This window comes from Jaculus jaculus, chromosome 13 (genome assembly GCF_020740685.1).
Source record: "Jaculus jaculus isolate mJacJac1 chromosome 13, mJacJac1.mat.Y.cur, whole genome shotgun sequence".
NCBI lineage: Eukaryota > Metazoa > Chordata > Mammalia > Rodentia > Dipodidae > Jaculus > Jaculus jaculus.
The window spans coordinates 75,667,556-75,811,734 of NC_059114.1; positions in this window are offsets into that span (position 1 = coordinate 75,667,556).

The window sequence follows — 144,179 nt, forward strand, 5'->3', positions numbered from 1 at the left end:
TAGTAGTTCTTTCTGATCAACAGTTCATTGTGGATGTAGGCCACATCCTGGAAGAGGGAATTACATGCCAGTTCCAAGGGAAAAGAAAAAAGAAAAAACCAGAGAAGAAAGAGAAACAAGAAATTTGAGGCTAGTTTTGCCTTTCCAGGGTCCTTTGATTCAAGTATTTCCTCTAAGGTCTTCTTGAAGGTTCCATCTTTTAGTCTGACTTCAATTTGTGTTCATTTTTGTTTTCTCCCACCCTTTCCCTTCCCCTAAGCCCTACTTTCCTTATTGTTCAAACCTCAAGATACTACTCAGTTATGTAAGCAACTTGGTATGATCCAGGTTAGGAACTGCAGTTGAGTGAGATCATGCGATGGTTGTCTTTCTGTGATTGTGTGATTTCACTTAGGATGATCTGTGCCAAATTCTAGCATTTTACTACAAATTTCAATGTGTCATTTTTTCTTAATGATGAGTAGAATTCTATCGTGAAGATATACCACATCTTGGCTATCCATTCATCCAATGATGGGTACCTGGGTTGATTCCAGTTTTTAGCTATTATGAATTGAGCAGCTATACACATGGTTGAGCAAATAGTTCTGATCTGAGATGTGGAACTTTTAAAGTAAATGCCCAGTAATGGAATAATAGGGTTTGTTGGTAACTGTATATTCATCCTTATCAGGAGTCTCTATATTAATTTCCACAGTGCTTTTACCATCTTACGTTCCCACCAACAGTGAATGAGAGTTCCTATTTCTCCACAGCCTTGCCAACATTTGTTTTCATTTGATTTTTAAAAAAAAATATTTTTATTTTATTTATTTATTTTAGAGAGAGAGAAAGAGGCAGAGAGAGGGAGAGGAAGAGAGAGGGAATGTGTGCACCAGAACATCCAGGCACTGCAAATGAACTTCAGACGAATGTGCCTGGCTTATGTGGGTGCTGGGGAATCGAACCTGCGTCCTTTGGTTTTGCAGGCAAGAACCTTAACTGCTAAGCAATCTCTTTAATGTTTGCTATCCTTACTGGGGTAAAGTAGAATCTCATAGTTGTTTTAATTTGCATTTCCACAATGGCTAGGGATGTTGAACATTTTCTTAAGTGTGTGGCAGCCATTTGTAATTCTTCCTGTGAGAACTCCCTATTCAGTTCTCTGCCCCACTTTTGGAGTGGGTTGTTTGATTTTTTATTGTTTAGTTTTTTGGGTTCTTTATTGATTCTGGATATTAGGCTTCTCTCAACATTGTAGCTGGCAAAGATTTTCTCCCGTTCAGTGGATAATCTATTAGCTCTGCTTATGGATTGTTTATCCATGCAGAAGCTCTTTAGCTTCATGAGATCCCATTGGTTGGGTGCCTGTTTAATTACCTTGGCTATTGGGGTTTTGTTCAGGGAATCTTTTCTGAGTCATACATTGCAGCTGTATAGTTTCTTGCCCTAAGGTCTGGGTCTTCAATTCTGTTCTATTGGTCTATGTTCCTGTTTTTATTCCAGTACTATGGCTTTGTAATATAGCTTTAGATCAGGTATGGTGATACTACCAGAATTATTTCTTTTTTTGAGGATATGTTTGAGTATCTGAGGCCTTCTGCCATTTCATATGAATTTTGAGATCATTTTTTTCAGTCTCAGTGATGAATTATGCTGGTATTTTTATTGGTATTGCATTAAATCTGTATGTTGCTTTTGGTAGAATTGCCATTTTCACATTATTTATTCTACTTATCCAGGAGCATGTATGTCTTTCCTTTTCCTCAATTCCTCCTGTATCTATTTCTTGAGTGTTTTCATTATATAGATCCTTCACATTATTTCTTAGTGTTATTCCAAGGTATTCAATTTTTTTTATTGTTATTGCTACTGAAAATGAGACAGCCTCACTGATTTCTTTCTCGGTGTTTTTTGTCCTTTGCATGTAGAAAAGCTACTGATTTTTGTGCATTGATTTTGTATCCTGCCACTTTGATGAAGGAATTAATCATCTTTAGAAGTTTTGAGATGGAGACTTTTCTGTAACTTCTGTAGAAGATCATGTCATCTGCAAATAGAGCTGAATTTATTGCTTCCTTTCCAATTTGAATCCCTTTTATTTCTTTCTCCTGTCTTATTGCTTGAGCTAGTACTTCTAGTATGATGTTGAAGAACAGTGGTGAGAGTTGGCACCCCTGTCTTGTTCCCAATATCAGCGGGAACTCATTGAGATTTTCCCCCATTAAGTATTATTTGGGCTTTAGGAGCTTTATATATAGCCTTTATTGTGTTGAGATATAAACACTCCATCCCAGTTCTTTCCTGTGTTTTGATCATGAAGTGGTGGTGTATTTTGTCAAAGGCCTTCTCTGCATAAATTGAGATGATCAATTGGTTCTTATGGTTAAGTTTATTAATGTGGTATATTACGTTGATTGATTTCCATGTGTTATATCATCCCTGTATCCCTGGGATGAAGCCTACTTGATCAATTTGGATAATGCTTTAGATATGTTGTTGGATTCAGTTTGCAAGGATTTTGTTTAGGATTTTTGCATCTAAGTTCATTAGGGATATAGGCCTATAATTTTTTCCCTTGTTCCTTCTGTGTCTGGTTTTGGTATTAGGGTGATTCATAAAATGAGTTGGGGAGGATTCCCTGGCCTCTGATTATATGGAATAGTTTGAGAAATATGCTTTCAATTCTTCTATGAAGGTTTGATAGAATTCAGCTGAGAAGCCATCCGATCCCAGACCTTTCTTTTTGGGAAGGTTTTTGATTACCTTTTCAATCTATATGGACATGATAGGTTTGTTTAGGAAATTAATCTACTCTGAGTTTAATTTAGATAGGTGGCATATGTTTAAGAACTCATCCATTTCTTCCAGATTATTTCCTTTTGTATAGTAAAGGTTTTGGAAATGTGCCTGATGATTCTTCCAATTTCATTGATGTTTGTTATGATCTTTCCTTTTTCGTTTCTGATTTTGCTAATTTGAGACTTCATTTTGCTTGATCAGTTTGAACAGGGGTTTGTCAATCTTGTTTAATTTTTCAAAGAACTAGCTCTTTGTTTCATTGATGATTAAAAATTAAAAAAAAAACTAAGAAATTTCCAATTCATTAAGTTGTGACCTAGTCTTGATTATTTCATTCTGTCTGGAGCTCTTTGTGTTGGATTCTTGTTCTTCCAGCATCTTTAGGTGGACAGTGAGGTTACTGATTTTTGATCTCTCTGTCATTGTCATGAAGATATTTAGGGCTATGAATTTTCCCCCTTAAGGCTGCCTTCATTGAGTCCCATAAATTTTGGTTGGTTTTGTTTTTATTATCATTCAATTCTAGGAATTTTGTTATTTCTTTTTGATTTCTTCCACTATCCAATCATTGTTTAAAGTGTGTTGGTCAGTCTCTAGAAGCTGGTGAAATTCTTGATGTGTCTCTTGTTGCTAATTTCAAGCTTTAAAACATTGTGATCTAACATGGTGCAGGAAGTTACCTCAATTTTCCTGACTTTATGATGGCATGCTTTATGACCTAATTATGGTTGATTTTGGAGAAGGTTCCATTGGCTGCTGAGAAGAATGTGTATTCTGTAGAGTTGGTGTGGAAAGTTCTGTAGCTATCTGTTAGGTCTAGTTTGATTTATGTTGTTGAGCTCTATAATTTCCCTATTGATTTTTCTGCTTGGATTATTTGTCTATTGATGAGAGTGGAGTATTGCAGTCTCCAACTATGATGGTGTTGGTGTTTATTTCTGTTTTATTATTCAGTAGATTTTGTTTTATAAACTGTGGAGCCCCTGTGTTTGGAACATATATATTTATGATTGTGATGAGCTCATATTGGATCATTCCCTTGATTAGTAAGAATTGGCTTGCTTTGTCATTTTTGATTACTTTTTTTGTATGAAGTCAATTTTATCAGATAGCAATATAGCAACACCCACTTGTTTTTTTATTTCCATTTGCTTGCAATAAAATTTTCCAACCTTTCACCCTGTAGAGGTGTCTACCTTTAGTGGTGAGGTGGGTTTCTTGAAGATAGCAGATGGAGGGGTCCAGTTTTTTTTTTTAATCCATCCTGATAACCTGTGTCTTTTGATGGGTGAGTTAAGACCATTTGTATTTAGGATTAATACTGCGAGGTTTGAATTAATCCCTGCCATTTTTATGGGGTTTGGTGCTTTCTTGTGTTATGTCCTGTTTTGAGCTTGGTTTGTTTTTGTTGTAATCTTCTTCATGTTGGCTCTTGAGATTGGTTGTTTGACTGATATATGTGGAGTATTCCCTCAAGTATTCTCTGTAGGTTTGACTTTGTGTTCATATAATCACAGAGTTGACATTTTCTATGGAAAGTTTTTCTTTCACCATTATTATGAGGGATACTTTTGCTGGGTAAGGTAGCTTGGGTTGGAAGGCATAGTTTTTCAGACCTTGAAGTGCTCAATTCCAGGCCCTTCTGGCCTTAAGAGTTTCCATTGAGAAATCAGACATAATTGTGATGGGATTGCCTATGTGTGTTATGAATTGCTTCTCTATTGCTGCTTTTAACACACTTTGTTTTTGTTGTTGAGAGTTTTAACTATAATGTGTTCTGGAGAGTTTCTTCTTTGGTCATATCTGTTTGGTGTTCTGAGGGCTTCTTGTATCTGGATGGACCTCTCTTTTGCAAGGTTCAGGATATTGTCTTTAATAATATTGTTGTGTATGTTCTCTATGCCTCTGGTCTGGATTTCCTTGTCTTCTGGTATACCCATGATCCAAATGTTTGGTTCTTTTAGGGTGTCACACAGTCCCTCATATTCTACTCTCTTGATTTTTTGAACTTAGCAAAGTTTATGGCCTCTTGATCAATTTCTTCTGTCTTATCTTCCTCGTCAGAGGTTCTGTCTTCCACTTGAGTAACTAACTCTGTTGGTGAGAAGTTCTAAAGAGTTTTGTATAATTTCTATTTGATTTTTGTTTTATGTTGTGTTATTTTGCATCATGTCCATCTCTTCATTGAGGTACAATTTCAGTTTGAATTCTGATTTTTTTTTTTGAAATTTCATGTAGTTCATTCTTACATTTAATCAAGTTTTTGTTAAGCTTAATCAACTTATTGTTGAGGTCTTCCATTTCTTGATTTACCTTCAATTTATTCATATCTCTTTAGAGGATTCTAACAATCTCTTCAATTAAGTTAAGTCTACTGTCAAAAGCTAAACACTCTAGGAGATGATTCTGTTCAATTTCATTGATATGATTTTTGGTTCTTTGATAGTTTCTTCAGGTGCAGTGATTTTTAAAAATGTTTTTGTTCATTTATTTATTTGAGAGTAAGAGAGAGAGAGGGAGGAAGGAAGGGAGGGAGGGAGGGAGGGAGGGAGGGAGAGAGAGAGAGAGAGAGAGAGAGAGAGAGAGAATGGGTACAACAGGTCCTCCAGCCACTGCAAACAAACTCCAGATGCATATGTCACCTTGTGCATCTATCTTACGTGGGTCCTGGGGAATTGAGCCTTGAACCAGAATTTTTAGGCTTCATAGGCAAGTGCTTAATGACTAAGCCATCTCTCAAGCCCCTCACTGATTCTTTTTTTTTTAAATCAGGATGTCATTGGTTGCTATGTTTACATTTTGGGAATGAATTTCTGTTGATTTCTCTATGATTTCATTGGAGGCTTCCATAGTAGGACTAGGCATCCTTGGTGGAGATCTCTCAGTTTTCTGATTTTCATTGGCCTTTTTGCATTGTTGTCTATCCATTTTAGGAAGACTATGTTACTGAGGAGGAAGCATGTCTTTGTCCTTTGGCCTGTTCACAGACTAACTCAGGTGAGCAGCTATTTTGATATTTTGTTGCCAGTCAGGGTACCAGAGCAAAAGACCTGATTCCACAGCTCAAACAGGGACCAGGCCTCCCCAGGCAAGGCACAATGGGACCTACTAGGACCTGGGGACTGGTAGGGGAAAGCAAGCAGGATATCTGGCCTACTTTGTGATGTGCCCTCCAGGACACAGACCAGTGCAGGCATCCCAGACTGGGGAGGTGGGAGGAACCCCCAGATATGGGACATCTAGCTTACTCAGTCTAGGCCACTGCACCTGCCCACACAGTCTCTGCACAAGGAACCCAGCCCAGGGGAGCTGGGTGGAACCTTTAGATTCATCCTACCTACTCACTCCAGGCTGTTGCACCTGCCCATGTGTCTGTGCCAGGCTAACTGGACATGTTATACTTTACTGTGTATTCTTAAATCCAGCCAGTGTCATGTGATTATTCTCTTTAAGCTTCTCTTTAAGTTTTAAAGTAATATTTGTCTAAAGATTGTAAGAGGGCTGGAGAGATGGTTTAGCGGTTAAGCGCTTGCCTGTGAAGCCTAAGGACCCCGGTTCAAGGCTCGGTTCCCCAGGTCCCACGTTAGCCAGATGTACAAGGGGGCGCACGCGTCTGGAGTTCATTTGCAGAGGCTGGAAGCCCTGGCGCACCCATTCTCTCTCTCTCCCTCTATCTGTCTTTCTCTCTATGTCTGTCGCTCTCAAATAAATAAATAAAAAAATTAAAAAAAAAATAAAGATTGTAAGAAAATGTATGTTCTTGGGAATCTAAAATGTCACCACAATGTGTCTTGTGAGCATTTACTTAGTCCTCTTTATTAAGTTAATTTGTCCTTTTAAACTTAATTCATTCATTTGTCTTCATTACTGGGATTCAAAAACTCCTTGGTCTTTTGGTCTGTCATTTTGCCACCTGAATGGCCCCTGCCTGCCTCAGTTCTTTCTAGGTCACCTGTTAGACATGTGCAACCTTCTAATGTAGCTTATGACCTGTGATTGTTCTTTCCTATATGCAATATCCATATCTGTTTGGGGAGATTTCAGGAATAATTTACTGGTTTAACACTGTCAATCATCAACTTAGTAGTTGGTTAAGCACATTCTGCTATTTGCTTGCTTTCTAGGAATGGGGCGTCCCCGTTCCTCTTGCAAGGTGTCACCTGGAAGCATCATGACCTCTTTGTCCTTGCATTTGAACTCCTGCTTTGGCTTGTTTGCTGCAGCTTAACTGCTCAGTGCATAAACTAATCAACATGGGGTAAGAACAGTCTGCCTCTGGACACATTCTAACTCATTTGTTGTACCCATTGTCTCTGGCTTTTGAAGCTCTTGTACATTTTTTTTTTAGATTTATTATTACTATTTGCAAGATATTTCATATGGCTACATCATGTGTTGGTACCCTCTTTTCCCTCATCCCTGCCCCCACTCCGCTGGGGGTACTCCTCAGTGGGGTTGCTGGTATTCCACATGGGATGTAGATAATGTTGTAGGAGCAGCAGCCAGTTATTTTGGGGTGGAGAGGGAATGCCTCTTGGCATGATGTCTCAACCTGTGGCTCTTACCATCTTTCTGCTCCCTCTTCCCCATATATCCTGAGCCCCTGTACTTTTGATAGCTATGGAATCAAGTGTGTCCCCTCAGATTTGTGTTCCCATTAGCATTCATATGTTGAATCTCTACCCCTAGTATGAAAGTATCAGGATATGGAAACATTGTGAGTAATTAGGTTTAAATACATTCATAGGTGTGAGCATTCTTCTGATTAGAGTTAGTGCACATGCAAAAGTCATGAACATGGGCTGGAGAAATGGCTGAGCGGTTAAGAGCTTGCCTGTGAAGCCTAAGGACCCCAGTTTGAGGCTCGGTTCCCCAGGGCCCACGTTAGCCAGATGCACAAGGGGGCGCACGCGTCTGGAGTTCATTTGCAGAGGCTGGAAGCCCTGACGCGCCCATTCTCTTTCTCTCCCTCTATCTGTCTTTCTCTCTGTGTCTGTTGCTCTCAAATAAATAAATAAAAAAAAATTAAAAAAAAAGTCATGAACATGCTTACTATCTTTCTGTGGTCCATGTTATATGAGGACACAATGAAATAGTTACTGTCTCCAACCAGGAAGGTATGATCATCATTAGAACTCAGTTATGCTTTCACTTGAATCTATTATTACTAACATCTGGAGCTGTGAGAAATAAATTTTGTTGTTTGTTTATAAGAAACTGAGTATGTAGTACTTTGTTCTAGCTGCTGGGAGTCTTTTATGAGCCTTTTATTAATAGAGAAACCAGTCCTTCTAAAAGTTTGCTCTTGGACTTCGAGGTCCCAGGACCGTGAGAAAATAACACCAGGAAATAGACACCAACCTTCCAAGCATAGTCTTGTTTATCTCCCTTTGGTTTTACACATCTGGTCCAATACTGCTACGCATTTCCTTCTTATTTGCTTCTATTTTGTTAACACAGCTTATCTATTATTTCAGGCAAGGGACACACAGCCAAAAGGGATCAGTGATAAAACTCTTTTAATCATCTTTTTAAAATATATTTTTATTTATTTACTTGAGAGAAAGAAAGAGGAAGAGGGAAAGGAAGAGGGAGGGAGGGAGGGAAGGGGGGGGATGGGCACACCAGGGCCTCCAGCCCCTGCAAACAAACTCCAGATGCTTGTGCCCCCTTTGTGCATCTGGCTTATGTGGGTCCTGGAGAGTCAAACCAGGATCCTTTGGCTTTGCAGGCAAATGCCTTAACCACTAAGCCAGTCCCCATGAATCATCTTTTAATAATGACATTTATGTCCAACAGGCCCTCATAAAATTCTTCAATGGCATTAGTTTGAGGAAAGAGGACAACTGGTCTTTTCTAATTTCATTCTCCAACACCTCACCTGTCCTCCCATTGTTTCTTTACCCCCAAAATATCACTTACAGCCTATATTCAAAACTTATCAGTTTATTTCATTTTCTATTTTCTGTGCTATTATGCCTCATTTTAAATCAATTGTCCCTTATGTCTTTGCCTACTTGTTGCCGTCTTCTTCACTCAAGATGCCAACTGTGTCCTGTTTGGTAAACACTTCTCTCTTGTCCTCGATGAGATGTTGGGCCTCATCCTCTTCTCACTGTACATGTCCTTTATGCCATTGACCAAGATTTAATCACTTCTCTGTACATTATTCACTGAATTCCCCAGGAACGGAGCTTGCTAATCTTTGCATTCCCATGAGGTGAGTTTGTCCATACTAGGAATATCTATTTAATGAATGAATAAAGAAGAGTATGAAAACATGACCATGAATCCCTTGAGCCATTTTTCAATATTTTAAGGATCAAGAGCTCATTTTCTTTATCATTTATCTTAAATGCAGCAATTTAATTCCTATGATATTGATTCTATTTCATTCCATTGATTAATGTTATATCTTTAAAGTGAAATTTGGCAGGAAAAAAAAAACTTCACTTAACACCTTTTGTATTCATTAAAATGTAAGTAGAAATTTACTTAAAACTTAATTAAAATGTAGGTCAGTGTTTCTTGGGCCTAATTTATTATCGTGCACAGGTAATTGCCTTTGGACATCCACCAGGAAGTCATGGGAAGTATATTTACCACCTGTTCAGTTCTATAGCCTAGAATACTTATCCTGAAAAGAGCACATATTGGAAGAAGAGAAACAATTATCTACAATGGAAACAGGTAATGAAGTTTTCTATGTGCTATAATTTTCATTTAAAGAGCATGTTCGAAAGGCTGAGAGACCCAGACTGCCTGATATTTCCTTCTTCATAGTTATAAAATCTGTCACATCTTAGAAATACTCCTCCATTGAGTGGCAATCACAATTTTTATTCTAAAGGTGCCACATGTGTGGCATATTATGTAATGGACAGCACTTCAGAATAATCTAATGAAAGGAGAACTCTTTTCCATGCTAATAAACTTCAAATTCTGCCTGTTTCAAGAAAATGAATTCAGGCTTTGAACTGCTGAGGTCCACATAAATTCAGGTTATCCATACAGCCGTGCGGAAAATCTCCAAGATGAGTTCTTTATTAATAGCAGGAATGAGTGAGTCAGTCAGCTCGCTTAATGATCTGGCCCATAATTTGAATCCATTGAAAGTTGCCTGTTAGCACCTCTGAGAGCCAAGATCAAGGGTGACCTTGACTCGTGATGGCCCAAGTTAAGTCCTTGTGTGATAGTCCCCTTGCGGTTTTGTTTTCATCATTAGGATTACAAGCAGACTCCTGCACTGTCCTCACTGTTATAGCAAACATGAAGATTATAAAGATGTGGGGGAAGGCTTGCGTGAACATGTAAAATTCACTTTGTAAGAAAAGAATGGGCAATTTTCCTCTCTTATGCAATGACTGGTAGCAATCTGTTAAATGAGATAAAGGTTGTGTAGGCAGTTTTGTTAGCCTCAAGAGGACATTTTGTAGACATGACTATTCATTACACTTTTCCATCTTTCTTAAAATACAATTGTGATCTGTTTCTAAAAACGAACAAAAAGATGGTTTTTCAACCTTTGGGTGATCTAAGTTTTAATTTCCCTTGGCAAGGTTTGAAATATTTACTATCTCTTGGCAATACTCTAATTTAGATCCCTCTCAACTTTCATATAAGATAGCTTCCTTTTAAGACTCCTGTTCTTAGGCATTCTAGTATTATGCTTAAGTTTAAATTAATTTCTTTTGGTCTAAGGCTATGCTATGTGATATTCAGGTATTGTAAAATTTCTGCTGCTTTTTCCCTGGGCCCACCTCACCATTTTATCACAGAAAAATAGTATACTACAATTTCATAAAACAACAATAACAAAAAAAATACTTGGAAAATAGTGACAAGCATGCTTAGTGATTTACTTTCATTTCATTCTTTGCATCTGATTGAAATTTTCTACCTTTTTCAAAATTTATTTATGAGAGCGAGAGAGCAAAAGAGAGAGAGAGAGGATTGGTGCTACAGGGTCTCTAGCCACTGCAAACTAATTCTAGTCACATGCTAGATGCATGCACCATATGGCACATGCGTCACTTTGTGCATCTGGCTTACACAGGACCTGGGGAGTCAAACCTGCATCCTTAGGCTTGACAGGCAAGTGCCTTAACCATTAAGTGATCTCTTTAGCCCCTAAATTTTGTACCTTTGGATCAGTGTCTCTTATTCTCCTTTTACTTCTCTGTGTCTCTTTCTTCTCACATTCCCTCTTTCTCTCTTCCCCCTCTGTCTTCCTGTTAGTCATCATTCTACTCCTTGGTTCCGTAAGTTAAACTTAAACTTTGTTTTTGCTTTCGTTTTATGAGGTAGGGTCTCACTCTAACCCAGGGTGGCCCTGAATGCACAGCATTCCTCCTACCTCTGCCTTCCAAGTGCTGGGATTAAAGGTGTGCACCATCCTGCCTGGCAAGTTAAATTTTTTAAGTGAAATGATGTAGTTCGAGTCTTTGTACACCTGACCCACTTCCCTAAGGTCTGATGGAGTCCTTCGTGTTTTCTTTGCAGATAGAATTTCCTATTCCATTATGTTTATATGGACCATGTTGTCTTCATACATTCATCCATTGATGGGAACTTAGGTCAACTCTATATCTTGACTATAGTCTTTTTGGTATCATTTTTTTTTCTAATTTTTAAAGTTTATTTTAAAAATAGTATTTCTCCAGGAGTTTTTCTTTTTCTGACTGAGTTTTTTCTTTTTTTTTAAATATTGATATTAATAACACATTTCACATGGATACCTCATGTGTTGGTGCCCTCTTTTTCCTTGTCCCTGCCCCATTTTCTGTATATATATTTATTAATGGGATTTCCAAATCATGTGGTAGCTCTATATTAAGTTTTTGATGAATCTTCATTTCACTTTCCATAACAGCTATACTAATATTTACATTCTAACTATCATTGTGCAAAAGTTCTCTTCTCCATATCCTTTCTAACATTCATTATCTTTTGTTTGATAATAGGTACTCTGAGTCAAATATCTCCTGTGGTCTTGGGCATTTTCCTAATACTTAGTACTGTTGAACTTTTTTTTTCCCAAAGGACTTTTGGACATTGGTATGTTATTTGTTGACAAATATCTATTTAGATCCTTTGCCCACTTTCCAGTGGATTGTTTCTTTGACATTCAGTCATTTGAGTTTTATATATTTTGGATAGTAAGCTTTCATATTAAACCAGATTTTTGAGAAGTGCAGAAACAATGGAGTGTGTATACATTATGAAAGTGGAATTTTTTTTTCTAGATTGGCTGACATAATAGGAGATTGGTAGTTCAGCAATGGCCATCTGCTTTCTGGAGAAGCTGAGAGCTCAGGAGCTGCTCAGTCCATGAAGCTGGTTTCCTCAGCAGTTCCAACCCAGTGTTGACCAAGGGCTGGAGCTTCTTGGAGAGTTTCTGACATTGAGTCCATGTTGGAAGGGAGAAGAAGTGGGAGCATGAGGACAGTGGAGGACAGCAACCAGAAGAATAGACACACTCACTCAGAAGGAAGTAAAGGCAGGCAGGTGCACACTCCTGTTTTTCCTTGAACCTCTCTGTTTCTGGGCTGGCCATTATAAGTTGTTACTCACGTTGAGTATAGGGTTTCCTCAATGAATTAATCCTTTATGGAAACAGCTTTTAGACACACATACCATTGTCTCTATTTATCTCCATTGGGTGATTCTAAATCCCAGCAAATTAGCAGTTGATCTTTCACATCTTTCAACAGATAATATGGTTTACAAAACTTTTCTCCCATTCTGGAGATTATCTCTACTCTTTTAACTACTCTGTTGTCTACAAACTTTGTAGTTTGATGTAATCCCACTTGTTTACTTTTTGCTGTTGTTGTTTGTACTTTTTTTGCTTTGTTTTGCTTTGAGATAGGTTCTCACTTTAGCCAAGGCTGACCTGGCATTCACTTTGTAGTCTCAGGATGGCCTTGAACTCATGGCAATCCTCCTACCTCTGCCTCCCAAACTCTGGAATTAAAGGTGTGTGCCACCACACTGGGCCTGTTGTTTGTATGTTTGTTTTTGAAGTAGGGTCTCACTCTAGCCCAGGATGATCTGGAATTCACTCTGTAGTCTCAGGGTGGCCTTGAACTCACAGTGATCCTACTACCTCTGCCTCTCGAGTGCTGGGATTAAAGGTATACACCACCATGCCCAGCTCATCTGTATGTTTTTGCAACATATCCAAAAACTCATTGTTCAGATCAGTGTCACAGAATCTCCTGTTTTCCTCTAGTATTTTTATAGATTCAGTCTTTCAAATTATTAATCCATTTTGAGTTGATTTTTTTCAATGTGGCATAAGATGAGGATTTAATTTATTTCTTTTACATGTCAAGTTTTACAGGCATCATTTATAGAACAGACTGTCTTCCCTTCATTGTATATTTTGGAAACTTTGTCAATAAAAAGCTGCTGTAAATAGAAGGATTTATTTCTGACTCTGGCATTAGTTTTATTTTGGAAAGACTATAAATTTGCTAGGGCCTCTTAAACAAGGTACCACAAACTGGGTAGGTCAAAGGAATAGAAATTTATTGTGCAATTTTGTAGGGTAGTCTAAAATCAAGGTTTTGGAGGCTAGGGAGATAGTTCAGAGGTTAAAGGCACTTTTTTGCAAAACCCGATGGCCCAGGTTCAGTACCTCAGCTCCTATGTAAAGCTAGATGCACAAAGAGGTGGATGCATCTGTAGTTCATTTGCAGCACCAAGAGGCCCTGGAATACCCATTCTTTCTGTTCTTTCTTTCCTTTCTTTCACTTTTTCTCTCCCTCTATCTGTCACTTAAATACATAAATAAATATAAAAAATGAAATCACGGCTGGAGAAATGGTTTAGTGATTAAGGCACTCGCCTGCGAAGCCTAAGGACCCAGGTTTGAATCTTCCTTATCCACATAAGCCAGAGGCACAAGCTGGTACATGAGTCTGGAGTTCATTTGCAGTGGCTGGAGGACCTGGTGTGCCCATTCTCTCTCTCTCTCTCTTAAATAAATAACTTAATTAGTTAAATTTAATCTTAAAAAATTGAATCAAGGACTAGAGAGACGGCTTAGTGGTTAAAGTGCTTGCCTGTGAAGCCTAATGATCTGGGTTAGACTCCCCGGATGTACAAAGTGGCATATGCACCTGAAATTTGTTTGCAGTGGCAGGAGGCTCTGGCATGCCCATTCTCTCTCTCTTTGTGTCTCTCTTTTCATTTCTCCTTCTGTCTTTTTGTTTCTCTGTCTCCCCCCCTCCTGTCTCTGTCCATGCTTCCAATGAAATGAATAAAAAAATATTTAAAAACATAGAATCGCAGTCTCAGCATGGCTGGGTTCACTCTGAGCTTGGAGAATGCTTTCTTGTCCCTGTGTTGCTTGTTCTGCATCTCTGGCATCATGTGCACTCACTCCTGACCTTCAAATGACATCTTCCTTGTGTGTTAGTTGCTTTGTCCTTCACAAGAAGCAGCTTACGAAAGGAAAAGCAACTCACGACTCACAGTTTTAGGAAGAAGGGCATGACAACAGGAGCTGGAGCCAGCAAAGGGAGAGCATCAGGTGCTCTCCAGTACCTCCTGTGACGGCTCCTTCTGTAACAAGACTCCACCTACTGGAGGCTCCCCACAAGCTGGGGACTAAGTGTTCCAACACATGAGCTGATGGGGACATTTTATACTCAAACCACATCTGTGTCCTTTCACATCACTTTCTCTGTGTGCATTCATCAGTATCTGAGGCTCTCCTTTAAATAAGGTCATTGGCGGTACTAGTTTTCAGTCCACCCTAATGACCTCACTTTAACTTAGCCTCCCTCAGTAGTGATCCTATGTCCCAATGAAGTCAGTTCTTCATGTGAATTCATTTGAGGACTTCAACATGCTTATTGTTGTGTGGGATATAAATTCAACTTATAATGAAACATAAAATATGACATTGCTTATTAATTTTTGCAATTGACATTTATTTGTCATGTGAAGCTTTTTGATGGATTTTTTTTTCAATCCAGAAATAGAAATTCTTTGATAATGGCTTTGAGACAATGAGAGTAGATAGAACAAGTGACTTTTATGTAAAATTTTTCATAATAGGAATCTACCAAATATATCAAAAGAAGATTTATGTTAAGAATGACAACTTCACACAAACTTGAAGCCTGTAAGGGATTGGTAATATACATGAAATGTGACAATTAGTTTTGGCAGATGTTGAGGCTTTTATTTTTTGACTTAAAACAGTATTTTTTTGCTATTTTTCCAGTGCTTTTGGTGTCAAAAGAGATCTGATTTTATTGTTTTCAGTTCCTGTGTCCATGGCCCCATTACCATAGAAAATAAATTAACTTGGGAAGCAGCACTACAGATTGATCGGCTTCTTTGGATAGTGCCTAATTGTAAGATTTGTTCAAATTCAAGACTTGAAATTTCCAAGCAAGTTGGGGGATTGTCAAAAAGCCCTATAAGACGATTAGGACCTTCCATGGTATGGGTTCAGTTGTTACATGTCACAAGTTCAGTTATGAGATAGTAACAGCAATGGCAATTATTTGGAAATAACAGGAGTTGGATGGAAAACCTAGACATTCAACAACTTCCAGTTATTTTCCAACAGGTGCAGTTCAATATGGCTGCCTTTAAAAATACCATGACACGAAAGAGTAAGTAACTGAGGTCAAGAGAAAGAAAAAAAAAAGACTAATTCTCTTATTTACCACTATTGTTGCTAAGTGAATATTACAAAGAGAATTAACTCCCTGTGAGTCCAACATTCCTAGAGTCAGGTAAAAGGGCTGGTAGGGGCTGGAGAGATGGCTCAGAGGTTAAGGTGCTTTCCTGCAAAGCCTAATGATGCAGGTTTGATTCCACAGTACCCACGTAAAGCCAGATGCATAAAGTGGAGCTTGCATCTGGATTTCATTTACAGTAGTTGGAGACCCTGAGAACCCATTCTTTCTTTCTCTCTCTCTGACTGTTTCTCTCTGTTTTCAACTAATAAATAAATAAAATATATTTTAAGAAGAGCTGAAAGGGGTTGAGGCTCAATGTGATTAGATGAGTACTAGGTACTTTTTAGATGAGTACTAAGTACTTTTTAGATGAGTACTAGGTACTTTTTAGATGAGTTCTAGGTACTTTTTTAATGCATTAGCATGAAAAGTTTGGAAGCAGTCCCTTTTCCTGGTTAGCACTGAACTCTATGAAGTATGATCTGTTCAATTTTAGATTCTGTCACCTGTCTGCTAAAATGCTTGATCAAGTTCCTTGTTGCATTCTTCTTGTTACTGGGACAAAACACCCGACCAAAAGCAGCATATGGGAGGAAAGGGTTTATTCCAGGCTTATGGTTGTGAGAAGGTTGATCATGGTAGAAATAGGATGGCAGAGCAGGAAATTGACACTTCTTGTCACATCAGCTTGAAGGTAGCAGCAAGAGTGAGCTGAGCTAGTGGACAATAAACTTTAATGACCCCTCCCTCCCCCCACTCCACACAGTGACACTCCTCTTCCAACACAGCTGTATGTCCCATATACTCCCACGGCGGAGTGGAGGGAGGCTGAGGATTGAGCATGAGATGTAATCACAAATACTCAAGGCTATACGAGACATTTCACATCCAAACCACCCCAAGTCACTGAAGTTCATCTAGAAAGCTATTTGAAGACAATTGTTAGGTCCCACAATTACAAATTCTTTTCAGATAAAAAAAATAATTTCCATCACAGCTATGTATTCTGTGGTTGTATGGACAGAATAGGAATAAATTGAATTTCTATTTTCTCATTTCTTTAATATTCAGTGTTCTTTAAGAAACAAGTAGCCAACATGCTTATTTACTGAGTTTTCAAAACAGAATAAGAATCTAGGGCTGGAGAGATGGCTTAGCAGTTAAGCGCTTGCCTGTGAAGCCTGAGGACCCCGGTTTGAGGCTCAACTCCCCAGGACCCACGTTAGCCAGATGCACAAGGGGGCGCATGCATCTGGAGTTTGCTTGCAGTGGCTGGAGGCCCTGGTGCACCCATTCTCTCTCTCTCTGCCCCTTTCTCACTCTCAAATAAATAAATAAAAATGAAAAAAAAAAAAGAATATAAACATGGTTTCCAACATAATTCTTCCTTTGAATCCCTGTGGGATTGTGATGTATTTATGTACATTTCGGAAGATGTCTTTTCCAGATCATGTGTATTGACCCTCCCCTTTGTGTGTATTTGTATATGTATAAACACACACACACCAAATCTCCTATTAGAATTTTTCTGGAGCTATTCAGTGGGTGGTGGAATGGAAGTTAGGACAAGTTTCCCAGTTATCACATTGCCAGTCTGATAATTAGTTCATGGCTGTGTGCATGTGCTCAATGGCAACATTTCTAATCTCTCTTAGGACTGGTCAACTTTCAAACAATAATTCCAAATCGAAATACATTAATCTCTTTGGCCTGACTTCACTAAAAGGTATTTATGGAGCAGGTTAATTGGAGCCAGTGCATTCATGACTATCAGCCAGTCATTTTACATGATATAGATAGCATTAGCTCATGGTAGAGCATAACAAATTCATTGTCCAGATCCAATGACCTAGTTGTGTTTTGAGACCTGCATTGGGATTGAAGGATTACTTTTTTTTTTAAATTTTTATTTATTTATTTATTTATTTAAGAGCGACAGACACAGAGAGAAAGACAGATAGAGGGAGAGAGAGAGAGAATGGACGCGCCAGGGCTTCCAGCCTCTGCAAACGAACTCCAGACGCGTGCGCCCCCTTGTGCATCTGGCTAACGTGGGACCTGGGGAACAGAGCCTCGAACCGGGGTCCTTAGGCTTCACAGGCAAGCGCTTAACCGCTAAGCCATCTCTCCAGCCCGAAGGATTACTTTATGAACAGAATGGATCATGTGCCAAAAGTCTTTACAGGACAGAAGAAAGAATAAAACAGACATTTAAAATGAGTTCCAGTGAGACAAGTGGAAAGTATTCTACTCCTTTTAATAAAGAGGCCAGTCAGCACAGAGTGCTTAGAGACGGTATACATCTAATCTCTAGATCAGCATAGTTTATAACGTTTGCCTCACAGAGCAGATGCAGCTATAGCCCTCACTAGTTGTCCTCATGGAGAGAAATTCATGATGTACAGAGATTTTGGCTGACAAACGTATGACAAGAAGGTCTGTGTTTGGGGTGTGGCTGCTGAACCTGGCCCCAGCATGAACTAGGGGGTTCAACAGCATTTTGTCTTCTCCTTTTTTCCTCTCATCAAGAGTCTTCATAATTCTTCATGTTTCATGGTATAATATTGGTAGAACTCCACTTTAGATTGCTCAAAATTTCATAATTACTTTTTTTTCAGTTTCCATTATATCCCATAGTCTACCAGCCTGGTGCCTGCTGGCAGGCAATTACACAAAGTTAGCAAAGGACAGTGTTAAGATGCCTCTTCACGTGCTGTTTCTGGTTGATGTGCTTTCTCGTACTCTTCAGCTCTTAGCTCATAGACGTGACATGTATTGGGATTATCTTTGCTTTGGAGGGGGCATAAAATACTTTCTCCAGTGAATAGACAATCCTATTCCTCACTCATCTGATCATTTTCTTCCCAAACTTCATTGTTATGATGAACTTGCCCCTAGAATGTCGGGTCCTCATTTTTATAACTCCAACCCAAATCTCTTATCGTGGATCAGTTGCAAATAAAGAGGGCCTATTTAATTATTATAATTAGTTCCCTGATTCTGTCATTCATTCTCACATATGCTTAGCAGGCACTTTTGAGTGTCTTCTACTATTAGTGTTATATTTAATCATTAACTCTTTATGAATCCACAGTTGTATAACAGCAAACCTCAGTGTTACGATGAGAGATGCTAGGGCAAGGGCCCAGAGGGGTTTCAACAATCCTGTCAGTTTTCTCTGCATCTTTGAGTTTTGATAATGGACCCAGAGTCCTCCTTAAGCCCCACAAGTATGTTTATGAAAAGCAGCTAATAGAGCTGGAGAAATAACTTAGTGGTAAAGGTATTTGCTTATGAAGCCTAAGGACCCAGGTTTGATTCCCCAGTACCCACATAAGCCAGATACACAAGGTGGCTCATACTTTTGGAGCACTGGCTAGAGGTCCTGGCATACCCATTGTCTCTCTGTCTTGCAAGAAAGTAAATAAGATATTTTTTATAAAAAGAAAGAAAAGAAACACCCAACTAATAAAAAAGGTGGTAATCTATCAGGTTCCTGTGCCCTGAATATATTTGAGCTGCACTATCATGGCTGGTGCTTTCCTTGCATTCGCTGTGAGCCATGGGCTTTCCCAGGTGCTTTGGCTGAATCTTCACAGCAGCCACATGGGAGAGTAACTCGTGCTAGCACTTTGTTTGTTATTTATGGATCATAATTTACAGGTTTTTGGAAAATATATTTGTGAATATCGAATAACATCAAGGTCAAATTTTACAAATAGTATTTGAAGATTTCAGCTCTTTCCTTGTGAGTGTGTGTGTGTGTGCATGCCCATGCATGCATTTTTTTTTTTGGTTTGGGGATGAGTCCAGAGTCTTGGGCTTGCTAGTTAATTACTCTACTGCTGAGTGAAATTCCATCCCTGGATTTTATTTATATTGTCTAACTTGAAACTTTAACTGGAATTTCCTTTATCCAGTTTTATATGCACTTTTGAGCTCAAGGTCCATGTTTTCTCCCCCCAACCCCGGTTCTTTTGTTTTATTTCCCCTGTCCTGACTCTTTTTTCTCTCTTTCTTGTTTCTTTCTCATTTTTCTTTTCTTTACTTATTTTCTCGCTTTCTTCCTTCTCTCAGTTTCATTACTTTCCATTCTTATTCTTCCCCTTTTTTCTTATATTAGATATGGAACCAAGGGCCCTGCATATAAGCATTCCACAATTGTGCCACATCTTCATCTCTCTCTCTCTTTTTTTTAACCTTTTACCTTTGGGTAGGGTTTCACAGATTTGTCCAAGCTGTCCTTGAATTTGTAATTCTCCTGCTGCCTTATCCTCCCAAGTAGGTGGGATTATAAGCTTGTGCCACTAGGCCCAACAAGATCCAGGTTTTCTCATGTTCATGTCCCTATGACACCTTATACATCACTAAACTTAGGGAACAGAACATGTGTCCTTAGACTATGCAAGGCAAGCTCCTTAGCCATTAAGACATCTTTCCAGCCCCTTATGTCACTCAAATTTAGTATGTTCCAGATTAAATTCGTACTCTCCCTGCTTTTCTTCCTTGAATAGTCTCTCTCCTGCCCTGTATAGTAGAAGATGGCCCCATTATTATCCATCTTGATATCTAGGCCTGAAAGTTGGGGGTTCATTTTCATTTACTTTTCTCAATGGCATTAGAGCGAATAGTCTACCACGATGCACCTTTCTTTTCTTTCTAACATTCTTTGTATTCCTTTCACTTTTTTTTTTTTAAATCCCACAAGTTCTTTACTTCATATTCTTCTCTGTTGGCATTTTGTGGCAGGCTATTTCCCATGTAACTAGTCTGCTATGTTGCTTTCAGTTCTGGCCTGGTGCACAGCCAACCCTTACTTTACTCTCTGACTCCTTCGCTTCCTGATGTGAGGGGAGGGAGGGTCCTTCTCTTCACTGAGCATGGCGTTTCTATCAGGCACTACGCTCTTTCTACTTGCAACTCCTGCAGGTGCACTCTTCTCCTCTGTGGTTTCCCTCATGTACTCTAGCATATCTCCAGTGTTCTAGACATGCACACTAAGTGGGTCTTAGGATGAGTCTGCTTGTGAAACCTTGAAGAGACTAGTCTACATCACAGGGTGGTGCACTGGTGTCAGGGAAAGTAGCCTAAATATGACTGAAACCTTGATATTCCACAGTAGCCTGATGCTAAGCTTGAAGGACAGTTAATGTCAGGCTCAAGAGCAGAATTTAAATGAAAGCATTTTATTTTATTTTGATTTTCATAGATTAAAATAATTTCTAGTAGGCTGGAGAAATGGTTTGGTGGTTAAGGAGCTTGAGTGCAAAGCCTAAGGAACCAAATTTGGTTCTCCAGTACCCATGTAAAGCCACACGCACAAGGTGGCACATGTGTCTGGAGTTCATTTGCAGTGGTTAGAAACCTTGGCATGCCCATTCTCTCTCTCTCTCTCTCTCTCTCTCTCTCTCTTTCTTTCTCTGCCTCTTTCTCTCAAATAAATAACTAGATATTAAAAAATATTTCTTGCTATACTTTAAAAAATATATATTTTAAAACCTTATTTATTTGAGAGAGAGAGAGGAAGAGGTAGATAGAGAGTGAGAATGGGCACACTAGGGCAGCTAGCCACTTCAAATGAATGCAAGATATATGCACCCCCCCCTTGTGCATCTGGCTTACATGGGCCCTGGGGAATTGAACTAGGGTCCTTAGGCTTCACAGGCAAACACCTTAACCACTAAGCCATTTCCCCAGTCCTCTTGCTACACTTTTTAAAAGGCATTATTCCACATTTCTGGAGGTACTTCCATGACATCTTGGTAACAAGCTTTTAATGCATACTTTTCTTTGAAATAGTAGCTTTGCTACCTCTCCCCCCTACCCCCCGGCACAGGAGACTATTATTCCTTAAAAGTAAGATCACTGTGATTTATTTTTCTACAATGTAAACATTCATATGAAATATAATTCATGCTTTATATATATATTGTAAATCTTATCTATAGTTCCATATTTATATGAATGTGTGACTCAAAGAATGAAGAAAATCATATAAGATAAATGCCATAACAATGAGTTTACTCATTGTAGTTGACAGTACAGATGTTTGATAGAACATTGACACCTAACTAGAGTCTCACATATCACCAGAAAAATTGACAAGAATATTCTTATGCAGAGCTGAAGAGATTGCTTAGTGGTTAAGGCACATGCCTGCAAAGCCCAAGGACCCAGGTTGTATTCTCCAGGTCCCACGTAAGTCAGATGCACATGGTGATACATGCATCTGGAGTTCTTTGGCAGTGGCTAGAGGCCCTGGCATGCCCATTCTCTCTGTCTCTAATAAATAAGTAAAAATAAATCTTAAAGAAAAGCATTTTTTTTTTAAAAGAATATCCTCATGCAGGCTTGTCATGGTTCTCCCAAAGCCACCTTTGTTAGTCAGATTGCTATAACCTCTTCCTAATCAAAGGCTTATATGGGAATTGAAGCTCTGCTTGTCTTTGCCTTTCTGTCTACATCTTTGTCTGTGATTAATAACATAAGTCCAGAGACACATATTACAGTTTAAATCTTACAAGTGCTCCAGACCTAGATGTCAATGGCTTGGTCTCATACGGCATTATTCGGTGATGGTGGAACCTTTAAGAGGTGGAGCTTAGCGGGAGATATTTAAGCCATTGGGGATGTGCCCTTGACGAGGCTGTGGGGAACAAGGCACTTCCTATCTTTCTTTTATATCCTGGCCATTAAATGAGTGGTTTTGTCCCACCAAAAGCTCTTATCATGATTGACTGCCTTGTCACATGCCCAAAAGCAATGGGGTCATCTCAGTGATAGAAAGCAGAGTACCACACAGAGTTTTCTGTACTTCAGTCTTGCAAAGCTAACGAACTCAACAGGATAATACATTTGTTTGACACATTAAAGATAATACACTTTAGAGAAAGGAGGAAGAGTCAAGATGAGAACAAAAATGCTAATTCAAGAGTTCTTTTGGAGTACTCTAGTAGTTAGCCATTGCTCTCAGCCTCTGTGGACAACAAGTAAACTGAACAACACTGATATGGAATGTAACTAAAGAAAGAAAGAAAAAAGAAAACAGGACAGGAGAGGCTCAGACAACCTTACAACCTGAAATTTGCTTTTCAAAAGCAGTAGTTCTATTAGTAATGCAGCTTGCTTTCTAGTTTTTAATTATTCCTTAAAAACTCAGGTGCAGAATAACAAGATAGCACAGGTTAAATTTGGAATTAATTTTTCCAAATTAGGATATCTTCCTTTTCCAGAAAGTCATGAAGATGTGGAGGTTACAGAAAGCTCGAACCTGTAATTATGCTCTTTGCCTTGAAGTTTTAATTGTGAACTTGCTTGAGAAAGCTTTTAAGCCATTTATTCTCCATCTGACAGTGCTATTTTATTTGTTTCAAACTAGTCAAAAGTCTATAGCATGGGATAAATTTGGATGGAAATGAGATAGCTAATTAAGTGGTCAGTGGCAAGTCTAGGGAGCATGATTTTCTCTATGTGGATATGCTACCTCCGTGACTAGCCCCTTGGCTCAGTGGCACTATTCTCTTTACCCTGACATGCAGGAGTGCTTCTCCCCCAGGCTTGGTTTCAGATTCAAAATATCATTGATGGGAGCAATCTCTGAGCTACAGAGCCTGGAGGTGTTGGTTGCTGAGATGATCAAGTCAAAGACATTTCTATGGAAGTTTTTTCAAACCATTCTTTCCTTTTCTCTATGAACAATTCAATTAAAAAAAAAAAAGTGGTTAGAGGAAGAGTAGACCAGCAATGCCTAGAAGAAGTAATGAGAAAGCAAGAGCAAAGGTTCTTAACACAATGTGGAAATTGCTGGTCACTCATCACCAGTCATATATAAGTGCTATTTTCTTGAAGGCTCATTCTGTCAGCACTGCAAGTGGTTCCCATTTCTTCCCTGATGACACTCACAGGTGATTATAGCATAATTTCTTGTGATTCAAAGATTTTAAATCTCCTCCCCCGCTCTAGTTTTTTTTTTTTTTCTTTAATGGAAGAACTTGTTAGCTGTGCGATGGGCTAGTGTAAAGAGACCAGGTATGTGGTCATTTTTAAGCCAGTTCCTTGTTTGACTTTCTCCTCCTACCATCCTTCAGAGACACACATCCTCTCTATGATCCCATGTACTATATAAACTTGAGGATGACTCTATGGCATAATTTCCCTTCCAGAAAAACAGTCTGATTGGCCCCTGGAACACTATTGAGATGATGGATAGGGTTTTAGCTCAGCATAAACCTCACTATTAGGAGCCAACCATGTGCTCTGGCTGCCAAAAAATACAAATAAAAGCTCATGCAATGCACAAAATTTCCCTTAGCATTCTCATTAAAGAGTTTGCCTACAAACAAAGCTAATGATAGTTATTAAACAGATTAAATTATGTTTATCAAATTATTCAAATAAACTAATAAAATTTACACCATGGTGAAAATTTCTAAGCAGTCAAAGGGAGAAAAAGCAAGCTTTACCAATTTCCAGTCCTGCTGGGTGCTTCTAGCAATTTAAGAGTTCTATACAGATTGATGTATCCTCCAGGTAAAGAAGACTGCATATTAACTCTCTCTCTCTCTCTCTCTCTCTCCCCGTGTGTGTGTGTGTGTGTGTGTGTGTGTGTGTGTGTGTGATGTTTCACCATTTTCAGGAAACGTTTAGCACATTTCTCCAATAATTGTGATGGGGAAAGTTGCTAGTTATTTCATTCTTCTTCCAGAATTTGGACTCCAGGTGATTAATCTTAAGGCTAGAAGTCCCAGGTAGAAGGCCAGCTTAATTTCCCTTTGCTACTAAATGAAAATGATCCTCTGAAATTAATGTGGAAGTCCTAATCCCCAATATGTCCATGCTTGGAGGTGGGAAGAGTTGTAGTTAGTTGAAGCCTTGATAACAGAGCCTTGATAATGGCACTAGTGTCCTTATAAGAAAAGACACCATCGAGTTTACTCTTTCTTTCCCTAAGACACTCAAGGTAAAGGTCATGTAGACACACACAGCAAGATAGCAGTGGCCCAGAAGCCAAGGGTGGGGCTCAGAATGAAATCTAGCTTGCTGTCTTGATCTTGATCTTCTCAGTGTATGTATTCTTGGGAGGGGCCTCAGTGAGCTAAGTAATTTTGTCATCCAGCCACATAGTTGCTAATTGTCTAGATGCTAATGTGATATGAGCTGCTAACTAAGACCTCTGCTTCTTTAACCTCATAGTTCTTTGTGTATCTTCCTCTCTTTTATTTTTTTTTTCACGGCAAAGAAGACACCCTTCATGCAGCGAGTGTTTTGTGCTAGGAAATGTGCTAAATGACAGAGATATAAGGATGAAGCAGCCAGACTCAAGTTAGTCCTATTTTGATGGAGAATGATTCACATCAGAAGATAATTAAATGCAATTTGATAAATGATGCAATAAAAGTATCAAACAGAGATTTGGAAGCACTAAAGAGCTCATTTAACTTGGAGGAACTCAGGAAGTGCTTTGCAAGGGAGGTAACATGGAAGATGCTTTTAAGTGATCACGTGAGACGTTTGGAGTTTGTCCACCAAAAGTGTCACAGGAGGATGCAGCTGGGGAAGGAGAGAGGCCCGTTCACCTGGCAAGAGCAGCATTCCTTGGGCTGTGTGTGTCTGGCCTTATGTTGGACATGAGCCTAGAACTTCCACCTTCACTGGAATCCCTCTGTGAGTTTCTGTTGAATAAATCCAAATTCTTAATTTCTACCCCTAGACCTAGTCCAGCACACGAGAATATCTGGGCACAGAACAATGGATTTTTCTTAAGGATACTTAGTAAGCACCCTTACTCCTTGAGTCTGACACTCTATGAAATTAGCATCGCAAGGCACTCAGGATGCAGAAGCCTGCTTGTCCCTGAATTTCAGCATGGGTGAACCTTGATGTCACATTCCCTGCACACTATTTGTCTGTGTTCCTTTATTCTTCAGTTCTCTTTTTGAGCTGCTTTCAAAGCATCCATGGAGTGAATACTCCTGTGAGGCTAATATTGCTGGGTCAGTAAAGGTGATTTCTCTCCTTTGACTCCTGATTAATAAGCATAGCATCATCTGCTTTTTCATGCTAGTAGCGTTCTTTATATATATTTTTTCCTTTTTTTTGGTTTTGGTTTGGTTTTTTGAAGTAGGGTCTCACTCTAGCTCAGGCTTACCTGGAATTCACTATGGAGTCTCAGGGTGGCCTCAAACTCACGACGATCCTTCTACTTCTGCCTCCCGAGTGCTGGGATTAAAGGCGTGTGCCACCACGCCCGACATATTTTTTATACTTTTATTTTTGCATGTGTGTGTGTATAGCATTGCAGTGGTGGTGGTATGTGTGTAGTGTATGCACATACGTGTACAGATAGTGTGAGCACATGTAAAGGGCCAGAAGAGACCAATGTCATGCTCCTCTAATGCCCTCACACATCTGTTTGTTTGAGGCAGAGTCTCTCTCTGAACCCAGAAATGCTAGCCCCCCTGACTCTGCTGTCTCCTCCTCACAGGACTGGGGTTACAGGCATGAGTGACCACGTCCAGTTGTTTCTGTGGTGCTGGGAATCAAATTCAGATGATTTCAGCACCCTCAGGATCTCATCTCGCAAGCCCCTCTCCTGCATGATCTTACAGCCAGGTCAGATGAGGAAAGCTCAAAACATGTGAGGCAGCTTAAATATGAATGCGTGTCCCCCACAGACTCAGGTGTTTTATTAACCTTGTGACTTGAGTCTCCAGAAACCTAGCTGGGCAAGGTGTCACGCCCCCCCTCCCACATCCTGGGGTCCAGACTGAAGGCATGTTTGGAAGCAGATCTGATTCCAGCCCAAAGGTATGGAGAGATGGGTATGAGCTCTGCCAGGTTCATGCTTGCTTGTTTGCATGTGTGGGAGTGCTGGTGTTTTGCTAACTGCAGTCGTTGCTCTCGGGTTGGATGTATGGAAGCAGCTTCTGCCATTGATGGAACTTTCCCTGGATCTGTACGCTTGAAATAAATCCCTCCCAGCCATAAACTGTGTTTGGTTTGGATGTCCATCCCAACAAGTGGAGCTGCCTACAGCAGCGTGGTAGACAATTACTGTGAAATATAAAGGTTTCTCTCCATAGACTCCTTCCATTTGAGTTTCTCAGAAATCTCTCCCTGCATTTTGACCTCTTTACAGGCATCAGCTAATGACAGTCAATTTCTTCCACAAAAGAATGAACATATAATTAAGATTAAGATACTCTGAGGGCCTCTTCTGGCTTTGAGGCCCAATTTTTTGTTCTGCTTGGAAGTATGCCACTTAACCTTTTACCTTTCTCCTTCTGTAATTGAGAAGAATAAACTTACCTGCCTTGAAGTTTCTGAAGATTCAGCAGAAATGTTAATGAAATGTTTAGCACATACGATGTACCAAATAACAGCTCTGTGATGTGCTGGGCCAAAGCTCTCTTTGGAACATCTGTGTTTCTTGACCCTTTCTGTGAGTGTCTTTTCTTGAAAAATTATGTCATACTGCTTCAATGCACTTGAAGGCACAACAAGATGTAATGTAAATAATTAAAGCCCTCCTTTTTTTTTTTTAACCAGCTACTTATGTAAAATAGGAATAAGGGTCAGTGGTGATGTGCCACTGTAGAATTTCATGAAATTTGATACACTAGGTTTTAATGAAAATGATTGAAAATGACCACATAGCAACAACATATGAAAGCAGTAAAATCTTTACCTCTTTAAAAAAGTTCTATAACAGAGCAAAAGAACTTGTTATCTGTGGTCACACCTGACTTCAGGATTAGGTAGAAACCTAGCAGGTATCTTTGATTCTTTTTGTTGGTTTGTAACAATATCTTTGAATCTTTCTTTATACCTTTCTCCAATCTTATGTTCATTCTCTTTTCTATTAACCTAATTTAGCTAGATTATCTATTTTAGTTGATCATTTACTGGTCCACATCCTTCCCTTTCTAACACTTCAAAGTCTTTTGCCCAAGGGGTTATCAAAGTAAATCCAATCTTGACTTTCACTCAGGCCCTCCAATGTCTTACCACTGAAACATGAAACCATATGAAGCCTCTTGACTGGATCCTGCGTAGGTAGACCTCTTTTTATTGCAAACATGAGATTTCTGAATTGTATTACAGCTCTGTATTTAACTTTTTGGGAAATCATTGTATTGTTTTCCATGGTGAGTGTTTGAATTTATATCCTTACCAAAAGTGTACAAAGATCTTTTTCCCTGCCTACAGGTAGGTAATTTTCTTCCATCATTTTGTAATAGAGCTCTAAGCAGATTTGAGGAAGTTTTCACTTTGATTTTTGACTTTGATTTCCTTAATAATTAGATATGCCAAAAATTAAAAAATATAAACTTAGTTATTTTTGTGCCTTTTGGAAAAAAAAGTCTACTCAGGCCCTTGCTCACTTTTTATTCTATTTTTGCTGTGCTATTGAACTGCATGAGTTTCTGATATATATTTCAATATTAACTTTTTATTTCATATATAGTTTATGATGTGTCCTCCAATTCATCAGGCTATCTTTGCATGTGCTGATGGTTTTCTTTGCTCTTTAGAAGTTTTTTTTTTTTAAAGTTTGATTCAGGACCACTGTTTTAGTTTTGTTTTCTAGACTTCTCATTTCTCATATATATCCTAAAAGTTACTGTCTCAAATGTCATTCATCTTTCCTCTTCTATGTTCTTCTTTTTCCAGCTTTTGTTCGTTTGGTTAAGATTTTAAACAACTTTGAGGGTTTTTTTTTGTGTGTGTGTGTATGTGTGTGTGTGTGTGATAAGGGTCAAATATCATTTTCTTGCATATGGATGTACAATTTTCTAAACACTATTTTTTTCATATAAATATTCTTTTAGGACTTTGATTTACTTCTGTCCCTTACCCCAGATACTATCGCCAAGCTAAAAACAACAGTTAACATTTTATGAATCACAGAGAATTAAAATTCTAACAGTAAACATGAACATTGGTAGCATAAGTAATAATAATATAAAAATACTGTTTGTCTATAATCCAATCACATATTTGCTTATTTTAAGTAACGCTTTTTAAATTATGAAAAGAGGCTGCATTTATCACATTTCCATACAAGCAAACAATATATGTTTATTATATACACTCTTCTACTAACCTTTCTTATATTGTCCTCACCTTCCCCTTTGGACTTTCACAACCCTGCTAGGACCTTCTTTATTTATTTATTTATTTTTTTAAGAGAGAGAGAGAGAGAGAGAGAGAGACAGAGGGTCAGAGACAGAGAGGCTTGGTGCACCAGGGCCTCAGCCACTGAAATCGAACTCCAGACTCTTGTACCACCTATTGGGTATGTGTGACCTTGCACTTACCTCACCTACATGCATCTGGCTTATGTCGGATCTGGAGAGTTGATTATGGGTTCTCAGGCTTTGCAGGCAAGTGCCTTAACTGGTAAGCCATCTCTCCTGCAAGCTTTTTAATTTTTTTGTCTTTCTCTATATATTATACATATGAGAGAAAACATGTGATACTTTTTTTTTTTTTCTTGAGGTAGGGTCTCACTCTGGTCCAGGCTGACCTGGAATTCACTGTGTAGTCTCAAGGTGGCCTCGAACTCTAGGTGATCCTTCTACCTCTGCCTCCCAAGTGCTGGGATTAAAGGTGTGTGCCACAATACCTGATTTGTTATACTTGTTTTTCTGAGATTTTTTTTTTTTTGAGTCAAGTGCAACAGACTAGCCATATATATATATTTTTTTTTAATGAGAGAGAGCAACAGCTTTAGCAAGAGTGATAGATAGATATTTGGAATGCCAAGGCCTCCAGGCACTGTAATCAATGTCCAAACATGTGTTCCACCTTGTGTGTTTGGCTTATGTGGAATCTGGGAAGTTGAACACAGGTCGTTAGGCTTCATAGGCAAGCGCCTTAACCACTAAGCAATCTCTCTAGCCTCATAATTCATTTCTTTATGGTTGAATAAAACTTTATTGTGGCTTTATTCTAAAATCACATGGTCTTACTGTTAAATCCTAGTGTCAGAACTGGTTTATCCCCACCCCCACAGTGAGCTGTTGGTCAGAAGACCCATGAGGCCACAAAAGTAATGTAGGCTATTGAAAAAGAACTTGCTTACCCACCATTTCTAAGTGGTTAGACCCTGTTGCTGAAGATACCACAGGCTGGCATCTCAGGACATTGAGAGATGGGTGCTGAAACTGAGATGGAATCCAGCTCTCTGCTAGATAGCTTTCATAGTGTGAAAAAATGCTGTGTGAACTGCTGGGGATATTGGGTACCAACATCACAGACAAGCAGGGGATTCTGAAAGGCACAGAATCAATCAGCTAGGTAAGATGTACACACTGGTGGCATGCAGGCTGTGGGGGTAATCAACTGCTCTAACTGGACATTGGTGGGCAGTTATGTTGACTCACATTGACAATGACTTGGCTATTGTATGTATCAAGATACATGATTATGCAAGCATCTTTATAGTAAGTGGACTTAGACATTTGGGGGGGTGTATATAAAGGAGTGGTATAGCTGAATCATATGGACTTTATTTTGATACTTTGAAGAACCAGCATTCTGATTTCAATAGTGGCTATAGTTATTTGTAGTTCTACAACAGTTTATAAGGCTTCATTCCTCCTGTAGTGTTATAAACATTGTTTTATTCTTACTTGAAGATAGTCACTATTCTGACTAGGATGAAATAATCTGTCAGGTTTGTGTGTGTGTGTGTGTAAAATAATCAAGGTTGCCCTGGGAATTTTCCCATTACATCAGGCTGGCCTCAAGCTGGTAATCTTCCTCCTTCAGAAGTGCTTCTGTTACAGGCAGGAACTATTGCGCTGGGCTCAATATAGTTTTAATTGCATTTCCCTCATGGATAACTATGTTGAATATTACTTCATATATTTATTAGTCATTTGCACTTCTTTATTAAATTACTTCAATTGTCCACTTTCTGGTTACATTATTTGTTTTATTCATTAAAGACATTTAACATTAATAATTTTGTTTTTATTTTAGTTTTTAGTTATTTCAATATTCTTCCTATAAATTCTCTATAAGATGAAGAATAGTAGGCAAAGATATTTTTTTCTTTCTGTAGGTTGTGTGTTTATTCTATTGATTAGTTCCTTCGCTGTGCAGTCAAGTTGCTATTTTATCCTCAGTTACTGAAATCTTTTTTTAGAAAGTGTCTATCTATGCCTATAACTTAGAACACTTCTCTTATGTATTTTTTCTGTAGTTTCAAATTTTCTGGTTTTACATTAAGGTCTTTGATACCTCTTGACTTTACTTTTTGTACAGTGTAAGAGGTAGAAGTTTAGTTTATTCTCATATATGTCTATATTCAGTTTTCTAAGTACCAGTGGCTAAAGAATCAATTTTTCAGTATAATTTTTGACACCTTTGACAAGAAAGAATCAGATGGTTATCTATAGCTATGTGAGATTGCCTCTGGAGCTGCTATCCTGTTATGTGGCCTACACATTTGTTATTAAAAACAAACAAAAAAACAAACTAACTAACAAACTAACTAACTAAAAACTATCACTGGATGTCAGAGATGGATTAGCAGTTAAGGTGCTTGCCTGCAAGCTTATGGGCCCAGGTTTGATTCCCTTGTACCCACATAACCAAATGCACTAGACAGCATATTCTTCTGGAGTTTGTTTGCAGGGGCTGTAGGCCCTGGCATGCCCATTCTCTCTGTCTGTCTCTCTTCTGTCTATTCCCCTCTCTATCAAATAAGCAAATAAATAAAATATTAACAATAAAAATAAAAAGACTATCCTGTACCCTCTGAATTCTAGGTATTTTTTAAAATTAGTTGAGAACACGTGTGTGGATTTATTTCTGTTTTTTTAATTCTGTTCCATTAGTGTCTGTTTTTCTCTCATGAATCCAACCATTTTGATTATATGAACAATGATTATAGGAACATTATAATATAGTCCTTTGATTTAGTGCATTTACATTGAACATAACTTTAAATAAGTAAATGCCATTGGTATTTTGTATTTTTTTTTTCTGATTTCTTTTTCAGATATTTCGTATGGATGTATCTACCAAACATTCCTTTGGGAACCTTGATACCTCCTTTTCATGCCATAAAGCCATACAAGGTGCTGAGAGACCTCATACTTCTTTTGCTGCAGTTGAAGTGCTGAAATACTCAGGTGTGTGTCCCTCCTTCCAACACAGAGTTCAGATGGCTATGTGCATGAGACTGTGTTCACTGTCCATGAGGGTATGCTAGAGGAGGGATAGGAAGAGGCATACTGAGAATGCCTGTGGGTCAATTGGGAGGAGCCAGAAGCAGGCCATGGGTGCAGTTCCTGATGAAGTCATACGGTAATCAGTACGGTTCACATCCTTTCTTCCTGTTCCCAGCAATAGAAAACACTCAGGTGTGCCAATCATCTCAAGTATTCTTGGTGATCAAACAAGAAGTGGACCTCTTCGTCAAAGCGGCTGGAGGAACCAGGAGCTCACTAACTACGTCCTTGCTTTCCCCTGTGGGAGAAATTTCACCCTGAGGGAATCTTTCACTGGTCCATGTTGCATCTTTTCAGGAGGGGTGGTATGAGCAAAATGAACTGTTCTTTCTTCCTTCAATGGTGTGCTGGAATGCCTCTGCTAGCCTCCTCCCACAAAAGTACTCCTGCCCTTGAGTAATTGTCAAAATTGATCCTTCTGGGGGAGGATGGTGGCAGAAATCCCATTCTGCCATCTTACTAATCTTAACTTTCCTGTTTTTTAAATACCATTTGTGATTAGTATTGATCTTGGTGGTTTTCTCTTTAACTTAATTTAGGCCAACTATATAAGCATATAATTATAACAATAAATGCCCTTATTTTGTCTTATGGATGAGTACATGTGTAGTAGTTCACATTTTGAAAACAGTGACAACTTCCAATGTGATGAGGTAGAAGATAAGTGGTTGCATCTAGGCACCTCACTTGTCTTGCCTTTAAACTACAAGTGAGCTGGAACAAATGCCTCTGTTTCCAGTCACTGAAGTTTTAACACACTGCCAGCCCTCCGGTATCTTTCAAATTATGGTTAGACTTACTTTTCTGAGTGTCATGTGCCTCACTCTGTGTTCATTTTTAATCATCTCTAGGAAGTAATAGATAATTCTTTAAAATCTATAGTTGCCTAGAAGCCAAGAAGGCGTGCTCAAAAAGTAGCTGGGGGCAGAGCTGATTGAAAGCTGCCAGCCCCCAAGAGAGAAGGTGAGAAGAGCTTTTATTTATGATATGCAAGGACTCTGCTTCCTCCTGGCTGAGACCTACTGTATGAGGTTACTCCTGCTTAAAGTCTCTCTCTGGTCTCTTTTCACAAGTGTCAGACTCACCTCACCACCTGAAAGTTCTTTATTTATGCCTATTTATGCTTGCTCCTCCTCTACTTTTCATGGGTGAATAAACCACTTGTTCTCTGTTTAATAACATCTTGATACCAATATCTCAGAGGATCTGAACTAAGCCCCACTGAGAAATATACCTTTCTAAATGAAAATAAATTCATATTATATAATAATGATCACTCCTACTCTCTAAACTTAGGTGTAGAGGTTCATGTTGGCACAGAGGGTACAAATCTCATTGGTAGATTTACATTCCTCAGTTTGATCTCAGAATAGTTATATTCTGGGCACCACATTTTATTTAAAGAATCAAGCATAAATCTTAGAATATTAGACTCTTAAGAGGATATTTTCTTTGGTTTAAAAAAATTTAAAGTTTAGGATATATTTCAGTTTCTAGGACAATTAAATCTGCAGAAGACCATGTTTGCATAATATGTCAGATGGAAGAGGTGTTTTACAGTAATATTTTTAAAATCAGTGGGTTAAAGGATACATATTTGGATTGAGCTCATCTGTTTTCTGTGTTTTTAGATGCAGGTAGATATGTGCCGTGGGAGGGTTGTTACTGACTGTGAGCAAAACCCAGAATATGAAAATTAGTTCATTCATTAGTTAACAAAACGGTCCAAAAATTCACTCTCTGATAAAATCATGATAGCCTGGAGTGACAACAGGATTTGTACTTCTTTAAAATGAGACAACATAGATAATTCAAGTCCATTTGGTAACTAGCCATGGTGGATATTTTACAAAATTTTTTGAAAAAGAAAGCAGAACAATATATTCAATTTGATTTTAATTCTGAATAGGCATAATTAAACTCTTATCATTTTACTATGTTGTATATAAAATTATAGAATTAATAATAATTCATTATAATTATGTGTGATCTGTCATGTGAACTTTTTACTCTTACTTTAGTGCAATTGATAAATAGGGAATGTTGGTGGCTGAATATGTCCCTTTAAAATTTGTTTGTTGAAATTTAATCAGCAAGTAATGTTATTAAAAGGTGGAGTCTTTTGGAAAGTGGTAGAGTTATAAAGGCATAGACTTCACAAGTGAATAAAAAGATTATGAAGACTTTTATGGGACTTTTTCTCTCTCTCGTGAAAAAATAGTATTGATTAATTTTTTCTTTTCTACCATGTGATGACACAGCAAAAGTCATAATCTTGGAAGCAGAGAGTATCTCTCCCCATATAATAAATTGATTTGGATCTTGATATTTGGACCTCTAAACCTCTGGAATTACAAGAAATAAATTTCTATAATTTATAAATTCTTCATATATGGGTATTTTTTATAGCAGCAAGAATGGAATTAGACAATGAATGATACTGATGTAATATAAAAGATATGTTGGTTTATACATGGTATTTCTCCAGTGTTATTTTTCTATGTGATCAGGGTGGTATTCTTTTTTGTCTGTGTGTGTATGTGCATGTCATATGCATGCATGTATGGGTGTTCACATATGCTTGTGTGTGTGTGTGTGTGTGTGTGTGTGTGTGTGTGTGCTTGCATGTGTCTGTGTGGAAGTCAGGGCATGATGTTGGGGTCCAGTGTCTTCTTTGATTGCTGTTTTATTTACTTATGTCTCTGAGTAAAACCCAGAGCTCACTGATTTGGCTCATCTAACTCGTCAGCTTGTCCTCGACCTTCTCTGTCTTTGCCTCCCAAGTGCCCACCACACCCACCTGGCATTTACTTACATGGGTACTGGAGATCCAAAAGCTCAGATCTTCACAATTGTGAGATGAGCTCTTTACCCACTGAGATAGCTCCCTAGCCCTGGGGTGGTTGATATAATTTAACACAGGAAAACATTGGTGACATGTTAGCAACTTTTTTGAAAGGGTATTGCTCTGCAGAAGTGTCTCTGTCGGGGCCAGACATGTTGGTGCTCCACCATGGGCTGAGCTGTAGAGAAATGCGAGCATGTGTGAAGAGGGTGCATGAAACCCGCCACTGAAGTAGAAATAGTGAGTTTTTCTTGTAGCACGGGGGATCAAACCTAGGGCTCTGTGCATGGGTGGTGGTTTGATTCAGGTGTCCTCATACACTTAGACGTTCTGAATGCTAGGTTCCCTAGCTGATGGAGATTTGGGAATTAATACCTCCCGAAGGCAGTGTAGTGTTGGGAGCAGGCTTATGGGTTTTATAGCCAGATATCCCTTGCCAGTGTTTGGCACACTCTCCTGTTCCTGTTGTACACCTGATGTTATCCAAGGGGTGGCCTTCACCCTATGCTCATGCCATCATTTTCCCCTGCCATCACGAAGCTTCCCCTCGAGCCTTTCCCACAAACTGCTCTTGGTTGGGCGATTTCTACCAGCAATGTGAACCTGACTGCAACAGCATAGTGGGCAAGTTCTCTGTCATCCTAGACCTTGGTCTTGGGAATCAGGCTGGCCTTTGCCTCTCAGGCTAAACTAAGCTGGTCTCAATCCTGGGACTCACATGCTTCTGTATATTGAGTGTTGGAATTATAGATGTGCTACTGTGCCTAGCTTGGACAGTATTTTATATATCAGGGGAATGTATAAGCCCCAGGGTTTAAACAATAACGAGTGAATGGATGCAGCTAACATCAAACGTATTTTAAATAAGTTTGTGTTTTCATATGATATATAACTAATTTTGGGGTCATTTGCTGTTACAATAGTTTTGGAAGCCCTTACTGCCAAATGCATTATTTTCTCTCTAGAACTCATATCATTTGAGTTTGCACAAGGCACGTTTGTATTCATATGAACACTACATGTATGCATTACATACCTATGTATTTCTTATGATCTACTTACCTTCTATACTCTATCATTTATCCATATAGGAAAGGGTAGCAGGAATATTTGCATTATGTAACAGAATATACATATGCACATACTACACACACATATATACACATATGCAAAAAAAGGAAAATAATATAAATCAGCTTGGAATTTGTCTATAGAATCAAATTGCTTTGATCTAAGTTTTCTCTTTGGCATTTCCAACTGTGTACACTGAGACATGCCTCTGTTCTGTGCTTTGCATCCACAATGGTTACATGAGAATAGTAATAATGCTTATCTGGTCTGTATAGTTTCTACCATATACATATATCACTTCTGTATAGTTACATAGGTTGTGAAAGAGCTGAGAACAGGTCCAGGCACAAAGTAGGTAGCACAAATCATTATGAAATAAAACAGCATATTTCCAACTAAGTCCCAAAGAGAGACCTCATCTTGCTATGTGGAGACACAGCATGATTTCAGAACAGGGGCCTTAATGTAGAAATTCCCTTAAAGCTTAAGTCATAGGTCTTTGTAGGAATTTCAAGATCCAGCCTGCTTTTGAATTTGTATTCACTGTTCCCACAACTTGTGTTTTAAATTTCCTCTGGCTAAAGTCACTAGACTGTGACTTAAATTAAATTATAACTTTGAGACTGGGTTTCCTCAAATTTCTTGTGCCTCCATTTAGTGGAGCCATCACACACTCACTGCTCTTATTTGACATCTTCTCTAGTCTTTTTCTAGATAAAATTGTGACCTGTTCTGCCACGTCCCTCATATGTGAAACCGATACAATGTAAATAGGAACAAGATGTGACCCTCAATAACATGATCGGCTATAAACACTGCTTTAATTGCAAGGCACATTTCCAAAATTAAGTAATGCGAGATTAAAATGTACTTCCCCCCTCCCATGAAGGCTGATGAAATCAAAGGTTAGCTCAAGGACAAAGACCTCTTAGAAATGTTTATCCTCCTGGAATTTGCTTTGAATGTAAGATCCTTAGGTTGTCGTGTCCTGTCCTAAGTGCATGGTTTTCCAAGGTTGCCATTCCTCCTTGGGTTAGACAGAGTGAACCAATGGCACCACAGCTCGGTTAAATGTAATCATCAAATTGAATGACAGGTTGGACAAAGTATATCAAAGGTCTTTAGATTTAACAAAATACTCATAGTAATGAGAGGTACCAATGATATGAATACAAATTAAAAATGTGCTGCTGACAAAATTATAGATTGAACACCCATATTAGAGTCTGTGGTTCATATTTACTATTTCATGCAACCCCCAAAAGGAACAGAGAAACTTCTGTGAGTTAAACATTTTTCTTCTTATTAAGTAGCAATGGTGGCATCAGCTCAGACTGCCACTCAGAGGTCTTTTACTTCCAGTAATTCAAGGAGTACCATGGATGCTTATTTCTCCTCCTGCCCCCCATCCCACTCCCAGTAGCCCTGACGTTACTCTAGTCTCAGGGTCCTTGTTTTCCACTTCTTCCTACCAGTCATCACAGTTTTATCCTGGGCTGCTCACAATTTTAAGGACTATCAGGGATCCGAATGTGATCAGAACTTATCTGCTGTGGAGAGGAGACCTCAGGGCACATCTTCCCAAATGAATTCACTCTTTACCGTAAGTCTCCATCTTGTAGGTGCAGAGATGGTGTTTTGGATTGACAGTGACTCATTCTGGACTCATGTTAACAGGGTTCATGGACATTAAACTAAAAATAAAAACCCAAATACCAATTCATTTCATTTACAGTAAGTTGTAAACTTAACTGAGATCCTAGAAATGTATCCTGTGTCAAATATGTTCTTCCTTGGTAGACATGTATCCGAGGAAGCCACATTTTAACTACAAAATTCCTGGTAATTATGAGATTGGAAGAACAAGGTCTCACAACTATGAGTAGCAAGGATACATGATGGATTAGCATAGACCATACGTCTCTAGAGGGGCGCATGACACACAGGAGGAGCGAGTCAAGTCCCTGCGCCTTGAAGTGTGGGTGTGGACGCTGTTTGTTTTTATTTCTTTCTTTATTTATTTTCAATTTGTTTCATAAGTGCATGAGTGCTTAGCAATTTGCTTTCCAATCATCTCATTTCTTAAATTTTTCTCATCTCAAGGAGGAATTTTATAATGGCATGGCTTTAAACAAAGCAATTTTGTGTTGACTTATCAGTTAAAATTTTAGATGATGATATCATTTTTCTTACTTGGAAATGAGTTGTGTGCTGGATGCAGGACAGAGCAGGCTATACATCTTCAAACCATAGATACCAGGTTATATTTTAAAAAAATGTGCTTTATGCCTTCGAACAGAGATGTGTGGAAGATTACATTATTGTAATTACATATGATCAAGGCTTAACAAACTATATATAATAGAAAATTGTATTGACTTTTGCATGAGGATTTTTCCCCATTATGTTATGAACTCTGCCATGTGGAGAGGCTTGTTCTCTGAATGTGTTTCATGAGAAACTCACTCACTGGCTATTCTGGGATGGCCATAGAGAAGTCCTGGGAAAGCCATATAGGGCCTCAATTACTTTCCTCACCAACTGCTATTTAATGTTTGGGACTCATGTTTTTGAATCTCAAAGACTTTTTCATTCTAAAATGTTTCCTTTTAGACTGAAACACTTCTGAGATTTTTATCGTATTGGTCATATATATCAAATTATATCATTAGACAAAATGCAGGTATAATTTCAGTGTCTGGGAATTGTCTAGATGTCCTCAATTTCAACTATATAATGATATATATGTATTTCTTTTTGTTATAGGAATGACTACCTTGCCAAATAGTCTTCTCACTTAAAGCTTGAATTTGTTTTAGTTCTTATTGATATCACCCATTATTACTTTTACCATTAGTAAAATGTAAGGGCCAAACACTGCTAATAATGTTTGCTAACAGAGTGCAAAAGACATAGAGGAGTTCACACCTCAGAAAGTGGTATTAGAAGTAGTCAGCACCTGGCTAATATTTATCTACCTGAGTACTGGTTTGTGGCAAATGGGTATTTGAATCTTGTTCATGGGGTGCTCTGATTGAAATCAAGCTTCTATGTTAATTAATCCCTGAATTTTGACTAAGGATCACTTTTGTCCATTAAATTTATGCTTACAGGAAAAAAAATGAATGACTGATTTCCAGTCATGAAAAATAGGATGTATTCCTCTGTTTCAAGAGATTAAAATTGTTTTGAGTGATTTTTCTTCACAGAGCCACATCCAGCTCACTTTATTCTTTTTAGGAGTTTGTGGATTGATTGCTTACATACAGGCTAGGTTTAGAAGATTGTTAGTTATTGATTTAAGAGTCTCAAGCTTTATAGATCCAAGAAATAGTTTTCCTTTCTCCTTAAATAGACATACACCACTGAGCTTAATCTATCCCCTGAGTTTAGGATATCATTTGAATTTCTGTTTAAAAAAAATGGCTGAAGGCTTTGAGGATTCTAGTTGTTGCCAATGTCAATATGGACTATCAGTTAATACACTCAAGCACTGCTACCAGTATCTGATTTTTGATGTAGAGTCCATGTGCCCACCAGATTTCTCATTGAAATAGCCTTGGTCCTTTCTGTGCTACAGATATACCTGTGTGTAAACTTCCCTTCATTAGCCTGGGGAGAAAACTTTCTTGGCACAACATTTATAGAACTTTTCCCTTAGTAAATGATTGGCATATTCACTACCTGCCACTCAGTGCCCTCCTATAATTTCCCTCTGCACCAAGACTTTTTCTTTTCCTTTGATTTCTTTTCTTCATTTCTGATTTTAAGACTTAGACTTAATGTGTGTTTTAATAAATTATCCCCCATTTCTTCTTTTTTCATGCCCTGAGAAAGGAAGAGGAGAAAAGAAAGAACTTGTATGGATGTTGACATTCTATGTATCATAGCCAATTTATCCATGCACTCTATAGGACAGGGTAATAGTGGCATTGAAAATGCAAATAAGTCTTAAGACAAAGAGCTGATAATGATAGAAGTGGTTTTGGACTTCCTGCATTAGAGAGAAGTAATCTATACCTCCAACATCATTCATCTTGCTACGCAGTCTCTTTGTGTATATAACACAGATATTTATTTATTTATCTAGTAATTTATAGGTCAGTGGTGACAGTACAATAGTCAAGTATCTCCTGTATTCTGAAGCCTCAAAAAAAAAAAAAAAAAAGAATGACTTTAGCCCCAAATTTAGGGCCCAAATATTTGCTGAATGGAAAATATATCACAAAAGCTAAATGTTAGAATTTTTCTATTGTATTTTGTTCTTAGGTGTAGAATGTGGGCAATATGATGCATGTATATTCAAGAGATGATCAAAACACTTAATGCTCCTCTTACTTTTCCTCTAAGTTTACTAAATGTAAAAGCCCAAAGACAGGGACAAGTTTGTATGCTGTTACAATGGTGTATCCTATTTGCCTGTATTCTTCAGGGACAGAATTAACAATGCCACTGAAGAAAAAAAAAATGGCAAGAACAGATATAACAATTAAGTTAACATAGACAAAAGATAGCAAACTGAGTATGTTTAACTTTGGAAGCAATCAATCATTGCCTGTGCAGGGTTCTATAGATGATTGGCCTTGAACCATCCTATAGGGACCTACCTTATCCTTTCCTCTGTAAATTGCTCAGTTCCACCAGAGCAAAGACACTACTCCCCAGTGAGGACTAAATAAATGACAAACTTGAAGTAGTGAAAAATAAATTCCTTCTCTGAGTTACTTGAGTAAAACTTGTTTGAACAAAAATCACATATTTCTCTCCACGTCATGGAAACTTACCAGTTTTTACTCTAAGTTTATTTGAGAAATAGCTTGGGAAATTCATCATAAAGGAAAGAGCACATGGGGTATTAGGACCTCCACATCCCCCACGTAATGGAACCAGACATTAGGAATATAAATTGCTTGGCCTCTCCCACCCCCAAATTCTTATCTAGGTTATTACAATCTATATACTTTCCATACATATTAAGCATTTTCTGGTAACCAGGGAACAATTTATTTATGCACTTTATTTTCACTGCATGTCTATGGGAACAGGATAATGTAAACATTGATCTGCATAATCATATACATAGATTAAGGGAAACTTCCTGAAACAGTGTGAATTAGATCATTAAAAAATTACAAAATTGAAGTTAATGGCTTATTTGCTGAAAGTAGGTGTTTTAATTATTCTAGAGAGTTTGAATTCATGAATAACTTATTAGCCACTCATATCCTGTTTTCTCCCTCCCCCCCCCCTTTCCTGTTCATAATGCCAGTGAGCCTCTGATCACAGTGTTTGGTGAAGCTTTATTTGAATCCTCACCAGGAAGGGCTGTGGAATGATATGACCAGCCAGAGAGATGGGATTGTCAACTCCCCATGAGGTCGCATAATCCATTTTTAAGGAGGTAAAATATGAAGGTATGTAGCATTGCATACTAGATTTCACTGCTTTTGTTGTGAGACTGCGAAGCAAAGAACAGTGACTATGAATCATAAGACCTGGTCTGCACAGCTCTTGCATGGCTGGGCCACCTCACCTGGGTGACTGATCAGCGACTTGACTGCTGCAGCTGCATTCCCCGCTGCTGTCTTTCCAGCTCACTCGCCTTCATACTTTCCTGGCTTCTTCTATCCGCAGTGTACTGAGATTATTAGCCTTACCTGCCATGGCGTATTATTTTCCCTCTTCAGATTTTACCGAATTGTCTCCTAATCATTCTTCAGGTCTTAATTAAGAACCACTTTCTCAAGTGGGCCTTCTAAAGTCCGCCATATAAGTCAGGCTCTTGTCTAATGCACTCACTGAATCACAAGTTGTACGTTACTACCGGGCATGTAATCACTAATTCTGAATGTGCATTTAATTTTACAGTTCTTTCCTTATTATCCGGATGGGGTAGACACTATGTGTCCTTACAGTGGGGAAGATTTCTAGCACATGGTATGTACTCAGTAAATATTTGAAAAGCTAATGGATGAATAAATTAGGTGTAAGACTCAAGGTAAGATAAATAAACCACAGGATCCCATCTATCTTGAACAGTGTGTGGGGCTAAGGTAAACTCATTGTTCCATTTCCATCTGAGGCAAATCCTGAAGGAGACTTTATCATAAAACCCTGCTTTGTGCACACAGTCAGGAACAGTAATATAAAGAGCTGTTTTGTTCGCGTGTTAAGTTCTGTGTAATTAGCCTGCCTAGTAAAAGGTTTCCTTAAGGCATTTTCATACATGCCTTGTTTGGCTTGGTCTTCCTCCCTGCTCCCAGGTGCCATCTTCCCACATTTTCTCCCCACTTGTTCCTGAGAGGGAGGAACAGTTAGGGTGACTGGATCTCTGAAGGTACAAAAAGGCAAGGAGGGGTTTGCACTTACTAGAAATCAAAGATCATCTCACTTACTATCTCTTGCCTAGTTCTCTATACCTGTTTTCCCACAAACAACCATGATCCCTCCTGGGAGGGAGGTCTTTCATAGGATTTCAACATTTTGATTGCTCAAGTTCAGCCCCTGGGACATGGTGTCAGGGCTAGCCTCTTCCTGAGATAGCCCCTAGCCCTAACCAACCAGCTGGCTTTCTGGTTCACCTGAGCCAGAAGACGACCCACCCCTGTTAGGTTGTAAGTACCTCTGCAAGGGGAGGGTAGGCTCTCTGACCACTTGGGAGCTTCCAGCTGTGAGTGTGTTTTTCCCTCGGCTGGGCCTGTGTTGGCTAGGGCCAGGCCTAGGCCCAGACCCAGTTGGGAGGGCCTCCTAGCCCTCTCTACATGGGTTCCTTTGCCCTTTCCAGCTCCCCACAAAGCAGGAGCTCCTTGAACTCTCTTTTCTCTCCTCTCTCTCTCTGCGGTTTTCCCAGGCCCTCCAAGTGGGCTCTATAGCCACATGGGTGCCTTTTCTTTGCTCTGTACTTCCCTCAATAAATATAGTAATTTAATAATTATCCTTCTCAGTCTTCTTTTATTATTTTTTATTTTATTTTTAAATTTATTATTATTTTTTTATTTATTTACCTGAGAGCGACAGACAGAGAGAGAGAGAGAGGAAGAGAAGGAGAGAGAGAGAGAGAGAGGGAGAGGGAGAGAATGGGCATGCCAGGGCCTCCAGCCACTGACGCGTGCGCCCCCTTGTGCATCTGGCTAACGTGGGTCCTGGGGAATCGAGCCTTGAACCTGGGTCCTTAGGCTTCACAAGCAAGTGCTTAACCGCCAAGCCATCTCTCCAGCCCTATTATTTTTTATTTTTGTACTCAGTGAATACAGTCAAGTTGGTACCATTGTTAGCCTCCTCCCTGTCCTCCCCTCTCCACAGGGCCCTCTTTGTTGGGGTATATGGGTCCTGCATTGTGTCTCTGCATGTTATGACCCAACGTGTGGCTCTGACTTTCTTTCCGTCCCCTCTTCCAGAAATTTCCCTGAGCCATGTTAGGTTCATTTTAGGTCTGTTTCAGCGTTGAGATCTTGGGAGCCTCCATGTCTCTGGATATATGGTTTGGTGGGGGTTGATTGTTCTCTGTGTCTGTCTCTTTCACCCTTGTGCTGGTTCCTGGTTTGCCAAGAAAACAGCATTCTTGCATGTTTCAGTTTTCTTTTTTATTCAGTTCTTTGATTAAAATTAGAAATAAGCCTAGGGTTCGGGGTTCAAGGACATTCCTGGACCCCCATCACACCGTTACATTCCCTTTCACTCCAGCATTCCCCTTCCCATTCTCATGTTTCACGCATTTTGTTGTTAACTTTTCCACTCCACTTCCTTAAAACCACTTATACTGCTCTTTTAGTCCCCTTTCTAGTTTTATAACGCATCTACACACTTGCTTCTGCAAAAATACACATGCACAAAACTTGGAAGCATATGAGTGATAACATGTGGTACTTGTCTTTCTGAGTCTGAGATAGATTCCTCACTTAATACAATAATTTCTGGATCCATCCATTTTCCTTCATATTTCACAACTTCATCTTTCTTTATGGCTGGATGAAATTCCACTGACTATGTGTACCATAATGTCATTATCCATTCATCAGTTGATGGACATCTGGGCTGATTCTATTTCATTACTATTGTGAGAAGACAAACAATAAATGTGGATATGCAATATTATCTGTGATAGGATATAGAGTCCTTTGAGTACATGCTGATGAGTGGTATAACTGAATCTTTTAAGAAACCCCCACATTGGGCTGGAGAGATGGCTTAGCGGTTAAGTGCTTGCATGTGAAGCCTAAGGACCCCGGTTCGAGGCTTGGTTCCCCAGGTCCCACATTAGCCAGATGCACAAGGGGGCGCACGCGTCTGGAGTTCGTTTGCAGAGGCTGGAAGCCCTGGCGCGCCCATTCTCTCTCTCTCCCTCTATCTGTCTTTCTCTCTGTGTCTGTCGCTCTCAAATAAATAAATAAATAAATAATTTAAAAAAATTAAAAAAGAAGAAACCCCCACACTGGTTTATACACTCTTAGGTAGTGAATAGAGTTGTCCTTTCCTCACATTTTTCATTTGTTCCTTGATGATATAGTCATTCTCACTGGTGTTGAGATAGAATCTTCAAGTTGTATTTTGTATTTCTGTCATGGCTAAGAATGTCAAACACCTTTAAAAATAATTTGTTGGAGAACTTTCTGCTCAGTTCATCTGCTCATTTATTGGTTGGCAGGCATTTTTTATCTCTAATTTTACAGTTCTTTATATATTCTAAATATGAACATCAGGCTGGAGTATAGCTGGCAAAGATTTTTTTCCCCATTCTGTAGACTATGTTCACCTTGCTGATGGCCTCTTTGATGTGCGGAAACTTTTTAATTTTATGCAATCCAATTCATCAATTTTTATAGTAGTTTTTTCTTATGTTATAGAGTACTATTTGGAAGGTTATGGCCAATTTCCTTATCTTGATGTGTTTTCACCTAGCTGCCTTAAGTTTACATTAAGATTAAATTGATAGATTTTTGTGTATGGTGAGAGATATGAATCAAAATTCATTTTTCTGCATGTACATATCGAGCTTATCAGCACCTTTGGTTGAATAGGCTGTCTTTTTTGCACTGTGTATTTTTGACAACTTTGTTAAAATTAGGTTAACATATCCGCATGTGCTTATTTTTGGATGCTCTATTATTCTGTAATGATCTGAAAACGTCTGTTTGTACCAGTACCATGCTGTCTTTATCACTATGGCTCTGTAATAACATTTGACATCATATGTTATGATACATCTGGCAGGATTTTTTTTGTTGTTGTTTAGGATTGATTTGGTTTTACGTGTTTCTGTGATCTTTTGTGTTTCCATATGTACTTTAGAATAGCCAATCCAACCCTGCAAAAATTTCCTACAGACATTTCATATAGCGAGTAAGAAAAATATAGTTTTATTCATGACAATGCAGGTAAGAAAACATCTCCTGAGAGGAACAGATGAGCAAAGGAGAGTCAGGAAGACTCCAGCATGTCCAGCACAGAAAACCAACAACCCTCTACTAGTAACAGAGAAGGAAGAAAGGAACTCTCAGTAATTCAACCAACCAGAACAAGAGCTAGCAGACCAAAGGAGATGGAAAAAATTCACCCTCTTGTGATAATAACCCCACATACAAATGACCTTAACTCACCAGTTCAAAGCCGCAGACTGCCTAAATTACACAGAAGACTGAACTATCTGTTATTCCCAAGAGTTTCTAAGATGTTGAATGTCTAGCCATATTTCCCCCTTTTTTTTTTAAAGAAAAACAAGAGTCTTTATTTTGTGCTTATCATTTATTTGCAGGATCATTTCTGCTTAACACTGTCAGAAGTGTGTAGCATTCTCTCTTCTCTCTTTTTTTTGGTCTCAGTCTAGCCAGGCTGATCAGGAACTCACTCTGTAGCCTCAGGGTGGCCTTGAACTCACAATAATCCTCCTACCTCAGCCTCCCAAATGCTGGTATTAAAGGTGTGTGTCACTCTCCTGGCTCTCATATGTTATAGGTATTTCAATTCCTTAGAATATTGCCTGGTGCGTGAGAAGTGATTTTGAATGTGGAATGAAGGAAAGAGAGATTTGAATTACTAAATTGCTAGCCTAGCCCATATTTTCCAGTGTTTGAGGTATGGTCTTTAGCCTTCCAATTTGATTATAATATTCTAGCATCTACTAATAAATCACTTAACAGATTTGTGTTTACATAGTTGATAGCAATGAATGAGCATTTTGGGTAAGTTTATTTAGAAATTTTTGTATTGCTTTTCCTTGAATATTTACTATTTTAATTTTTGCATTGTCTTCTCAAAATAAGTTTTTAAAATATTTTATTTATTTGAGAGTGAGGAAAAAGAGGCACAGAAGGAGAGAGAACACAAGAGCCAGAGGACGGGCACACTAGAGTCTCCAGCCACCACAAATGAACTATGATGCATGCCCCACCTTGTGCATCTGGTTTTACATGGGTACTGAGGAGATGAACCCAATTCTTTGGGCTTTGCAGGCAAGCACCTTAACTGCTAAGCCATCTCTTCAGCCCCACCTTTCATATTTCTTAATAGGTCTTCCTAATCTCCTGATTCTTTTTATATGATGCAACTTTATTGACAAATGTTACTCTTTTAGTGGAATATTTTCTTTTTAGGAAAAATAATATATATATTTTTTTATTTTCTAAGATTTGGACGTAAAATCAAATGGTTAAAAATTTTTGAGTTTTTTGGCTTTTCATATATTTTATTCAATACAACTTACATATGACAAAATGCACAAGTTTCAAGCGTACACACTGATTGATTTTGACAAATTTCTACAGCTCTGTAACCACATTCGTAAGACATGGAGTATTTCCTTCAGCCCAGAATGTTCTCCTTTGCTTCACAGACCTCCTCCTCCTTTAGGAATAACCGCTGATCTCATTTCTCTTACTGTAAGAGAGTTCCTTGTTCTAAGATTTGGTATAAATACAGTTATATAAATGTTCCTTTTTTTTGTCCTGCAATTTCTGCAAGACGTGTGTTTGATATTATTTTAATTTTAATTAATCTATCAAATTAAATGAAAGGAAATTCCGTGTCACATTGCGATCTGGCACTCATTAGTATTTCCTCTTTCTTTTCTGTTTTATAGCTAACCCTTAACTCAAATGCTAAACCACAGTAAAACTTTAGTGGGTCATGGAAGCCAGACCAAAGGGTTCATGTGTGGGGCTGCTACAAGTTGGGGGATTTTAGTCATGCCAGCTTTTATTCTGTTCTGTAATCAACCGGACACTTAACTGATAATGGACTGGGAAAAACAGTCAGTTTTTCTTCTACATAAAGATAATAAAGTATCCAAAGACGTCATAAACATGACACAAAGAACAAAACTCATTCAAGTTAGTGATTGTAAAAAAAAAAAAAAAAAAAAAAGAAAACTGTAAAAAGAGGGACAGAATAAAGGGCAGTTTTATAGACTGGTGCTTTCAAAACATTTTACATTAATCCAATATAAATTAGACAAGAATGAAAAAAAATTAAAAAAAAAAAAACCTCTCCATTTTTTTTTATAGTTACTTCAATTATTGCCATTTGCTGAAGAGCTAAGTGCTTACATGCCCTTGCTTCGGGATGGCCTTTACATTACTTCAGAATGAACAGAGGGTAGCATGTGTCCCTTCGGCTGCTGGCTGGACCTCTTCTGAACGGTGGCTCAGTTGCTCCCCCTAGGCTACTTACCCTTCCATCCTGCTGAGACTCAGACCCCCCTGGCGGAAGGACCCAGTAGCGCGGCTTTTATTGACAAGTCCATCGTACACCGGCAGAAGGTCTCTCATAACTGGGACGTTTCATTCACTACTTCCCTTCCAAATGGAACCAACTGTACTACTAAAAACTGGAGATTGTACAACTCACATAATTCAAGAATCAAAAAAAGAGAGATTTTTTTTTAAAATATTTTTTGTCCATTATTTATTTATTTATTTGAGAGCGACAGACACAGAAAGAAAGACAGATAGAGGGAGAGAGAGAGAGAATGGGCGCGCCAGGGCTTCCAGCCTCTGCAAACGAACTCCAGACGCATGCGCCCCCTTGTGCATCTGGCTAACATGGGACCTGGGGAACCGAGCCTCGAACCGGGGTCCTTAGGCTTCACAGGCAAGTGCTTAACCGCTAAGCCATCTCTCCAGCCCAAAAAAAGAGAGATGTTTACAGAGATGTTCATGCTATTATTTTATTTATGGTAAAAACATATGGAAGAGGAAGAATTCAGGAGATATTATGACGGAATTTTAAAATAGGTCACATTTTAACTTTGTTGTAATGCAAATCTGTTTCAAAAAATATTGTCCTAGGGCTAGGAAGGTGTCTTAGACGTTAAAGTCTCTTGCTTGCAAAGCCTGAAAGCCTGGGTTCAATTCCCAGCACCCAGGTAAAGCCAGATTCACACAGTGGCAGATGAATCTGAGGTTTCCAGTGGGTCTGGCACGTCCATACTTGCTCTCTTTCTCTCTTACAAATAAGCATATAAATAAATAATACCTTTTTAAGAAAGAAGAAAGTGTGGGGCTGGAGAGATGGCTTAGTGGTTAAGATGCTTGTCTGCAAAGCCAAAGGACCCAGGTTCAATTCTCTAGTACCCATGTAAGCCAGATGCACAAGGTGGTACATACATCTGGAGTTTGTTTGCAGTGGCTGAAGGCTCTGGTGTACCCATTCCCTCTCTCTCTATTTGCCTCTCTCTCAAAGTAAATAAATATTTTTTTTTAAAAGAATGTATGGCTCTAATCAAGAAACTAATTAAAAATGCTAAGTACCAATGCTTTTTTTGGTAAATATTATTGGACACAAGTTTTTCTTAATTTGGTTATAGTCTATACATAGTAGTATCCCAATTACTAATATTTTAGGAAGGTATTTAAATCTTTAGTTTAGACATTAATTGTCCTTTACTATTAGTAGAGCAAGGAAAGTAATTGGCCAACTGGAGGAAATCATATTTAGGGGACAGCAGAAGGTCCCCGACTAACCTATGAGAGGTCCCTGTCATCACCATCATCATTATCATCACCATCAGCATCATCCAGCAGCCGTTTTGAAATTGTCCATCTGAGCACAGCATGGCACAGCACTCTGCAAGGTTAATGAGACCGAGTCAAGGACTGTGACTTCAAGGTTCCCTGTCATGACAGACTCTACCCATCAGCAAGAACATTTACACACAGGCATAGATGGTCCTACCACGGTAAATGCGCTGACCATAAGATGGATTGTTAGAGATGGCACTGGTCATTCTGCACTGAGGAAGTAAAGACACCACACAGCCCGTGGCTTTGCAGTGTCCTTTAAGCAGAGGGGTTCTGGTGAGGTAGTTGAGAAAACATTTTATTGTTCTGTTGCTCTGACCTATGTAATCTTTATTCTACCAAACTCCTTTTAACATACTGACATTATAATAGAACATTAACTTGCAAGAGACAAAAGCATAAAGCATAATAAGTTCGTTGTCTTTCTTTTACTCATCCTTTCCTTCTTTGTTTTTAGTTTTCTGTCTTTCTTTTCTTTTTTTTTTTTTGTACTGGGGGCTGGATCTGGGACCTTGTACATACCTTACAAGTACCCTGCCACTGAGCATTAATTGCTAACTAAACAGTCTAATAAACACATGCTTTTGGTGTTACCAGAAGAGGAGAAATAACTTTTGCTTTGTTATATAGGGGGCTCAGTGTATGTTTTCCTTGGTCACAGAGGATGGACACTCTCTTTCCTGAATTCTACTCGACATGAGGTTCCGGCGTGTCAAAGAACAGAAATCACGATTTGTCTTGTGGATCCTTGCAGTTATCTTCATCTCTCCTAAAACGTCAGAAATTGACCTCATCTTGTCCTTATCATATAGAAGAAAGAAAAAAAATGTGAGTTTAAATTTGACTGTGGCAGACCATGGCATATAAAGAGCACCCTTTTGATATTGGTGTTCATGAGCACCAATAAAATGTCCTTGGAAAAGACTGAAGTTGTTCCTTGTGAAAATTGCTTTTGTCAATTCATTTTTATTAAGTGCTTTGCCTATTTTTTTAAGGGCCATGGAAGAATGACATAAGATGGCTTTATTCTGAGATTTTTAAGACATCAGAGTAACAGTTGATGTGTCTGTGTGGGCTTGTCTTCAATACATAAAATGAAGAGAATTGCTATCATTTTTTGAAAATGAAGGGAAACATTAAAATTACATTAGCTGTACAATTTATTTTTATTATTATTTATTTATTTGAGAGAGAAAGAGAGAGAAAGACAGAGAGAGAGGCAGAAAGAGTGAGAATGGGAGAACCAGGACCTTCATCTGCTGCAAATGAACTCCAGATGCATGTGCCACCTTGTGCATGTGGTTTATGTGGGTCCTGGAGAATTGAACCGAGGTCATTTGGCTTTGCAGGTAAGCACCTTAACTGCTCAGCCATCTCTCTAGCCCATACAATTTCTGCGTTAACCCTTTTTCTCCTGGAGATATTTCCTCTAGAACAATGACCAACATGAAATAAAGGACCAAAGACATTATTCTGTAAGTAGAATATAATTACCATAGGAACAGTGACTATTTACAAATGCTGAGCATCATCTAATGTTAAGAGTTATCAATACATGCATGCCAGTGATGATGAGATAGAATTGCTCAGCTTGTATAAACACACTTGCCCAGAGAGTTTATTGAAAGGCAGTGTTGGTTGTCATAGGTATCACTGAGTTTCTAAAAGGGAAATTCCTGAGTTTGTGGCAGGCCATATCAGACTTGATTATGTATTACTGATCCTTTTTTTTTTTTTTTTTTTTTTTTTTTTTTTTACTGAAACAAAGTGAAATAAGTTGTGGGGTAGTTTAGATTTATTATCCATGCAAGCCTTTGCTGAAATGAGAAGTGACACAGTGCATCTTGCTTGGCTGTGCTTCAAACTCTGGGACAAGCCTTTATGACTCAATACCCTATTGCTTTCATTGAAAAGATCCTGAGTCAGTCATGTAGAAATGCTCCCACACAGGCTCACAAGCGATTACAGATCATTTTTCAGAGTGGAGACAGTCAAATGGACTTAAGCCTGAAGAAAATGTAGTTATATAAAGAATCTAAAAGCAGTAAAAAATTTCCATTAACTATACAGACGAGAAAACCATTACCATCCTGCCATCTCAGCAGTATGATATAAAACAATGGCCTGATCAGAGATGAAAACAAATCTATAAATCTAGCATATGCTTGAGGAGGACACATCCACAGTGGCATTAAATGTGACTTCAAAGTACATACAGACAACTTAAAGACCTTCTCCATGATGGTCAACCTCAGGAAGACTGTGAGACTCAAAAATCTGGCCCCTGTAACAATAGTTGCCTTGATTTCCTTGAGCTGTTCTGTTAACTCCAGTGGTAAATCTTACATAATATCAAGACAGCAGCAATAACACTTAGGATTTTGGCTATTCTAGCAACACTGTAGAATGTCCACAGAATACATGTATTTAGTATCTTTTTGTGTGTGTCATAGATTGTGCTAGGCCTTTGGCCAGGAATGAGGAGGGTATATAAAAAAAAAAAGCTGCACAAAAAGAGAAGCAAGCCAAATAATTTACAGGTTACATTTGCATGCAGAACAAAAGCTGTAAATCATAAGATAGTTGTGAGGCAAACTGAAAATTTTCTGAACAGAATATGAAGAGTTAAAGTAATTCATAAGAGATGATTCCAGTGTGGAGCACAGTATGCAGAGTTTGTGAATACAGTAAATTTGGGGCCCTGCATGAAAGACACACTTTCTTGTAATGCTTTCTTTTTTTTGAAGATTTATATAGGTTGGCTTAACTATGTATGTGGTATTACGGAAGCCTGGCTTACATAAACATCAGTCAACAGAACCAGATGTGTTACAAGGGCATGCCTATGAAAGTAGTTGAGCAATCTTGACAGATGGAAATCAGCAGCTCATACACATGATAGATTGTCAGGGCGCATGCTTGCAGATTGTAGCCATAGCCAATGAGTGAGGTACTCACTACATATAAGACTTAGACCTTGATAGAGCCTTCACAAATGGGTCTGATGAGGAAGAATGGCTGTATTCAGACCTTTACATATGGATGTGTACTTGCAGATATTCACAGATGGTCTTATATATGCACAAATACCCTGGATGCAACATAAATGCTAGTATTTACATTAATGTTGAATGACACCAAGTAATTACAACATAAAGCAAAATATTATAGGCTTGAAATTTTATTTAATTTTAATTTTTTTCTTTTAGTGGGCAAATAGAGATTTAGATGGTTCTCATTTTGGCAAAAAGTGGAAATTCTAAATTATTCTGCATGAGCTACAAGGAAATGTCCCTTCTTGTCCAAGGTCAGTCCCAATGGTTGCTTCCACATTGTAAAGGAAACTTATACCATCCAATATCAGTGTTTGTCTCATGCCATCAATCTCATCGCTATACTCAATCTTCCACACAATTTTAGATCTATCCACAGTTACTTCATATTTAAAATAAACAAACAACAATATGATTTAAACTCACAAATACATGCACCTTGTCAAGGTGAAGTTTAAATATTTGTGAGGCCTCATTTTTAATACTTGCTTAGAAATGTTTTCTTTTCCTTTTCTCTTCTTTTCTTCTTTTCTTTTGTCTTTGGAGGTAAGGTCTTCCTCTAGCCCAGGCTGACCTGGAATTCACTATGTAGCCTCAGGCTGGCCTAGAACTCATGGCGATCCTCCTACCTTTGCCTCCCAAGTGCTGGGATTAAAGGTGTGTGCCACCGCATGTGGCTGGCAATGTTTTCTGACTACTCAAATGTAATGAGCCTGTGGTGATGAAAACCTTGTTATAAAACCTTTGCAGCACTTAGCACAAATACTATGAATTAGGTGTTTATGAATGATTCTTATTCAATGATTTCTATGCTGTGCTGTAATCTCTGGATTATTATTTATCTCCACAGCACTGAACTATCAGTGCCAAGCACAGTGCCTGTCATAAAGGGCACCCAGGTGATCTTTATTCCATAAAGAAATAAATACAGGACTTTGTTTGAAATTACTGCTTATTACTTAAGAGCATTAAAGATACAGAATGGAGGAAGGATTCACAACATCTACAGGCCTGCAAGCTTTAACTGCTTTATCTTTGTCTACTTTTGCTCCTTTTTTGTACCCTGGAATTTGTGTGCCCAAATTATAGTACAGACATGAATCAGGTTTTTATTCAACCATCTAAGCCTGCAGTACCCACAAATTTTTCATAGCTTTACCAACTTACATTAGTCTTGTGATGGAACACACACACACACACACACACACACACACACAATAGAGATCTAGCCCTGAATAGTCATTTTGCTGAGGATTCATTTAGATTTATCTATGATTGAAAGTGCACCTCCAGGCTTATAATAATGGCTGGATCTACATTATAGAACAACCTAATTGGGGCATAATTAATGTGGCCATTTTAGCTTTCTATCACAATGTCAGATCACGCCACAGTCAGTTGTGGGCAAAGTTATTTACCAAGTCTCTCCAGAATGTAAAATTTGATTCTCCCACGGGCAGACCACTCACATCAATTAGATACAGAGAGACACCAGACAAATATTTAAGTGGACACAGAATGCATCATGAATGAAGGAGAGAACTTGTTGAAATTTCCCAGCCTCCATGTCTAGGCAACAGTTGTATAGTCACTGGGGTAGCCAAGCTGAATTCTGTTGACTCTTTATAAGGGATCATTTGTTAGACAATCAAAATCAAAAGCAAACTTTAGCATAATAGAGTTACTTAGTTTCAACAGCTTTCTGAGGTTTAGAATAATGTCATTTTTTTGATGATGTCTGTAAAGCTAAAATTTGGAATTTAATATGAGTCATGTAGGAATTCAGAGATGACTGAGGATAAAACACACAGTAACTCTCATGCTCATAATTCCTTTGTACTTCATGCACCAACAAAGGAATGAAATTCTGGACAAAGGAGGACATTGAACATGGTTGTTTAAATTCTAAAAAGAGTATTTGTTAGAGTCATATACCAATGCATCTTAGTATATCTGTTTTGTTTTTCCTGCTATCTTCTGATGTGTACTATCTAATTTCAGAGGTTGAAATGCAAATTGTTTCTAATGATACTTAACTCATACTTATTTTGCCTTCAAATCATATCCCAAGACTTTTATCTGAAAATCAGTGCAATTCCATTCCTTTCAGCAGATCAGGTCATGGGGAATGAATGTAGCTATTTTAGGCTTTCATTATAATGTTGTATCATACTATGGTCAGTCTTAGGCTAAATTCTTTAGAAGACTCTCCAGAATGGGTAACTTGATTCTCCCCAGGCAGTGGGACAATAAAATGATCTTATTTCTTTCTAAAAATTAAAAAATAATGTTCTAGAACCTGCAGATGGTTTCCTGTGATTGATCATGGAATGACCTTTTTTTTCAATTAAACTATGGTTTCCAGGTGTGGTGGTGCACCCCTTTAGTCCCACCACTTGGGAGGCAAAGGTAGGAGGATTGCTGTGAATTTGAGGTCTCCCTGAGACTACATAGTGAATTCCAGGTCAGCTTGGGCTATGGGGAGACCCTACCTCAAAAAGACAAAGAAACAAAAAATTAAAAAAGGAAGAAAAGAACAAAACTAGAGTCATCACCACCACCCTCCCCCAAAAGAAGTTAATGTGCTGTTGAGGACATGTTTGCCCCTATAAATTTAAGGTACATGATAAAAATGTGTGATGATTTATTCTGTCTTTACAAGTTAATATCAAGGAGAGAATTAGTCTTCTAAGATTTATTGAATATACTCTCATTTGATGGTCCAAATTAACATGAACATTACTTAAATCTTCTTTTTCATGACCTAACCATGAGGAATATTCATCAAAATAACTGTGCTGTACCAGTCCCCTTATGAATCTAGCACTGTGCAATGTCCTTAGGGACAAAGATGGCAATCTCACACCCATACAATTTGACCCTTACACAACAATAAAAAAATAGAAACTGTACATAAAGTGATTAACATTGAATAATATACAAAGAGAGTGGTAAAGATAATGAACTCTGAAGAGAAAAGCCAGCTGCAGACATGAAAGGAACTTCGTGAAGGTTAAAGGTCTTGAGCTGGGCTCTGAAAAATGAGTAACATTTGTTTATTTATTTATTTATTTATTTGACAGAGAAAGGGGGAGGGGAGAGAGAAAGAGAATGAATGGGCATGCCAGGGACTCCAGCCACTGCAAACGAATTCCAGATGCATGCGCCCCCTTGTGCATCTGGCTAATGTGGGTTCTGGGGAATCGAACCTGGGTCCTTTGGCTTTGTAGGCAAATGCCTTAACTACTAAGCCATCCCTTCAGCCCAAATGAGTAACATTTGGATAAGCAATAATTCTACCGAGTAGTTGATGAAGGCAGGAAGGGCACAAACACAGGCAGGTGGAATGCTTTCTGATGGGTATAGCATCTCCGTTTAGCTAAGGACCACAGGAAACTTCCCTTAAGGGTCTATGACTTTTCAAGCTTTAGGCTTTGGGGTGTTGCTGACTTATTGCCCAGCAGCTAGCATGGCACTAGCATGGCACTTTCTAGCACTGTGACAACTAGCGGGCATGGAGGTGGCTTCCATCTCAATTTGAGCTGGATTTCTGAATGTTCTGCTACCATAACTTGTAGTATCTTCAGCAGTCATCTTACCAGCTATTAGTGGGCAGCCAAGCGTGAAAGTTAAACTCGTGATACCTTTGCCTTTGGGAACTAGACATATATGGTTTTTCTGTCCTAGATTGACTACTCTGGCATTCATTCCTTGTATTGATGGGTTATTGAACTCATGTCATACACAGAAGAATCTGTATATTTGACCAGTGGTGGTAGGAAGAGATGTATAGTGTAATCCCACTACACCCAGCCCTTGATACAGAAGAGAAGTGCTATGAACTGAAATGTGCCACTTCAAGATACATATGTTGAAATTCTAACTCCCAATCCCTCCAAATGTGACTGCTCTTAAGTGTAGTCTTCAAAGAAATAATTAAGGTTAAATGAAGTCACTGGCATAGACACTAGTCCAATATGATTAATGTTCTTAGTGGACATTACTGAACAACTCAGAGCAAAGAGTGTGCTAGGATTCAGTAGGAGATAGAAACCCACAAGCCAAGTAGGAGCCTCAAAGAAACTACTTCTGCCAAACCCTTGATCCACACTGTGCATAGCTAAGTAGTCTGAGGTCTTGTATGACACCACAGCAACTTAATGAGTGTGCACAGGTATTACATATCAGAAAATCGTGACATGTGGCAATTACGAACTATTTAGAAGGTAGAAGAAAATTCTAATACAGGTATATCACACAAACCCTGGCTTGCTTGGAGAAATTAGAATTTGGGACATTTTAAAGGTGAAATGGAATTGCATGCGATCACACTGCAGTATATAGATTACACAAATAAATTTGTTATGTAGAAAATTTGTGTCTGTGCAAGTTGGTACAGTTAACATTGTGGGTCTCCTACAACAGGGGCAAGATCTCAAGTATAGAGGGAAAAAAATCAAGGAGGAAATGAGCCAGACAGAAGTAGAAAATTATTTTTTCTTCAGTGGGTTGACTGTCTCACTAATTAGCTATGGGATCTTCGTAAGATGATTTATTATCTCTACTTTGCAGTTTTCTAAGTGAAAAGCAGATGAGAGTCCAAATTGTGATTGCATCTGAATTCCACCAACTTTATAGATGCTGTATCTCTAAATTACAGATGAGTGTTATCATTTATGTTATCTAGGTAAGACAGAGGCACAGCTAAATGAAACCTTCAGGGTCCGTAGCTTGCCCTCAAACCTAGGCTATCTGAATTAAAATTCTGTTTTTAAAATCATCTATTCACCTTCCAAATATTCCTGAGTTCACAAATTCCACCTGTTTATAAATGCTGAAGGTTCACCTACTTTCTGTGTTCTCTGCTTCCTGAGTAGGGATGTGGTGTGACCAGCTAAGATCCTGTCACCATGCTTTGAGTACTGAAATGGCTTGTCTGCATGAAATGATAAGCCAAATCTAGCCATCCCTTTGCTTATGCTGTTTCTTGTCAGGTATCCATCACAGTGGTGAATAAATTAAATAATGTAATGGCGTTTTATGCAGCATCTGTTGCCTTTATCCAACTTCCATGCTCTTGCATTCTTCTATGAATCTGGGGGTTCAGCAATTTGGGGGCTACTTGGTTGATCCCTGACTTTATCACATCTGTTTCTCTTTCCTGATCAGTCTATCCCTTGGCCTACCTTCAGAGACAGGACATGACCACCTATCAGAAGCAGGTTATGGTAATCAGAATGCTTGCTTGGTACTAAGGGCAAAGTTGTAAGAGAAAATTGTATCATAGAATGAGTTCCTTTTTTTTTCTGACCTCATTATCCTGGTATACTACCCTGCTTTTCCCTTGTCCTTAGCTGTGAGTGGACAGGTCATATTTCATAGGTTGTTTCAGCAAAAAAATCTTGCTGGGTCCATCTGTTATGTCGAACCAATTTCTATCCAGAAATCTAAAATTCTGTAGCTGGAGGGGACTCAGAGTTTCCTGAAACAGGCTTGGCCATGTTTGAATTTGGAAACTTGGTCTATGAGAATGAGTGATTTGCCCAAGCTTAGTGAGGAACAACATTCATAACTGCCCAACAGAGAAATTTGAAGGTGGGTCTTTGGCTCAAAGTATCAATTATTTAGCTGGAAAGGGACGGGAATTGCTTTGTTTCCTGAGAGATAGATGGTTAATGTCATACACCTTAGTGGATGCAAGGACGGGAGGTGGCTTCCTATGTGGGACTGCTTTTAAAGCAGTCCTCAGACCTTCTGGCTATAACAGAACACTCTGAAGGTGGCAAGACCCTGGTAAGTCAGACGTACTGGACTTCAGGTGAATGAATAAATAGATGTATAGATGCATCAATACTTTGGATTTCCTAAGATGTGTAATGTTTCAGAAAAAAAATCTCAGTATATTTGTGCCATAGAATTTCTAAATGAATAATAACTAGAAAAAAGTCAGCCTCTTTAAAACATGATGCTAGGAAAACCAGATGTCTATATGTGTATAGAAGAATGAAACTAGATCCTTACTTCTCTTCATGCACAATAGCTGATTCCAAGTAATTCAAAAAGACCTTAGTATTAGACATGAAACTTTGAGTGGGTAGAGACAAAAGTAGGAGAAACGTGTCATTATATAGGTATAGGGAAGGACTTTCTGAACAGAACTATACTCACACAGGAAATAAGACCACTAATCAACTACTGGAACCTCAAGAAATTAAACAGCTTATAAAGCAGAGCGCACTGTTTGTTAATCATGCAAAGAGGCAACTTTCAGGATGGGAGAAAATCTTTACCACCTATACATCTGACAGCGAATTAAGATATAGGAGCCAGGCATGGTGGCACACTCCTTTGATCCCAGCACTCGGGAGGCAGGCAGCAGAGGTAGGAGGATTGCTATGAATTGGAAGCCAGCCTGAGACTACATGGTGAATTCCAGGTCAGTCTGGGCCAGAGATAGACCCTATCTCAAAAAAAAAAAAAAAAAAAAAAAAAAAAGAGAAAAGGAAAGATCTAGGATACTTAAAGGTCTCAAAAACCCAAGAAACAAGGAATCAAACAACGTAAATAAGAAATAGGCTTATAACTGAATAAAGAGTCATCAAAACTCACAAATGAGCAATAAGTATTTTTTTTAAAGAACTTCAACATCCTTAGCAATCAAAGAAATGTAAATTAAATCAATTTGGAGCTTCCATCTCAGTCCAGTCAGAATGACTGTCATCAAGAAATCTAATGATGACAAATACTGGCCAGGGTGTGGGGAAAAAAGAACCCTTATCGCTTAGTGGTGGGAATGTAAACTGGTGTAGCCCATGTGAAAAGTGGTGTGGAGGTTTTGAGCCAGCAAAAATTAGACCTACTGTATGACCTGGTGTAGCACTCCTGGGCCTGTCCCCTAAAGACTCTGCACTTTACTAGAGACATACATGCACACCAGTGTTCATTGCTACTCTGTTCATAACAGCTAGCAGATGCAATTAGTCTAGATGGATAATGAAGGGGTGGAATGTACAAACAATGAAGTATTTTCAGCCTTAAATCAGTTTAAATCAATTTTTAAGAAAATGGATGGATCTGGAAAAGCTTATACTAAGTGAAATAACTCAGGCTCTTAAAGACAAATGCCACATGTTGTCTCTCATACACAGATCCTAGCTTAAAGTTTTATATTTGTATGCTACTTGGAGTAAGGTTCAGTGGAAGAGGCCAGGCAGCTACAAAGAGTCCATGAGGGAGGGAGGAAAGAAGCCAACGTAAGAGAAGGGAATAGTAGAAAGTAAAAAGATGGGAGAAAAATTGGGGCTGATGTGATGTAAGTGGGATCGGGGATGTAAATGGACCAGATGTGGGAGGATGGTTAATCAAGACTTCAGATGTCATAAATAAGCCACATGGAAAACTACTTCTTTGTTAGCTAATTAAATATATGTAAGTTTTAAATAAGACAGTTTCAGCAGAAGTGCTCTGTAAGTGTTGTGTCCAGGAGCCACTGGTTGTCATGAAAAATTCCATTTCCAGGGTTGGGATGTCTCCCAATGAGATGTTGGTGAGTGAGGCCTCTAACATCACCAAAAAAATACAGTCTGTTATCAAGGATCTTGGTTGCTCACCAAAACTAGATGGCAAGACCCTATGTCTGAGATAACATGCTTCAGATGCAGGACACTGGGAAATTGAGATGGAACAGAGCTAAAGATCTCTCTAATGAGTAATAGTCATAGTGCTGGGAAGTGCTGTGCAGCTTGCTGGGAGAGAAGAGGCTTCAGCAGTCCTTTCTAAAAATAATTTTTATTTGATAACAGAGAAAGAGAGAAGGAGGGAGGGAGAATAGGCACTCCAAGGCTTCTTGCCACTGCAAACAAACTCCAGGCTCCAGACCATATTTTTTTGTGTGTGTCTGGCTTTATGTGGATACTGGATTATTGGACCCAAGCCATCAGGCTTTAAGAACAAGTGCTTGAACCATTGAGCAACCTTCTCAGACCCAGTAATCAGGAGTCTGAAACATCAGTGGACCCTAAAAGCTAAACAACTTGCCACCCAGGCAAGCTACATCTCATAGTGCAATAGTCGTATGTCTGTAATGGGGGTAACCAACTGCTCTCTAATAATCTGAGTCCTGCTTTGTGGGCAGGAATTCCTGTCTGATACTGAAAACCTGTTCAAAAGCTGATAGCTGGGAGAATCACGAACCATATGGGGGAAGTTACTACTGCTGTTTAGCTACATGGATATATTAATATGGATATATCATAATCACCAAACTGCCATCTAAGTACTTATACATATCTGTTAATGCTGCTGTCATGTTTTTGTTAGAGAAGTCTCTCTTTCCAGATGGCAATCATTGCTGAGAAGGGTACAAACTGATGGAAAAAAAAATGATGGTTATGTGTTCAGTACTTAATGAGTTGTCTCTATCATACTCTCTGATGGCTCTAGGACTATAGCAGAAGAGGTCACAGACAGAACAGGACATAAGATCCAAAGGATGGGGAAAAGTGCTTTGAAATGCTATTTCTTAGAAGTAAAATAGTTGTTGCCAGCTGGAGAGATAGATCAGCTGTTTTGGTGCTTGCCTACAGAGTCTAACAACGTGGATTTGATTCCCCAGTACCCATGTAAAGGCAGATGCACTAAGTGACACATGCATGTGGAGTTCTTTTGTTGCAGCTAGAGGGTTTGGCATGCCCATTCTCCCCTTCCCTCTCTCTCTATTTTCCTCTCTCTGCTTGAAAAAAATCAAGGAATATATATATATATATATATATATATATATATATATATTTTTTTTTTTTTTTTTACTAGTTTTCTGTTCTGCAAGTACAGGCAATTTGGTACCATTATTAGGCTCATCTGTGACCTACCCCTCCCCATTGGCCCCTCCTTCTTGAAGTATATGGGCCATGCATTGTGGAGTTAGCCCACAGTTATTGGTACGGTAAATGTCTCTGTATATCATGACCCAACATGTGGCTCTGACATTCTTTCCACCCCCTCTTCTGCAAAATTTCCCTGAGCCATGTTGGGTTCATTTTTGGTCTGCTTCAGTGATGAGGTGTTAGGAGCCTCTGGGGCTCTGGCTCTCTGATTTGGTAGGAGTTGATTTTTCTCTGTGTTGGTCTCCTTCCCCCTTGTGCTGGTATCTGGTTCATCAGGAAAACAGCACCCTTGCTTGTTTTGCCAATTTTCCTTAGTTTCAGCCAGGGCCCTTTTGAGGTATGAAGGGCTGGCTCTCTCCTTAGGATCTGCATCTATCTGAAAAAGAGAAGCAGATTCTCCAATGGAGAGTAAGTTAGCACCAGGACAAATGAGATAACTCTTACTTTTTTATAGAGAGTTTAATAGGTGTAGGCCCTCTTGTAGCCCATGATTGATGGTAGCTTGATATTGGAGAGTGGTCTTATGTTTGGATATGGTTCTGACTTGTTTCCCAGCTCCAGCTATGGGTCTCGTACCACTAAGGGGACCAGTTAGCCCAATCAAGAGCACTTGGTTCCCCACCATGGCTGTGTGCCACTATTGCACTTGTGTGGGCAGCACACCAGGTTATTTGCTGCTAAGTAGGTTAGACCATGAGTTGCTTGGACAGATATTGGTTGTTTCCCCCAGTCGCCCATGTAGCACCTTCTGGCACTAGACGCGCTGACTGTCTGGGGACACGCTCTCTTGGCTTCCAGCCATGCTGTTCCATCTTATGTGTCATCTGCATATGGTGTCTTCAACAATAGGGTCTTACCACTAACCTTTGATGGGTCATCAAGTACTCTGAGAGAAACCTGTCATTCTTTTAGAAAACCTTGTAGGTTTCTCGGATCAAAAGCTCATTGTGGGTGATAGCTCCATGCTGGTACTGGGAATTACAGGTCAGTGTCCCCTAAGAAAATGAGGAGAAAAGGTAACTAATATATAGAAGTTAGAAAGGAGAGAGAGAGAGAGGGAGAGGGAGAGAAGGAAGATGTAGAAGATTTAGGTTAGACTTTATCCTACCCTCTCCAGTGTCTTGTGGTTCAGGTGTTTCCTGTAAGGACCTGGTGAAGGTTCAGCCACTTGGTCTGCCTTTTAGGAAGTAGAATTTTATGGTACCATTGTTGTTTGGGTCTAGATTAGTGTTTCCCACCCCTTTGATGCCCTCCCCATCCCTCCTAGTGTCTAGTCCATGAGATGCTTGCTGGGTGTGTAAGGTATCTTGGATAGATTCAGGTTAGGTGCTGTAGATGAGTGAGACTATGTGGCGATTTTTTTTTTTTTCCTGTGAGTGCATAAGTTCACTGAGAATGATCTGTTCCAGGTTCAACCATTTTTCCTCAAATTTCTTTGTGTCATTGTTTCTTACTGCTGTATAGAATTCCATTGTGTAGATATACCACATATTAGTTATCCATTCTTCTGGTGATGGACATCTGGGTTGATTCCATCTCTTAGCTATTATGAATTGAGCCACTACAAACATGGTTGAACAAATCTCTCTGGCCTGTGGTTTGAAGGTTTTAGGGTAGACACCCAGTAAGGGAATAACTGGGTCTGTTGGTATCTCTATAGTCAGCTTTTTCAGGAGTCTCCATATTGCTTTCCAAAGTGGTTGTACCATCCTACATTCCCACCAACAGAGGATGAGTGTTCCTGCTTCTCCGCATCCTCACTAGCATTTATTTTTTTGATGTTTGCTATCCTTATTGGGGTAAGGTGAAATCTCATAGTTGTTTTAATTTGCATTTCTCTGATGATTAGGGATGATGAACATTTTCTTAAGTGTGTGTTTACCATTTGTATTTCCTTCTCTGTGAACTGCCTGTTCATCTCTTTGCCCCATTTTGTGAGTGGAGTGTTTGACTTCTTACTGTTTAGATTTTTGAGTTCTTTGTAGATTCTAGAGATTAGGCCTCTATCAGTTGGATAACCCACAAATATTTTTTCCCATTCTGTGGGTAATCTATTGGCTTTGCTTATTGTATGCTTGTTGGTAAAGAAACTCTTCAGCTTCATATGATCAAATTGGTTGAGTGACTGTTTAAAATTGTGAGCTACTGCAGTTTTGTTCAGGAAGTCTTTTTCTATTCCTGTATCATGGAAAGTAATTTCTAAATTTTCTTCCAGTAGTATTCAAGTTTCTGGTCTTATATTGAGGTCTTTGATCCATTTTGATTTGAGTGTAGTGCATGGTGAAATGTGTGGATCAAGTTTCAGTTTCCTGCATGTGGTTATCCAGTTTGTCCAGCACCATTTGTTAAAGATGCTGTCTTTTTTCCAGCCTATATTGTTTGGACCTTTGTCGAATATCAAGTAGCTATAGTTGCTTGACCCAAAGTCTGGGTCCTTAAGTTTATTTCACTGGTCTATACTCCTGTTTTTATGCCAGTACAATGCTGTTTTTTTTTTTTTAATTACTATGGCTTTGTAATATAGCTTTAGATCAGGTATGGTGATGCCACCAGAGGTATTTCTTTTACTGAGGATATGTTTGGATATGTGAGGTCTTCTGCCTTTCCATATGAAATTTGAGATCATTTTTTTTTCTATCTCTGTGAAGAACACTGTAGGGATTTTAATTGGAATTGCATTAAATCTATATATTGCCTTTGGTAGGATTGTCATCTTCACAATGTTAATTCTGCATATCCAGGAGTGTGGGAGGTCTTTCCATTTTCTCAAGTCCTCCTCAATTTCTTTTTTGAGTGTTTTTATGTTTTTGTTGTATAGATCTTTCACTTCCTTGGTTAACATTATTCCAAGGCATTTTTGTTGTTGTTGTTGCTTTTGAAAATGGCACCATGTCCCTTATTTCTTTCTCTGTATCTTTGTCATTTGCATATAGAAAGGTTACTTATTTTTGTGCATTGATTCTGTATCCTGCTACTTTGCTATAGGAGTTAATCACCTTCAGGAGTTTTGGGATGGAGTCTCTCAGGTCTCTTACATATATAATCATGTCATCAGCAAATAGAGCTAACTTAACTTCTTCCTTTCCAAATTGTATCCCTTTTATTTCCTTCTGCTGTCTTATTGCTTGAGCTAGGACTTCCAGTGCTATATTGAAAATCAGAGGTGAGAGTGGACAACCCTGTCTTGTTCCTGATCTTAATGGGAATTCCTCCAGTCTCTCTCCATTAAGTATTATTTGGGACTTAGGAGCTTTGTATATTGCCTTTATTATGTTAAGATATGAACCAACCATGCCAATTCTCTTCAGTGTTTTGATCATGAAGTGATGTTGTATCTTGTCAAAGGCCTTTTCTGCATCTATTGAAATGATCATGTGGTTTTTGTGCTTAACCTTGTTTATGTGGTGTATTACACTGACAGATTTCCATATGTTGAGCCACACTTGTGTTCCTGGGATGAATCCCACTTGGTCAAGGTGGATAATGCTTTTGATGTGTTGTTGGATTCTGTTTGTGAGGATTTTGTTCAGGATCTTTGTATCTAAGTTCATCAGGGAAATAGTCTGGTAGTTTTCTTTTCTTGTGGCATCTCTGCCTGGTTTGGGAATTAGGGTGATACTAGCTGCATAAAAGGAGTTGGGTAGCTTTCCCTGTTCTCCAATTGTGTGGCACAGTTTAAGGGAGATTGGTTTCAGTTCTTTCATGAAGGTGTTTGATAGAATTCAGCTGAGAAGCCATCTGGTCCTGGACTCTTCTTTTTGGGGAGGTTTTTTTGTTACTTTTTCAATCTCCATGAGTGTGATGGGTTCATTGAGGAGATTAATCTGCTATGAGTTTAGCTTTGATAGATGGTATGTGTCCAGGAATTTATCCATCTCCTCCACATTATCCAGTTTTGTGGAGTAGAGGTTTTTGAAATAAGTCCTGATGATTCTCCCAATTTCACTTATGTCTATTGTGATCTCTCCTTTTTCATTTTGAATTTTGTTAATTTGAAGCCTCTCCTTTTTTTTTTTTTTTTGCTTGATCAAATTGGCCAGGGGTTTGTCAATCTTATTTATTTTTTCAAAGAACCAGCTCTTTGTTTTGTCAATTGTCTTAATTGTTTCCTTGGTTTCCAATTCACTAATTTCTGCTCTGATTTTAATTATTTCCTTCCTTCTGGAGCTCTTTGGGTTGTATTTTTCTTGTTTTTCCAGTGCCTTTAGGTGGATGGTTAGGTTATTGATTTGGGATCTTTCTGTCTTTTCTATGAAGGCATTGAGTGTTATGAATTTTCCCCTGAGGACCACTTTCATTGTCTCCCATACGTTTTGGTATGATGTATTCTTATTGTCATTCAATTCCAGGAATTTTGCAATTTCCTTTTTTATTTCATCCACTATCCATTTATTGTTTAAAAGTGTGCTGTTCAGTTTCCAGGTGCCATTGGGATTCTTGGTGGGTCTTTTGTTGTTGATTTCTAGCAATATAGCATTGTGATCTGATATTATTCAGGGAATTATGTCAATTTTCCTAAATATGTGGAGGCAGTCTATGTGACCCAGTATATGGTCTATTTTAGAAAATGTTCCATGGGCTGCTGAAAAGATTGTGTAGTCTGTGGACTTGGGATGGAAAGTTCTGTAGATGTCTGTTAGGTCTAAATGCTCTATGTTTTTGTTGAGCTCTCTTACTTCCCTGTTCAGTTTCTGGATGATCTGTCTATTACTGATAATGGTGTATTGAAGTCCCCAGCTATGATGGTGTTGGTGCTTTTTTCTGTTTTGTTGTCAAGTATGGTTTTTTTTTTTTTAATGAACTGTGGTGCCCCTGTGTTTGGAGCATACAAATTTATGATTGTAATATCCTCTTGATGGATCATTCCCTTGATGAGTAGGAAATAGCCTTTTTTGTCTTTTTTGATTGTATTTGGTTTGAAGTCTATTTTATCTGATATTAATATAGCTACAGCGGCTTATCTCTTATTCCCATTTGCTTAGAATATTGTCTTCCACCCCTTTACCCTGAGGAGGTGTCTGTCTTTAGTGGTGAGGTGGGTTTCTTGAAGGCAACAGATTGAGGAGTCTAATTTTTGATCCATCCTTTTAGATTGTGTTTCTTGATGGGTGAATTACGGCCATTAATATTTAGGGTAATGACTGTGAGATTTGATTTGATCCCTGCCATATTGTGGTGGTAGATGTGTGTTGGTGTTTTCATGGGCTTTGAAGTGTTTTGTGCCTACCCTGGGTTTGGTTGTTGTGATCTGCTTCTTGGAGGCATTTGAGTTTGGTTAGTTGTTTCTTCTTTGTGGAGAATTTCCTGAAATACTCTCTGTAGGTTTGGTTTTGTGTTCATATAATTGTAAAGCTGAGTTTTGGAAAGTTTTTCTTTTACCATCTCTTATGAGGGATACTTTAGCCAGGTAGAGTAGTTTGGGTTGGAATCCATAGGTTGTTATACTTTGAAGAGTTTCACTCCAGGCCCTTCTAGCTTTCAGGGTTTCTGTTGAGAAGTCTGGAGTCATTCTGATGGGGTTACCTTTGAAAGTTGTGTGCTATTTTTCCCTAGCTGCTTTTAGGATTTTCTCTTTGGTGTCAATGTTTAAAGTCTTAATGATAATATGTCTTGGAGAGTTTCTCCTTTGGTCCGGTCTGTTTGGAGTTCTGTTGGCTTCTTGTATCTTGATGGGCCTTTCTTTTAAGAGACTGGGGAAGTTTTCTTCAATTATTTTGTTAAATAAGTTCTCCATGCCTTTGGTCTGAAATTGTTCTCCTTCTGGTATCCCAATGATTCTGATATTAGGATGTTTAAGTGTATCCCACAATTATCTCATGTTCTGTTCACAGGAACTTTTGAACTTACTGAAGTTTTTGAACTCTTGAACTGTTTCTTCCATCTTGTCTTCCAGATCAGTGTTTCTATCCTCCACTTCGCTGACTCTGTTCTTGAGAGCCTCTAGAGAATTTTGGACTTGTTCAATTAAGTTTGCATTTTCTACTACTTTTCTATGTATCATTTCCATCGTGCTGTCAAGCTCCCTTTTCACATCATTTTCTGATTTTCTTGATGATCCTTGGAATTCATCCCTGCATTTATGTCTTCATTTAGTATGGCCAGCTGATATTTTAGGTCCTCTTTTTTTTCACTCTCCCTCAAAACTATTACCTCTCTTTGAACTCCTTCCAATCTCTTACCAATTTATTCTAGCTTAGTGATGGTAGCATCCACACAATTATTGGTCCTTTGTTGGTTTCCTGCAAGTTCTATCTGTAGGTTGGTCAAGGTTGCATTTCTTATAACTTCAATTTGATGTTGTGATCCTAATAACTCTTCTAAGTTTTGGTTAGATGCATTCATTGTAGGACTGGGTGGTCTAACTGAGTTTTCTTGCATTTGATTTTTCATGTTATTTCTTTTGTGCTGTGGTCTGCCCATGACAGTGTATGGGCAGGTAGGTGGGTGGATAAGCCTGGGCTTTAGCGCAATGGGAATCTGAGGCAGCCTGGTGCAGTTGCCAAGCAGCCTGGGCTTTGGATCCCACTTGCCAAAGCTGCCTATCTACTGCCTGACAGGGGCACCAAAGTTGCCTGAATTCTGAAGTGGTAATGCCCCAAAGCTGCCTGCCTTCAAGTTTGGAGGGGGATTGAGTTACAAAGCCCTGAAGCAGCCCAAACTCTGGCTGGGAACCCTGGGTCTCAGAAACAGTCTCTGCTCCCCTGCCACAGGAGAATGTAAGATGGCCTGCCCTACAGACAGGTAGGGGAGGGCACCTGAGCTGGTGCAAGCGAGAGACACTCTGGGGTTGTGTGGTAATTGCTGTGGGACTGGGCTCACTGAACAGTAGTGTGGGCAAGTGTGCAGAGTGGTTTAAGCTTCTGCACACAGGGATCGATCAGTGAATGCGATCTGGGCATGGAAATGGGTGCGCCGGTGGTGGCAGGGTGCGGGACCATGATGGTGGGTCACGGATCCACAGAGGCAGGTGTGGGTCCCCAGCAGAGGGTCGGGGGTGGGGTGCAGGGGTGCGGCAGCAGGGTGTGAAGGCTATTTGGTGTTGGGATGGTCTACCCACCCACGAGGGGATCTACGACTCACTGTCCCCTCCCCCCCCCTCCCACTGATAAGAAGTTCCAGAAAACCCTTAATGTCTTGCCTTTCTTTCCCCAGGATTTGCAGGGCAGCTAGGCAGTCGCCATCTCAGCCAGAAGTCCAAAGACAATATTTTTAAAAAACAAAAATAGTCAAATAAAATAGTTGTTTTATTAATCACCTTGAAGTGGCTTTTGCTATCTGCACAATACCTGCATAACATTTGGCCTACAAACAGATTGCCATAGCTAATGGATGCGAGAACACATAAAAAGTGCATCAATATAAAGGAGGAGATAGCAGGAGAAGGTGAGATTTAAGTGGAGTGGGTTGTGAAAGTGAGAGAAAGGAGGATAGTGTGGGGGACATAATGCTTTTTTTTTTTAGGATTAACTATCAGATGGTCATGGATTTTATTTTATTTATTTATATTATAGTAACAGAAATTATTTTTTCTATTTTTACATGTTTTATTGTTCCAAAAGATTGGGTGAAATACAAGTGATCATATATATTTATGTGTGTGTGTGTGTGTGTGTGTGTGTGTGTGTGTGTATTTATTTATTTATTTGAGAAAGAGCAGGGAGAGAGAGAGAAAGTGAATGAGAATGGGAGTGCCAGAGTCTCCAACCACTGTAACTGAACTCTAGATGCATGTGTTTCCTTGTACATCTGGCTTACATGGGTCTTGGGGAATTGAACCTGGGTTCTTTGGCTTTGCAGGCAAGTACCTTAGTCACAAAGCCATCTCTCCAGCCCAAGTGATGAAAGTTTTAATATTTTTTATTTCATTAAAAATGAATAGATTAAAAAAAAAAAGGCTGGAGAGATGGCTTAGCGGTTAACCGCTTGCCTGTGACGCCTAAGGACCCCGGTTCGAGGCTCGGTTCCCCAGGTCCCACGTTGGCCAGATGCACAAGGGGCGCATGCGTCTGGAGTTCGTTTGCAGAGGCTGGAAGCCCTGGCCCGCCCATTCTCTCTCTCTCCCTCTATCTGTCTTTCTCTCTGTGTCTGTCGCTCTCAAATAAATAAATAAAAAATTTAAAAAAAAATGAATAGAGGAGGAGAGTGTAAAGTAATAATATTAATAATAATAATAATAATGAGATCTATGGTGACAAAAGACCTTACATTCACACGTGTCAATTCCTAAAGACTATTATACATTCAATGGATGTGAAGAATAAGGTCCTGTAAGTTGGATGGTGATGGGAACAAAACCACCAATGAAGTTTCAACTGTTTTTTGATGCCTTTGAAATCTTCTCACATAAAGCTAAGCAGAGTCAACCACTGTATCAATAAAACCTGATTTCCACATTGGAGGGATGGCTTAGTGATTAAGGCAGTTGCTAGAAAAGCCTAAGGACTGATGTTTGACTCTCCAGGTCCCACATAAGCCGGACACACAAGGTGGCACAAGTGCGGAAGGGTTGCACATGTGCACAAGGGGGCACATGCCTCTGGAGTTCAATTGCAGTGGGTGGAGGCCTTGGCATGCCCATTCTCTTTCTCTCTTAAATAAAACAAAACAAAAACAAAACAAACCCACCACCACAACAAAATCCCTGATTTCCTGTAGTTGGCTCGTTGGAGGTTGCGAGTAAAACAAAACTTTACCTAGAATTGGAATATTCCTCCATTTGGAAGACCAAGTTTTGGTGGCAAGTAAAATTTATTCATTAATACTCATGTGCTACATAAACACCGGCTGTTTTTATGGAAGGAAAGTCAGATTCGTATATATTTAAATGAGCTTTCAGTGTTATAAATTTTTAAGCCATGCATTTAGCATATTAAGAACAAATCATGTCCTGATGCAGAAGTTGTAAACTATAGGCATAGATAATCAATGTTCTATCTGCATTTAGTATTCATATTAGTAAAGAGCTGACACATTTTTAAACAAATTCTCAATGAAATTGGCCATAATTTCTTGATTCCAGCAGAAGATTGGCTTTCTCTTGCAGTGATTAAACAACCTTCATTGGCTTCAATGAAGGTTTGGGTCATGAATCGCTTTAGAAATCTGGTGAGATTATGTCAGTGGTTTGTGAATTGCTAAATCCTTTCTAAGGTGAATGTTAATGTGGCCATTTGCAAAGGCTTCACACAGATCTTTGAAACATTGTTCTTGGAGAGAATTTCCACATGAGACTTTCAAATCCATTGCCTGTTAGTGTCTGCACAAAAAAAAAAAAAAAAAAAAAAAAAATGAGGTCAAGAATAACCAAATCCCAGACAGCAAGTACAGTCTGTCAAAATACAGGGCATCTGGAATCCTTATCGAAGTACCAGGATGCCTATTGCTCTTGACCTACTTCTTTTTCCCTCTCCTTGTAAAACAATTGACATTTGTTTCAGTGGTATAAAAAGGAAGCAGGACATAAAAGTTTTAATTTGCTTTGAAATGGTTTAAAATCATTAATAAATCCATTTTAAATGTCAAAGTTTATTAAGAATATACAACCCTGGGCAGGTAATTTAAATGGTAACTGTACATATGGATCACAGTCTCATTAGTCTGACATTTAAATGAATGAGAACACATGATAGTATTTGACAAACAGGATGTCTCATTTGAACGGAATTCATAAAACCTACAGCAGCCTAGGCAAAACTCAAATGGGCCATTGTGCTATTGATTAGGATATTAAAACAGTTTCTTCAAAGCACAAATATTTCCCCAAGGGTTTATTCATCTATAACTCTTTTTATAAAGCACCCAGTTGTCACTCAGTGAGGTTGATTTTGAAAGTCGATGACATCACATTTTTAACAAGTTTTACCTTCTAATAGTACTAGTTTATTGATGATCTTGCTTTTCAGCATAAGAAACATATAATTATGTTGGAGGTTTACTTCTGTGGTGTGGGAGAACATGGCTTTGGACTATGGTCTTAGCATTAAAGACACATCTCTGACAGCTAAGGGAGAGAGGAGGACAAATGTGCCCAGAGTATAAAACAAGCTCAGGAAGGTCACAGGAAACACATTAAACTTGCCTGGTATCTCTGGGATGGCAGAGTCAAGAAATGATTGCTTTTCTCTTTGGATCATTCTCTTCCATCTCTTCTTTCTGATTTGGTGTGTGAAGCACATAATGGGATGTTTCTTTCTCAACAACACTTTGTTGTTTGAATTCTATAGTAAGAGGACTCCAGGAAAGACCTGTTGATAATCTGGGCCAACAGTGGTCCTCCTCAGTTTCAAATGAACACTGCGTACATGAGTGTGGGGACCATCCTCCATTCATCTCATGAGATTAAGAAGGAAATCAAGTCATGCTTCCAAGCAGTTTCCTCTCCAATGTGCACATGTGACATTGGAATGATCTTCAGTTGGCGAGGGAGTTCCCAAAGCAACTTGTCACTCCTCAGAGCCTTTTTTTCTGCCATCTCTTCATTGATAAACTCCTAGAATTATCCTTTAACCAGAAAGCTATCTGAAAAAAATATACCAGTATGGTGAATGGACACTTTTGGCTTCTTAGAGTTTCATTTCCTACACAAAATATTTGATATGGTGACATTGCTCATTTTTACTGAAATGCTTTCATCGAAACAATGTTTTAGGATTTGTGATAAGTTGACAGTTAATCCTATGTGTCAGAGACTTAGCCAAGGGATGACCAGAGAGTCAGTAAAAACGTCATTCCCAGATGTGTCTCCGAGGCTATTACTGGGAAAGAATACCATGTGGATCTAAGTAAAAGGCCTCTCGCCAAAAAGGTAGAGAAAGAGGGGAGTCACTCTCTCTTCTTGGGCTGGAATGTCCCGCTTGTCCTCCCTGCACAAAGTGGGGTTTCTGCTTCCGGAGCTTTCATACTCCAGGACTGAGACCACTGCCTGCCTGCCTGGGTTCTGGAGCCTTTGTTGGTTTTCCAGGTCATAGGTGGCAAATGGTAAAAAAAAAAATTTTTTACAAAAATCACACCTCCACTAATGGATACGTTAATTCTCATTAAAAATAAATTTACTTTCTTTCCATGCCCACAATGGCTGACTGCTGCTCCCACTACCTATATAACCCACAATTCAATGGTGAATAGCAGCATTTGCATTAAGTAGGGCCCTCAGTGGAGTGGACCAGGGAGGAGGGAAATGATAGTACCAACACATGATGTATCCATATGAAGTTTCTACCTAATAAATAATAATCTTTGCTTTAGAGCTGGGGACTATAGCTCAGGGGTAGAGTGCTTGTTTGGTATGCACAAAGCCCTGGGTTTGATTCCTCACTACAAACAAACAAACAAACAAACAGAAAACACAACACAAAAAATAAAGCCAAATAAAAGCTAATCTTGGGTAATGAATAATTTCTTCAGTTATTCTCATGGACTTAAGCCATCTTATTTTCAAACACTGAGAAATGGAGATAAAAAATATTAAAAAAGAAAAACAGAGGCTTAATAGCTTTTAAAATGTGTTTTCTAAAACTTCAGATATATAAGTCTTTCGAAGTAGAATGTTTTGTGAGGTCATAACATGTGATATGTCTTTTTAATCCACTGTATTGCCACGGTGGGGGACACATACATAAACAACACATAATAACCTGGATGTCAAGGGTGGTGGTAACAGAGATTGCGTTTGGCTTACTGGTGTTCTCTGCTTTCACTGAAATATCACATATGATAGAGCAGATGTAATGCATAATTAAAACACTTGTGTTTATAAATATACTCAAAGGCAAAAGGAAAGAATTCAGCACACTGCAAATTCTACATTAAGCAGTGTTTCAAGTTTTTGACTAATGGACTGTCTGTTGGTTTGAGTGAGGCAGTCCACATGTACATACATGTGTTGAGCTACATTAAGCTGACACCAAATTGACTATGTCATCTGCATGGGTCTTCTGGGATTACATGTACTCCATGTTTCTGTGGAGACAGCAGTATACAAAAAGGACAAGGTCTTCATGGCACTTACATAAACCCACGAGGGGGACACAGGAGAGGAAAACATAAATACACACAGATAACATTGCAGATGGTGAAGAGTGCTTAAGAATGCATACGGGGATGCTGTGAGAGAGAATCGTAAGGGGACTTGCTTGAGATAGAAGAACCTGCAGGGTGTGTAGTGATGACAGAGATAACAGTCTCTACCCTCAATTACTGGGAACCCGGGGGTGGCAGGGATGTGCACTCTGAGAGCTGCTACTCAGTCACGTGGTATTTCTCAGAGTTCTGCCAAATCCTCATTTTTCAAGAATCATGCTAATAGGTGTTTTATGAAAACAATCAGAAGTTCTGTTGTTCAATGTATTGGGATAACGTTACACAGCAGCACAGCACATCTTGGAAATTTGCAGTGCAAGGTTACACAGCATGCTGTAGGTATTGCAAACCTGAAACAGTAAACAAATATATATATATATGGGCTTATTCTATATTTCAAAAATACCTTTGACCTTTGATTCTAACTTTAGTGCAATAACAGTAAGTGCTTTATCATGCAATGTCTTTTAACGATAACAGAGAGATAACAGAGGTCTATAAGCATCCCTGAACTTAGCAGCTTCGATAAATCTCTGTGATTTGTGAATGGAAATCATACTTGTGGCAATACTTGTACAGGAAGATTTCATCCAGATTCTTTGCCAGCATATGGCATGAACTGTCTTGTGCCCTATTCCTGATAGACATCTTGTTACCCTCTGAAGCCTCTTGAGCCAGATCTTTACTGTCTGTATGGTTTTTTTTTTTTTTTTTTGACATTCTGGCTTTACAACTTCCCACTAGAATTTTTTTTTTTTTAAACGTCAGCTTTTAGAGCTTTCCTTCCTAAAACCCTTCCACATTCCCCCTGCAAGCCAGTTCCAAAGAAACCTAAACTTCATGGTCAGGTTGATCATACATATGGCCCACTCCTAATACCAAATTTCTACAGAGTTACTTTCTTGCTGCTTTAACAAAACACCTGACATGAAGCAGCTTGAGTAATCAAAGGGTTTGTTGTGGCTTACAGTTTACAGGGATACAATCCCTCACATTGGCAAGCCAGGGAGTAGAGGAGGAGCAATGTGGTAGTTTGAATGTTATAGCCTCAGTGTCACTGGGAGTGTATCTGATTCCAGCCCACAGATGACACAGAACAGTTTCAGCTCTGGTCAAGCTTGTCTGGGGTGTTGTCTGCTGGTGTTAGTGTTTTTTTTTTTTTCTACAAATTTTCTTTCTGCTTGGATCTATGGAAGCCAGCAGCTTCTTCCACCATCGATGGAACATCCCTTGGGTCTATAATCCTGGAATGAGCCCACTATTTCCCTATTCTGTGTCTCTTTGGAAATTCATCCCAGCAACATGGGACTGACTACAACAATCAGCAAGTTAGGATGGGGTATGAACCTTAAGGTACAACCCTTCCGCATGTCTCCACCTCATAAAGACTCCATAGTTTTCTACAAAGAGCCCCACCACTTGGGTGCCGTTAAGCCTATGGGGTACCTTTCACATTCCAACCACAGTGATCATCTTTGGTTTTGCAAGCTTGAAACTATTGTAAACTGTAAGTCTGTCCACTGAAAGGTGCACTGCACGTCCATCATATTCCCTGAACACTTCTGCAGGGAATCTTTACTTGTTTCTGTGTCAGATGACCCAGACTCCCACCCCTCACTTCTTTAATTTAAAAAGAATATTTTTATTTACTATTTGAGAGAGGGAGAAAGGCAGGGAGAGAGAGAGAGAAAGAGAGAGAGAAAATGTGTGCATCAGGGCATCCAGCTACTGCAAACGAACTCCAGATACATACACCACCTTGTGCATCTGGCTTATATTAGTCCTGGGGAATCAAACCTGGGTCCTTTGGCTTTGCAGGCAGATGTCTTAATCACTAAGCCATCTCTCCAGCCCCACCACTCATTTCTTTATTTAGCAGAAGTCATCAGCATCAAACAGTACTGGTCTCATTGTAGACACTTTACAAATTCTTGTTATTGAATCTTGAATTTTCTGTTAATTAAGTGATTCTCAAAGAGTCAAAATTAACTTTTTACCAGCTTATTCTTTATGGATTTCCTACTTCAAGATTTGAAAAATTTGCTCTTTAGGACTGTGATGACAGGACAGCTTACTTTTATTGTTAAGTAGAACTATCTGCCTCATGTACACATAGACACACACACACACACACACACACAGAGAGGTTATATATCCACATCCTCTTTATTTTGATCAGCATTAAAATTAGTGGCTTTCAAGATATTGGACAGAGCAGGCAACTGAAGGAAATTTCAGCTTAGCCAATGATTAATATAACAGCAGGTATATTACTTAACTACTTTGCCAATTGGTTCCTATAGCTTGAAAATAGTATATTTGCTCTGTTGCTTTTCCCAGTGATGACGTGCAGATTAGAGGGGGAAATGGTGTTCGTGGATTTGATCTCTGTGAGTCAGAGCTGCCATTACAGTGCAGCACCCACGTGGAGCGATTTTCAGCTTGAAAGACTTCAGCCCAGTCTTCAGCTACCGGATGCTTCCTACACTGTAAAGTACCACCCTGCTTAAGTTGCCTATGTAAAGAGTTTGCCAACGCTTTGTATTTAAAACAACCACTGTCTACAGACAGGAATGTTTTAAAACAAACTTTTTTGTTCATTTTTATTTATTTAGTTGAGAGTGACAGAGAGAGAAAGAGGGAGAGAGAGAGAGAGAGAGAGAGAGAGAGAGAGAGAGAGAGAGAGAGAGAGAGACTGGGCACCCCAGGGCCTCTACCCACAGCAAACGAACTCCAGACTCATGCGCTCCCTTGTGCATCTGGCTAAAGTGGATCTTGGGGAATTGAGCCTCTAACTGGGGTCTTTAGGCTTCACAGGCAAGTGCTTAACCACTAAGCAATCTCTCCAGCCCCAACAGACAGGAAATGTTTGTATTGTTGTATGAAGTACCATTGGCTTTGTACCAGAGGACCATAAATATCACACAAAGAGCCAGAAATACCTACCATTTTCCTTCTGTGCACAAAAGGATGGTGCTAAGTGTGTTTCCTCAAGTTACCGATACCAGGTCTACTGCCATAGTATGTGCCTATGATCAGTCATGAGCTAGCTCGTTGGAAAAGTCATTCTCCTCTCCTGTTGTATAGGGACAAGCTAATGCTAAAGTGGAAAGAAGAATTCATGGAGGAAGGGGAGTAACAGGTCACAGAGATATGACATCAGGGATACAGAAGAATTTTTAAATCCCAGAATCTGTCAACGTAGTGAAAGATTTAGCTATCTGACATACATTGTAAGTTCAATAATTAGACTCCCTCAGTTTCATAGAGAACCAGAGCCTCAGAGGCCCTCAACACCTCAGCACTGAAGCAGACCAAAAATGAACCCAACATGGCTCAGGGAAATCTTGCGGAAGAGGGGGCTGAAAGAATGTCAGAGTTACATGTTGGGTCATGATTTTCAGAGACATTTATCATACTAATAACTGGGGGCTAAATCCACAATGCACGACCCATTTTCAATAACAAGGAGGGTCTAATGGGAGGGGGTAGATCACAGATGAGCCTAAATAATGGTACCAAACTGCCTGTATTTACTGAAAAGAAAACTAATAAATTAAATTAAAAAAAAAAATCTGGCAACAGACACTCAAAGGTTACAGACCACAGGCTTGTATTACCACGATACCCACCAGTCCGTCGGCAGGAGTGGCAAGGGTTCAGGGGGAGGCTCTGAGCACAGATGTGTGCCACAGCTGCAGATCTCTGAGCAGGGGCAAACTGCATGCTTATGCAGGGGACAGGCAAAGCTGCTTAACTTGTGTCCTAGAGAAAAATATTACCTTTATCATGCTGGCCAGGAAACAAATCTGCCCTCTGTTCTGGATCAAGACCCTTCATCTTCCAAAGCTGTTTATAGATATCCTTGGAGAAATAATCCTGATCGAAAGCTGGCAGTGTCTCCATGCTGGGGAAGTGTGTGCAGAAATGTGGAAGACACATAGAGAATTGTCTCTCAAAAGTCGAGAAGTATTGAGGTTGCTTGCCACCGTTCTTAGTTGCCAGTAATTTATAGTCGTTCTCCAGAGGGGCATCTTTCTATTGGCTGTGTTTTCGTGCATGTTCACATCCTAGTAATGTACCCTGTATGGTATATACATCTTTTTATAAATTACTTTAAACAGTTAATCAAAGGCCTCACTCTCTTCAGCCTATGCCAGTTGCTATTTTCCCATAAGGATTTCTGTTCCGCTCAGCTATCAATCACTCAATGGGAACTTTGCAGAGGTGGCATATTGGATAAATTCATTAACCAATTTAATCTATTTATGTGTACACTAGAAATTGTAGGGGATATTATATTGGACTTCCAGCCAAGAGAAGTAATTTAATGATAAATTGCATTGGTCATTTCATTCAGACATTTCTTTTTTTAAATGAAGAACATTGGATGGACATGTCATGTGTTTGTACCATCTTTTCCCTCCTTCCTCATCCCATTCTGCTCAGTTCTATTTACCTTTTCTTGGATCACTTTTGTTATACTATTGATGTTTAAGTCTTTGCATACATCAAAATCTGTTGGGAACATTTATTTTCCTGGTTTCTTATCTCTCTCTCCCCCCCTTTCTTTTGGAAACAGGGTATCTCTGTAGCACATAGGGTGGCCTTAAACTTGTAATACTTTTACTTCAATCTTTTAAGTATTGGGAATCAAGTATACATAATATCAGAACTGGTTGCTTTTTAAAATAAATCCATATCCAAGTTCTCTAATCAATCCATCATAGCTCTTTACTCAAAGAAGTCTTGTGTGTATTCCTGGAGTGTAACTTGGAAAGCTTCATGTTGCTTATTTACTTTTATTTATTGTGTGTGGTGTATGTATATATGCACAGGAGTTTGTGTCTACTTATTTATGTGTGGTGCACTTAACACATATGTGTGCACATATGTGGAGGCCAGAGATCAACCTTGGCGGTTGTTTCTTAAGATTGCCAGCTACCTATTTTTTTTTTTTTTTTTTTTTTTTTGATTTTTCATGGTTGGGTCTCGCTCTAGCCCAGGATGACCTGGATTTTACTATGTAGTCTCAGGGTGGCCTTGAACTCACAGCGATCCACCTACCTCGGCCTCCCAAGGGCTATAACTAAAGGAATGTGCCATCACATCTACCTATTTTTAAGGAAGTATCTCCCGTTGGTTTGGAGCTTGTCAAGTGGACTAGATTGGCTGGCCACTGAGCTCCAGGGCACCGCCTGACTCCACTATCCCGATGTTGGGATCACAACGCATCACCACACCCAGCCCACCATTCAACAGAGAGTGAGTCCTGGGGATTGAATCCAGATCCTCGAGCTTCCATGACAAGCACTTTATCAACTGAGCTACCTCTCTAGCCCAGAAGGCTTCTAAATTAATTGAATTTGAGTGGCAGTTTGGGGTGGACATTTGATTTAACTCTCATTCCTTGCTTATTAATGATTATTTATGTTTGAGAAAACACTTAAAATGTAAAATACATTGCTGAAGAGGACATTGCTATGTGTGATTTTTCACCAAGCAAACACTACATCACTGGCAAAAGTCTGAGGCTAAATTATTTTACACTTGAGTACTTTGATGCCTTGAGGGAAAGCTTCTGGCCCGAGAATATGTAGAACAGATGAAGAGAAATGGAAGAGCTGATAATTTTCAAAGTGGGAAAATGCCATGATGTTCTCAGGTACGGGTATGAGGGTCTGTGTTTGAAGCAGAGAGCGGGAGCGGGGAGCTCCATGGAACACCGACCCCCTGGGCAGTAAGAGCCTCCAGGAGTGCTGGGACTGAGGCTGGGTAGACATTAGCTATTTTGGCAAAGTTTGGAAGGAAAGTAAGTACCAGATTTTAGGAATTTTAATTGAGGAAACTTCTGGATTTATATTCTCCATTAACTCAATCACTTCTTGCCTTGCAAATACAAATATTATCAGTTACTTTCCTTTCATTCCTCTGGGCATTGAGTCAAAATGAGAGTGAAAGGAAGGATGTCACCAACCAAGGTTTTGCAACATGTTTCCAATCCTGGTTCCATACCTGACCAACTTTGTGTTCTCTGACAAATGATAGCTCATCTGAAATTTGCTTGCTAATATAAAATGCAAGTTGTGTGCAGTTAAATCAGCAATTTAGAAATGTCATTCCACAGCCTAACACCTGTCCTGCATAAAGCAAAAAAAAAAAAAAAAGAGAATAATTAAAAAAAAATAAGAACCATAAAGTGTGATCTTAAATTAGTTCCCTTTATTCTGACATTACAGTTTATTATTTTGCTGGTAAAACTTTTTTTTATTAAATGTAGTAACAAAACAGAGTGTCACTTTTAATGTGTTTACTTAGCACTGGCAAAGAACAGCCTTAGGTTGATTATAATTTGGTTGTGTATGTAACGCATGTGTCTGTTCATTTCCTGTAATTCATAAATCTTGGAACATTTTGGAATGAGTTTGGTGATTTGCTAGAGGATTGAACGCAGAACAACCCAGTGACATAACTCCCAGGTATAATCCTAAAGAATTTTAAGCAGGTACTTGTGTGTTTTCAGACCCATTTCACAGCAGCAGTAGTCACAATAACCAAATGATGTATGAATAAACAAAATGTGGCACTTGGACACAAGGAGATATAGTTCAGCCATGAAAAGAAGTGCACTTTTGATTAACGCTGCATGGTGGATGGACTTGAAGACATGCTGTGCGAAATCTGCCATGTGATAAAGGGAAAATATATGCTTCTGCTTATGGGAGGAAACTTGAGTAGTCCAATGTTCACACAGAAGGTAGCATACATATTACCAGGAGAGAGAGGAGGAGGGAGAGGGGACATTATTATTTAATGAATGCAGGGAGTTGTATCTATTTTTTTTTATTTATGTACACAGTGTGTATACAGTCATGTTGGTTCCATTGTTAGCCTCCTCCCTGCCCCCCCCCCCCCCGCAGGGACCCTCCTCGTTGGGGAATATGGGTCATGCTTTGTGGGGGTAGCCATCAGTTATGGGTAAGAGGCAATGTCTCTGTGCATAATGACCCAACTTGTGGCTCTAACAATCTTTCCCCTTCCTCTTCTGCGAATTTCCCTGAGCCATGTTGGGTTTGTTTTGGGTCTACTTCAGTGATGAAGTCTTGGGAGCCTCTGTGTCACTGGATCTCTGGTTTGGTAGGAGTTGAGTGTTCTCTGTGTCTATCTCCTTCACCCTTGTGCTGATACCAGGTTCACCAAGAAAGCAGAACTCTTGCTCATTTCCACAATTACTCTTGGTTTCAGCTGGGGCCTGCTGAGGTGCAATGGGCTGATTCTCTCATCAGGATCTGTATCCATCTGAAAAAGAGAAGCAAATTCTCCAACAGAGAGTGAGGTCAGCACCAGATAAATGGGAATGCAGAGTTTTTTGTGGGGGGGAGAGAGAGAAAGAGAGAAAGAGAGAAAGAGAGAGGGAATTGGCATGATAGGGCATCAGCCACTGCAATTGAGCTCCAGATGATTGTGCCACCTAGTGGGCATGTGCAATCTTGCACTTACCTCACCTTTGTGTATCAGGCTAACGTGGGATCTCTGGAGAGTCTAACATGGATCCTTAGGCTTTGCAGGCAAATGCCTTAAACACTAAGCTATCTCTCCATCCTGAACACAGAAGTTTTATTGAAGACAATGAAAAAGTTGTAGATATGGATAGTAGTAATGTATTATAATACCTTATCAGATACATTCTGAATGTGTCTAATGCACTGATCAGTATACTTACTTATGGGTAGTTGAAATGCCAAATATAGTGAGATATATCTTGTTCACAATTTCAAAAGTATTGAAGACCACTGGGTACATGGTTGGTCTTTCAACTTTATGTCCTAATTTATTATTTATTATTATCACCCTGCTTCTGATTGGCAAGACTTCTTATGAACTTTGGAATTTTTGTAGCATTTTATGTCTTCTAAATTCTAAGTAAAAAATTAGTTTTCACTAAGGTCAATTTTATTAGCACAGATTTTATAAATAAGAGTTTTAAGTTGGATTAGTGTACTAGGTAGGCTTTAAGATGACTTTTCACTCATTCTTTTCCCAGTGTTCCTGTCTTTTGGAACTCTCTACCATTGGGTGTTAGTGTGTGCTACTAAAGAGAGGAATATGGTTAATTGTTTCCATGACTAGTCTTCCATGAAGATGTTTGCTTCCATTTTACCCCCTGATTCTCAGTGGACTTCTACTTCTAGTTTTGCCTGGCTGCCAGGCTCTGATGAAACAAACTGTCATGCTGGAGGGTTTGACTGTTAATTCAATGCATCAAATAGTTGATCACATTGTCTTTTGCCATTTGCACCATTACAACAGCAAACTACAGCAGACTGAATAGCTTACAGACAGCAGAAGCTTTCGTCAGAGTTCTGGAAGTCCAACACCAAGCTAGGGGCAAATTCAATGCCTGGTGAGAGTGTCTGTCATGGCACATACAGGGCATCTTTTAACATGGTGTCCCATCTCAGAAAGAAGGGTCAAGGTAGTTCCCTGAATTGTCTTTGAAAACTATACATACGTTGCTTTCAGGGGCTCCACCCTCATGATCTAATCACCTTCCTCAGGTCCTATATTCTGATATATTTATCTTGGGCATTGACATTTTAACAAATAGAATCTGGATTGTAAGATGTAAGCATTCAAGTCTTTTGCAACCAGGGTACCTAGTTTTGGTCAGACACTAGTCTAGATGAAAAGATGGTGGCACTTTTCAGACATGACTAAGATTTAGGGTGGCCAACTTTGAGTAAAGACAACTGCCCTCCACAATGCGCTAATGCCTCTTAAGTCTTTCTTGAAATAAAAGTCATTGAGGAATAAAGAATTCTGCCAGGAGAGTGTCTTTCTATGTGGGCTGCAGAATCCACTCTTCCCTGGATCTTTGGTTCTCCCATCTGATCTGCAGGCCTGTCCTGCAAATTTCAGGTTTGGTCTTGGTCTTGGCAGCCTCACCGTGGTGTGAATCAACTCCTTAAAGGTTTAAAGCAACCTCTCTCTCTCTCTCTCTCTCTCTCTCTCTGTGTGTGTGTGTGCGTGCACACACATGTATGTGTATATGCGGGGGTACTATTGGTCCATTTCTCTGGAAAACCTGGACCCCTAGTGAGTGGAACTGAGGACAGCCTCTATATAGCAGCTAGTATGGAACTGAATCCAGTGCAACAGCCTTAGTGATCCTGAAAACCCCTGATTATTACTAAGAAAGCACACAAGCAGGTGTCTTCCAGTTGAATCTCAACTGGGAGTTTTAACAAGGAACACACAAGCTGTGTCAAGGCTCCAACCCACAGGAGCTTTCTGAATTAAGGGACTCTCTGGGAGGAATAAAGCTACTTAATTTGGCATGTAGACTTCTTTTTAAAAATATTTTATTTTTATTTATTTATTTGAGAGAAGGTAAGAGGCAGGGAGAGAGAGATTGAGAGAGAGAGAGAGAGAGAGAGAGAGAGAGAATGAATGGGTACGTCAGGGCTTCCAGCCACTGCAAACGAACTCCAGGGCGTGCTCATCTAGCTTACATGGGTACTGGGGAATTCAGGAACTGAAGTCCTTTGGCTTTGCAGGCAAGCATCTTAATCACTAAGCCATCCCTCCAGCCCCATGTAGAATTCTTTTAAAAATGACTTTATTATGTTTTGAAAATTTGATAGACGTATATGATGTACTTCGATCATATTAACCCCCATTCCCTCTTTTTTCCCTCACACTCTCTCTGAACCCCTTCTCCTTCACGACTAGACACTTCTACTTTCATGTCTTCTAAAATTTTTGTCTAACGTACTGAGTTTAATGAGGGTTCCTTAAATAGAACATGATTTCCCCTGCTCAGCGACCAGTAACTCACAACAGCTCCTCCGGCTGAGGTGAGGCGTACGAGCCCCACCCACGTACATGATGGAGTGCGACGAGCCCACCCAGCCCGGGGCAGGTCTCATGCAGGCGCCCACCAGTGCTGCAAGGCCACGAATGCAGTGTCCAGGTCTTGCTCAGAAGGCAGTGTTTCCAAGTACTCTGGCTCTTCTTTCTTTCCATCTCCTCTTCCATGATGTTCCCCGAGCTTTGGAGGAGGTGATAATGATGTCTGATTTAGGACTGAGCACTTAACAGTCTTTCATTCTCAGCACTTTGACCACTTATGAGTCTGTGCATTAAAGAAGTTTTTCAGGAATTCTAATGTGTGGGTATAAACAAATATGTAGAAGAGAGTTTGCAAGTCTACTCAGCCAAACAGCAGTAGGTCCCTCACCCCCCTCCCAGGGCCTGTGACCACCCCAGCCATGGGCCTCTTCACAGTCATTTTGCCACCTAGATGACCTTTCGGTTTCTGTGCATTTCTTTACTGCATTTCTGGGGAAGAAATATCCAAGTGGTTTCTTCATAGTTTCTTGACAGTGTCAGAGAGAAGCAGAGGAGAGACTGAGACAGGAGACGGAGAGACAGAAATAAAAAGTTCATTTCCTACTTAATCAAGACAAAACACACTGTGGATCTGAAAACACATTCGTCTTGAGAGCAGTGTTTTGAGTGGGAAGTATCTTTAGTCACTGGAGTGGTTTTTGTCTTCAGGCTCCACATTTTACTTTCCCAAATTTCTTGTCTTGGGGACATATCTCCTCCAATATTTGAACAACCAGTGAGTCAAAATGAGGGCATAAATGTCAGCTCCTGCTTTGAGCCAAGCACAGCAGCAGAAAGCGCTGGGATTTATTTCTGCTTCCACAGTGGTGCACAGTGCATCAGGGCGTGTGAGGACTGAATCTCTCGGAAGATCACCTGTGTGAAACATTCCTAGACCCACAGCTTTGTAGGGGCAACTTGTCTTTGTAAATATGCCAAGACTCTTGACCTACTGACCTGATAGAGGTGCACAGTCAAGTGATAAACATCCTGCACTTATGTAGTCCATAAACAAAAGGGGTTTGCATTATTTACTTAACACTTACTGTGTTTGATTTTCCTGACTAGTATATTAAAGAGTGAAGACAAAAGAAAGTTCTCTCTCTCTCTCTTTTTTTTTTCTTTAGGTAGGTTTCACTCTAGTCCAGGCTGACCTGGAAGAATTCACTATGGAGTCTCAGGGAGGCCTCGAACTCACAGTGATCCTCCTACCTCTGCCTCCCGAGTGTAGGGATTAAAGGCATGTGTCACCATGCCTGGCTAAAAGCCTTTGTAGCTCTCTTGGCAGTGTCAGAGAGAGACAGAGGAGAGAGTAAGACAGGAGACAGAGAGACAGAAATAAAGACTTTTTTTCCTACTAAATCAAGATAAGACACACGGTGTTTAATGCCTCTTAAGTCTTTCTTGAACTAAAAGGTCTGAGGAATGGCTACTTAGCAAATTTAACTCTGAATTTGGTGCTTGTTCACTTTCCATGGATTTTTATCATATGCATAAAACTATTAGAGCCATAAAACTAAGAATCTCTTGGTCTAGATATGATTCAAAAACCAGGTCAGTCCCATAGGGCTGGATTCAGAGCTACCCAATGGTCCCAGGGGGTCTTCATGTCAATCGTGCTCATAGGGACCCTTTCCTGAGTGTTCGGAACAAGCTGAGATGGAAAGTGACATCATTCTCTAGCAGTTCTCCAAGAGTGCCACACACTCTTGCCTCTAGTTGCTCAGTAGGGCTGTTAAAGTGGGATTCTCCTCTATACAACTTTGCAAAGGCAAGGAAGACTGGCATAGGTGGCTTCACATGTCAGTGCATAAGGCGAGGCATGTGTGTTCAAATCATCTCTGACTAAAGCATGCCTTCGCCTCCTAGGATGACTTACGCAGTGGCGTGTGGTGAGGGTGCTGGGGTTTTCAGCCCACACTCCGGTGGCTTTGAATTGCCAGCACAATATTTTTTCTTCAACTTTATCTCATTGTGGAAAGATAGCTTACTTGTTGCCTTTCTAGGATGCACTATGAACATATTTTAGGATCACGCCCCTCCCTCTTAGGTGCTATGGTTAGTTATTTGCCACACATCTCACAGGCATTTGATTAAGCCTGTATAAATGTCAGCCTGAGTGAATGGTTTCACTTTATGTAGTGTCTGCAAGTCTAAGTAATGACACCATTATAAAGTGAGGAATGGAAACAACTTGAAAAATCACAGTTCTTTGTGGAAATTGTCTTGTTCCTTCTGATTTGTGAAGCCTCCCAAGTGTTAAGATTTCAGTGATTGAGGCCTAATAGTCCTTGAACACGGGGGATGGAGTTGAGTTTTAATGGAAGTGAGTCACAAGCTATGCAGTCTTTTGCAGCTCCATGTTAACTGGTAGGGCTGGCAATGAGTGAGGACTGGCCACTGACACCCATCAAGGGTTTCTCAGGTGCCTCTTCCTCAAACGCCCCTTCTATTCATGTCAGCTTGGTGGTCGCTGGTCTCAGGCCCCAAGTCTTGCTGAGTGCTTCATTGACACCGCTGAGTCTCAGCAGTTGGCATGCTGTTTCTCATAAGCAGCACAGACTTCTCAGGGCTCGTTTCCTGGAGAGTTTTGGTTCTATGTCCTACTTTTTTTTTTTTTTTCTTATCACAAATGTTTCTTTTTCTTTTTCTTTTTCTTTTTTCTGTGTCCCTGTACTCTTCCTCATTTCTTTTTGCTTCTCAACCTTGAGGTTGAGAATTACCTTCTGTCTGCTGCCTTCCTCAGGCTAAATTCTTCTCCATGGAAATATCATCTCTCTCAGTCTTTTTAAATTGTCTAGATGTTAATGATGCCCAGAATTAAGTGTCTTATCTTGACTGCTCCATGGGTGTTTCGGCTACAAAGCCTGCTCCACTGTCTGTCTAAAGTCTGCCGGTACCTCCGTAACCATTTTCAGAACAGAACTCATTGCCATTCCCTCCCTTTTGACTTCTCTCCGTTCTAAGTGATAACTACAGATCACACTGAGCTACAGTGATAACGCAATCTCTGATTGAGCCAGCTGAAGTCAGTCTTACATATTTCTCTAGCCAACCCATACAAAATAGTCACTCTTTCCTCTTTTTCTCTCAAATTATTTCCTGGTTTTCCCACAGTTTAAATTATTAAATTGTTTTTAAATTTATTTCTTTAAATATATTTAAATTAATTATTAAATTATTTTCCTGATGTCTACAGTTTCTCAAATGCATTGCTTTTATTCTCAGGATTCTTTTAACACTGCCCTCCCTAGGATCTTTCTTTCCAGACTTATCTTTCCAGTCTTATCTAACATGTCTGCAGGATACTTCTAAAACCCAAATTGGGCAGTCTGGCTTTATAATGAGCATAATGTTCTTTCATGTATAAACTCAGTGTCAAGCACTGGAGTAAAAACACAAGGTTTTCCTGTGTTCTTTGAATTATGTGGCACTATCTGCTGTATCCAGACCGGTCATCCCCTAAGGGCAACCTCACTCAGCCTTTGGGAGAGAGTAAGTTTAACACACAACCTATGCTATAAACTTTCCTCACTCTGGCTAGGTGAAGGGCCTCCTCTTTTAGTTCTTTATTCCCTCTTCTCTAATTTCTTCTGCAACATTTTCTCCACGTCCTCAATGTGGATGCTTTGAAAGATGAGGTTCAGCATTTTCCTTGATCTTCATTGATGATGTCCATCCATCCTTCACTCCCAGAGGCTGGCACAGAGCCTGTACACACAGTGCTCAATGAATGCTGAATTGACTCAGAATGTCTCAGGTTGTCATGATTTTAAAGATCGGTGTAGAGGCCAGAGAGATTGCTTGGTGGTTAAGGCTCTTGCCTGCAAAGGATCCACATTCACTTCCCCAGCACCCATGGAAGCCAGATGCACAAGGTAGCACAAGCATCTAGAGTTTGTTTGCAGTGGCTATGGAATGGAGTGCCCATTCTCTTTCTCTCTCTCCTCCCACTATTAAATAAATAAAGAAAATTTAATAAAAAATATTGTTGTAGATGGTTCTTCACTGATCCCTGACTTCAAGATGTTCTCACTACATTGATTTTAGACATAACTGATAGAAGAATATTTAAGGAAGCACAGCTCTTATGAATTTTCTTTGTTACACTCAAGTATCTTCTAAAGCTTCCTAATGCTTTATAAATATTTGAGATGAATTTATTTGCTTTGCTTCACAACTGATCCTACTTATATATGCAAATAGGTGGACTGTTGCTCTCTAGGTCAGAGGCTTTTAACTTGAGCCCCTTCCTCTGCCATCCTCCCCTGTGTTTCAGCATTCATACAAGCATTTAGCATTTGTAAGTCACCTTTTCAATCCATGATTACTTCCATAGATACTGATTTTTTTGTTGTCTTGATTTTCACGCATGCACACACGCATGCACACACACACCAGGCCATACTTTTCTATCCCTCACCCCAGCTCCCATTACCCCCAAGCCCTCAGTGAGATTATTGTACCCACTGTGGGGTCAGGAATGCCTCAGTCAGTCCCTGTGGGATAGCACAGGGTGGGAGGTTGCCTCAGATTATTCCGACCCACTCTGTGGTTCTTACGATCATTCTGTTCTGCCCCCTTTTCCACAATGTCCCCTGAGCCATAGCAGGCTTGTTGGCATTTTGATTTAGTGGTGAGCTCTCTGTTGCCTCTGGATTTCTGTTTTGATAGGTTGCAGTTGATCACCATGTCTGTCACCATCACGCTGGAGCTAGTTGCCAGGCTAGCAGTAAGAACACTACTTAGGCTGCTGTTTCCTCCTCATTTTCTCCTAGGACCGGGGAGATGTGAGAGCAATGGCAAGGCTCTTGGTGAACAGTTGGCGATCTTTTTGTCTGGATCTTGGCTCTCCTGTATTTTCTCTGCCATCTCTAAAATAAAACAGATTCTCCAACCAAGAGTGAGAATAGCTTTGGTCAAAGGGGATATGCAAAGTTATTTGAGAGTTTTTTTTTTTTTTTTTTTGGTGTTGAAAGCCCACTCTTCTGCTCCAGAGAGCAGTGGGTACTTTGCTCTAAAGTCTGTTTCCTGACCATGGTATTCTCACTTGGTTTGTAACATCAAATATGAGTTCTCTTCCACTGAGCAGATCTTGTGCCCAATCAGAGAACAGTTGGTTACCTGTAGAGGCTACATGCCATTATTGCACACGTGTGTACTTCTTGTGCAGCTGGTTGATTTCACAATCTGCAGGGACCCTGCTTATTCAAGCTGTTGGTCACTGCCTTCCTCTGGCAGCTCCAATAGGGTTCTCCAGCATATGAGGGCTAGCCAGGAGGGAGCTAGTTTCCCTTTTGGTTCCAGCTTGGTATTCTGATGTCCTGTGACTGCAGCCAGACTGTGGTATCTTTAGCAGCGGGGTTTTACCATTTAGCTCTGGCAGGTAATCAAGTGTTTTGGCAATGGCCTACAGTTTTTACAGGACCTCATGAGTTTCCCTGACCAACAGCTCACTGTGTGTGTGTGGGGGGAGGGGCAACCAAATTCTGGGACAGGCATTTACTGATTAGAGTCAATTTTAAAAAATATTTTATTTATTTATTTGCAAGGACGGGGAGAGAGAGAGTGAGAGGGAGAGAGAGAGAGGAAGAGAGAGACTAAGAATTAATGGGCACACCAGGGTCTCTAGCTGCTGCAAATGAACTCCAGGTACATGAGCCACAGCCACATTGTGCATCTGGCCTTACATGGGTACTAGGGAATTGAACCTGGGTTGTGTTGTTAGGCTTTGCGGGCAAGTGCCTTCACTGTGAAGCCATCACTCCAGACTCCAAAAACAGCTTAACCTTAAAATAATGGACTCTACCCTGAGGCAAGATGTGCTGCACTGCAATTAAGTAATTCCAATGATCCCCAAAGCCCCATAAATATCCCATAGTTTATAAGGGAAGGGGTGTTCTGACCATGCCTGGTTAGGGCCTTTATCAGGCTTTCTGAATAAAGCCTTTTTCTTTCTGTTGAACCACATCTTCCCTCTCTTTTCTTTCCTACTTTTTCCTAACAGTTTTGATTTGCATTTCTCTAACGACCAAAGATGAGCATCTTCTTATGTGTATAATGGCCTTTTGTATTTTTTCCTTTGAAAATTCTCCTTTTTTTTTTTTTTTTGGTTTCTCGAGGTAGGGTCTCACTCTAGTCCAGGCTGACCAGGAATTAAGTATGTATTCTCAGGGTGGCCTCGAACTCATAGCAATCCTCCTACCTCTGCCTCCCGAGTGCTGGGATTAAAGGCATGCACCAACATGCCTGGCTTAAGTCTCTACTCTATTTTTTGATTGAGGTGGTTGATTTTTTAATTTATTTTGCTTAGTTCTTTGTAGATTCTAGATATTAGATCTTGGTCAGAGGTATAGCTGGTGAAGATTTTCTCCGATTCTGTGGGATGTCCATTGACTCTGTGAATGCTTTGCTTGTCTGTATAGTAGCTTTTTAGTTTCATTTGGCTCCACTGCTTGAGTGTTGATCTAATTTCCTGTGTGACTGTGGTCTTTTGTCTCTTTTTATTTCCTATTTTGCCTTTTTGAATGTCATAGAGGAAATTTTATCTTCTGGATGTCCAGACTATGACTTTTACATCTGCAAAACTGTGGCTAAGAAAATCATTCTATAGCAGTTTTTCTCCAATCTACACTTTCTAATAAGGACACATGCTTTTTACCTGACTAGTTCTTTCATTCTAAATATTTGCCCTTTTGTGTTTTTCTGATTTTTAGAGCTTTGCATTTCATCTTTCTAGTGACCCTTTGAGTTTTTCAAAGATGGAGCCTAAATAGCCTGTATAAATATTCATGTAACATCCTTGGCATTAATTCCATCCATGGATGAGTGGCAACTTTTACAATTTTACTTCTATAAAATAAATATTTTTTCATTCATTTACAACAAGTGGTTAATGCCCATTTATTTTTGTTTTAGTTCTTAGGGCATTTTGAAAATCACCCAAATTTTATGAAAAAAATTAATTTTTAGATATTATGTGAATAATCTTGACTCAATCTATAAAAATAAGATATTACTGTTAGAATTTGAATGACTGCTATTCCATTCACACATAATCTCCATCATAATATATTGCATAATATATTGTATCATTATGACAGCAGGTTTGCTATCCTGATCTGAAATACAGGAAAGATTATGTAATTTTGTTTTCCAATCAAGTTAAAGAAAGACAATGAAACATCTTACCTGATGAACGAGATGCTGGTTTACAAATTTCCTTTCCTTTGGTTAGCTACCATTCATTTTAGTTTATTTTCACACACATTAGCTTTATTATGTAGAAATAACAAATGCCTAGCTCATGAAGACTATGTCTTTTTAAATTGAACAAAGTTGGGGAAAATACTGATCGTAACACAAAGATGAAGTCCCATGTTCAAGTTCTGTGTAAAGAGATTTGTTGTTTAGCTCACAACCACTTCTTCACATGTTATAATTGGGTAAGATTTATGTTTCAGGTTAAAGCCTCACAAGCCAGCAGATTCCAGAGATTTGTACGATGTAAATGTGATGGTAACAATAAGTCCTCTGAGGGAGCCCAGCGTTATTTACACAGTCAAGTGGGCTGTGAGACTGATCCTACTTTTTATCTCTTCTCCAGCTCAAATTCCATTTTCCAGCTTCTTCCTCAGTGCCCTACAATGGATAACTTAAGCTGCCTATATCAGACATGCTAAAGTCTGCTCTGCCCATCAGGGGACTTGTGCAATTGACTTGCTGTCCTGGTGAGAAGATGAGCAAATTGGTATGGGGCAAAAGGTCAATCCACGTTCATGGTGCGCTAATGTCTTTGTAGATGAAAAAATTATAACAGCTCTCCTGGATGTACCTGATGGTATATATATATATCCTCTTTTTTTTTCTCTTTCTTTCCTTTTTTTTTTTTTTGAGTAAAACACACGTGCAAATACTTTGAAGATATTTAAAATGAAATGGAACTGGAATTCTCCCCGCAATACTACTTACTGCTGGCCCACCCTTTTTTGTCTCTGCTATAGTGACCCAAAGGACCAATTTGAGAGGTAGTTTTATAAGAAAGAATATTGTTCTGGAATTCTTGATTCTGATAGGATTCTTACCAGGCAGGAACATCCAGTAACTTTCAATGATTTCATTTATTATTTTCATATCCCATGGCTGTTAAGTTAATAAGAAGTTTCTACTATAATTTAATTTTTTAATGAGCACAAATCAATTGGGTTTCAAAATATTAAATCCCAAGATTTTTTTTCACGTTCCATGTCTTGCTGTATCAAAGAGATATTTCTGGTAAAAATCAATTAATTATCAGTCAATCACAAGGTTCTGTCATCCTGAGTCTTGGGCTAACATGTGCCATGTAAGCATGATTAATAAAACAACAGTCTGGAGCAAAAGAGGTCAATTGCTGCATCATGACATTAAAAATTGGACTGTGGCATGTCAACAACTTTAATTGAATTAAGTGTTGCATGAAAAGAATGAAAGAAGTTAAAATGAAAAACAGAGTCCCTCATTATTTCCAGAATTGTTAATGCAAGACTTTTTTTTTTTTTTCAAGTGGGGAGTTTTGCATCCCTAAAGAAACATCAAAGTGTGTGCTCTCTTTGAAAAAGAATATTAAGCACCTTCATCGATAGAAAGGCTAAAACTTGATGTGATATTTCTAGGATTTTCTGTAACTCTTATTCTTTTTGATTTTAAACAGGATAATAATAAATTCAACAAGAGAATTTCAGAGATTATAATTACCTATAAATTCTAAAGAGGTTTTTTTTTTAATGTATGGACTACTTTATGTTTTAGTTATCTGTTCCTATAAATTCTTTGCTAGGTTACTGGAAAAGTCACATTTTATTGCTTAAAAAGCCATTTACATACATGAAGACATATAGATATTAAAATGTTCCAGTATGATGGGTTTTGAAAGTTGTACATACTTATATAAAAGAGAACATTCTTATACTAAATTATATAAGCCAGACACAAAAAGACAAGAGCTGTGTGATCACACTTATATCTGGAAAATGTTACCCTCATAGAAGTCAAGAAGAGCATAGTGATTACCAAAGGCTGGAGAAGTAGGGGAGGAAGAGACTGGAAAAGCTGATTATTAGTAAATGTTAATATATCTAAATGGGAGAAAGAAATTCTTTTACTTTTGCACAGTAGGGTGACTACAAATGATCTGTATATGTGTATATGTTATATATATTATATCTGTTATATTTTATATCATATATTATATGCTGTATATTATCACATATATGATATATATCTATCTATCAAGTAAAAGAGGTTTTGGATGCTATCATAAATTTGTGGTAACTGTTTGAAGAGATGTATTTATTTACTGTGATATGAACATTTTATAATGTATACATATATTGATACAACATATAATATCCAATCAATATGTTTAATTTTGATACAACAACTAAAAATAAAAGAAATTCAGAGGATCTCACCATCCCAGAAACTTTTCTAGTATTTCTTCTCTTCTACAAAATGCAATCACTTTCCTATTTCTGTCACCGTATATCAATTTTTAACAATATGAACTAACAATATGAATATGAATTAACAATATGAACTCAACACTGTGCTCCTGGGATTCATGTATGTGTTTGTAGAAATAGGTCTGTATCAGTACTTTGTTCTTTCTAATTGCTGATTAGTATTCTAGTGTGTGAGTATAACACAATTTGTGTTCATGTTTTCCTACTGATGGACATTCAGGTTGTTTCCAGATTTTCTTTTTTCCTCACATTTTGAGAAGCTACACTATTAAATTTTACCTCATAGAAATGCACAGCCCCTACTTGGCAATTCTCCCACCTGGGCAGCCAAATCTGTTTTTGGTTGTTCTGAAGAGCTTGGGTGATTTTAAATGAGTAATGGAACAAAACATGTTTGCTGCTGGAGAATTTAGCTATGGCTTCTAATACCTTAGAGCAGTTGTATTCTTCTAAAACAAACAAGCAAACAAAACAAAACACCCAAATGAAATTTACTAACGTTCCTATTCAACATAAATATAGGCATAATTGAGGATCTACATCAAAGACTATAAACTGCTAGTGTTTATGTAATTAAGAAGTATTTATATGATGCTTAAATTCTTATTCCATGTGATGAAATATCTCCATTTTAACTAACATTAACTTTTTTCTTTTTTATTAATATGTTTTAATCTTTCTTGGTTATAGAAATTTAAATCATGATATTCAAAGATGCATATTTTTGTGCATATACTTTTAGCTATCAAGAAAATGCATGTATTAAAATGCCCAATTATGTGTAGAGCAATACCTTTATCTGAAAGACTATAATTATTTGGAGTAAAGTGAGCATACTGTTATCATAATTTACTCAGTTGTTCAAAATACCCATGCATATGGCCTTACATCAGGTGACTGAGAACTATTTTGAAAACTCAAAGGATGACTCTAGGACAGGCATCTCTTAACCTACTTTTTAGCTATCCATTTGCTACCTTTAAATTTGTATTATGATTGTAATATAAAATTCAATTTCCCATAGCAGATGATCTTTTTCAATTTTCCCATTTAAATTGTAAAGCTCAAGAATAAGGTTTGAATTTTGTTCACCTCCATGTCCTTAAATCTAGTTTTTAGACCAAAGCCCAGAACACAGGAGAACATAAACTTTGACAGGATTATTGGATACTTATGAGTCCACAATCAGATTTGCTTGATCTGCCAGCCACTTAAATATATATATTATATATTATATAATATATATAATATAATATATATTTAAATAGAAGGAAAGAGAGAGAGAGACTTGGCATGCCAGGGCATCAGCCACTAAATTGAATTTCAGATGCTTGCACCACCTCGTGGGCAAGTGTGCCCTTGTGCTTGCTTCAACTTTATGCATCTGGCTTACATGGGATCTGGAGAGAGATTGAACATGGGTCCTTAGGCTTCGCAGGCAAGTGTCTTAACCACTAACCATCTCTCTGGCCCTGTTACTTGTTTTTGTCCTGAATTTATGAGAGTTGATAAAGTGATGGAAAGAAACGGCCCCATTTCCCAGAGTTTTGAAAATTTACTAAATAATTTTCCTTACCTAATTGTTGCTACACAAAAAGCCATGTGTTCTTTTTTTGCTATTTGGCTGGTGTTTTCTATTTCTCTACTGTGAAGCAAATTCCTACATTTGTTTTTTTAGGGAAAGTGGTTTGTAAAGCCTGGAGCCCGGGGAATATCTGAACCAGTGATAATGACCACTGTTCTCCCCTTCCTCGGCTCCCATTCATTTTCTAGCCCACTTCATCCCCTACTCTTCCACAAAATGGTGCTCAAAGCAGCAAACAGTTCTTTCTCTCTTCATATTACTTCAGCTAGGAATGGTAGTGTGATTAGTTTCATCACTTATGCTTTTCTTTAAACACTTCCTTTCTGGCACTTTCCTAGGTTTAACCTCTAACCCATGCTGCATTTTCTGTCTTGAATTTGGACTCTTTTTTTATTTTTATTTTTTGGTTTTTCAAGGTAGGGTCTCACTCTAGCTCAGGCTGACCTGGAATTCACTATGTAGTCTCAGGATGGCCTCGAACTCATAGTAATCCTCCTACCCTGCCTCCCGAGTGCTGGGATTAAAGGCATGCGCCACCACGCCCAGCAGGACTCTTTTTTATTTTTCTTCAAGATAGGGTTTCACTGTATCCTAGGCTGACCTGGAATTCACTCTGTAGTCTCAGGGTGGCTTCAAACTCATGGCGATCCTCCTGCCTCTGCCTCCCAAGTGCTGGGATTAAAGGCATGCATGTTTGTTTTTCTGAGATAGGATCTCACACTGGACCAGGCTGACCTGTAATTAACTATGTAGTCTCCGGGTGGCATCAAATTCACGGTAATCCTCCTACCTCTGCCTCCCTACTACTGGGATTAAAGGCGTGTGCCACCACTCTTTCTTGGCGCACATCAGGATTTTCCTCTGACCTACCTGGGCTTTGATTTCCATCTACACCTTCTCTGTACAGAACAGGTATGACTTCATATTCCTCAGGTAGACTGACTAATTCCATTAGTGTCTACAGTACCCCGCCCCCCCCCGCCCCCCCGCCCCAAGCTCTCACTGAATTCTATATCTGCACATGCAGTTACCTGCTCGGCAACTCTCTGTAGCTGTCTGGTCAACATTTCAAACTAAGCAGGGATTGTAAAGGAGTCTTGTTTTCCAGTGTGTGTTACCACAATGCCCCAGGAAATGGAGCTTTGCTTGCATACTTGTTCAAACTGGAGTCCAAGGAGGTGTGCACATTCTGGTTCTTTTCCACTCTTTCATCTTATCAGCAAATCATTTCCTGAACACTTTGGCTGAAACTAGGCTTCCTTGTAATTTTACATATTTCATTTCTTCATTCAGATCTAATATTGGTCTTACTGCAATGTATATGTGTCTTATTTAATAGATTATTCTCTCTCTCCTTCCTTTTCCTTTGATTTATGGAATATAAGTTCTTTGAAGACAAAAACATACTCTTCTCAAAGCCCAAAATACAGTAGGGGTCTAAGAAACATTCTCTGAGTGAACCAGTAAATGAAATGTCATCAACTGAGAACATTTACATATCCATTATGGCAGTTAGTCACAGGCATGCATTCACTTTCTCTTGGTAACAGATGGAACATCAGAGCACAGATGAGACAGGAGAGAAACATTATTTTGTAGTTTCCAAATTGAGAAGACTTGTAGATTTAGTACCCTCCAGATTTCTGTCTAGCTATGATGGGCTCACCTTATTGCCAGTATCAGTGGAACAAAGAAGTATTTATATACTTCTATATAAAATTATATAAATTTTATCTAGCTGTACAATTGCCCTGAATATGGATATACACTTTCTTTTTTATTTTTATTTATATTTATTTACTAGAGACAGACAGAGAGAGAGAGAGAGAGAGAGAGAGAGAGAGGGAGAGAGAGAGAGAGAGAGAGAGAGGGAGAGAGAGAGAGAGAGAGAGAGAGTGGGCATGCCAGGGCCTCCAGACATTGCCAAAGAATTCCAGATGCATGTACCACCCATGTGGGACCTGGAGAATTGAACCTGGATCCTTAATCTGTGCAACAAATGCACCTTAACTGATAACCCATCTCTCCAGCCCTGGGTATACACTTTCACTAGGTATTTTATTCTCAACTTCTGTAGAAGATAACTATTCCCACTTTAGTTAAAAAAAAAATAGGATAAAGAGATGGCACATCAGTTAAAGATATTTGCTTATAAGGCTGCTGCCCCAAGCTCAATTCCCCTATACCCAAATAAAGCTAGACACAAAGTGGCGGGTGCACCTGTGATCCCAATGTGACTACAACAATGGTAAATAGACAGGCAAGATAGATTGGCTCACATGTAGCAGAATAAACAAGAAAGACTGTCTCAAAAAGAAGGCAGAAGGAGAGGACAAACATGCTGAGGTTGTCCTTTGATCTCTGTGGGCATGTGCATATCCATCCATCCATCCACGCATAAATTAAAGAAAAACATACAATTAAATTATATAAATATTGCATGTATATGTATTTATGGTATGTGTGCATGTATACATGTTTATGCGTATGTGTGTGTGTATGTGTGTGTCTGTAGTTCAGAGGTCAATTTTGGTAGTACTCCTCAGTTATTCTCCCCTTTATTTGTTTATTATTTATTTTTTTTAATTTTATTTTTTGTTTTTTTTGAGGTAGGGTCTCAGTCTAGCCCAGGCTGACCTGGAATTCACTATGGAGTCTCAGGGTGACCTCAAACTCACGGCGATCCTTCTACCTCTGCCTTTCAAGGGCTGGGATTAAAGGCGTGCGCTACCACACGCGGCCTTTATTTACTTATTTTGAGGGAAAGAGAGAGACAGGGAGAGAGAGAGAGAGAGAGAGAGAGAGAGGGAGGGAGGGAAAGGATGGATGCACCAGGGCTTTCAGCCACCGTGAACGAATTCCAGACAAATGCGTCCCTTTGTGGCACATGCGCCATTGTGAGCTTGTGTCAATTTCCATCTGGCTACATGGGACCTGGAGATTTGAGCATGAGTTTTTTGGCTTCGCAAGCAAATGCCTTAACCGCCAAGCTGTCTCTCCAGCATTTTTTACGTTTTTAGTTTTTATATCTTACTTTTTGAAGTAGGTCTCTCACTGAACCTGGAGCTCACAGGTTCAGTGATCTAACTGACCCTAAGCTAACAAGCCCCAGGATTCCTGCCTGTTCCTTCCCACTGGCGGAGTTTCAGGAGTGGGTGGACCATGCTGAGCTTTATGGACACGCCGAGGATCTGCTTGCAGGTTTCGTCCTTGTGCAGTGAGCACTTTACCAACTGAGACATCTCCTGAGTTCCTGCAATTACATTGTCTACTTACTTGTTTATCCAAGGAGGAGACTTATGAATGCAGTGAGTGAAGTAAATTAAGTGTTAAAATGTCCTTTTATTTTTGTTATGTTTCTAATAGATTCCCTAGTTTTAGGTCTAGTATCCTAGCAGAAGAGGAAGGACTCTAGTCTTTATTGATTTCTGTGAGTAGTACTGTTATGAACTTCTATGTTTATGTCTTTTAAGGAACACAGACACTTGTTTCTGAATATATGTGAAGAGTAGCTACATTGCCTCATGGAATATTTGTGCATACAGCTGTAGAAATCGTTGTTGAAAATAAAGGCGGTAGAGCAATTTGCCTGTCTCTCTGCAATGCCAGAGTATAAATTGTTGCTTAAGTGAAGTGTCTCACCATCGCTGGTAACTCAGTATTGTCAGTCAGTATGTTTACTTTTCATCATGTAGGTGAGAGCATACTGACATTTCATTGTGACATTAATTAGTGTTTCCCTGCACAGGAATGTGGAGAGTGTCTTTTCATATCATCACTGATCATTAGGCAATACTTCATAATGGCATGTTTCCTTGAGTTTTAGTACTTCAGTGAACAATGTATCTTATGTTTTAAAAAATTATTTATTTGAGAGAAAGAGGCAGAGAAGGAGAGAGAGAGAGAGAGAGAGAGAGAGAGAGAGAGAGAGAGAGAGAATATGAGTGTATATGAGTGTTCTAGGGCCTCTAGCCACTGCAAATGAACTCCATACACACATGTGCCACTTTGTGCATCTGGCTTATGTAGGTACTTGGGAATTGAACCTGGGTCGTTAGGCTTCACAGGCAAGAGCCTTAACCACTAAGCCATCTCTCTAGACCATCCTGCTTTTTTATCTTGTTGAATTTTTAGTTGTTGACATATTTTTTATACAAATGTTTTGAGCCTGAACTGCCTTATCTATTTATTTCGTTGTGTCTAATATGTTGGCTTTCAGTTTGTTAATGAGTTCTTCATGAAAAGAAGTTCTTACTTGGATTCATTCTTTAATTTTTCATTCAAAATATTTTTGTCTGTTAAATTATATTTTTAATCTGTGTTGGATTAATTTTTGTAGGTTTACATTTTATGATTTACTATTTATGTCTCAATAGTTATTCATATAAAATATGTATTGTCAACACATCTATCTTTTTTCCTCTTTTTGTCTATTTATCTCTGTCATGTATACTAGTTAACTTGACATCCATTACAGACAATACCATTCTTATTTCTCTTCTTTCTCTCAACAAGTGTTTACACAGTTCAAGTGTTATCTGAAATATATTTTAAGGATATATTACCAAATAACATTGTCAACTACATTTAGTAGTCACAGTGATATCATAATAGCAAATGTTCAAATGTTAAGCACACATAACAAGAATTGCCTAGTCTTTCTCATAACAAAGTGACAGTCTTATGAAAGCTTTGAACTCTGCTGACAGGAAATGTGTATCCCATGAAAATATTGAAATACAATCAAGTTGCTTGTGAACATAGCACAGCATATGCATTTTGCTTTGCAAAACCCCATGTTATCATAGGCTGTAAAAGTGATCTAATTTGACTACATAATTTGAGAATCATAAGAAAACTTTCAAAGGGAAAGGAATGACTGGACAGAAGGAAAGATCATATTTGCATTTGGTGCCAAAATACTTTGCTTTGTAGTCTAAGTATATTATGCCTGACATGAATTTATTTTTTTTTTTCAACAAATAGATATTGACTCTGTTTAATTGAACTGGAACAAGGAAAAGAATGATGGGTTTGGTGCCATTGAGAGAAACTACATGCCAATCAAACTGTAATTTATCTTTTGTAATAAAATTATATGAGCAAAATGGAAATTGTTCCAGGAGCACATGTGTGGAGCTTAAGCTAATTTTTGGATATTAGACTTTATAGTGCACATTTGTTTTAGGGAAGGATATTTTACTTGGCAGCTGGATCGTGAGTAATGTTTCCCAATAAAAGGGATGGGTAGGGGACTTTTCAAGCAGAGGCAGCACCAAGGACAATGTCACCAGATTGGCAAGGTCATGGTAAGTTAGAGATAGTGGAGCATCACAGTGAAAACACTGGAAAAGCAGTGGGGAGACAGGAGGTGATGACACAGGACTGTAAGTAGCATTAGGAGAGGTGAGGAGAAGGGTGAGATGGGAAACATATTGATGAGAAAACTTTCAGAGCTAGATTTGCCATATGGTGAGAATAAGAGGATGTTCCTAAGAAGCGTTTCTAGATTTCTAATTTACACAACTGAGTCAATGGATAAACTTCATTAGGTAGAAAAAACGTAAGACATATGAAGTGGATTAGATCTCTTTTGCCTTTTGAAGGGCAAGGGTAGAGTGTTGACAGAGAATCAGAGATTTCATTTGGGATTTGTTGAGTTTCAGCTGATTTTAAAACATCTACGTGACAAGGTCGAATTGACAGTGGGTGGATTGTTGCCGCAATCAGGGGATTTGTGTGACTTTTGAATGCGAGTGGAATTTAGATGGCATTTGAGGCCAAGTTTGGAAGAGATTGCCCAGGGAAGTCCTGCAGGACATGTGCTAAGAGATGATCTTTATCATTTCTGGTCCAAGCTGACTCTTTGAAATAAGCTGACTAGATATGCTTTCATCTGAAAGCAAATATATAATGGCCCTTTGATCGCTGATAATTTATCAAGATTGTTCAGTGGGCTAAGAAGCTTTAAGCTGAGTTAAGAAGTACCAGCTTTAAAAGCATATTTATCCAAACAATTTTTTTTAAAGAAAAATGTCTTTTGCTTTCCTTAAAATAAGAATTTCATGCTCTTCAGACAGTATGGAATATATGGATTGTTTTTGTAGGAAGATGAGAAAGAGATAGAGAGAAAGAGAGAGAAACTGGACTGATGTTAAACATCTGAATGTATATTACCTCAAATTTAGCCTTCAGAAATCTGAGAGTTTTATAAATATGGTCTAATGATGATAATGAAAAAGCATTCATAAGTCATGTTATTCTTTGTGTGGTTGTGGAAAAAAGAGGCTTACAATGGTGCTACAGATCTCTGAAAGGAGGTTTGCTGCAATGACTCCAATACAGCTTAATACTTTTCCTGAGGCTGTGTTGTAGTTTATACGAGGCTAGTCCTGTGCCTCTCAGTGACTGGCAGAGCCTCTTACTCAGGTCCAGCCAGCTTTACCTGAAGACTTTCCCAACCTCTTTCTCCTGATGCTTTGAGCTGAGTGACTTTACTATAAGTTTCGATATGTGAAAGCACATTTGGCAATATAATCAAAAGCAATCTTACCCAAAGATATCTCCAGACATTTGAGGGTCTGAAAGGTAGCAAAAATATCACTAGTTAAGGGTCATTGAAGAAACATTTCTTTTCAAAAGATATTTGCTATTCTCCATCCTTCTTATCATGCCCCCAAAGAGCTGGGAGGTTAGGAAGGCACTAATCTCTGAACAGTATGCAAGGGATGACTTCTTGATTATCTTGGGGACAAAGAAAGAGGTCACATGTCAAGGCAGGTGCTGCCAGGCACATTTAGTGAGAAGGATTGAGTCTGACATTGAGTTTGAGGATTGGCTGTTAGCGAGCCGGGGTTCATCAGGGCAAACATACGTGTCTCCTTCATGTCTTGTGTGCTTTATGAAAGAAGGTTTTCAAGAGATGACAGTAGACCCCTTGTGAGATATCTTAGCTGACAGGCTAGAGGTCAACTCTAGAGGTTAAAAGTTCCTATTTAATTGACTTCTTTCTTTTTAGGTCAAATTACTTACAAAGAATGTTCTGAAAAATGAAGGGAGCGCATGTGTCCTCTCATGAGCCTGATATTTCCTTTGAAAACATAAAATTTAATGACCAAGTAAGTAGAGTTATGATCATTCATCTTGAATTTGTTTAAATATGTGACTAGTAGTGTTGTCTGACATATTTCTCGTCTGTGGAGTCCTGTATATTGAATATATCAACAGACATCTGCAGGGCATCTTAAAGGGTCATACAGTACTCAACAGAGGCTGTGTGTTATCACAAGATGCCTGCTTTGTATAGGCATTCACACTGTAAGGCTTATGTTCAAACAGACGATGCACATTCCTATAGATTAAGAATGGCTTCTTGGGTGGAGGGATGGCTTAGTGGTTAAGGCATTTGCCTGCAAAGCCAGAGGACCCAGGTTGGATTCACCAGGACCCATGTTAGCCAGATGCACAAGGTGGCACATGCATCTGGGTTTTTTGTGTTTTTTTTTTTTTTTTTTTTTTGCCCTGGTACACCTATTCTCTCTCTTTCTCCCTGTCAAATAAATAAATAAAATAAAATAAATATTTTAAAAAAAGAATGGTTTCTTACACTAGCTCAATCTGGAGGCAGTTAACAATGTCTTCTTTGCCAGCATCTCTCTGGTTGTCTGACCACAGCTTACACTAAGCATCTTTGCATCACCCTAGAAAGCATAGCTAACCTGCCTCTTGAGATGACATGATACAAGCTAGCGGCCGAGAGGAAACGGGAACTGTATGACCATGCACGGATGGAAAGGCATGCCAGCTGCCAGCACGGTCAGAAGCCTCGTGGCCTAAATGAATTCAACCAGAAAGGTGTTAAGTGATTTAAGTTTTTGGTCCATGCAGCTATTTATTATACTTACAGCGCTAGAACTGTGACAGTTGCCAGAACACCAGTCATGAAATAGTGAGTAGAATTATTAAATGCTGCTAAATACAGCAGAAAATGAGTGGATATGAAGAGACTAGAACAACCAGGAAGATGATTTTCTGACAAGTCTAATTTATTCCTTGTGCAGTGAGAAAAAAAAAAAAATTGTCCACAGACTGTTCACGTCAAAACATCAGACTATAACAGGTGTCTCGACATCTGAATGTATTGTGGTTCTCATTTTTTTTAACCTTTAAAAATAAAGCAAGTGAACAGTACGTTCATGTATAGTAAACCACGGTGTCATTCGCGCAAGATGGGCTGCCAGGGTACTGCTGTAAGAAACATGAATGACAATGTGCAGCCACCGCAAAGTTCACATACACATTAAAAAAAAAAAAAATGGAAGGGGTTGAAGAGATGGCTCAGCAGTTAAGGCACTTGCCTGAAAAACCTAATGACCTGGATTCAGTTCCCCAATACCCATGTAAACCCAGTTGCACATGGCGCATGTATCTGGAGTTCATTTGCAGAGGCTGAAGGCTCTGGTGTGCCCATTCTCTCTCTGCTCGCAATTAAATAAATAAATAAAAAATATTTATAGACATGGGAAGTAGTAGAGGAATCTATTTGGGGTAAACTCAGCTGTGTGAAATTATTTGCTCAGTAACAAAGAACTATATCTTTGATTTTTATTCTATGTATTTGATTTTCTTTTGATATTTACTATGTATTTGATTTTTATTTTATTATTTTTATTTGTTCCATAAGCAAGCTGTAGCTCTAACTTTAAAACAAAATCCACAAGCAAAGGTTGTCTCCCCTTTTTTCAATGAAATGTATAAGAATGGATTGATAAAATGTTTCTGTCACAATTTAAAATTTTGAAAATTGTAGCTGAAATGGCATTCCATCCAAATCCTTTCCAGACTACAGAAGTCTTCATATATTCATTTGATGTTCACTTTTTAATTTTTTTCCTTTTCTTTTTTCTTTCTTTATTTTTTTATTAATGACTTCCATGATTATAAAAAATATCCCATGGTAATACCCTCCCTACCCCCACTTTCCTCTTTGAAACTCCATTCTCCATCATATTCCCTCTTTCTCTCAATCAGTCTCTCTTTTATTTTGATATCATCATCTTTTCCTCCTACTATGATGGTCTTGTATAGGTAGCGTCAGGCACTGTGAGGTCATGGATATCCAGGCCATTTTGCGTCTGGAGTAGCACGTTGTAAGGAGTCCTACCCTTCCTTTGGCTCTTACATTCTTTCTGTCACTTCTTCCAAAACAGACCCTGAGCTTTGAAAGGTGTGATAGAGTTATTGCAGTACTGAGCACTCTTGTCACTTCTTTCTAGCACCATGATACCTTCTGAGTCATCCCAAGGTCACTGCCATCTGAAAAGAGAAGATTCTCTACCAAAAGTGAGAGTAGCATTAATATAAGGGCATGAACATTAAGATAAGTGCTTACTGGGAAGTTTGATAAGCATAATATATACATTTAGCCAGACAGCAGCAGACATTACACCCTTAGGGCTCATGACTACCCCTGTTTTAAGTTTTCAGTATCAGGGATATATTCCCTCCCATGGAGCGGGCCTCCAGTCCAGTTGGAGGGCAGTTGGTTTCCACCATGACAGACGGGCCACTATGGCAGTAGTAGCGGTTTGAAGTAATTGCATGAGAGTTATAAGAAACTCCTGTGTCAGTTTTATTCCAGGTGTTTACTCAACACTACAAATACCCTGCTAAGATCATGTATTGTTATTTTGCCTGATTTCCTTTTTTTTTTTTCAGATTTTTTTTAAAAGACAAGTCATGAAACTGTTTTCCTATTTACTGTGAGTTTGTGTATGTCAGGATTTAAAAATTGGTAATTCTCTACTTTTAAGTTGACTTAAAAATAATTAGAAAATTAAAAAAATGAAAATTGTAACTGCAGTATCATTCCATCAAAATCCTTTCCAGACTACTGAAGTCTTCATGTATCCATATGATGTTTACTTTTAACCTTCATGATATTTTCTCTAATAAAATAACCCAGAAAAATACAGCTCTTCCAACTTTGTGGGCCCAAACTCTTATTCTTTTTCCTCTGCAGAGGAAGAAGGATAAAGACAAGCTTATGTTGATTTTTACGGTGTTTCATTGTCAGTGATCTTGAGACAGGGAAAGTAGTTGACTTTGATTTCTACAGGGTATAACTGGTGAGAAAACAAACAAATAATCTCAACTGTAACACACAGCCTCAGAAGTGTGACAGAGAATCCATTCGAGAACATTAAACATCAATTTTAATGGAAGAGAAGATTTTATAATCAGCTCTTTCTTTCTTTTTCTAGTCAGCTCTCACATCCAGGCCTGCACAGCACATGCTTTGATTCTGGAGGCAGAAATTACTGGTATATAGTGATACATTCTGGTCAAAACCTTATAAATGGCATTGATTATATTCCAATGTATGAATGAGAGTACCACTGAATATAATAACAGGAGAAGTTGTTATTGTCATTGAAAGTAGGGGGTCCTTTCTTTTACAGATATTGAAAATATTTTACCTCATTAATTATTCCTATAAAGAAACCCAATGCAGGGCTGGAGAGATGCCTTGGCTATTTAGGCGCTTGCCTGTGAAGCCTAAGGACCCAGGTTTGGTCCACTGGGTCCCATGTAAGCCAGATGCACAATGGTGGCAGGTGCATCTGGAGTTTGTTTGCAGCAGCTAGAGGCCCTGGCATGCCCCTTCTCTCTCTGTCTTAATAAATAAATAAATAATCTAAAATAAAAAAAGAAACCCAGTGCAATTGTTGTAGAGTGAAATGAAATATTATTAATATTTAATAATCAAAGAACAAGACCAGCTGTTGTATTGCATTTGTTAAGGTTGAAGAGACAACAGACTTTCTGGACTTGAATATGACATTGCTATTTAGAAGATCTAAGATCACAGGAGCTGCATCTCTTCTGTTTGTTCCCTTATTGTGCATGTTGATAAAATAAAGACAACTTTGCTGTCAGGATTCAATGCTTCTGCCCTCTTGGATGAAGTAAGCAGTAATAAATGCTAGTGGTTCTTATGTCTTATGTGTCTAGATCACTTATTCAGACCTTCTGGAGAAAACTATATTAGAAGTTTAAGGATGGAAACACGGTGGGAAATTTTGCGATTCCTCTTTAACTTTAAACCAAACTTTTATATGGAAAATATGAGAGAAAACTAAAATGTGTTGAGGTTTGTGTAATTTCAACTCGTCCTCCTGTAAGAGGTTGGGAATGAGTTTGTCTTTCATGTGTGAATGAGAAGAGCTAAGGTGCGAAGGAGTTAAGTCACTACAACAGACATATTGTAGCAGCAGAAAAGTTTATATTTGAATATTCTGAGCACATTTTTTCCCCTGCTGCTTCACTGCCACTGCACATTCCAGTCTTCATGGCTCTACAAGGTTCCCAGCATCTTAGAGTGCCATGTCCCTTCAGAAGTACTTTTGAAACCACTAAGTCAGTACTCTCCAGTAGAGAGAGCCCCAGGCCGTAATTATCCATCACACTTCAGTGACAAAACTGATAGTTGTGGCTTATATAGAGATAGTTCCCTTCCTGCTCATTTCCCTGCAGGGTCCCGGCCTGTATCTCTCAATGAAGCCCTACAGTGTCCGTGACAGCACTTTGAACTGTAGACAACTTGGGAGTGTAGAATTAAAAATAAAAAAAAATGATGTATTCAAAAGTTCTTTATTTTAAAGTTACTGGATTAGATTCATCCTATGAGGTTCTAAATAAGTCTCGCAAAACATAGAAGAGACAAGAATGATGGCAAGGGAATCTGTTCAAGGTATGTACATGTATAAAATTTGTCAATAAAATAAAAAATAAAAATAGATGGGTGGTGTACAAGTTGGTTGGCTTGGGAGAATATAGATGTGCTAACCTAGATGGGGTTTGGAAATGAATTCCCTGTGAAACCCACTCTGATTATCTTCCAGGGCTATTTTCCATGTGTTTTGATTCAGTTTGCCTGTCTTGACTGGATTAAATACAACTGGAAACATGGTGAGGAATTGTTTTGGGAACATCTGTGAGGATGTCCTATCTTGGACATCAATGCTATGGATGCTCAGGTCTTATACTCTCAGAGTCATACCACGGGTCCTCTGAATTCTTAGACCTGTAACCTCAGGTGGAGCTACACCAGAAGAGTCCCTTCCTCTGAAACCTTAGACTTGGACTGAGCCAAGCTACTAGCATCCCAGAATCACTAGTTTGCAGATAGCCTGTCATGAGATGCATCGACCTTCATAATAATGTGAGCCACTTTCTATAATAAATTCCCTCTCATGTATTACTGTATATCTTATAGGTTCTGTCTTTCTGGAGAACCCTGACTAACACACCATGTTATGTTGAAAAATGCTCTGCAGTTGCATTTAAACACAGAAGGATTGCTATCATCAGGTAGCGATGTCTGGCATGGCTGTGGGAAGGAGAATTGGTGTGATTCAACCCATTTATTTGCCATCCCTGGGCTAGATTAGTAACAGAATTTTCAGTCACTTTGAATGTGACATTTATCACCCATGGATTAATTTTAAAAATCCTCCCAGGCTGCTTAGGTGCACTTCTTTTCTCGCCATTCTTTAAGCAGTCCACCTGGAGATGTATGCTCTCTTGAAATAAAGACTTTTTTTTTTTTTTTTTGGTCAAGTAGCTGCATTATTCTGCCAAAAGTAATTCTGAGAAGAAACACATTCTCCTATTTATTTTAATGGTTTTGAGACTGCTAGGAATTTCTCCTAGGATCTACACTATAATACTAATGCAAATGTTACACATTTAAGTAGTGATGGTAAGTTATAAAAGTCTAGCAACAGGATACATTTTAGTAGCTTATATCATGGATTTGAAGTATGAGCCAATATGTCTATATTCTATTATATGATGTAATCATATGAAATTAGGTTTTGCATTCAGGTTGTCTCCAATTTGTGTGCTTTACTTTAACTTTACTGTCCATGGATCAATTCCAAGGGAGAGATTAATGTGGTGAGTTTTTTTTAAGGATGGTATTTTTACATTGACTGATATGCACTTGACCTTGAGTGTTATCGATCTATATTTAATAAAGAAGTGGTTAGCATCTTCGAATATCTCAGGTGGACTACCAATGAGTTCAAAAGGTAAAATTAGAGATATTGTGTGTGTGCATGTGTCTGTGTAGTACACATGGCGTGTATGGACACAAGTACCACTCAGGGCGCAGGCATGAGGACAGGTGAGCCTTCAGGTGTCTTCCTCCATCAGTGATCCATGAACTTCCTTGAGACAGAATCTCTCACTGAACTCAGAGCTGCCATTTTCAGTCAGGCTTACTGACCAGTGAGTCCCGGCGATTCTCAGGTGCATGCTCCCTACAGGCCTTGGCTTAAAGGCTTGCCTGAGTAGTCTTGCCCAGCTGTCTGCACGGATACTGAGGAACGAAACTCAGAGTGAATCAGGCTCTCTCAGCCCCTCATTCTTGTTTAGCAAACACCTTTATGTGCTGAGTCTGAGTCATTTCTTAGCCTCAAGATAACTTTTTTTTTTAAAGTCAGTTGCAAATATATTGTTTCAGGTATTAGATAATTAGTTAAAATAATAAATCAGTGAAAGTTAGCATAGACCTTGTTTTAAAGCTAGTATGGGAATTCAATTTAGAAACAGTAGTTGAGAAAATACATTTAACGTTCCTTTAAAGGTAACAGTATAGGGCTGGCTTACTCAAACACTCAATCTTCCCAAGGAAATTACTATTCTAATTCCTAATGTTGCCACATTTGCATATACCCATAATTGTCTTTTAACATATGAATACTTGTAATTGCTTAAATATGATCCAACTGCATTTATTATGTTCAAGTAAATTCAGTTTACTTCTAATGACAGTCTGCTTTTCTGTACATTTGGATCATTGCATCTGTACATGGAGACCTTCCCTGTAATAAATGATGTTGGCCTTGATTGTGCTGATGAAGTCAGCACTTTCAATCCTTTGCTCCTGAAATTCATAAGAAAAAAAATAATAAGGCTTATGGGAAACTAAGAAACAACCAACCCACAAATTTCTCCTCCATTGCACCAGGTGTCACATATAAAGCATGCACTCTAAAATATGGGTAAGATCTGCCGGGAGCCTCTGGTATCTGGTGGAAACCAAAAAGAATGAGTTAAAGGGATAATGCACAGAGAGGGTAATAGAACTCAGGAAAAGCAGATTTCAGAAAATAGAAATACACACTTCCTGAAATGGCCAAAGTAATATTCTTGGTTTTAATAGTGTTGCTAAAACTAATCTGAGTAGGCAGGGCTGTATCTCTGTGATATGTTGGTTAGAAGTCCTTTGCGTACACACCCTGGAGTGGCATAGGTAGATCATACGGGGTAGGAAGGGCTGGACTATATCACATTCTCACCAGTTGTTTATAGTGGCTCCCTTTTGTCCACATCCTGGCCAACATTTGTTGTCTTAGTGACCTCCATTTTGGCTGGGATAAGATGAAATCTCAATGCACTTTTGATTTGCAATTCTCTGGTGGCAATTTTCATGTTTATTTGCCACTTGTATTTTATCTTTAGTGGACTATCTGTGTCTTTACCTTATCCCAGTTATTGGTTAGGTTGTTTGAACTTTATTGGATTTTGAGTTATTTTATATTTATATATTAAACTGCAGTGAGCTGTGTAGCTGGCAAAGATTTCCCCCCATTCTATAGTCTGTCTCTTTACTTGATTAAGTGTTCTTTTTCCTGTACAGAATGCAAAACCTTTTTAATTTCATGATGACTCATTTGTCAACTGTTGGCCTTACTTACTGAGCAATTAAAGTCCATGCCTATATCTTGTTTTTGCCATATTTTTGTTTCGACTTAGCAGCTGCATCGATTTAGGCCTACAAGTCTTTGATCCATACACAGTTGATTTGTGTGTGTGTGTGTGTGTGTGTGTGTGTGTGTAGTGATAAAGACCTAGGTTCCTTCTCATGTGGATATCCAGTTTCCCCTATACCTATTGCTGAAGAAAGTGGCTTTTGTTCAATGTGTAGTATTGGCATTTTATTTAATTCTACTAATCTATGTGTCTGTTTTGGAGACAGAAAAAAGGCAGTTTTTGTCACTATGGCTCTGTAACATAACTTGAAATCATGTATACCTATGGTGATACCTCTTGTGTTAATTCTTTTTGTTACGGCTTGCTTTGTGAATCTGAGGTCTTGTATATTGGTCATATTCCCATTGAGTTATACTCTTCCATCTTATCTCTCCCACCTCCATTCCACTGAGGGCTTTCCTCAGTGGGGTTATCCATAGTCACCATGGTGTCATCAGTGTATCAGTCAGTTTCTGTCTGGGGACGATGCCTCAGGATCAGGATACACTGGGGCTCTAACAACCACTCCAGCCCCTCTTCCACAATCTTCCATGAGCCTTGGTGGGGAGGGCATACTGTAAGGGTCCTAAAGCGTTAAATTCTCTGATTAACTGAGTTTCTGCTTTAATGAGTTTTGAGTCTTCTCTGTCTAGCAATGAGACCAGCATTTGTGTTTAATCCACTACATTCTCTGCAATGTCTCCTGGGCCCTGGTAGATATGATACGGGTGACTACTTTGCTCTCACTCTTATTTGTAGAACATGTTTTTTACAGATGGTGTTACCTAAAATCCATCAGTACAACAACAGCAACCACAACAACAACAAAAGTAAAGCCTAGGGCACGATGAGGTATCTGGGGTCATTTCTGCTGCCATATGACTTATACTGTTCTATTTCTATGAAAAAAATAGTATTAGAATTTTTGAAGGGGGTTGCACTGAATTTGTAGATTCGTTTTGATAAAATGGCTATTTTCAAAACCTAAATTCATGCAATTCATGAATATTGAAAGGTCTTTCCAACTTCTAGTGTCTTCTTTAGTGCCTTAAATTTTCATGATACATTTGTCCTTATTGGTTAAAGAACAGTTATATCTCCTGGAGGAAAATAGAGGTATTTAGAGAAAGTACGTTGAGTAAATTTATCCAATCTCAGAAAGACCAATGTCATATGTTTTCTGTCATTTTATGTAGGCTTTTTTTAGATACATAAAAACTACTTATAAATGTAAAAAATGAAAGTGTTTGTGACCACTGTCTATGAGAACAAAATGATGAACAGGAGAGAGAAGCAAGAAAATGGAGGAGGCAAGTACAAAGGGGGTATGCTCAATGTTCAGTGCGTGCTAAGGAAGAAAGAGAAGAGTGAGAATGAAGAAATGCTGATTTTTTCCATTACTCATGATGGCATCTCCATATCACTAGGAGAAATACAGCATGTGAGTTATGCATATATCATAAATTGATTAGGAGGGTAATGAGTGCAGCAAAGACACTACACTTTGCAAATATTACAAAAACTCAAGATTGTGTTGATAGTAACTAGCACTGAAAGTTTAAAAATGAACAAGTGGGCCTGGAGAGATGGCTTAGCGGTTAAGCGCTTGCCTATGAACCCTAAGGACCCCGGTTCGAGGCTCGATTCCCCAGGACCCACGTTAGCCGGATGCACAAGGGGGCACACGCGTCTGGAGTTTGTTCACAGTGGCTAGAGGTCCTGGAACACCCATTCTCTCTCTCTCTCTCTGCCTCTTTCTCTATCTGTCTGTCATTCTTAAATAAATTAAAATAAACAAAAAATATTTTTAAAAAAATGAACAAGTGACAAGACTGTTTCTTACTCTGCTCAAGGTGGAAGATGTCACTGGTCAGCCAGGGCACTTCTAAATGCAATGGTTCAGATAGCAGGCTTCTCTAAGCCCGTGGTGCCATCATATTTTAGGGTATCAGTATCAACTGCTGTCATCCAACAGCCAGGGAAGAATCATAGAAGAGATACAAGCTCTTATAAGCAGGCCCCCAGTAAAGGGCTCATCGCTGCCCCCTACAGTCTGTGGCTTCATTGTTCCTATGGACATACCTTGCTACAAAGGATACTTGGAGTTAAGAAGAAGAGAAGGTGGAACTTGAATAGCATTAGTTGGCATTGATGGAGCAAGGAAGGAAGAACACAGCTAAGCAGTCAAGGAAAATGAGGAAGCCGGAGGGCATTACTTTAGTTAACACAGACTCACAACAAAGGTGGAAGCCAGATGTGCTCCCTTTTATGTGAACCCTAGATTACAATGTTTGAGTGTGCGTATATAAGTGTGGGTGCATGTGGGTCCATCTATGAAACTAGAAAGGTTGCCACATGAGGTGAAAGAAGAGGCGTTGAGGAAGTAGGGGGAGGGAGATGGGACATGTGTGACAGAAAAGTGGAAAAGAGGCTATGGGATGGTGGAAGGTTACAAAGGGTATCAAGAGAATAGGGTAGGGCAGAAGGGCATAGAATCACCCAAATTGTTTTGAAAATGTGATAATGAAACATAATAATGTGTATTCCAATTAAACTTTTTTTAAATAAAAGATTAAAGAAAGATAAATATCAGGAATCAGGGCTAGAGAGATGCTCAGTGGTTGTGGTGGTTTGAATAGGTGGCCACCAATATATTCATTCAGTGCTTCATTACTTTGTAGTTTGCATCTGTAGCCACCTGGCTGGAGGCAGTGTCACTGGGTGGATCTTAAGGTGTGGTGATGGGTTTCAGATTTCAATCTGAAGATATGCAAAGTGTGTCTAGCTGGAGTTCGTGAAGTGTGCTGTGCTATGTGGCTTTTGGCTTCTTCTTCTTCTTCTTCTTCTTCTTCTTCTTCTTCTTCTCTCTCTCTCTCTCTCTCTCTCTCTCTCTCTCTCTCTCTCTCCTTGGACCTGTAAAGGCAGGCCAGCTTCTTCTGCCATTTATGGAACTTCCCCTGGATCTGTAATCTTCAATAAGCATCCCTTCATCCATAACTGTGCCTTGTCTGGAAGTTCATCTCAGCGAACCTGAAGCTATCTGCTACAGTGGCTAAGGTACTTGCATGCAAAGCCTGAGGACTTGATTTCCCAGTACCCATGTCAAGCCAGATGCACAAAGTGATGTATGAGTCTGGAATTTGCTTTAGTGTCAGGAGGCCCTTGCATGCTCTCTCTCTCTCTCTCTCTCTCTCTCTCTCTCTCTCTATCAAATAAACAAAGAAACAAATAAATAATTTTAAAGTCAAGAATCAAGGAATTGCAAAAGACAAAAACCACAGAACTGGTTCTGTTTCTGAAACCCCTGAAAGAAGGGAAATTTTATATTATGCCACCTTTCCAGTTATAATATATATAGAATACATTTTCTTAAAAAAAGAGTGAGTAACTAAGAATAAATACTAGTCTAGTTTGCCCAAACATGTAGACAGCAAGTCAGGAAGAATAGGCAGAATGATAATGGTTAGCATGTTTATTTGAATGAATGGGAATTTGATAAGTAGACAAGGTAGGAAAAGTCTTGCTATATCCACTTTATGTTATTTTGAATTTTGAACCATGTGAATTTGTGACTTATTCATATAATCAGCACAGTAGTATGAAGTAAAAAGAAGTAATTTAAAAATAATATGGGCAAAGTTGAATTTGTGAGATCTTGTTTCAAGTTTAAGTTCCACAATACCTTTTGTAGAGGAGAAAATACTTTTGACTAATCAGTTAAGGATACCCTGTCATGATAAATGACTTGGGTAGTGTCCCTGTGAGATGGTAGGCCAAAGAACTCACAGGCAGAGACCCTTCTCACAGACTGACATGACTGCAGTGTCCAGCTCAGCAGATGGCAGCTCTGTGTCCATAGCCTGGGCTTTGGTGGAGTCTCCTCTGGTGATGCTAACAGTGATTGGACTCTCTCTCTCTCTCTTTTTAAATTTTCATTTATTTATTTGAAAGAGAGAGAGAGAGAGAGAGAATGGATGCCCCAGGGCCTTAGCCACTGCAAACGAACTCCTAATGCATGTGCCACCTTGTACATCTGGCTTACCTGGGTCTTGGGTAATCAAACCTGGGTTCTTTGGCTTTACAGTCTGGTGCCTTAACTGCAAAGCCATCTCTCCACCCTAACTCTCAGGTTTTTATATAGTTGATGTATTGTAAGCTAGCATTGTCCTGTCATACAATGCAGTAGGGGAAATCTAGAAAATAGGAATTCATGATCTCAAAATTTTATTCTCTGAAGTTATTATATAAAACTTCTCTAATGGTATGAAATATTTTTAATTAATTCATTCCCTGTCTGTGAAAAATCTGAGAATCAAAAATATTAAGGATGAGTGCGACCTGTGGTACCATGCAGACATTAATTCAACTAGAGTAAAACCAAATCTGTTTGTCTTCTGGAAAGTGGTAAAGTCATCCTAGTATCTTGATTTTTAAATATTTCATTTATTTATGAGAGAGAGAAAGAGTGAGAGAATGGGCATGCCAGGGCCACTAGCCACTGCAAATGAACTGCAGATGTATGTGCCACTTTGTGCATCTGGCTTACGTAGGTCCTGGGGAAATAAAACCTGGGTCTTTTGACTTGGCCAGCAAGTGCCTTAACCACTGAGAAATCTCTCCAGACCCTTTTAAAAATATTTTATTTATTTATTTGAGAGGAAGGGAGAGGCAGATTGTCCCAGTGTTTCATAATCTTTGGGTCTATCACTTCCAAATAGTTCTGAAAATGAAAAGAGGGATTATCTCATAGTATTTATTTATCAGCACCCTGTATTAGCTGGAGATCCTTATTGGCAAAAGGAAACAAATCACAGAAACATAAGGCACTTATCAAAGAGATCTGAATGGATAAAAATGCAAAGATGAATAAGGAGAAATATGCTGAAAGGATCCTTTTCCTTATACTCCTCTTTGACCCCAGTGTGTTCTCCACATGTCTCATGATAAAGGTACTTCATTTATACCCCCTTCCTTTTTATTTTCTTTATTACAAACAATAGAGTTTTGGTTTTGGTTGAATATCTTTAGAAAAATGATCCAGCTGGGATAGGACAGGATGGAAGAAATGGAAGGAAACCTTCTTCTGACAGGTGAGTGAGTGAGTAGCTCAGAGTCAGTACTTTCCAACAGGCTGGGGGAAAGCTGCCCTGCATAGTGTGGTCCTTGCTGACCTATGCAGATGTGTCATCTCCTGTGAGTTTGATGCCCTCAGACTGTGATTTGTTGATTTGCATGAATGGCTGAGGAGGGACAATGAAAATACAGCCAAGTGTATGCAATGACTCCTTCCTTGTCTGGGAACACAGACAGTCACTGCAGTGAATCAGGCTGTTAGAGGCCATGACCAAAGACGCTGTCGGCTTGGTCCCAAGCCTGTCAGCACAGTGATCGTGAGGGTGAGCTTCCTTGCATTTAAAAGCTGCTGCTCCTATTTCTTTCTTTCTTTCTTTCTTTCTTTTTTTTTTTTTTTATAATGCTCTTGTTAGGGGTAATTAGATTGGCTAGGCAGCCTGGTTTGCCTGAAATAGCCTCTGTTTATAGTTGTTGCAGAAAAATGATAAACTGCAGTACATTTCACTATCAAGAGAGTTATGTTTTAGATAGTAAGCTTCTGTAGCCTCTGTAGGAATGACCAACTTCGCAACAATTCCTATTTGGGAGAATATGGAACATGAATAGAAGGTAAACCCCCTTATGTCCTAACAGAGTGAGTGATGAGGTTCTTGTGGATTTAACAATATCATCCAAATTTATTAATGATCATCACATAGATAGCCCAAAAAGTAATCAAGTTACACTACCACATCATAAATAAAGCAGTTAAGTCATTCAAGAATTAATATGAACAATATTATTATGCAATCTACTTTCAACTAGTGACGCAAGATGAGACTATAAAGTCTTTTCTACTCTATGGGTCTCAGATACTGGGTGGATAGGAAAGGGCAGGGGTTTGAGGACTCTTACTCTTAGGTTTCTGTAAGTCACCATCTTGTATCTGTGATTATTGAAAACCACTGACTTCTGCTCCGATACAAGTCTTGGGCTTTATCAATTTTTTTTTCATTATTTATTTATTTATTTGAGAGCAACAGACACAGGGAGAAAGACAGATAGGGGGAGAGAGAGAGAATGGGCGTGCCAGGGCTTCCAGCCACTGCAAACGAACTCCAGACGCGTGTGCCCCCTAATGCATCTGGCTAATGTGGGACCTGGGGAACCAAGCCTCGAACCGAGGTCCTTAGGCTTCACAGGCAAGCGCTTAACTGCTAAGCCATCTCTCCAGCCTGGATTTATCAATTTTAAGTAGGTTTTCTGAACTTGGTCTTCCATTAACCTCCTGAGAAGTAGACTGTTTCTTCTCAATGTTTTCTATAATGGCATCATGGACTTTTCATTGGTGTGGTGTATATATGGGTGTGTTTTGTGCCATGCTTCAGTGCTTTGCAAGTAGAGACCAGATTCATATATATTTCTGCAAATCACACCCATATTACTGGGCCAAACACATGTCAAGTGCTTATTGAAATCTATCAAGCAAATGAATTCTAATTATATGACCGATTCAATGAAGTTAATTAAAAATTTTCACACAAAACTTTCACACAGCCTGAGAGAAACTATCCTAGTGACAGTAATAAATAAAAACTAATATTTTCTGACCTGCATAATTAAATGATTCAAGTCCAAGTTTTGAAGTATTTCATACTTGTGTTCAGGAAAAAGCCTGAAGAAATAATAACATTCATGGCACTGCCCTGGAACATACAGAGACATTGTCGTTGGGATATTTCTCAAACACTGTTTCCACTGAAAAATAACATAAAGTCATCTTTATTGAGGAGTGTTGACTTCTGACTCATCTGGCATGAATAGACCAGACTTTTATTCCTCTTTCGCACTGCCTTTTCTTTTCCTGAGTAAAATGCTGAACTATTTTGGGGAAAAACGTAAGAGCATGCCAAGTAAATGTGATAATGGCCAGATATGTATAAAATCAATAAATCATTTTGAACTTAATGTTGAAGAGGTCTGTGACATCTATTGAGCTAAAATATCTTTCCCTTCTTTATTTAAAATCCAACTAATTAGTTGCTTCAAAGCAAAGATCAATCTGGATACAGTTGATAGGGAGACTGGTTTAATTCAATTTTAAGTCTTTGATTAACATTTGAGTTTCTCCCTTAACAAAGAGGGAGATGAGACATGGCATGAGACCATTACCATGAAGAAAAAAGTGCATGAGAAGCTAACTTTAAGGATTGGATAATGATTTTATATTAGTATAAGCTCACAACTCCAGTGCACATTTGGCACTGAATACATGGCAGAGTTAAAACAGAGGGTTGCATAATTATATATTATACTGGATGTGCTCAGGAAAATTCAAGTGGAAGTAGATCACAAGGGCTCAATTATCAAGATTGGCTCTGTGATCAAAACCAATTACACATCTTCATCCCTTTGGTCTGATAAATTCTCATTGATCTAGGGACAGGGAGGCCAAACAGAACATTTTTTGGGGTGTATGTGGCTGTTTATTCATGCATCTCAGATTTAAGTATGAAAACTTGGTTTCAACTAGAGCCTATCCTGGATTTGCAAAAGAACTGGCAGCAATGGGATTTTTTTTTTTTTTTTGAGTGTCACATATGCCTACAATCGCTCCATGAATCTGCAGTTTTCTGGAAGATGGGTAGATTTCATATGATTACAGCCTGTTCTTCCTATGAACAAGCTATGAAAATGCTTCACTAGTGAGTTTCAACTTGTGCTACAATTTTTCTAATGGTTTGTAAATCCTTTAAAATCATTTTTTATTTATATTTGACATTCACAATATCCAGAATGAGCAGCATGTATGTAGAATGTTCAACACTTAAAGTATAAAATCTAAGAAAGTTATTTGGAAATCTTCTTTCACTGAAATAACTCAGTGGACATATTTTCTTAGTAATGTGAAGCTTTTACAACATTGATTTATTATATTGAAAGTAAATGCAAAACTGGAACCTAGAGAATAAGACCTTATACTAAATATTTATAGATTGAAAATAAATCTTCTCATTAGGCTTGCTGTTTGGAACATTAATTATGTTGGGGAAAGATGAATTAGTTTTCATTCCTTATATATCACCAACTTCCAGAGACATACAATCTTTATTTACCAATTTATCTGAGTATCACTGAGAATCCTTGTATCTCAGTACAATAATAAACGTATGTAAATAAGACTTGAGATGTGGTTTCAGAGTTCCTCACGTGAAATAGTAGTTTTAGGAAAAGAAGACTGGAGACAAAAACTTGAAAACAGCTCTCTAATTTCAAGTCTACCACTATACCAGTGCTGCAAAAGGCTGATATAGCGTATGCACCTCTGCCCACCTCAGAGCTATCTACGCAGCTCCAACAAAATAACACGTGTGAAGATGCTTTGTAAGCTATCCAACCCCAACAAACCTGGGGACTCTTACTTTGTTAGGCTCTGTCACTATGCAGTTTAGCCTGATGGCTCATTCTTAGACCTTCAATTTCCAGGTATCTATTAGGACTTTTGCTAATGAATAAATTTCATTCCTTTTGTTTTGCAATAATAACATTGAAACTTGGGAAAAAGCTTTTAAAATAAACTTAGAAATTCATTGCTTCAAAACATGGATATTAGAAAAAATAAAAGACATTCCTTTAGAGTTCATTCAGTAGGTCAGGGGAATTGCTCTATGAGTCAGTGACTGCAATCCTGGCATAGCCTTGTAGTCCTTTGCTACACATTCAAGAAGATAGGTCTAATGAAAATGTAGCTGTGGGGAGGTGAGATGTTACCAAACCTAAGAGTTTCTGCACATCTTCAAGGGAAAGTGGGAAAAGAGACTATAATGTCTCTGACTGAGTTTGCAGGGATTTAAATGAACTGAATGCCAAAAAAACAAGTGAAGAAATGAAACAAGATGCATTTCTCTAAAAACATCCCACTCCATGTCATGAGTGACAACATATTTAACATAGAAAGACCCTCCACTAAATTTAATTCATAAGAGGTGCTCGAATGTTTAACTAAATTAAATGGAGATAGTATACCACATCGGATTGCTAAATGCTACCTAAATCAAATTACTTACACAAATGTATTAATATTTTGCTGTGATCACTACAAGCTTTTTGTGAATGTGTACTTTTAATAAATATGATTTAATAACTGGATTTCCATAAAATTGTCATCTCACCACTCTGTTATTTTTTTTTTTTTTTTGCAATGCTCAGCATGTTAGACTCTATTGCAAACACCTCCAGACAGTGAAAATAAATTCACAGTGACAGTAAACATTTTGGGCATTTGTTAAACCAGGAAAATTGATTCTTGACGGGTACTACTTAGCTTTGATTGGTTTCAGACAGTAATACTTCACAGGAAAATCTTGTAAAATTGTGCTGCAATCTGGAAGAAGACAACTTTGTAAACAATGATAGTCTACAACCCAGTAGGACAGTAAAGGTTGTATGGTGTTTAACAAATGTAATATTTTTAAAAAAATTGGATAAATAGTACCTTACTAGTTGATCTAAAGTTGTAAATTGAATTTGTAGGGACTAATCTACTCTCATCTTATAATTCTCTCCCTCATGTTCTATAACACTCCCTCCTCGTATTACAGTATCATGCTAATGGAATCATGGAAAAATGCCTTCTAAGAGGAAGGGTTTTACCATTTCTCTATCACAATTAATACCTGGTTCTCATCAGTTCTAACAGAGTGTCTTTTGAGATTGAGGAGAGTGCAAAGAAAGCCATAAGTCTTCTACATTGAACAGTAATGCATAATCCCCAGGATGATACCATTTTGAGCAGTGTACTCCTAAGACATCTTACTAAAACAAGAATAGTTTATTTTCACTCAGTGCTTTTATATTCTTAGTCAATGCAGTACCCATTGGCTCCTATCCAGTGGTCACTTATTTTTTGTTTTCTTTTGCTTTGTGATTCTTTGATACTGTATGCTAGGGAAAGCTAAATTTCATGTAGACTTCATAGTCAATTTCCATGACATACTGGTCACTCTCATTCAAAGACTAAACATCCACATGCCTATAGATGTATGCCTTTCTTACTTAACTAATTTTGACTACTCTCATGAATAGTAGCTGGCTATCTTTAATCAAGAGCATGTAGCAGAGTTGTCTCTTGTTTCCTCCCATGCTTTATTTCCTCGATATAGTTCTACCATACCCATATTCACTTAGACTTTAAGAGTACTAAGGCTCTTATATTTAGGCACTATCTCTCTTACCATGGATAGAACTATATGATACTTTGAAGACAGTATAGGTAGACAGTCTAAGGCCCAGTCCTTCTGTGGTCTAACATGGGATAGTGGTTTGAAAGTAGATGTTAAAGGTATCTGATTCAAGAAAAAGAGAGTGTTAAGATGCACCAAATATGATTTGGAGAAACTTGTTTAAAAGCTTAATTCCTATGATGTAACCATTTTTTTTTCTTTAAAGTGTATTTTGGCAGTGCAACAGGATTAAATGAACCTCTCGAGCCTTCTCAACCATAATGAATTATAGCTTTTTAAAGATATTAGCGTAGATGTCACTATTTCTATAGCCTTAAATCAAAATATTTAACTGGATATAGTCACGTGACTAATTCATATGAATATCTTTTCTGTCATTTCTGGAGCTTTAAAAATTAGCTTGAAGATTTACTCTAAAATGGAACTGGAAATGCTGCTGTAATGAAACATAGAGTACTCTTTCTCATTGAGCAACAGTTAGTGAGTGTACCTTGTCCCTCTCCTACTGCTCAGCACACTTACACACAGGCACCACAGTGCAGTGTCATCTGTAGTCTCTGGGTATTTCCAGGTTCTTGGTATCTTGCTCAGAGGATTTTAAAAAGACATATCCAGAAAGTAAATCAGCAAGAAACTGCATAAGAGAGTAAAGCACAAGTACAAAAAAAAAAGAAAGAAGGATTGCTCTACATGGAAGCAAGAGGCTCCTTGAAGGAGACTGCCCAGGAGCGGCGGGTTTTAAGAAATTCCCAGGAAGGAGGAGCCAGTTGCGAAGGGGCATAGTTTGGGTGGTTTTCTGTTTTTACTGACAGGCTTGGGTTATGTATTCTTCTTTCTACTTGCATGTCACTTCCCAAGCTGCATGCCCAATTTTAATCATATGCATGATCCAATTATGCATACACATAAAAATGGTTAAATAGGATATGTTCCCTAAAAGTTCACTTATAGGACACAATGTGGCTTACTGGGCATGCACCTCTAACTAGTCCAGACTTGAGCCTATGCTCTTCTGATCCAGGATATATATATATATTTGAAGAGAAACTGACCACAAGAAAGGAGCAATTAATAGTTACTAGGGTTGAGGAACAGTTATTTATTTATTTATTTATTTATTTATTTTTTGTTAAAAGAGGGTGTATGTGCAGGTAAGGAGTCCTAACTCACCAACAGGTTGCTAAGTGCATTATAAAGAAATGGATGTGTTTATTGCCCAGACTAAATCATGTTCCTGGTTGCCATGTTATTCCCTATGCTTGCCTACACACACACACACACACACACACACACACACACACACATTTTATATATATATATATTTATATATATTTGTGTATATATATACACATATATATAATATATATGTATAATATATATATATATATAAATTAACAAAATTCATTTATTTTCTAGATTTGTATTGTGTGCTCCTGAAAAAACTGTTTCATCTTTTGAAGTCATTTTCTAATTTAGTATGAAAACATAGGTTTCAATTTATATTTTCATGTCTGCCAATTTACCTTTTTATAATGGACCATGTTTAGTTGAAGAATATCAGTAGAATTTATAAAATAGAAATCACTTACTACAATGGTAAGAAAAACAGGAAAAAAATGAAGCTTGTAATCACCACAGTGTGAGCTTATTTTAGAGTTTAGTACTATTGTCTGTGTGATCACCAGTAACTGCAGGAGGGTACATGGGCAGAAGTAGTGGCTTGGGATGTAAGAGTTCACTTAGACAGTTGGCATTTAAATGTTCCTCTTCAAATGTCTCAGAATCTTTTTAAACTAGAGATTTGTAATCTTAGTTTAAACAGTTTCAATTCTGAAGCTCTAATTATAGTTTATATAATTCATGTTTTCCAAAGGTTGCTGTTTCTTCCTACATGGAAAAGTTTGGGTATTTATTTCAGATGTTTAAATATTTTAGCATTGGTAATAGGGGAAAAAAAGTCCTTATAATAGCTTTATAATAGCCTTGTTGAAGGAGATTGAAACTACACATTAGATGTTCAAAAAAAAAAAAGCTAGTTTTGAAATTTGATTACATCATTTCTAGTGAGTTTTCATAAATGTAAAATGTACATTACAGCAGTAGTGTATAATGTTTGCAGGCAGAAAGGCAACAATAATCACAGCTGCATTGTATTAAATTCAGAAATCAATGGTTATGGCTAGTTGACAACCTGAAAATTGCTTTTGCTTATAATTTCATTTTACAATTTTCCTGAAGAGAGAGAGAGGTTCTTAATCTATTCTTGATGCTTTTCTAAGAAGAGACTTTAACTTTTGGTGTTTAGTTATTTCATGTTTACCCTGTTCAAAGGCATAGGCTTTTGACCAACTCATTAAGCTTTCTGTGATTCTGTTTCTTTACTTGAAATATGGACATCTTAATGACACTTATGGGGTGATCAGGAAAATCAAATGAGATAATATTTTGAACACACTTAGCATCTGGTACTAGAACTCCATGAGTGCTAGAAAGTAAATAAAATATGCTAATTATGTTTTAAAATAGTGTTACAACTTTTAGTGAGAGACATCACTTTGGGATGGTACCAGTGACATAATGCCTGGGGAGGACCAAATTTGATTTATTTCTTGTAGGCAGAAGAGAAGCTGAAGGAGGACTTTTCAAGTGTAGAGGCCAAATATGTTGCCCTACCCATGCAGTGTTGTTCCTAAGAAAAATGAGTTTTTAGCAGCAAAGATGTAAAGAAGGAAAGAATTGAGGCACTTGAGCTGGCCTAGCAGCAGGATTTATTTGTGAAGAGGTGCATCAGCCATCTCAAAGGGTCAGAGCTGGGACCTCAAGGCATGTTCATACTTCCAATTGGGTTTTGATATTTAAAAGGGGGAGTCATGGGTTTTCCCAGCAGTTGAGACACTCACTGATCACAGATGGCAGCGTTTATTTCAGGATGATCAATCTGCTTTGGAAGAAGAGCAGCTCTTCAGCTCCACATCCTCTGCTGTTACCAATGAGCCATGAAGTTGGCACCCAGCTACAAAGTGGACACACCAGCTTTCATAATGGCAAAGGTTTATCTCTCATTCCATTGTTTTCCCACATGACTTTACCTCCCAACACATTTCCTGGTACCTAATTAGCTCCCAGATGCCTCCATTTGGCTAGCAAGTTTTGGCCGCATCTTTCACCCATTCAGTTCTGGCATGGTCGGTGTTTGTTCATTTAAGGTAACAACTCTGCCCACTTGAGTCTCTCCACTAGCTTCTCCCCACACAGGCTGGTCCCAGGTCCTTAGAGTGAGTCCAAGCCTAGCAGCTGAGGGTAAAAGAACTCTGCCCAGGAGCTCAGCCCATCTTGGGCAGAAGCTGACAAGAGAGGCAATGCATCAAAGGCCCAGCCACGAAGGTCAGAGCTCACTGCAAAAGTCTAGTATTCATAAAGAGAATTCAAACAGAACAAGGGAAATTGAAGTTGAAGTCCTGTCACTGGGTCATCACGTCAAAGGACTCAGATGCAGGGAGTTTGTAAATTAGGAGCCTTCAAAAGATGTTCACTGTACTTGCAGACGAATTCTATTCCCAAATACACTCCCAATCCCCATGTCATACAAGGGACTGTCTCTATCTCTGGCTAGGGGAAGAACTGATGTTTCCATACTGAGGCCGTTTCCTGTACAACTAGGAAAAGAGAGGCCAAGAAGGGTTTGTGAACAATACTGTGAAGGCACATGCCTCCCCGTGTGCTTCTGTGAAGTAAACAGAAGTGTATCATAGGGCAGAATTGACTAGCATTGAGAGATAAGTGTAAGGCCAGGGCAAGCAGGCCAGCAATGCCAGGAAAGGGATTTGACTTGCTGTTTAGGCAGGGAAATGGCTGAATACCTCAAGCATTGATGTGTGTGAAGTTTAGCTGGCAGTCGCCTGCGAGCTGAAATATGGCAAAAGTGGACACCGTGATCACAATTAGGATACCTTTATGTATGGAGACAACACTGAGTTTTTAGCTTCTTAGTGACTGACATTTAATATACGTGTAATAAATATTTATATAATGAAAGAAAAAAAAGCTAATTAAATATAGGCTCCTTAGACCAGAAGGCACATTTAAGTCCAATGACTCTAATATCCTGTATATTGTAATAATGGATCTGGCAGCTCTACTGGCCATTTATTGTCAAAAGGAAATTTTAGTCTAGGGTGAGGCAGCCCATTTGACTGTGTCGTGACATTTTTCTAATACTAACAAAGTTTCTATTTATATGAGCTGGAAGAGGAGTTAATTGCCATTGTTTTAACTCTCTTGTACGTAAAGAACAGGCAGTAGTGCAGGCTTTGGATTCATAAAATGCACAACATTCCCAGGGAGGTATTCAATGTCCCCGTAAACTAAGCCAGTATTCTTGCTGTTCACTTTATCAGCCCACATAACGTACAGGCACTCGTTGTACCGGATAATAGTTATGGAAGATTTTTTTTAATAAGTAGAAATATATGAACATATCATATGTTGGTACCATCATTTCCTTCCTCCCTGCCCCTACTCCATGGAGTCCCTTCCTGAGTGGGGTTGCTGGTGTTCACCATGGCGTTGTGGGTTACAAGTAGTAGAACAGCAGTTACTGTGTATGTATGCGTGTGGGGGTGGGGGGGATGTCTCTGCATATTCTCTCCCACTCTGTGGTTCTTACATCTTTTTCCGACCACTCTTATGAAAATTCCTTGAGCAGGGGTGGGTGTGATTTAAATCTACTTCAGTGTTGTGATCTCAGTGGCTTCTGGACTTCTGCTTTGGTGTTGTTGCAGTCCGGTTCACATTGCTGGTAGAAATCACCCAACCAAGAGCAACTTGTGGGAAAAAGAGGTTTATTTTGGCTTACAGGCTCGAGGGGAAGCTCCACATTGCCAGGGGAAATTGATGGCATGAGCAGAGGGTGGACATCACCCTCTGGCCAGCATAAGGTGGACCATAGCAACAGGAGAGTGTGCCAAATACTGGCAAGGGGAAACTGGATATAACATCCATAAGCCCGCACCCAACAATACACTCCCTCCAGGAGGCTTTAATCTCAACTTGCCATCAGCTGGGGAACCTAACATCCATAGCACCTAAGTTTATGGGGAAACATGAATCAAAACACCACATTCCACCCCTGACCCCCATAAACCGATATCCATACATGATGTAAAATACAATGAATTCAGTCCAACTTAAAAGTCCCTATAGTTTTTATCAATCTCAATGATATTCCTACATCCCCACAGTCCAAGATCTTTTAACTGAGCCATAGTACCAACAAATAACCTCAACAAAACCCATAATGGCACAGAATAAATACTCATACTGCAAAGATGGCACTGGGCATAGCAAATAAATAGTCACCCAATACAAGATTTAAAACAACCAGAGAAAACATCAAGCTCTGTTGCTTCCAGTTCAACAACTCCAGTCAATGACAAATCTCCAACTCTCGTAATTCTAACCAGCAACAAGACTCTGGTATTCCAATTCCGCCCCTCCAACTAGGCTACTCACAGTCCTGGGAAACTTTACTGGGGCTGGCAGCTTTCCTTAGCAGCCATTCCTTGGTCCTGGCATCTCTACTGGATCTCCACTGCAATCCACGGTTCACTCTCATGGCCCCATGGGTTTCCATGCAGGCAACCAGCAAAACTGCTTCACACTGCCCATGGCCACTTCCAAAACACAGGACCATGTTGTAAACTCAATGATTCTCTCTCTCTTTCCTGCATTTCTTATATTCCACAATACCAGGTAAGGCGCCAATTTATTAATCCAGGAGAGACAGACTTGGAAGAACAGGACATTCCTTGAGCACTCAAACCCCTTCAAAAACTCTATGTTCTTCCTATTGCCCCAGTGAAGGTCAGCTGGCCCAATATCAAATGTTGCAATATCTCAAACAATTTGTAGGTGAAGGGGCAACAGGTTAGGGCCAAAGATTTCACTTTTTCTGTGCCATTTCCCTCTACTCACACCAGTTCATTTCTCCGCAGTGCAACCCTGCACAACTTCTCAGGACATGGGCATAACAGCAGTCCTCTCACACAAACTGCTTCTAGCCCAGTCCAAGCAATGCTCTTTCTCCCCCTCATAAGTCAAACCTCCCAGTCCATAGTTCTTACTGCATTCAGGTTTTTCAGCTCTGGCCAGAATAATCCACCAAGCTATACTTAGCACTACAAGGCATCTCTTAGGCCAAGGATTCAAGTCTTTCCATGTTCCTCTTGAAAATCAGCTCCAAAAGGCCCAAACCACACAGTCAGGGTTCTAGCAGCAATCCCACTCCTCGGTACCAGTGTACTGCTGCAGTCAGGTTTGCATTGCTGGTAGAAATCGCCCAACCAAGAGCAGTTTGTGGGAAAAAGAGGTTTTTATGGCTCATAGGCTCGAGGGGAAGCTCCACATTGGCAGGGAAAATGATGGCATGAGCAGAGGGTGGACATCACCCCCTGGCTAACATAAGGTGGACAACAGGAATAGGATAGTGTGCAAAACACTGGCATGGGGAAACTAAATAACACCCATGAGCCCACCCCCAACAATACACTGCCTCCAGGAGGCTTTAATTTCCAATTGCCTTCAGCTGGGCAGTCCAGCATTCAGAACACCTAAGTTTATGGGGGACACCTGAGTCAAGCCACCACAGGTGTGTTTTGAGCATGCTCAGTGTTTGTCTCCATCACCCTGTCAAGGTTTCCAGGACACTGTGGAAGCAGCGCCCGTGCTCACCTTGCAGGTTCCTTTGTAATTTCACCTGGGCCCTGGCTGCTGTGCTAGCCATGGGTCATCTCCTACCAGGGAGTCAACTATCCATTCTTGTTTTTTTTTTTTTTAATTTATTTATTTGAGAGCGACAGACACAGAGAGAAAGACAGATAAAGGGAGAGAGAGAGAATGGGCATGCCAGGGCTTCCAGCCTCTGCAAACGAACTCCAGACGCGTGCACCCCCTTGTGCATCTGGCTAACGTGGGACCTGGGGAACCGAGCCTCGAACCGGGGTCCTTAGGCTTCACAGGCAAGCGTTTAACTGCTAAGCCATCTCTCCAGCCCTCCATTCTTGTTTTATTGAGAGACTTTACAACAGATTCTCCAATGGAGAATGAGATCAGGGTAGGTTAAAGAGGATAAACATTGCTATTTTGGAGAGATTTTGATGGATGTAGCCTCACTTTAGGACAAACACTCGTGGGAGCTTCTCGTTGGAGGCTCTAATCTTGGTCTCCATAGGATTCTGACTTGGTTTCCAGTTCCAGATATGGGTTCCTTTCCACTGAGGCATTCTCCTAGCCAATCAGAGAGCCATTGCTTGCCACCAAGGCTGTGTGCCACTATTGCACAAGTGTGTATATCTTATCAGGTGGGTTGTTTTCATATGGCAGTGTCCCTGCTTGCTCACATTGTTGGCTGTTTCCCCCCAGCAGTTCAGGTAGTGCTTTGCAGCACTATATGGGCTAACCATCTGGGAACTGGCTTCCTTCCAGATTCCAGCCAGATCTTCCAATGTTCTGTGTCTGCAGCACATGGTGTCTTCAACAATAGGGTCTTACTTTCACCTCAGTTGGATAATCAAGTCCTTTGATATGTCTGCCTTGTTTTGGAGATTTTGTGGGTCTCTGCAATCAACAGCTCACCATGTATTGTAACCAATTTCTGGTCCTAGGAGTTGCAAGCCAGAGCCAAAAGTTTTAGGGTTAGGCTTCCCTCCCATCTTCTCTAGGGCCCTTCTTAACAGATGATCCCTCCTTGCTTGTATCAAGGGTTGTATCTTTAGCTTGCTATCCAGGAGGAAAGTTCATATGGTACCAAGTTACTTTGGATTTGGTTTTGTGTATGTCTTCCCCTTCCCTCCAGTTCCCTTCCACCAAAGCTCTTCTATCTTTCTTATCTGACCCTCAAGTTGCTTGTCAGACATGCCTGCAATTCAAGCTGCTCCAGTTTAGGTAGCACAGATGAAGGAGAACACTGGCATTTTTCTTTCTGTGCTTGTGTGAGTTCACTTACTATTATCTGTTTGAAATTCATCCATTTTCCAACAAAATTTGACTGTATCATTTTTACTCGGTGTTGATTAGAATTCCACTGGGCATATGAACCACATCTTCATTATCCATTTGTCAAGTGATGGGCATCTAGGTTGATTCTAGTTTTCAGCTGTTGTGAATTGAGCAGCTAAAACATGGTTGAGCAAATATATCTGCAGCGAGAGTGGATCCTTTGGGGTAGGTATCCAGTAGAGGAATGGTTGGGTCAGTTGAAGCTCAATTTTCTCCTATTTCAGGAGTCTCTATATTGATATCCATAGTGGTTGTACAAGTTTGCCCTCCTACCAGCAGTGGATGAGGGTGTGTCTTTCCTCACATCCTTGTCGACATTCATTGTCATTTGATTTTTATAATGATTGCCATTCTTTCTGGTGTAAGGTGGAATCTCATAGTTGTTTTTTTTTTTAAATTATTTATTTATTTATTTATTTGAGAGCGACAGACACAGAGAGAAAGACAGATAGAGGGAGAGAGAGGGAATGGGCGCACCAGGGCTTCCAGCCTCTGCAAACGAACTCCAGACGTGTGCGTCCCCTTGTGCATCTGGCTAATGTGGGACCTGGGGAACCGAGCCTCGAACCAGGGTCCTTAGGCTTCACAGGCAAGCGCTTAACCGCTAAGCCATCTCTCCAGCCCTCATAGTTATTTTAATTGGCATTTCTCTGATGCTTAAGGATGGTGAACATTTTCTTAGGTGAATAGTAGTCATTTGTATTTCTGCCTTGGAGAATTTCCTACTCCGTTCTCTGCCCCAGTTTTTGAGCACATCGTTTGAATTTTTCTTGCTTAAGTTTTTTGAGTTCTTTATAGATTCTAGATATTAGGCCTCATAGTGGTGTGGCTGGTGAAGATTTTCTCCCATTCTGTGGGTAGTCTGTTGGATCTGTTTATGGTATGTTTGTACAAAAGCTTGTTAGTTTCATGGGATCCCACTGAGTGAATGATCAATTTCCTGGGCTACTGGGGTATTGTTCAGGAAGTCTTTCCATATTCCTCCACCGTAGAGAGTTCCCCTTGTTTTTTCATCCAGTCATTTGAAAGCTTTTGGTCTTAGTATGGAGATCGTTAATCTATTTGAAGTTGATTTTCATGGAGGGTGAGAGGAATGTATCTAGTTTCATTTTTCTTGTCTAGCACCATTTGTTGAAGATACTGTCTTTTCTCCATTGTTGGCACCTTTGTCAAAGATCAATCAGCTGTAGTTATTTGCACTAAGGCTTTTAGTATTTTCCACTGGTCTACATGTCTATTTTTATGACAACACCATGCTTTTTTTTTTTTTATTAGTATGCCTTTGTAGTATCGCTTTAGGTTGGGTATGGTGATATCTCCAAAGTGTGTGTGTTTTGTTTTTTTTTTTTGTTCTTGTTGTTTTGTTTTGTTTTTTTTTGCTAAAGATGTTTTTGGATATCTGAGACCTTCTTCAATTGTATATGAATTGTGAGATTAGTTTTTTCTATCTCTGAGAAGAATAATGCTGGAGTTTAATTGCTATTGCTTTGAATTCACATATAGCTTTTGGTATAATTGACATTTTTTTACAATATTAAGTGTATCTATCCAGGAAGTCCCCCCTAATTCTTACCTGATTTGATGCCCCAGAACTCTGGTATGGTTGTGAGTCTGCCATCTAGACCAGATGACGTCCTGAATATTTTTTAATGAGGATGTCAGTACAGAAAGCTGGGTACTTATAGCACAGCCCCATAACATGGTAGATGCTCTGTAAATATTCATCTAGTGCACAATATTTTATTTATTTTCACAGCATAAAAGGTACTATTCTAGATATTGATTTTACAGCCATAAAATATAGCAAACTACTCTTTCATGGAGTTTTCACTACAGGTGAGGGTGGGAGAGAAAAGGACAGGCAATAGACATATGAACAAATGACATGAGATACGCCAGTGGCCATGAGCGTGATGCCACCGATATCTGTGAGTATGGGGGGAAGGTTGGAGCCGGCCACTTAGGTGCAGAGCTTAGGGAGGGAGGGGTCTTCAAGGAATAACATCGGTGAAGAAGGTGGCATGAAGTCAAGGAACATGATAACTTCTTGGATGTCTGGGGAAGAAGTTCCATGAGAAAAGTGAACAGTGTTTGAGCCAAGCTGAATTATCTCTTTCCAAAGAGATCGTGATCTCTACCAGGGATCTTGACTTTTTTTCAGAGTTCTAAAAATAATAAAGAATGAGTGAGGAATAAGCATTTAGATTAGTTTGTTGTTTTGCTAGGGTCACTTTTCCCTATAAAATTGTTATAAGATCAGACTCACATAGCTTATACAGTTTTGGAGGCCTTGTACATAAAGACATATGCACACGTTTTTTATTTATCTTTCAAAGCATATGAGAAAGCAGACACATGGCCAAGGCCCTGGAGAGTGAGAGACCTGGAAACTTTAGTCTCATTTGTGTCATGTGTAGCCACCTCTGGACACACTGGCATCTGAGAGGAAAAGAAATCGTTATTCTTCCCTTTGACTCTTCTGTTTATGACCTAATAAGGAAATAGCAGTTTGAGGTTAACATAGTCGGTTTTCTAGGCAAGTGCCTAATTAATAATTGTACAATTCTGTTCGAGCATGAGGAAACCAGGCCATACTGGTGATGTGGATAAAGCACTTGGGTGAGATTCAAGGGCTCTAATTTTAGTTCTGTCATTTGCTAGCTGCGGGAACAAAGGAGAGGCCAACCAACCAGTCTGCAACTCTTCCCTTCTCGTGCACTTCGCAGACCAGCTTTATTTACCACATTTGGACACACCTGTGCTGTATGTTATCTTTTCATTAAAAATACCATTTTTGCCATCTGCTTAAAGTGGACCCCTTATTTCACTATTGGTCGTGGGAATAATTATTTGTATGGCAACCTGATGAATATATTTTTCTGATTAAAAACTTAACAATGTTACTAGCTTCTGGCTACACATCTAGTTTGAAGAAATCTTTGAAACTCAGGGCTTTCCTGCACATATTGTAAAGGGAGACCCTTAAGTATCAAGCTGCTGGTGAAATCACATCTGTAACAACCGGCCTTCTTTTTAAATGATCTAACCAATGAATTCATAGAAAGTTGCACATGATATTTTCAATTTATGTTTTAATTTGTTATGCAAGGTTTTTTAGGGTGTCTGTAGGATATTTAAAAATCATTTTGAAGTTTGAGTACAATGAGGGTACTATATCCACAGTTTGGGAACCCAGTTTGAGGTTCAAAGTTCTGGCTCTTACTTTTCTACTTAAGCAGTGCTCAGCACACTGTAGTCTAAGTTCAAAACTGATCTGTGGGCCGGGCGTGGTGGTGCACGCCTTTAACCCTAGCACTTGGGAGGCTCATTTGGGAGGATCGCTGTGAGTTCTAGGCCACCCTGAGACTACAGAGTGAATTCCAGGTCAGTATGGGCTAGACCAAGAGCCTACCTTTAAAAAGAAACAAACCCAAAACAGATCTGCTGTCTCGTTTTTTTCAAATCTAATTTTTTTCTGATTTATTTATTTGAGACAGAAGGAGAGAGAAAGGGGGGGGGGAGGGAGGGAGATTGGGCATACCAGCGCCTCCAGCCACTGCAAACAAACTTCAGATGCATGTGCATCTGGCTCAAGTGGGACCTGGAGTATCAAATGTGGGTCCTTAGCCTTTGTGGGCAAGTGCCTTAACTGTCAAGCTATCTCTCCAGCCCTGCTATCTCTTTTTGAAAAAATAGTTTTACTTTAACTCAGCTGTGCTCATTGCTTTATGAATTCTCTCCATGGCATTGTGGCCAAGTTGTTCAGAAGGAATTGATGAGGTAAAATGTCCAGTACCAAGTCTTCTAAAAGCAGTTTGCCAACTTCTGCATACATTCACATGTGGCCTCTTTAGCTTTGTGACTTTCATGGTCATTGTGTAGTCCATGCCTAATACTGGTAAGCCCCAGTCAGTGAACAGAACAACTGAATGCAAAAGCTATCTGCGTTTGGAAGTTTAGTGGGCTCTTCAGACTCCACATGCCATATATCCATGGCTAAATTTCCTCCAGTGGCCAGTGGCATATCTTTCCTTCTCACCGCTTAGGTAAACCCCTTAGAATCATCTTCACTCATTTTCTTCCATCCATATTAATTTTGTTGGAAAATCTTTTGCTATGCTTTCCAAATGGATGTAGAATCTGGGCTCTCCTCACCTCATGCAATGATGTTCAATCACCCCTACAACATGCCTGCCATGTTTTCATATGTTTCTCTACTTAATCCTTTCATTATCTGGAGTCTGATTTCATCACAACACCTACTGAACCTTCTCCTTGAGGGAGTACATCCTAAGTCCTTATAAGGGCTCACAGGCTTCTATGTGAGCAGTCGGTCCTTCAGACCTCTTCCCTGGCTGTGGTCTGACTTTCTTCAGTGAGTCTGCAGGCACAATAGCTCCCCACCGTGCCCAGCATGTCCACCGCACTTGCTCCAGTCTCTGTCTTCCAGCAGGACTTTCCATGCCAGCTTCCCCTTACTTTGTGGCTGCCATCAGCTCTTTGTTAAACATCACCTTCCTATGAAAGCCCACCTCTACCCCAAGTTAAAATTTGCATTAAAATTTTAACCTACTACTCTGGATATTTGTGGCTTGCTTTCTTGCTTTTATTTTCCATGGCACTGCCATGCTTTAAACACAAAATGTTTAATTAATTAGTAATGTTTTTGTTGTGTAGGTGGTTCAGCCCAAGGCTTTATACAGGCTAGATAAACATTCTGTTGCTGAGCTCTATCCCAAGCCCTATTTTTTTTTATTTACTTATTATTTGTGGCTCATCTTATTGTCTGTTTTTCATCAGTAGATTATAAGCTACACAAACACACAAATGCCACATATTTTTTATTGACATGTGTCATTTAAGCAAGTGCTTAAAATGTAATAGACTATACATGTATATTTATTTTTAAGTAAATGAATGAATTTAAGGAAAAAAGAGAATTTCAAGTAATTATACAGAAGTACTAACCATTTTTTTTTTCCAATATTTATACAGTTTCTCAAACTTAGAGTAGATGAGAGATGGGAAAATTTCTTAAGGCTCAAAAGGAAACCTAATTGTAGGATTAAATAATTTAATTGTTAAATATAAGTACATTTGTCCAGACTTGTTCAGTGCTAACACTTCTTTAGCTATGTCTCATTTTATTTTAAAACTGCACTTATAAATAGTAGTAGTTATTTTTGGCATTTATAATATTGGGATAAGTATCTTGAAATCAATTAAGATCCATTAATCTTGTCTCAAAGTTTCTCCTCACATCTTGTCTTTAAGAGAAACTGGGCCAGTGCCCTGTGGCCGCTGCAGCACTCCTTTCGAGAGGAGGGTTTGTTTCCCATGTATTTCACTTCGCAGCTGTGGCCTGGAGATGTGTCTTCCCAACCGCTCACTGCTGTGTTCAGGTCATTGCTTCTTTTCTGCATTACTGAGGCTTATGTCTTCTGGGTGCACCCTCCTATCCCATGTGCATGGCTTTCACCCTCAAACTTCTGAGAGATTCTGTCGTGTTCCTTGGAGACCACGGGCTCTCATTCACAACTTTCTGTTTCAACCCAACACCTGTTTTGTAAACATCTGTGTTGCACCCAGTTCAAAACAGCCTCCAAACTAATGGCTATTTCTGTTTCTGGACATTTTAAGAATATTCATTTTAGCTACCAGCTTCATGTGTTCAATCATGACCTTCAAAAACTCAAATCCAAACACCATCCTCTGTCACCACAGTCTTTCCTCCACTATCTTCCTTGCTCAATAATCTTACTGTAAGAATTTACCAATTAGTCTATATACTTCAAACTAACCATATGTAGGAAAAATATTAAAAGCTGTCCATGGGTTTATTTGTTTGCTGCCAATACATCTACAGATGTTAGACTATGCATTGTCATCTCCTGTTTCCTGTTATGATGCAGGCTTTTCTTCTTCCAATCAAAGGCCAGCACCTCAGACATTTCCTATCCCTTTCCCAAGTGCTTGAGGCACCCAGATTCTCCACTCTGTCATTTCCTATTAGCCTCACCAACTCTGCAAGATAATTTCTAACTGGAAACAATCCATTTCTATCTGAAAATAATCAGGCAAGTCTATTATCTTAAAAAAAATTATGCACTCAATGTTACCTGTCCCATTCTCTGTTCATTAGTACATCACAAAAAGTTATCTTCTCATATTATATCTATTTCCTTCATACATCAACATGCTCATTTGGCTTCTGCCCCCCCCCCCAATTCCATTAAACATCCCAATGTCAGAAAATATCATGAAATCAGATCCTTTGCCCCATCATGTGACTTAGTTGGCCACTTCCTGACCTTCCAATGCTTATTTTAAGTTGTTTAAATCTCTCAAATTCTTAATCTTCCTCTTATTCATCTGGGCACTTCATTTTATACATGACTCTTGAGTATCTCTTTTCCATGGTACATCTAAAATTATCATTCTTCTGTGTATCTTCTAGTTTTATTTTTTAACTAAACTCTACCTAGATGATATCTTCTAGTTTTCAAAATGTTAGTGCCAAAAATATACTAAGAGAAAAAAGTCTCAATTATATAGCTCTGACCCAAATTGTATTTCTGAGCTTAGATCAATTCCTGGTGACATTCTCACCTATTGGGTATGTCAAACTTAATATTGGTGCCTTAGTCCATTTGGGCTGCTATAATAAAATAACAGATTAGGTAATTTATGAGTTACAGAAATATATTGCAACGAGTTCTGGAGGCTGAGCATGCCAAGATCAAGCCCCCACCACATTTGGTGTCTGGTAAGGCCACATCCTTTGTAATTGGCACCTTTTAGTGTGTCTTCCTATGAGAGAGGGGAGAAAAAGGATCTTGCAGGTTTTTTCATGCCTTTTTTATAAGGGCACCAATCCTCTTCCTCAGAGCAATCCTCATGGCCCAATGAGCTCACAGTGCCTTCACCTATTGATGCCTTCACTTTCAAAATATCAGTTTCAGTGGCACATTAGTGAGAAGTTATCTCTTGACTTCTCCAACATTAATCCTCCTTAAATATTCTGCTCCTGAGCAAATGGCATCACTAGTCTCTCATTGATAAAATATTTGATTTCTCTTTCTTTCGCATTTCCCACACAAAATCGATTTGCCAATCCTCTTGACTTTACTTCTAATACACACCTTCTGAATTCACTTCTGAGCATTCACCTCAGTCCCAGCGCTTACCTCTCTGGCTTCACAGACAATCTGCCTTTTCTTGCTCTACTCACTCCTTACACATTCATCATTTGGAAGCATCCATCGGGTATTGTCTCTTCTGTGTATTCAAAGCAGCTACCCGGGATGCTCACAACCCTCACTTCGACTGCACCAGCCTCACACGTGTTTGGTAAACATCCAAAAGCTATGTGACTTTGAGGTCACTGTGAAATTCCTCTGGCAGGCCCTTTGCATAATCCTCATGTAGGGTGTTCTGCATGCATGTTCTTTTCTTTTCAAAAATATTTTTGTTTATTTATTTGAGAGACATGGGGAGAGAACACCAGTGGCTTCCTGCCACTACAAACTCCACATATATGCCCTACTGTGTGTGTTTGGCTTTACATGGATATTAGGTAATCAGACCTGGCCCTTCAGGCTTTGCAAGCATCTTTACCAACTGAGCCCTCTCTCCAGCCCGTTCTTTACTCCTCCTTCTCAACCATGGAGTGTGGGTCAATCTCTTTTCCCTTGAAAAGTCTTCCTGACTCATCTAAATACTGTTCCTCCTTCCAAGTAACTGTTTCTTTACCATAGAAGGCTGCTAATTTGTATTCCAATATTTATAAAAGTTTAAAATAATAGTTAATTTTTAAGGTAAAAGAAAGATGTATTTATTTATTTGTATTTTTGATATTTTCATACGTGTATATGATATATTTTGATATTATTCTCTTCAAATATCCTCTTGCCCCCATTAACACCTTTCTTCTTTATTAATCCTTACTTTACTTTCTTGCCCTTTAAAATAAAACTTATTGAATTGAATTAGATTTGCTAGATTTCCAATGATCATTTACTGTTCAATGGTTAGATTACCAGTGTGGCTACACCACTGATGAACCTGACTCCCCCTTTTCTTGCAACTATTAGCTGAGCTTTATTTACTTTTGTTAAATTATATTGTGTATTTCCTACCGTATGGAAGAATAGTGGTGGGGCAGGGATTGTGTGATTTATTGATCAGGGCAGGCTGAGTTTTCAACATAATGTGTAGCATTTAATTTTATTTTCATTCATTACAAATAGTTTTGATTCTTTCAATGAGTACATGTGATTTTATAGAAAAAATAACTAGTTTGTTGTTTACTAAGTTGTAAATTGATGAATGGTTATTGGGCTTCAACAAATTAATATAGAGCACCTCAACATTCTGAAATTATTTATTCAAACTTTTAGGTGTCCTGTCTAGAATAAATTGATCCTTCTGGTATTAAGGTAAAATTTTAAAATGGAAAAAATGGAAAGTAAAGATAGGAATTCCCTCCTCTACTTTGTTTCTAGTTCTTTAAAATCAAATGTGTGCTCCTTTTACCCCTGAGGACTTTATGAATATCTTTGTCTACACTCGCCTCCCCAACTTTCTCCTCTTATACCTCCATTCTCTATCATGTTATTCAGGGCTTGTATCCTGCTTTTAATTATTGTTCAATAATGCATTGGTTCCAGAAGTAGAATACACTTACTCTCACACCCACAATTAATGTGTCAACCAATAATTATGACTGTGTAATGGGCACCAAATTGTATGCTCCATCAATTTATTTATATTATGTAAAGGTGTGATTTTGGGATCATGACTGTTGTGCCTATGTCAGGGAGAAGTAATGCCCCCCGCCCCTGCAAGTAAATTCACTCAATCAGAACGAAGAAGTCACTCATGAGCAGGACCTTCTGGGAAGTCTTCTTTCCGAGGCTCCAGTTGCTCACCTCATTAGTTACTTCTTCTCCTGCAGATGGACGCAGGTGGCACAGCGCCCTCACTGACACTTAGTACTGTGCTTTGCCGTGGTTGTGGTTTGGAGGTACAATGGTAGTTCTTGTGTTATGTAGCAGGTAGTGCTTCCAGCACAGGTTCTGGACCATAGGAAGTACTTGTTAGCCACATTTTTTGTTCTGGGGCAGGATCTCTCTCTCTCTCTCTCTCTCTCTCTCTCTCTCTCTCTCTCTCTCTAGCCTAGGCTTATTTAGAACTCATTCTGTAGCCCAGACTAGCCTCTAACTCATAGAAATCCTCCTGCCTCAGCCTCTCAAGTGCTGAGGTTAAAGGCTAGAGCCACCATGCCTGGGTTATAGAAGGCATTTGATCATTTGTTGTTAAAGAAATAAACAGGATCCAGCATTTCCATGTTTTAGCATGAGGCTTTGAATAAAATGCTACCTGCGCCACACTGTCCCCAGCAGCAGCCTCAAAACTCCGACATTCAATGTCATTTTAAAACTGCTTGTACTGGCTCTGTCTTCTCTCAGAAGCTGGAGAATCACTTCAGAGAAATAGTGTGCATATTTTATTGTCTTTTGATCACAACCTCAGTGATATTTGCCCAAGTCTCTCTGTTAATAGTGACATGTCTTCACTTCACTTCACCTGTGAAGAACCTGTCTGAGAATTGATGGATCTACATGAGAAGGTAGCCAATTAGGTAATGGCCTCCAGCAAGAGCGGACTCTACTGAAGACTGGCCTTTGAACTTGTGGAGTTGAACTAAAGGGCACAGCTGTTACATAAATCAGAGAGAAAAGAAAAAGGTTACACCTGTAGGGTGACTTAACAGCTATATTTTCTCAGCTCAGATAGTAGAGTAATATAATGATAGCTAGTACAATACTCAGATTAATTAAGAAATCTTAACTGCAATTATTTAGATAACTCAAGAGGGTAGGGAATTATTTCCAAAATTAAAGTGTTAATTTCAGAAATTGAGATGTTGTCTTAAAGGTTCTCTATTAGGAAATAACTCATGGGAAATCTTTCACTGAAAGATGTAAAAGTGTAATGGCAAAAGAACTTATCAGCAGGGCCAGGTGTTATAAATTTTAAGCCAGGGATCTGATATAAAGCTTATTAAGTAGAGTGAACTAGTCAGAAACAAGTTTGGGGCATCATTTGGTGAGAAATCGTTTTCTAACTGTCTGTTCCAGTCGAAACTTCGCTGTGACTTGATGCCTGGTAAAAAGAGCAGTTGAAATTCTGCTAAACTGGTCCTAATATGGTACTGTTTCTGCCACGACAGTCCATCCATGTGCTACAATTTGTACAACGGTTGTATTCTGAGACTAGAGATTCACTGTGCACAAGCACCTTACTCTTTCTAAGTTTTTTTTTTTATCACCAGAAATCTCAAGATCTAATTATTTTCTTTCATCTTTAGAAATTCAAATGATCAAAGTAAATGCAATAAGCTTACAATGATTACAAGAAATAATTAGGTGTGAAAAGCCAAGTTTTTATTATTTTAATACAGTGGAATTGACTTGCTGCTGATTCTCAAGGTCTAGGGAAAGTTTTATGCAAGTAATAATCACCAAATTAGCTGTAAAATTCTATAATTTAATCTTTTTTGACGGACACCTGGAGCCTATAGAAACCTAATTCAATCTCCAAAGTGGACACACTTTGTAGTATGTAAGTATGAAACAAATTTGTCCATATTTTTGCTGTTTAAATTCAAGATTGCTGCCTTTATTATGCCCATTTTTATTGGGAAGTAAAGTGCGCTTGCATTTTCACAGTATTATGCTCAGTTTTATTAGAAAGTAAATAAAAGCGTACTTGCATTTTCATGGTAGAATGCAGGGTTCATATATACTTGGCACATGAACTCACACTAGTAATTATAACACCATATTAAACACATTTAGTTAGGATATAAGGTCATGGTAAAAGAAGTTAAGTAAATTTTAAGAGAGTCCTTATTTTGAGTAAATAATGGAAATTACTTTTTGTGGATATATAGAACAGCTCTTTTGTGTATATTTTCAGATTAAGATAATTTTAGGCCTGTGGTTCTAAGCAGTTTGTAAAATACTTCCCGATACCTTTTTTTTTTAATCTCCAGAAAGGCCTATGTGATAGCCAGGCATACTTTTTTATTATCTCAAATAAATTGAGGATCAGAAAGTTTCTTTGTTTTCTTCACCTAGTTAATAGATGGCAGAACTAGGTTTTGGTTGAACACAGAATCACTCCTATGTACCATGACATATGTTTTGCCCTATAGTCAAAGTATTTTCTATAAAACTATAAATATAGATTAACAAATGCATTCCTTCAAATCGTACCATGGTTTGACAAATAGCTTTGATAATTCCTGTTATACCTTGTGCAGTAAGTTGTTTCTCATTAAACTATACTGTCAAAGTTCATTTCCATGTAACTGGATGTATTGTTTCAGACTGTGTCCTCTGGCTTCCATCATCCAGGCCAAGTGACAGCTGTCCATGCATTAATGAAGCATAGAGTCAATTTTCCATCACAAGATGGGATAGATCATTGCTTTTCAACCTTATCCTTTGAACTATTTAATTTTATGGCCATCAGAGTTAACCTTTATTCTTTTAGCAGGTGTGATAGAATTTTAAAAGCACAGGAAGCAGAAAAGTTCAACAGCTAAATAGACAGCTTTTGTCAAATGTCACTTCTACACTGTTTTACAAGGATCCTTTTGTTCTGTGAGAAAAGCAATGTCTTCCAATGAAAAAGTAACATAACAAAAGGAGGCACCCTCTTGGCTGTGAGTTCTATATTCCTAACAGAATTCATAAATTTGGTTCAGTATGACTTTTTCCCTCATGAGAAATTGGAGTAGAATATTTCAGTTTCTGACTATACTCAGTGTATCATTATTAGTAGGGACAGTGGTGGAAAATGGACTTGCAGAAGCAATTCTTTGAGTTTCTTTCCGATTTTTTCATATGGTGTACTTATAAGAAGTTCTTTGATTTCTGGTGAAAAAAAAAAAGGCAAAAGAGCTGTTCTATATATCCAGAAGTCTGCCTGCCTCATCCAGCTAGATTTAAACAATTTCACAGAATACTGGTCTCAGCCAATGTTAGCCCAAAGCACATAAAGGAAGATGGAGGGGTGCCATTTCCTCCTCTGTCTAAGTCCTCATAAAAAATAGGTCACTCACCATGCTGCTTCTAAAATATTAAACACTCCCTTATTTTCCCAAAATGCGTGAGCACTACTTGTTCACTGATCATAGCTTCATGTTTGTTCTAGTGTACCTCCTTGATCAATAGTATGTATTGGGCTAGAGAAATGGCTTAGTGTTTAAGGTGCTTGCCTGCATAGCCTAAGGACCCTGTTTCAATTCCTCAGTACCCACGTAAGCCAGATGCACAATGTGGCATATGTGTCTGGTTCATTTGCCGTACCTAAAGTCTCCTGGCATGCCCATTCTCTTTCTTTCTATCTACCCCTCTCCTCTTTCTCTCTCTCTCTTTCTCTCTCCAATAAGTTATCAAGATAAAATATTTAAAAATAGCATTTATTAAGACTGCTCATAGATGTTAACAGTGTAGACTAGAGTGTACACCTTCTTTGGATTTTCTCTTACTTACCCAACTGACGGCAACAAATACAACAAACAGGATCCTCTTCAAGAAGTGCATTTCTGGTGCTTTCTGGCTGGAGTGGGGTAGTTACATATTTTTAGCTCTGTTTCAGCCTCTTCCTACTTATTCGAAATTGAATGAGTTACTTAGCTACTGGGTCTTTAATTTTTCTTTATAAATAGGAAGATAGAAATATTTACCTAAAGATTGTTAAGAATGTTAATCAAAATAAAAAATGAAGGGGACATAAGAAGAGTAAGACCAGTGGGAATATGACTAAATTGTAATATATTAACATTTTACATTAAAATGTTAATTATAAAAAAATAAATCCACAAACACAGTGAAAGCTTAAAACAATAACCTACCGGTCATGGTGGTGCACACCTTTAATCCCAGCACTCAGGGGGTAGAGGTGGAGGATCACAGTGAGTTTGAGGCCAGCCTGAGACTACATAGTGAATACCAGGGTAGCCTGGATGGGTTAGATTGAGACCCTACCTTCAAAAACAAAACAAAACAAACAAACAAAGAAAAAACCAAGAATCTTACTTCTATTATAGCACAAAATATTTAAATTTTGTCTATGCTGTTGCACACCATTTTCTCAATGTTTTCCCTTATTTTGTTGCTTTTACATAGTGGTTCATTCCTGAAGTCACTCTTCCTGAGTGGCTGAAGTGGGAGGATTTCCATGTTTGAGTCACACATAGTTGGCAGCAACTGCTGAGTAGGGATACACAGTAAGTCTTCATCAAAAAGAAGAGAGATACAATTCAGCAAAAAAACCAAACCAAAACAAAAAAACCTTTCTTGCCTAAGTTTTGGTGGATACTGCTATGTTTCTGGGACAGAGAGTAAGTGAGTATGTGTGTGTAGACTCTGTGTGGTATGATGTATGATATAATATGTGGTACGTGCACAATGTGTGCGGATGAGCACAGTCATGTGTGTTCCCCCTAAGGCTCCTTCACCAATTTCCTTGAAGCTGAATCTTTCATGTAACCTGGCATGGATGTTTGGTCAGGAAGCACCAGCGATTCTCTGGTCTCAGTGCCCTGCAGGACTGGGGATACGGACCTGCCTGGCCATGCCCATCTGTTTCCCTGGATCCTTAGAAATCAAACTTAGGAAGTCTCAGCCCTCAGACGCTTATGCTTGTATCACAAGGGCTTTCACACACTGGACTCTTCTATAGCCTTGGGAATTGGAATTGTGACAATAGTTTGAGCAGGTTTATAGAAACTTCTCTGATTTTGCTTTAATGTCACCATACTCTTAAGACCAGAACTTTGCTGCCCTCAACAAGAAATGGCAGCTCTATTTCTGAGCACGCTGAGCACCACAGGCGCAGACGTGAATCAACCATTGCTCCTCCCATCACATAATATACATGCTTTTCCTGTGATTTGTGTCAGACAAGTGGCAATTCTCAAGTCGGTTTCTAATAAAATATGTTTGAAAAGAGTTTTCTCTTTTGGCAAAATAGGATTTATCAACAAAAAAGGTTAACACATTTGATGAATAACTAATTAAATTAAATTAAATGCAACCATAAAATACTTAAAAATCTAATAGATACAAAAGGATGAATTGAAAAGTCTAAAGTTTTAGAAAATTTTAATACAATAATAAATTATAATAGACACTTATGAATCAAGAAGAGGAAATGTGGAGTGGATGTGAAGGATCTTAACAACATAAATATGTATTTTCATTATATTTATGTGTGTGTTCACATGTGCTTGTGTGCACCCACACATGTATTTATTTGTGTTGATCTGCCTCCTAGAGCAATCTCATTGTTGTTGGATATAAAATTTGAAACCATATCATTCCTACAAACACAGTTCTAATAATTACTGATGAATTTATACTAGGTGGACAACTTTCTTCGGCCAAAATGCAAAAAGATGGATATAGAACTGAAGTCTTCATAACTCTCCAAAACCAAGGTATATCCACCTTTCTATGTTTGGGTATTCTCTGCTACTTTGAGTGAAGTCCAAAGCCAAAGGATTTAATGGTTCTGCACAGTAAGTAGTCATCCAATTCCTTTGTTATCTTTCCCTGAAATAGTGTCCACTGTGTGCACGATGTGTTCTTTAAATTAAACTATAAGATAAGATATCAACCAACAGAAAAGGCAGGATGCCATTCCAAACAGGGATGAGTTTAGCTATGGTTGGGACAAAGAGTCAGGCAGTGTTTTTGCATCTTATCACTAGTGCCTGGACATTAGTGAGGAATGCATAAAGAAAGTAAACCAAGAAATTTTGAAAACGTTTGCAGACAAGTTAGGTTGTGAAGCAATGAATAATAATGACTGATCTTGCTTTCTGAGATGATGAATTAGCATTACTGGGAAACTCAGTTTGTATATGAGTCCTTTGTAGGAGAAGAGACAAAAAAATGGGAATATGACACAGTGTAGCATCAAAAATTCCATTCAGGCAGGGAGTTTGATGATCACATGGCCCAGCCTGAAATCCCAAGGTTCTGGTAAATTCTTCCAGGGTAATGCTCACAAGTTATCCCTATAAAAGCTTACATTCATGTGAAGTGATTTTGTGGGAGGCAGAAGTTTCCAGCTCAAGTCCTCAAAGAGGAAAGGGGCTTGTGAAGGGCTTATCAAATGGGTGAGGAACCATCTACAATTGGTTTAGATAGAAGTCCCACCATCTCCTACAGAACACGTTGGTAAGTGGAAGAAAAAAAGGTAATGTGAGACAAGGAATCTTCCTTTCTCCACACAACGAAAAGAGTGAAATGCAGAAGAGTATTTGAAATTTGTTCCCATCCAGCTACAGTCCTGTTTGGTAGACATTTCCATTTGGTGTTGGTAGTATGGCTATCAATATCTAATGAGGAGACGTGGGAGTTAATAATTTGGTACTTCCCCCATATTTTCTCTTATATCTTTTTCTTCTCAAATTCCTTCTTTAGATTCATATTTTATGAAGGAGAATGAAAAATTCCTGTGACTCCTCTCCTCCTCTATTTCTAAAAACATAAAGGTCTTTTATGCTTAAAAGTTAAGTAATTTTTCTCTAATATTCAATCAATGTGTGAATTTAGATTAGTTTATTACCATAAAGTGAACATATACAAAAATATTGTGCCCAAATAATGATTTAGGAGACAATTTAGGACACTCCTTATGCAGAAAATCATTTTCATCTAAATTGATTTCATATGTTTTATCAATTTTATTCTTATTTATTTATTAATTTGATGGAGAAAGAGGGGGAGAGAGAGAGAGAGAGAAAGAGAGAGAATGGGCGCACCAAGGACTCCAGCCTCTGCAAACAAACTCTAGAGGCGTGTGCCATCTTGTGCATCTGGCTAATGTGGGTCCTAAGGAATCGAACCTGGGTTCTTTGGCTTTTCAGGCAAATGCCTTAACTGGTAAGCCATCCCTCCAGCCCCATTTTTACTAATTTTATAGGCATTTAAACCGCAAACATAATTTTGATTGAATTATATAGAATAAAATATAGCTCATAACTATTGAAGGGAGTTTAATTTCTTTATTTATAGAATAGATAAACATTTAGTAAAATTTTACTATAATGTAACATGATCTAAGTAACCTTGCTTGGCGAATTTCAAATGACTTCTCTTTTCTCCTATTACTTCTCCCTGTATAATTTCACAGAAGTATAATTTAACAGACATTTGAAACAGAAATATGTTTCATAGCTATTGGAACTACTAGCTACAAAACGTCTCTGAGCACCTTTACCAGCCCAAAGCCCCAATGTCGTAACTAGCTCAATAAAACTGATTAAACATTTATTGAGGAAAGGAATCAAAACAATTCCTCCTTCGATTAAAAAATAAAGCTCAAGGAAGGTAGATAATCAACTGACTCAGCCATTATCTTTTTAAATGTTCACAACTTGAATTTTTCACTCAATTACCATTTGAACTGTGGTAGTATTTTATAAATTGTGAGGCTGTATTATTCAGGTCCCAGCAGGAAAGAGGTTACAACCAATTGGATAATTGAGCCGAGTTTAATAAAGGGAACACTTCCATAGTCATAGACACACTTTAGGGATGCCAGCAAGAGACACTGATGGTCTCTCTGGACAGCAACCAGCTGGAGTCACATCTGTCTTGATTCTTGAAAGTACTTGGGGAAAGAGGGCTCTCTAGAACAGAAGGAATTATTTCATGGAGAAGGTGGGCTGCCAGGGACTGCCAGAGGTGTACTCTTTGGCAGGAACCTGTGTAGGGGGGGCATGCGAAAATCTGTATACAGACATGACTATTTTACAACGGTCTGGGCCACAGTGGTGCTTCCCCTAAGCTAATGCAAAGTGTGTAACAGAGGGTCAGAGATCCCACTGACGTACATTGTGCCGGGCAGCCTTATTCCCTAAACACAAACTTATGGACAAGTGCTCAAATGAAACCTGGGAGCAAAACAGAACAGAGGTATATACAGCCTCTAGATGGATAATGTAGGTAATCATGTAGAAAATATTTTTTGAACAACTACTATAAGCTACATATTCGTCTGGTACTAGGTTACAGAGAAACACAAAATATAATATGAGATTTCTTTCTCAGAATTTGAAATTTAGAGATTAAGAAAAGATTAGGGAAAATAAACATGGGAAAAAATGTACTGTAAAGGAAATCGCATTATGAAGCATACAATATTCATTCACAAAAAAATATAGCAAGAACTACTCCGTAACCTAGCCTCCATCTGGCCCGAAAGATAAAGGCTTATAAAAATTATCCAGAACCAAAAAAATAATTTCTCATAAATGAGTAGAGAACCTAAG